This window comes from Myotis myotis, unplaced genomic scaffold (genome assembly GCF_014108235.1).
Source record: "Myotis myotis isolate mMyoMyo1 unplaced genomic scaffold, mMyoMyo1.p scaffold_m19_p_4, whole genome shotgun sequence".
NCBI lineage: Eukaryota > Metazoa > Chordata > Mammalia > Chiroptera > Vespertilionidae > Myotis > Myotis myotis.
Window position 1 is genome coordinate 32,772,626 of NW_023416346.1, and position 125,503 is coordinate 32,898,128.

The 125,503-nt window shown below is 43.9% G+C and overlaps 2 protein-coding genes across 9 annotated transcripts; one reads left to right on the plus strand and one right to left on the minus strand.

Moving 5' to 3' along the window:
- The first annotated feature begins 12,333 nt into the window (after nt 1–12,333).
- APLN (apelin) lies at nt 12,334–19,869 on the plus strand. Its single transcript, XM_036306189.1, has 3 exons — nt 12,334–12,697; nt 18,552–18,723; nt 19,360–19,869. The coding sequence occupies exons 1-2, from the start codon at nt 12,631–12,633 to the stop codon at nt 18,716–18,718; spliced, it is 234 nt and encodes a 77-aa protein (XP_036162082.1). The 5' UTR covers nt 12,334–12,630; the 3' UTR covers nt 18,719–18,723; nt 19,360–19,869.
- A 46,429-nt stretch (nt 19,870–66,298) lies between these two features.
- Nucleotides 66,299–121,593, minus strand: OCRL (OCRL inositol polyphosphate-5-phosphatase). Of its 8 annotated transcripts, none has more exons than XM_036305138.1 (24): nt 121,378–121,593; nt 121,031–121,110; nt 116,752–116,831; nt 114,049–114,087; nt 107,791–107,901; nt 107,302–107,367; nt 106,337–106,454; nt 106,089–106,250; nt 100,009–100,110; nt 99,132–99,246; nt 97,886–98,002; nt 97,596–97,783; nt 95,236–95,347; nt 92,695–92,804; nt 91,145–91,280; nt 87,772–87,882; nt 86,769–86,934; nt 86,267–86,502; nt 76,085–76,108; nt 72,349–72,465; nt 70,701–70,785; nt 69,666–69,793; nt 68,803–68,914; nt 66,299–68,621 (listed from the first exon to the last, which is right to left on the minus strand). In XM_036305138.1, exons 1-24 carry the CDS (start codon nt 121,414–121,416, stop codon nt 68,494–68,496), a joined length of 2,682 nt encoding a protein of 893 aa, XP_036161031.1. In that variant the 5' UTR covers nt 121,417–121,593; the 3' UTR covers nt 66,299–68,493. The 8 variants fall into 8 exon arrangements, 7 of the variants coding, with proteins under 7 accessions (XP_036161031.1, XP_036161029.1, XP_036161030.1 ...); XM_036305136.1 differs by having other exon boundaries at nt 107,302–107,391; XM_036305137.1 differs by lacking the exon at nt 76,085–76,108 and having other exon boundaries at nt 107,302–107,391.
- Nucleotides 121,594–125,503: the final 3,910 nt, after the last annotated feature.

Sequence of the window (125,503 nt, forward strand, 5' to 3'; positions counted from 1 at the left end):
ACAGATTTATGGAAATTTTTCAAATATCTCAAAACTAAATCACATACTTTTAAATAATCCATGGAGTAAAAATGAAATTTAAGAGAACTTTAGAAAATATTTGAAACGAATATAAATAAAAACACAACATGTCAGAATTTTTGGAATGCACTATATGCCTATATATTGGAAATGAAAAAAAAAGCCTCAATGATTTTCTGCTTTCATCATAAAACTAGAGAAAGATAAACAAATTAAACCAAAGTAAGTAGAAGAAAGGAAATAATAAAGGTCAGAACACATGAGAAGTCATTAGTCATTAGGGAAATGCAAACCAAAATCATAATGAGATACTACTTCACACCCACTAGGATGGTTATAAAAAAACAAAAAGTGGAAAATAAATGTTTTGGGGAAATGTACAGAAATTGAAAATCTCATACATTGCTGGTGGGAATGTAAAATGGTGTAGCTGCTCTGGAAAACTCTTGGTCAACTCCTTGAAAAGTTAATTTACCCTATGATCCAACAGTTCCACTCTTAGATATATAAGAGAACTGAAAACATAGTCACAGAAAAACTTATACACAAGCAATCATAGCATCATTATTCATAGTAGTCCAAAAGTGGTAACAACTAAAATGTCCATCAGCTGGTGAATAAAGAACTGGGGTATATCCATACACTGGAATGTTATTCAGCCATAAAAAGAAACAAAGTACTGAAACAGGCTAAGTTTCACGGATGAACCTTGAAAACATTATGCTAAGTGAAAGAAGCTATTCACAGAAGGTCACATATTATATGATTCTATTTATATGAAATGTATTAGGAGGCAAATTCATGTAGATAAAAAGTAGATTAATGGTTGCTAGGAGGTGAATTGGAACTGACTGCTTATAGATATGGAGTTTGTTTTGGGGTGATGGAAATGTTTGGGAATTAGATAGTGGTAATGATGGTTGCACAATTTAGTGAATATACTAACAACCACTAAGTTGTATACTTTTAAAAAATATATTTTTTATTGATTTCAGAAAGGAAGGGAGAGAGATAGAAACATCAATGATGAGAGAGAATCATTGATCAGCTGCCTTCTGCACACCCCTACTGGGGATCGAGCCAGTAACCCAGCATGTGCCCTTGGCCAGAATCGAACCCGGGACTCTTCAGTCCGCAGGCTGACACTCTACTGGGCCAAACTGGCTAGGATCTGAGTTGTATACTTTAAAATGGTGTATTTCATGTTATGTGAATTATATCTCAATTGTAAAAGTAGGCAAAGAAGTTGAATAGATATTTCTCCAAAGAAGATGTACAAAACCATTAAAAGATGCTCAATATCTGTGATCATTAGGGAAATACAAATAAAATCCACAGTGAGATACCATTTCACATCACTAGGATGGCTAAAATTAAAAAAAGATGAATAATAAAATGGTGAGATGAAGAAAAATAGAACCTCACACTTAGCTGGTGGGGCTGAACAGCTGCTTTGGAGAATAGCTTGGTGGTTCCTCAAAAGGTTAAATATAATAAGGTATATAAATGTCAAGTCACCTATGATATACACCCTAAACTAATATAATATTCTATGCCAACTATACTTTAATTTTAAAAAGGTTAAACATAGAGTTATCATATGACCCAGGTAAATACTCAGGCATATATCCAAGATAATTGAAGACATACATATATAAAATATTTGTAGATGAGTGTTCATAGCAGCCTTTTTCACAATAGCCAAAATTAGACATATGACATTATTAGTACATACAACAACATGAATGGTTCTCAAAATAATTATTCTGAGTGAAAAAAGCCAGCAAATAATGCATATTGTGTTATTCCATTTATATAAAATTGTAGAAAATGAAAACTATATAGTAACTGAAAGCAAATCAGTGGTTGCCTATGGAGAATGGGGAGCGGGTGAAGCAAAGAATTACGAAGGGCCAGAAGAAAATTTTAGGGAGTGATAGAAACTAGATGGCAGTGATGGTTACATGGAGGTATGCATATGTCATAACATAGAAAATTGTAACAGTATTTTTACATGGCATATAAATTGTCAATTATAACCCAATAGTGATATAAACCAAAAAAGGAGTAGGTCTTCGAACAGATGAGCTGCAAGGTCCTTTCCAGCTCCAGTTCATGGCATCTATTAAAGGTAACTATCCTGAAACTTTGTACCAAAATAGTGTTTTGTACTAGGGTGCCCAAATCATTGAGACAATACTGGGGATTTTGCTTGGATTACTCAGATTCATGCCTTTTGCTTCACCTTCCTGGGACTGTGTAGACATAGCTCAAAGCCCAGTGAGACGATGGAGCAGGGAAGGACATCATCAAGCCAATGGGAAGATATCCAGGTCAGTGGAGGAAACTGGGGAAATGACAGCCTAATGAGCTCTGCTCTTTCCAATTTCTTTAAGTCTATGATTCAGAGGATTGGCTTGCCATGGACATTCCAGACCAGTGAGGCATCTCAGGGCCATGAATGCAGAGACATCCCAGGGGAGAAAACAATGGAAGACAAGATGGAAATGAGAAATGGCCTTTTTAGGTCTCTTGACCCAAGACAAGGAGTTAAGAGGATATGGAGGAAGAGGTGGAAGTGTCTTTTCCCTGCAGGAAAGGAGATTATGACTTGATGGGGTTTGAGGAAATCAATGTAAGAAACTAAAGACCTGGAATGTCAAGCCCCCAGGGATGCCTTTTAGATGGACGTGCTAGAGGGGCAGGAAGAAGGAGGTGATACCCTCCCCACCTGTTAGCAGTGAAAGCCAAGAAGGTAAAGAAAGGAAGAAAAAAAAGCCAAGAGGAATTCTTCAAAGTCATTTGTCAGCTGGGCAAAGTGCCTCAAGCAAGTGCCATGGCTGATAGATCACCTCATGGGAAGCACCAGTGGAGATGGGCCCAGTCCAGGAGTCTGTCACCCTACCCTCAGCTAGCACCTGGAGCATATGCTTTAAAGGAAGACAATTAAAATCTTAAATGCCAAGGGTGACTTCAGGCAGTATTTATACCTGGCATTTTCTTTTGATCCCAGAGGGTGATAAGTTATGAGCTTCAAGTTTAAAGCAGGGGAATTGAGTGTTCTTGTAATTTTATCCTACACAACAGAGCCACAGAAACTCTTCTTATTCAGAGGAATGTAGACCTCAAATATCCTTTCTCACTTCCACCCTCATTTCTCCTGCTGCCCCTATGCCCTATGTAGTGCACCTCCCTGTCCCTCTAAAGGCTGGTTACATTGACCAATATTATAATAATTCCTTAAATTAGTAAGGAATCTCATGATTTAAAAAGCCCCTTCCTCTCCATTATCTCATTTTTATTCTTATTCAACCCTGTGAAATAGGCATTGTTTCTCTCATTTTTTAGGAGAGGAACTTGAGGGATCAAAATATAGATGTATAGATTAATTAATTAATTATATAAGATATTTATTCAAATAATGATTGAACACCTAATATGTGTCAGACACTGGTTAGATGCTGAAGACATAGTAATGAAACCAGATAGTCACAGCCCTTGCCTTTGTGGAGCTCTGTCTAGTTGGGGGCTAGGTGGATGAATGGAGACATTAATTCAACACAAACCTAATTGCAAACACTGAAAGATGTTATTACAGGAGAATGGGGGCCAGGGAAAGCATCTGTTGGTGAACAGTTATTAGAACTTATAGCTGAGCTGATGGTTGATAGACATTAGTCAGGAGAAGATGGGGTAGGGAGGATAGTTCTCCAAAAGGAGGGAAAAGTATTAGGAAGGCATTGTGACAATAAGAGACATGGCTTTGCAAGATAAAAAGAGGGACAAGGCAAAATAGGAGTTCGGCAAGGTGGGTGGGAGCTAGATCATGCAGGGCCTTGCAGCCCATGGGCAGTAGTTGAGTCTTGATCCTCAGAGCCATGGGGAACCACAGAAGGCTTTCAAACATAGTGAAACTGGCATGACCAAACCAGTTTTTATGGAGAATGATGGGGTTTGAATGAGGATGAGACAGCAGAAGCATAGAGACTGTATAGATTTGAGAGATATTTGGAAGTAAAATCGACAGAAAATTCATGCTCTTTCTATTTCAGCGTGGCAGGGATGTGAATGGAGGTAGTGGGGTAAGTGGGTTAAATGGTGGCCCACCAAAAGATATGTCCATGTCTTAACCCCTGGAATCTGTGAATGTAAACTTGTTTGGAAAAAGGTTTTGCAGATGTAACTAAGTTAAGAATCACAAGATTAGATCATCCTGAATTATTTGAGTGGGCCTAAGTCAAGTGACATGTGTCCTTAGAAGAGAGAGAGGCAGAGGGAGATCACACAGACAGAAGAGGAGAAGGCAATGTGAAGATGATGTGGTCCCAAGCCAACGAATGCATGGGCTATCAGAAGCTGAAAGGGGCAAGGAAGAATTGCACCTTCTTGATTTCAGACTTCTGCCCTCCAAAACTGAGAGAGTAAATTTCTGTTGTTTTAAGCCACTAAGTTTGTGATAATTTGTTACAGCAGCCACAAGAAACTAATACATGGGGTTTTGCTGTATAAAGGCTACTTTTCTTTTTCATTCTTTTTTCAAAAGTATTACCTTTTTTCAAGTTAGTATATCATTGAACTCACTCTTTATGTGTTCAGGAAATGTATGAATGATGAAGTGAGAGGCCAAGAAGATCTCAGTCTGTGGCCAGGGTTAGGACTCATGTGGTGATTGATGCCAATCTCTGATCTCTTTAGGGGTACAAACTGGATTTGGGATGGAGCAAAGCTGCCCCAGATTATCCCTTTGATTTTAACTTCATTATCTTAGAGTTCTAAACCCATAACCAAACTGGTCATAGACTCAATACCTAGTTTCCAACAAGTCTGCTGTGGCTCAGCACATAAAGGTGCCAGATTTGAGATTGTATAATATCCCACCTGATGTAAGCCCAGATAAGTTTAAACAGCAAAGCTCGAGGAAGAATGGTGCAATAGCCCACTGGCCCTTGGTGATAAACCTGTTCGTTTGGGTGTGGCTATCCTAGCTCACAGGGCCTTGCTGCTTGAGGAAGGAATTTGCATGCCTTCCCTGGGGAACCAGAGTATTTATAGACTCTAGAGGAGAGGAAGGATGGAGGCTCCTGGGAGACGTCATAGAGGATGTGCAGAGGAAATGGAACTGCTCTCAAAGACCAACAAGAGAAACAGGGACCTGCATGGCTCTGGGAGAGACCAAAGGATCAGAAGCAATCTGGCAGGATGTTGGGAAAAGGGGGCAACTCTGTGGGGTTGGGATGGTGGTGGGGCAGAGAAGCAGTTCTTCATCTTCTTGGAGGATTCCTCTTAGGACTTATCTCACTAGTGAACAGTGAACTCTTTAAAGACATTTGAAATATTGCTGATTATCTGAATTCCATTGTCATATTTTTCATGGACATTATTAGCGTGTCAAATGAGGTGTATCTATGAGGGAACGTCTGATAAGAGAATCTGAGAATGCATGTAGTTTGAAAAAAGTTGGAAGAAACATATGGCTGGAATAAGCATTTATGGGACATTTGGAGCTCATTTGAGAGTGGCTGAAAGGTGCCCTGTGGAAGGATTTAGTGTGCAATGGGACTGATGCAGTATTAAATGCCAAGGATGCAAATAAAGGTAGTTTGGTTATGCTACAAAATTGCTACTTCTCTAATTTTTGCAAAAGCAGTACCTTATAATGGTTAGTATCTGTGTGCTTGGGCAAAGGGCAAGTGTGTAAAACAAGAACTCCATCTGTGGACAGGGTTAGATCCAGTTTGTAGTTTGTGACCAGGATTAGGAAACATTGGACAAGGAGAGAAGTATACAGCTAAATGAAGAAACCCTAGCAAAGTCTAATAAATCCCAACAGCCAGTTTTTGTCATCCAAATGGCTATGAGCATCTCTTGATTTATAGACTAAGTTCCAGTCTAGGTTTTGCATAATTAACATCATGTTCTCTAATTAAAATGGTGCACACCCCAAATGGGAAAGTTGATTGCTGAATATATCGTAAGCATGTATTCAACGGCAAGCATTGTGCTGGCAGCTCTGGCCTGAGGCTAGTATTACCCGGATACCAAAACCAGACAAGGATGCCGCATGAAAAGAAACTTATAGAAAAATATCCCTGATGAACATAGATTTTAAAATATTCAAGAAAATATTAGTAAACCAAATTCAACAATACATTAAGAGGATCATACACTATGATCAAGTGGGATTTACTCCAGGAATGCAAGGGTGGTTCAATATCTGCAAGTCAATCAACGTGATATACCACATTAATAAAATGAAGAATAAAAATCATATGAACATGGGGGACAGGGGCAGACTAGATGGGGTCAATGGAGAAAAAGGAGGACATATGTAATACTTTCAACATTAAAACAAAATTCAAATTAAAAAACACACATATGATCATCTAAATATATGCAGAAAATTCATTTGACAAAATTCAATTTTGATTTATGATTAAAAATGCTCAACAATGATTTCAGATCAGGGACATGCCCAGATTGTGGGATCCATCCCCAGTGTGGGGCGTGCAGGAGGCAGCCGATCAATGATTCTCTCTCATCATTGGTGTTTCTATCTCTCTCCCTCTCCCTTCCTCTCTGAAATCAATACAAATATATTTTTTAAAAAAGACAAGAAATAACAAGTGTTGGCAAGGATGTGGAGAACAGGGAACCCTTGTGCACTGTTGGTGGGAATGTAAATGGGTGCAGTGACTATGCAAAAACAGTATGGAGGTTCCTCAAATAAATTAAGAATAGTACTAGGATATGATCCAGCAATTCCACTTCTGAGTATTTATCCAAAGAAAACAAAAATATTAACTTAAAGAATTATAGGCACCCCTATGCTCACTGTAGAATTTATAGTATCTAAGATACGGAAACAACCTAAGTATCCATTGATAGTTGAATGGATAAAGAAATTGTGATATAGTAGTATGTATTATCCTATATAATAGAGGTAATATACAAATTGACCATCACTCCAACACACAAGATGGCTGCTCCCATGTGGTCAAAGATGGTCACCCCCATGTGGTCACAAGCTGGCTGCCACAAGATGGCCTGCAGGGGAGGGCACTTGGGGGGACCAGGCCTGCAGGGGAGGGCAGTTGGGGGGACCAGGCCTGCAGGGTAGGACAGTTGGGGGGAACAAGGCCTGCAGGGGAGGGCAGTTGGGGACAACCAGGCTAGAGGAGAGGGTAGTTGGGAGGGCCAGGCCTGCAGGGGAGGGCAGTTGGGGGGACCAGGCCTGCAGGGGAGGGCAGTTAGGGGTGATCAGGCTGGCAAGGGAGGGCAGTTAGAGGTGATCAGGCTGGCAGGGGAGGGCAGTTAGGGGTGTCTAGCCCAGCATTGGAGGGCAATTAGAGGCAATCAGGCCAGCAGGGGAGCAGTTAGGTGTCAATCTGGCTGGCAGGGGAGTGGTTCGGGGGTGATCAGGCTGGCAGGCAGAAGCATTTAGGGGCAATCAGGCAGTCAGGCAAGCGGTTGGGAGCCAGCAGTCCTGGATTGTGAGAGGGATGTCCAACTGCCCGTTAAAGCCCGATCCCACCGGGATAAGGCCTAAATGGGCAGTCGGACATCCCTCAAGGGGTCCCAGAATGGAGAGGGTAAAGGATGGGCTGAGGGACACACACCCCAAAGTGCATGAATTTCATGTACCAAGCCTCTCGTCCTATATAATAAAAGGCTAATATGCAAATCAACCAAAAGGCAGAACGAACAGTCGCTATGACACACACTGATCACCAGGGGGCAGATGCTCAATTCAGGAGCTGCCCCCTGGTGGTCAGTGAGCTCCCACAAGGGGAGCGCCACTCAGCCAGAAGCTGGGCTCACGGCTGGTGAACACAGCAGTGGTGGCGGGAGCCTCTCCCACCTCCGGGCAGCACTTAAGGATGTCTGACTGATGGCTTAGGTCCACTCCCTGCAGGCCTAAGCCAGCAGTCGGACATCCCCGAAGGGCTCCCAGACTGTGAGAGGGTGCAGGTCAGGCTCAGGGAAACTTCCCCCCCACCCCAAGTGCATGAATTTCATGCACTGGGCCTCTAGTTCAGTCATAAAAAAGGGTGAAATCTTGCCATTTGTGACAACGTGGATGGACCTTGAGGGCACTATGCTAAGTGAAATAAGTCAGATAGAGAAAGACAAATACTGTATGATCTTTCGCATATGTGGAATCGAAACATAAAACATTAAAACAAGCTCATAGATACAGAGAACAGAGAGTTAGTTGCTAGGGGTGGGGGATGGAGGTGGGAGAAATGGGTAAAGAGGGTTAAAAGGTAAAAAGAAAAAAGAAATACTGTGCATTACTGAGCAACAACAACAATAACAACCACAACAAAACAAATCTAGCCCAAATTTTAAAAAAACCCTATTAAGATGATAAAATTTTAATTAAAAGAAATCTCAACTCTAGTCAGTAGAATTAGAAATACAAATAGTTAGTAGTGAGGCGGTGAAAATTCATGTTCTCTACTGGTACTTAACCAAGCAAAACTCATTTGTCATGGAGCTAGTTACTGAGGCATCAACTAAGCAGCTGGCCTCTTTTTCAAGTTCCTGCTAAGTAGCTCCAGAGAGTAGGGGCTTTGAGGCTCTTCTTCAATACTTTTTGCTGTTACTGAACTTCTTTGCTCATTAATTTAGCTTATGTCATAGGGAACAAATTGGATGAACGATATTGGGGAAACTCTATTTATGAAGTGCTCCAGAAGGGCTGTATTGTGGAATAAAGGGCCTATGCCCAACTAAAGCCATTTAGACTGCCTTCCCAGCCTCCTGGGGCACTGCTCAGCTGATAAGATCTCTATGCTGGGAAGGCACAGAGGGAAAAACAGGAGATCAGAGTTACTTAGACCTAGATCCCAGCCCTGACTTTGCCACCAGCTTTCTGTACAACCTTGGGCAAGTCATTTTTTTTTCTGGGCCTCAGTTTCTCCATATGCATAATGAGGTTTGGGGCTCTTTCTATTATGAGATTTCTCTGATTACTGGCTATGCTCATCGTTCTCCAGATATCCTTTTTCCATTCCACTTTTTACATTACTCCAATAAAAAAAAGCACTACAATTGGGGGTTGAGGGAGTTCACAATTTTGTTATTTCTAACTTCTAGTATTGACTTATATCTAAGAACATGTTGGCCAAGTTGTAATGATTTTGCCTAAATAAAAGTATCCAATTATTTGACATTTGATATGCAGCATAAACCCACAGTATGACTATATGGTTCCTTCCTGCATTCAATGAACAGTAATTGGACATTTTCTTTGGGCACCAATACTGCTGGTGAGAACACATAGTCTTACTATTTCATAGTATTAATAAGACATATACACAAATACTTATGAGAATATGTGACATTTATATAATGCTTATGTAATAGGAAAACCAAGCACTGTGCTAAGTACTTTATAGGTATTGATTTATTTAATCCTTCCAATAACCCAAGGAGCTAGGTAGTAACCCCTTTTTTAGGTGAGAAACCCACCCTCAGAAAGGCCACACAATTTGCCTGAAGTTACCTATTTAGTGACAGAGCTGCCTTATTCCAGAACCAATGTGCTTAACCTCCATGCCTCACTGTTCCCTAATTTGATTCAAGACAGTATAAGTTAGGTGTTAGAAGTGCAAATCAAATGATATATGGACCCAGGTAAGTGAGAATTTGCTTCTGGAAGCCCAGTGAGGAAAAAGTGTGGGCCTTGAAATTAGGCAGGCCTGGAAAAATTACTTAACCTTTGTTAGCCTCAGTTGCCTCATCTGTAAAATGGGGCTGATAAGAATAGAACTACTTCATAGGTGTGGGGATTAAATGAGTTAATATATGTAAAGTATTCATAACAGTACTTGACACATGGCATATGCTCAATAAATTTTAGCTATATGATCATCATCATCATGTGTGGGGACATGCAGAGAGAAATGGGCTGCAACAGGATTGCACTCTGAGGCTTCAGTGGCTGGACCTGCATGTTAAAAGTTGTGTTATAAGTTGCCAGAGGGAATCCCTTTTGAGTTGACTTTGAAGCATGGTGGACTCCATGTAAAGCAGTGATATGAAAGTCACTAAAGTGTCTCCTTGCTCAAAAGAGTGGAACTTGATATTACCTTTGGGTAGGACATTGTGTCCCAAAGGCTCTGCTAAAATGAAAACTGTACCTGGGAGTCAAAACCTCAAATCACTATTATTAACTCCCTGGTTCAAGTGTATTCATCAGATTAGCTCCAGCAGAGATTGGCACTTTTGGGAAATAAGACAGGGAAAGTGTAGCTCTAACCACTTAGCAAATAGTTCATACACCCTCGTGAAGGTATCATTGCATATTAATGTTTCTATTAACTTAGTTATGGGGGATACTCCTTTGGGGGTGCAGGGATTGGAGCATCATGGTTCCTAAAAATAACCTTACAAGGGTTTATTCCCATTAGCGCAGTGATTTCAGGTACATTATCTCATTTAATCCCAGAGCAACACTGAAGGGGGGAAGGCGGAGATGATCATTTCCATGAGACCTGGTAAGTTTAGGTGATGACAGTATGGCCCTATAGCACACAAGAGTGGAGACTAGAGGCCAGGTGGTTTCCCTCCTGGTTGGAAGATTCTTTCCAGGGAAATAACATGGGGAAGATGATCTCAGCCTCCGATGCCCGCTGTCCATAGGAAGATGCTCTGCTTCACATCTCTGCCTTTTTCCTACTGGAATGTAGCTAATGAGCCACAGGCTATTAACACGAACCCTGTTTTACTCCCTTCCCGCTACCTTGCTTTAGGCAAAAGGGATGTTTTTGAAATTTTTATTCATATATTCAAAAGTATGTATTGAGCACCACGTCCCAGGGGATATGGTGATATAGCTCTGAACAATGTGGAGAGCCCTCTCTTGTGGAGCTGACAATTATAGTGGAGACTGATTGTAAATAAATTGTGCATTTTCTGGATTGTTTTAACATTTCAAACATATTTTAAATGTGCCATGGTCTCTCGTATATTTTTAAAATATATATTTTATTGTTGACAGTATTACAGACGTCCCCCATTTTCCCCACTCTTTGCCCCCCTCCACCCAGCCTCTACTCCACCCCCAGGCCTTCACCACTCTATTGTCTGTGTCTATGGGCTATGCATATATGCATACAAATTCTTTGTTTAATCTCTGATGGCACACATACACATTGTCCAATGTATTTTTTGTGTAAATCTGGACTTAACACTTCAAGCAAACTGCCTGGCCAGCTGAAATGTAAAAACACCTTTCAATTTAGTCTTTTAACATGTGTTGAGTGCCACCTATGTGCTGAGTCCAATATTGGGGACTTTGGAGAGATGCAGAAGAATGAGAAGACAGGGTCCCATCTTAGAGGGTTCCCAGTCCAGTGAATGAGGCAGCCTCTTCCCTTGGGAGTTCCCAGGCTGTAGGAGCTGACAGTCTAGTCTGGGAAGGCAAACAACCGTCAGGACCCACTTACAAAGGGGAATCCCAAGGACAGGCAAAGTGAATCCAGTCTAGACTGTTTGGAGTTGGGTAGACTGCCCTGGTCTCGCAATGATAGGGAACAGGAAAGGGGACGCCATAGCAGCTTCTGTGTGTCCCTGCAGTGAGGAGAAACCTAAGGGCAGCCCCTCCTGGAGTGTTTGTTATCCTGGCAAGTCTTCTGGGTAAGATGAGATTTGAGGTGCTGCTACAAGAATGAAGAACACAGGGGCTGGGTGGGCTGAGTGGTGGCATTCCAGGTAGAGGGTGCCTCCTGGGGCCATTGGGCAATTAAGCAGTCTTGGGCACAAGCCTGGGCAGTCATACTCAATCAAAGTTGGTTGAAGTTTCAGAGGAGATAGGAGGGCCAAGCCTTTGATGATGGAAAACGGTAGGGAAAGGGAGAGGGTCAGAGATGTTCCCGGTAAGTTTGGGCAGCCTGGGCCCGGTCCTTCTGGGAGCGTCCAGGATCCTTGACAGCTGTTGAGGAAGCGGGGTGAGAAAGGGTTAAGTGTGCCCCTCTACCGCCTCAAATTCTTCCTGTGTTTGAAATCCTTCAGGTCTCTCAAACCCTCTGGCCCCAGCCAGGCAGGCATTGTCTGGGAAGCGTTTGTGGGTTGTCAGAGCGCAGTGCAGCCTTTGTTGTGGGGCCACCTCTAGGTTCCCTCTGGCGCCCAGGCTGGGGCTGCAGAGTGCGTGCCTGGAGGGGGGCGGTGCGGGAGGCTCGCCCCCTCTCCCTCTTCCTGGCCCCCCCCCTCCAGCCCTCCGGATGACCACATGACCAAGTGGGCTCTCTGCCAAGCTCCAGGCTACAAAATGCAGCCCCTAGAGTGAGCAGGGAGCATTCTCACTGGCAGCCTGGACCACGGGCAGCTGGAGCCTCGGCCGAGCAGCCAGCCACTTTGGAAAGAGCTCGCTGCCTTCCCGGAGCCTCTGAAGCCAGCTTGGCGGTGCTGCCCGTTCCAGGGAGGGAGAGGCTGCAGGAGAGGGCAGGCGGCAAGCGCGCACGGCCGGCCAGCCTGCGGAGCGGCCCGGGAACCCCGCGAGCTCCGCGCCCACCAGCCCGCACGAGCCGGGGCGAGTGCCTTTCTTGGCCTGCGGACGCCCGACTTCTCCGCCTCCCCGCCTCCTGGCCAGGCCGGAGGAGCAGCATGAATCTGCGACTGTGCGTGCAGGCGCTCCTGCTGCTCTGGCTCTCCCTGACCGCGGTGTGTGGAGGTGAGTGCGTGCCTCCCGTAGCCCGCGCTTCCCTCCTGCTCTCCCGCTGCCTATGCCGCGCTCTCCGCCTCCCGGAGCCCGGCGCCCGCCAGGCAGCCTCGCGCCGGCGGCCGCAGACTGACAGGGCGCCCAGGGCAGGGACCCATCGCCTTGCCCCTCCAGGCTGCCCCTCACAGTCCGAGAAGCTCAGGGCCTCTGGCGTGCTCCCCGGGTCCCGCGCTCCACATCCCACGTGGTGGAGGGTGGCGGGGGGCACGTCCCTCTCCCCTCGTGGGTCAATGAAGTGAACTGACCTGAGCCCGGTGGGCTGGGCTCCCTCGTTCAAAGTTTTCTAGACCCTGGAGGTTTGGAACCGCCGCCTGGTCTGGTCCTAGGGGGCAAGATACTGGAGATGATGTGCCAAGATGCAGACGTGACACTTGTTGCATAGGCAGGAGCGGAGCTGCGGGGGAGTGGAGCCCAGCTGTTGCTCCTTCAGCTGCATGTGGGCAGAGGCAGCCTCCCCTTGGCCAAGCTGGTCCTCTCCACACTTACTCCAATGTCCTGTCTGGTCTCTTCTGCTCCTGCGCAGGAGGTCCACAGACTCTGTTCTTCGATATCCTGGCTCAGCCTCCCCTTTGCCCCAGGTACAGGCATGCTTCACCTTAGTGCCCTGTCTCCGGGCGCCAAACCGGGAAACAGTGCCTAACGTGATGCCTCCACGCAGCTCAGGGAGGAGGAATCCTTTTGCCCCCACCTGCACCACATGCCCAGCCTGGCACACTTGGCACTGGCGCTCCCTTGCCCTCCCTGAGCCCTAGCGGTCCCACCCCAGGCTGCCTGTCCTCTGTGTGTCAGTGTGTCCTGAGGCTGCCAGCTCCCACCTCCAGCTGCCACAGTCCTGTGATCTGGCTGTCACTGCTGCTGCCTGCCCGGCACCACAGAAAGAAAGGCCAAGACCGGGTGGATTAAAGCCTGTGCTAGGACTGGAGGGAGTCACAGGAGGTGGGAGCAGAGGGGGACAGAAGACAGGGCAGCAAGTTTCCTCCAGGAAGAGCACTTGGTCCCAGACCCTCCGGAGCAGGACAATGGCCTGCAGCCCAGGAACCTCTGAGGGGCCCGATGGGGCTCTAGCTCTCTCTCTTTGTAGGTCCCCTCCTTTCTCTGCTCTTGTCTTATGACACTGCCCTGGCCCTGGAGCACTGCCTGGCTCCTCAGAAAGGCACGTTGGTTGGGTCTGGCATCGCCTGCCTTCAGCTAGCTGTCCAGTGGTCTTCCTCTCAGGGCTCTGGGTCAGCCACCTCCTTGATACGAAGGGAGCAGGCTTTTTCCTTAGAAACTCCTGTCAGGCAGTCAATGGCAGGAAGAGAGCAAAATATATGAATGAAAGACACCACCTGGGCCTCCTCTATGAGCCTACCATCCAGTGTAGTTGGCAAGACAAGACACCCACCTGACACCACTACTGCTAAATAGTCCAAGATGATGCTTTCGGGGAAGAAAGAATGGCTGCAGAGAGGGTGTTCCAGAGGAAGCTGGGTTTGCCTGATCTGCGTAGCTGGTGCTTCCCCAGAAGCTATGGGGAGACCCTTCGCCAACTGACTACCACTAGTGCCCTTTTGGGATCCAGCTGTTAGGGCAGTACTGGTAAAGGGGAGAGCTGGTTTCAGAGGGAGGGGACACTACATCTGGCCCAGACCCTGTCACTTCTTGCTTGAATTCACTCTTCTTCATTAGGCTATCTATCTTTTATCTATCCTGATTTGGGTCAATTCATTGCTTTCACCTTTTGCTTAAGCCTAGCACAGCAAACTCCCAGGGGGTTCATTGCCTTCTCCACCCCATAACCTCTCCTGGAGCCAAGGATGGGCACCTCCGTACAGGTGGCAACCAGCCAAGGATCTAGGTACCCATGTCTTGTTCCTCCTGCTTTCTGTCCTGGGTCAGAAACAGGAACCCCAGAACCTCCTTTCCCGTGGCCAAGACTTGTCTGCTTTCCCCATCCAGAGTCCCCAGGCAAAGTCCCAGGCCTGAAAACCTTACTTTCTCCACAATACACTCTGTCCTGAGTTGGAATGCCCCCCACCCCTCCACCCAGTACACACATACTCCTCCACTGCCTCCTGACCTGGGATACACTTTGCTCTTCTGAGTCTGAGAGCTGCTGGGCCAGGGCCAAGTGTTCCTTGTTCTCTGTCTGAGTACCTTTCTTTCTCTCCTTCTCCTTCTCCTCCCCCTTTCCAGGCCTAGCTCAACGCCTGCAGTCACAGTGATAGTATGAGAACAGCCTGCTGTACCCCTCCCACTTAGGGCGGGGCAATCACGGCTCCATCCCCAGTTCCTATGTGCTAAGCATCCATGTAACCTGAGTCAGGCCTCTTAGTGGCACAGGACTAACGCAAGTGGAAGGCCAGGCTGCCAGAGCGTAAGATGTCCAAGGGTGGCAAAGCTGGCATGAGAAGATCACTCAGGGCACTGGGATGGGGGTTGGGAAAACGAAGTAGGCTTCATCCTGGGGACACATGCAGGACCCTGAGTAGTGGAGGGGACATAGCTAGCAGGGTCCCCACAAGAGCACCCATGTGGGCTTTTAAAGCCATCACAAGATAGGCTAGATGACAAGAGGAAAAACAGGTGCATCATTCCTGGTGAGGCTGGTGTTCCTGAAAGCCACACATACCTCATTGTGCATTGGCAGGCCTGGATTTCAGGCTGCTGGAAAATCAAACCCTGTTCATTGCTGACTGTGGTTCTCAGCACAGAGATGCTGGGGCTTCATTGCTGGTGGCACTTTGGAGAGCGATGGCTCGAGTGCCTCTAGCCTGGAGATTATTTGGAGGATTGCTCCAGCCTCCTGGTAAGTAGCAAATGAGTTGGAAGAGACCAAGTGCACTGAGAAAGGCCCCCATTTTTAAAGGGGAATTCTTTTGTATAACCAGGACCTCTGCAATGATGAGAATTAACAGCCTTTAAAAATCCCTTTGGACAGGATAAAGCCTGGGTTTCAGGTGTCCGCTTATCTTAGGGTGAGCCAGACTCAGAATCAAAAGTAGGAAACAGGTGGGTGATGAGATCAGGGTGCGGGAGGAGCTGCAGACTTCTGGTTACAAGGACAGTGAGCCACCCCACCCGATGGGATGCAAAATGCCAGGGGCTTCTGAGTGGCTGATCTCCAGGGCCTGGCTGAGTGCTCAGTCAGCTCAGGGAGTTCCTGCAGGCTTAGAGTCTAGACTTCTCCCTGGCCAGAGTCTGAGGCACCATCCTTGTTTCCCATCCTGTTTCTCTGCCACCCTCTCCCCTTAGGACCCATCACCCCTACCCTCCCACCAACACTCACAGTCCTGGGTGCTGAGCATTTGGAGATGACGCACTCCCCAGTCCACACACCATGCCTCTCTTCTCCATGCCTACTGTACCCCTGGGCCATAGCCTGTGCCATTGCCCCATGCCCACTCCACCCCCAGTAGTTGGCAGGGATGCAAGAACCAAGGTCTCGCTTACATTGTCAAAGCTCCTAGGGTCCTTCCCTGTGCCTGGCCACACTCTCAGCACAGTCCTTCCTGCCCTGAGTATTTCTCTGGCACTGCATCCTCATCAACATTATTCTCATCAGCCTCAGTGCACAAGGAGAGCCTGGAGGGGACCCCAAAGCACAGGGAAGAAGCTGAAGCAGCTCCAGTAAGGGACTTAGTGAAGGCCCTTCTGTCCTCCCTGCCCCCCTGGCCCAGACCCTTTGCCAGTGTAGCTAAGAGGGTAGATAACTCTATGACAGTTGGAAGCGACCTCCTGGCCCCTGTCCATGCCTACTGCCCTAAAGAGGAAGTCTAATTTGTATTTTAATTCTCATTAGGTGATGGGTTTAGGGGAGGAGTTGACATATTAACCCACCCCAACCAGAAGCATAGAAGTGTGGCTGGTAAACAGCAGGGTTGTAATGGGCCTGTGACTTTTCTCCCGGTGTGTGTGTGGAGGGGAGTGTTGTGGAGGACTAGATTTTGTGTGTGTGTGTGTGTGTGTGTGTGTGTGTGTGTGTGTGTAGAATGAGGAGAGACAGAGAGCGAGCGAGCAGCGGGCCCCAAGAGCCTGGGCAGGGAGGGCCCTAAGAACAAACTCACCTACTTTCAACCCAAGAGGAGGATCAACAATTGGAAATTGTGTGCAAGTGGAGGAGGAATCACAAGAGCCAAGGAACCAAGGAAGGATCAAGGAACCAAGGAAGGATCCTGGAGGCAGGGAGGAGGGAAAGGAGGAATGGCCAGGGGCATCCAATGAGGTGGATGGTTATATGGAAACTGTAAACTAGTGGTAGGGATTCTTAGATGGGTGGAACTGGGCTCCAGGGAGAGAGATATAGCTGAAGGTAAATCCAATGATGTTGGGGAAGAGAGGCTGGGATTTCTGATCACTGCTTTGGAAGCCATATTTCTGCAGGCTAGCCCCCCACTAGGCATCTCATGAGCACCCTGCCAGACTGCCTCTTGCCCAGCACCATCTCATCTCCCTGCTCTGCCATTTCCAGTCTTCCTTGGTTAGACTGCAGTCTCTGTGAGAGCGGGCCCATGTGCCTTCTGCCTCATGGAAACCAGGAACACCCAGCACCACTTGAAGTCTACTGCCAGGGCTTGGTCTGGCATCAGAAGGCTTCTACTCTAAGCCAAATGTGGACAGATGCAGAGCAGGGTCCAAGAGAGCAGAAGAGAAGCCAACTGGGATTGAAATGGCAGGAATTTGCATCAGGTAGAGGATTGGCATGTGATATGAAAGGAGATAGGGCATCTGGAGGGGAGGTGCCGACTGCAGCAGCTCAGTCCCCTCCTCATGCACAGACTTGCTGCTTCAGGTGGCCATTCACTCATTTGTTCATTCATTCATTCATTCATTTATTCATGTAATATTTATTGGTCTCTAAATCTGGTCACAGGCTGAGTAGAACCAGCATAAGGCACACATAAGAGTCAGAGGACTTCCCCTCCCCCAGCCATTCCCACAGGGTGGCCACAGGAGATGTGAGCCCAGGAGATGCCTAAACACTGGTGAGATGCCAGGGGTGAGGTATGAGATCTCCAGTACTCAAAAGTGGGCCATCTCAGCCCTAGGTGGTTTGGCTCAGCAGAAAGAGTGTCAGCCTGGGGACTAAAGGGTCCCGGGTTCAATTCTGGTCAAGGGCATGCACCTAGGTTTCAGGCTTGATCCCCAGCCCTGGTTGGGATGTGTCTCTCTCACATCAATGTTTCCCTCTTTGTCTCTCTCTCCCTTCCATTCTCTCTAAAAGCCAATGGAAAAATATCCTCAGGTGAGGATTAAAAAAAAAAAGTGGGGCATCGCATAGCAAAGGACCTAGGAGTACAATGACATGATGTTCCAGATTTGGCTTTAAAGTACTTCAGCAAAGAAAAAAAAAGAAAAGGGATAACAAAGGCATACGTGACTCCCTCTTGCATCTGGGTGATGGGTACGTGGTGGCGGCGGCGTTCATTTCACTGATGTGTCGTGTGCTTGAAATGTCTCTAGTGTATCAGTTGCCAGGGGGTTTTATTGCCTGCTGTGCCCCAGCCAAGTACAGGCACAGTGTCCCCAACTGCACCCCCAATTATGTTCTCAACAAAGAACAAGTTTGTGCCTGCCAAAAACATGACAGGACTGTCAAAAGGACATAAACTCAGTTCCATAACTGTCAAGATGTGAGGTAGGTTCCATTTGCCCCAGGACAGTGTAAAAATTGCAAATTGTTCATCAAGATAGAAGACAAAAACAAAGAAAAGCTTTGAGGAATGCCGCCTCATGGAAAGATTGTCCCCTGCCACAGGCCTGTGGTCTGCGGTCCTCTGCTTATTTGAACCAGCCTTCCTGCTAACAGGCTTTCTCCTTCTTGCAGGGCCCCTGCCACAGCCTTCTGCCGGGAAGGGGCTGGAGGAAGGCAATATTCACCACCTGGTGCAGCCCAGAGGGTCCAGGAATGGACCAGGGCCCTGGCAGGGAGGTCGGAGAAAATTCCGCCGCCAGCGGCCACGCCTCTCTCATAAGGGCCCCATGCCTTTCTGAAGCAGGTACTTGAGCCTCTGGTCAGTGGGTGGTGTGGGAGGGCTGGGGGAGGATCAGCCTGGAAGCTGGGTGACCCTGTGCTCATCACTGGTCAGACACCCGCCCCAAGAAATCCTGGCATCACACACAACGGGACTTACAGGGCACCCATCTCACCCCCTCATTTTGCAGGAGAGGAGACCGAGGCCCAGAGAGGGGCCTGTCACTTGGGAGCCAATCTCCTGGCTTCCCAGGAGTTGGGTGTTGGCTCCCCTCCACCTTGGGGTTGGGTAGGCTGACCTAGTTGGAGAGTTCTAGAAGTCCTAAGGGATCTTGATGAGCTGTGGATCCTCACCAGAGAGCTGGAGGAGGGAGGGGGCAGAGAGCCTTGGGGGCAGCAGGCAGAGAATTAGAAGAGTTGCCCAGGGAAGGAGAGAAAGGTGACAGCAGAGAGAGCAGTGCCTAAGTCTGTTTCTGAGGCCTGGCCTGTTGTCTCTTTCCCTGTAGCAGGATAAGGTGGCACCAACTCAGAGGCTTTGGGCTTTAAGTTTAGGGTTGTGAGGAGGGGGCAGAACGAAGGCTGTCTCTTCTCCTTTCCCCAGGTGATCCCTTTGACAGAAACATGTCAATGATTTCTCTCTGGTCATTTTTTGTCTCTTTAGGACTGAAGGGGCCCTCAAGTACTTCCCCCCTGCACTTCTCTCTACTCCATAGATTGGTCTGCTTCTCTGGAGCCCTTATATCCATTCGCCTCTCATCTTGCACACGTCCTAGCTGCTGATGGTCCCAGCTCTTCTCACCCACCAGCCTCCCTGAATGACGTGGCCCTTCTCTGGACTGACTTTGGAGACCCAGCACTGGAAGGCCGTCCTTTTTCTGGATCTCGTCCTGCTTTAGTATCCACCTCTCCCACCTAATACCCCAACCTCCAAGCAGCCCTCCCTTCCTCAGGTTTGCCCTGGGGGCTGCATGGAAACACTCCCTTCTTCAATGGGCTCCAGCAGATCCCAGGTTTTCACGCCAGTTGGACCTTTAGCAGGCCTCCAGAGGGAAGTAAAGAGATGAGCAATGAGAGACTCTAGTTAGAGGCCAGGAGCTTTGGCATGCAGACAGGGTGCCTTGGGGGCATTGGAGTATGTGTGTGTGTGTGTGGGGGGGGGGTTGGTGCTCTGGTGAAGGGGAGGGGTGTAGCATTGGAGAAGAGGAGGAATAGCTTTATGGCTGCTTTCTCAAGAGGCAAAGGAGAGGGACACACAGCACTCTGTCACTTCTCTCATCTGTGTCTTCTAACACTCCCCCAACTCACTGCTCCCTAACTTCCTCTACCCACCCCTCACCAGCAAGTTCAAGCTCTAGCTCAGGAGGGGAGGGCGATGGGCCTGAGGTGGCTCCATACTCTCCCAGGAGCAAAAGCCAAGCAGACATGTTTTTGCCAAGAATCACAGAATATCAGAGTCAAAAGGAATCTTGCAGATCACTAAGCTCTGCCTCCTTATGCAAACTCCTGCAAAGACAGAGGCCTAGAGAGGGACAGTGACCCACGGAGGGTCACTGCATAGCCAGAATGAGGACCTAGGTCTCCCAAGTCCCACTTGATGATGTCCTCTTCCTTGTTGATGTCTTTTCAAAATGTATTAAGTGCCTTTTCTTGGGGTTGGGGCTGGGGCCGGCTGGGAGGGGAGAGGATAGTGGACTGTGAACTGCCCCACCGTGGCAGTGGTATGGTGGCGGTGGTGTGGGGACAGAGCTGCTCCAGCCTTCCTGGCCTGCCTCTGCTGCTTCATTCCCCAACCTGGGCTGAAAAATTCCTTAACTGGCCAGCTGACCCCATTCCGTCAGCACTCTCAGACCCCCGATGTTTTCATAGGGGCAGCTCAGGCACTGAGATTAACAGTCCAACCCCAGCACTGGTTTTCAGAAGCTTGGAGTTGGCCTTGAGTAATTGGACTCAATAGCCTTCCCTTCATGTTGACTGGACTTTCTTTCCCAGTGGCCTTCCCTTTGTGGGAGGGGGAGGGAGAGAAGGAAGAAGGGAAGGAAGAGGTGAAGGAGAGAAGGAAGGATGGGAGGAAGTATAGGTCTGAGCAGGCTTCCTTCTCAGAGGCCTCCCAGGAGTGAAGAAAAGGGGAGACAAGAGCCTGACAGCCACATATGTATGTTTGGGGAGAGGGGGAGTCAGGGCCCCCGAGTCCCACAATAACCCTTATGTTGCCTACCCGCCTCTCACCCTTACCTCTGCTGCTGCTAATGCTACTGCTGCTGCTGCTTTAAGGCCCACCCTGGGAGCCCACCTGGGCACTTGCCTCCCCCCACACCCCTCAGACTCAGAGTAGGGGCTGGCCAGTGTCCAAAAAGCCTCTTCTGCCACTGATGCCCCCACCAGGGGCTGGGCCTTCTTCGCCCTCTTCCTCTCTGTATCTCCTGACTCATCAGCTGCCAGCCCCATGGGGAAGGGAGGAAGGCGGGACATGGCAGTGGAGGGCAGTGAGGGGCTGGGGGCCTGTCTTATTTAAAGTGGTTGTGTATGATTCTTATACTAATTTATACAAAGATATTAAGGCCCTTTTCATTAAGAAATTGTCCCCTTCCCATAGTTGTGTTCACTGTGTTTGTAAAGATTGTTCTATGTAAATATGTCTTTATAATAAAGAGTTAAAGATGATAATTTGCCCTTACTCGTGGAGGTCATGTTCAGGAGAGCCCTTACTGTCCCCTGAGGTCCATGGTTGTCCCCAGGCCCACATGTTGCACATGCAAGGCAGTACGCTTGCATCCCAAATCGGTTCCAGGTCAAATGGCCACAAACCAATTTGCCACAAACTCACAAAAGGAATCTCTAGGTTTAACGGCCGGTTCACATAAAATTCAGTCCACTTTGAAGTGTTTTGGCATCAGTTTGGGTGTCCCAATTTTTTTTTTGCAGTGTCATCAAAAAGGATTTTTAGAAAGCAATTGTATTTAAGAACATTCTGGTTAAAGGTGGGATTTCTACTAAAAGTTGTTTTGTATCCTTGGTGGGTGTCTTCTACTTTTTGAACACTTTTGGGACCTTTTAGCCAGTTTGCCTCTCTTGAAAAATGTTATGTTTCCTGCAATAAATACATTTGGTAATGACTTTGTATGTATCATTTTATGTTTCACAAAGTAGAGGTGCTTGATGAATGAGATAGCATGAAAAAGAAGATGCAAGCAGTCCGATACAATTCTGCCCCATCTGTCTCACTCCTTCATGCTTGTTACCAAAATGCCAATACCTCGAAGAACACAAAGGAACATTGGGTACATGCTAATTCAGTTAATCAACTCCTTAGGTGCAAACAGACATGTAGGATGCAGTCAAACCCAGCAAGGAAGAGCCGGGAGTGATAAAAAAAAAAAAATGCACTCAATACATCTTGTGGGAAATGCTGTAGATTTGACAAGTATTTAGTAGTAGAAATATACAATTTTAAGAGAAGGTTTTCAGCAAACTTGCTAAAAAGTCATAACAGTGCTCAATAGGAGATAAAATAGAAAAAGCCATCCACCAGCATACAAAACGATCTCATCATCGACAAAATGCTGCGGATTGTGACAGAGAGATTTAAAAATATGACATTATGGTGGAAGTGCCTCTTAAGAAAATTGGTACAAAGTGACTTCTTTCAAAATTACTACTTTGACTTTTAGGCAAACTGGTTGTCAGAGTCATTGGTTTTAGGCAAGGAGGTTTTGGGTGGGCTGGCTTTATGCTGATTCATCTGTTATCTCCCAATCACCCCCAAAGCTCTAGTTTCACATGAAACCAAGAGGAAGGGGGAGGTGACAGGGCAGGACAACTTACTACTGACCCATATGTGTGTAGCCCTTTAACAGTTTAGTGCTTAAAAAAACAAACATCAACTCGGGTGTGACCATGGAAACAGAGATTGAAGTGATGCACTCTAAAGATGGTGAAGGGTTTGCAAGTCAAGGCCACTAGAAGCTGAAAAGGGCAAGGAAATTATTTTCCCCTCAGAGCCTCCAGAGGGAACCAGCCCTGTTGACACCCTGACTTTAACCCAATGGAACTGAAAACAACAACAACACACACAAAAAAATCAATTCATTTTATCATCCTAACAATTGGGCAACAAAGACCGTGATACCCATTTTACAAATGAGAAAACAGGCTCAGAAAGGTGAAGTGACTTGCCCAAAGGCTCCCAGCCAGTAAGTGGATCTAAAATCTGGACCTCGAATTCTAGAATGCACTCTTCCTATGGTACTATAGGAGGTCCCCTAATTAGAGAGCAGAGTTAAGTACAAAGCATGTTTGGTATTTTCAGTAGGTGCAAGAGAAATGGATGGCTGGTGGGATCAGAGAAAGGTTAATGGAGGCTGACCAACTAACACTGGCTCCCGAAGGCCCAATTGAATCTGTTTAAGCTGGCAGGAGGATGCTGGGCAGTGGAGATGGGGACATGATGGGGAGAAGCCACCAGTGTCCTCGGGCACATGTAATCAACTGGGTGCTAGTGGGTGACTGGAAGTCTGAGCTCCTTGGGGCAGAGGGTGAGGGGAAAGAAAACTGGTGTCACACCAAAAGAAGGCAGAACATAGGCATCGCCACCCTTTGGCAATATCTTGACTTGTCCAAATAAATACAATAGAACGAATAGGGGTTTGCAGAGGAGCCCGGCTGCTGTGGCTCAGTAGTTGAGCGTGGATCTATGTACCAGGAGGGTCACCATTCGATTCCAGGGCAGGGCACATGCCCGGGTTGCGGGCTCAATCCCCAGTGTGAGGCGTGCAGGAGGCAGCGATCAATGATTCTCTCTCATCACTGATATTTCTGTCTCTCTCTTCCTTTCCCTTCCTCTCTGAAATCAATAAAAATATATTTTTTAAAAAGTAAATGCAGAGAAAATAAAAGGAGCTCACATAACTGTTTCTGGACCATACGTCCTGGACCTAGAGGTTGAGGGGGCAGAGAACCTAAAAGCAATGATGCTTCAAATCCATTAGGAAATTAGGCAGCCTCAGAAATTACAGAGATTAGGGAGGCAAACAGACTGAGACCACACACAGCTTTTCAGGCCCCAGGTGTGGTGGAAAACGAGTCCTAGCCACTTTGAAGCCTAGCACTTCAGATTCTCCCACAGGCCCTGGCTGATTTGGTATCCCCAAATGGAGCTGGGCTTCTCTGTCACAGAGGGAACTGTGGGACCTGGCCTGAGTGGCTTTTCTGAGATGCTTATATAATTCTATTTTTCAGGCCTAAAGGTTATTTAACAGAAATTTCTTAATCCAGAGTTTCTTTCTGATAGAGTGAACCTCTGCCAGCTAAATGGCAACAAGAATGGAAACATGAATGGCAACGTGCATGGCAGCAAAGGACTTACTGCTTTCTGCTCCCGGCCCTAGAAGGGGCTGCTGACTCAGCCAGCATTTCTCTGGAACCCCCCAAATGGAAGGCCTCTCCAGGGTCCCTTTGAAAAAGTCCATTTTCTTTTCCTACTGGCCAGTGCTCAGAGAGGGAGCCTGGCAAGGGACTTCCCTTGCTGCTACCTTGAACTTCAGCCAAAGGCTGGAGCTGCATCCAGAACATTTCCTTGAATGTTGAAAATCAGGGGTCAGCAAACTTTTCCTGTAAGAGGCCAGATAGTATGGTTTTTGTTTTTTTTTTTTTGTTTTTTTACTTTGTGGATCATTTGGTCTCTGTGCCAACTACTCGAGTCAGCCGTTGTCGTGCAAAAGCAGCCATCGACAAAGAGTAAGTGAATGGGTGTGGCTGTGTTCCAACAAAACTTTATTTAGGAAAACAGGTGTTGGAACACAGTTTGCTGAAACCTGTCTCAGATGAAGCCCTTCAACTCAGCCCTTGAACTCTTGCCTAGGGCCCAAAGGGAGACTTCCATTCTGCAGTGAGGTCTAAAATTAAGGAAATTTAATAAACTGGTTATGAGTTGGCCTCCAGGCCATGCTAACCGATAATAATTATACAAACAAAGGAAATGACTTTCGGTGAAAGGGGGAAGTCTGGAGTTGCTGTGGGTGGAAATTAGGCTCTTCCATGGCATCGTGAGGGAAAAAGTCCAACAGAGTCAGATCAGAGTTCCAATCCTAGTGATATCAGGTGAAGTGAGGGGCTCCTCTTCCCCACTGGGTGCTGCTGGGGGTGGACTTCTTATATATTGAGAAAAGAAATGTTCTGAGATTCACATGGGAGAATGAATGATTTTTATTTGCGTGGAATTAAATCCTCGTGTTTCCAAAGTCCCATTTCCCTTAGCCCAGTCATAGAAGTGTAGATGGGGTTTCAGTAAAGCTAGAAGTAAAGCCAGTGACCAGAGTTTCCTTTCCATGTTGGAGATAGGTCTAGTGCAGCATCAGGCTAGTTGTAGTCCATTAGTCCATTGTGTGTGTGGACCACATGGGACAGTGCCAGGAAGCCAAGTGTGAGCCATGAGCCAAGTGTGCTAAGAGGAACTAAGAGTGCCCAAGAGCGCAAGAGAGCAAGCTTCTTTGTTCAGGGAATTAAGTATCCCAAATCTCTGAGGGCTTACAGTGGCCTTGCCCATTCTGGTCAACCATCTCTGTCCCCAGGTGTGCTTGACAGTCAAGTACCTTCCCTAGTCATCCCAATTTTACTGGGCATGTATCTGTCTTCCCTTTGTCCAGTCCCTTCCCCAAATATTTTGCAGGGAACATGCCTATAATGTATAGCCTTCCGTTTGCTCCTTTCCTGTTGTTAATATAACTACTTAATTACAATGGTATCATTAGCACCACTAATTACTTATCTGTGAGACTTGAAAGCCAGCGTCTTGGTCTCAGTGAGCCCTGTTTCCACACTGGATGGGATACTCTGCCTACATTTCAGTACTGTTAGTCAGGACTGAATGTGATGATGCAGGTAAAGTGGGTTGGGCACTGTGCCCAACCCACAATAGGAGCTCACCAGTGGGAGCTAATATCTTCACGGAGCCTCACGCTAAAACCCTAAGTGGACAGGAGCCATCATCATCTCCAATTTATAGATGGGGAAACAGGCTCAGGGAGGTCAAGGCTCTTGTTCAAATTCACAGAGCCACTAGTTGGCGAGTCAAGCCTCAAACCTGGCTCCACTCTTAGCTTAGGTCAGTTGCCATCTCCCAGTAGGGGTTTGCACACCTCCCCGCCTCGCACCCCTTTCCCCCCACCTTTCCCCCTCCCCTTCCCCACCCTCCAGTGAGCCTCGGCCACTGGAAACTTCCAGTGTCCTAAACAACCCATAGGGCCTCCACAGGAACAGATCAGGCCCTCAGCCTTCTCTCCTCTCTGTGGCAGCATTAGCTTGGGCAGAACCTGGCATAGGATTGCGAAGTCAGGCTCCTTTCTACACCAGCCAGGGGCTCAGAAGCCTGAGTTCCACTCCCGAGTCTGCTTCTGTCCAGGGCTTACTGGGTCTCCTTGGGCTTTTCTGGGCCTCAACCCCCTCACCTACCCAGGTCACCTTGAAGGTGTGTGTGTGTGTGTGTGCGTGCGTGCAGCATCTGCTCATGAATAGAGCTTCCTTGAGGTCCCAGTAAGCAGTGACCTCAAGTAAGAGGGATCAGTGCTCTGGGAGAAGAAATAGGCATAGGGCAGGAAGCAGGGACCTTGCCCAGTGAGGAAGGCCACGCTGGATTATGTGGGTCTACATAAGCTTCCTTTAGCCCTAGAGGCTGCAGGAACCTCCGTTTCTTTCACTATTGCGCAAAACAAATGCTTTCTAATCTTCCTTGGGTGTTAAAGTACTGGCAGACTGCAGCCAGGCCAGCCCAATGGCCTGAAACTAGATGTTTGGTGCCCTGGATCCTAACCCCAGCTTGCCCGGTAACTGGCTGTGTGATCCTCGGCAGGTCACTTTATCTTCTGGGGGTTCTCAGTCCCCCCTCATGCATTTTTATAGAATAATAATCTCTGTTCTCCCTACCTCAGACATATAGCATCCTAGAGGGTCAGAGCTGGCAGGCACCTGGAAAGTCCTTCAGTGCCATGAGCCCCTTCATTTTTACAGATGAAGAAAGTGGGACTCAGAAAAAAGAGAAAGTGGCTTGCTTAAAGGGACATAGCTAGAGGATACTAGCAAACTGGTAGGGAGTGCTTCCCATGTGCCAAGCACTGTTCTAAGCACATCACCTGTCCTGACTTCCTTAGTCCCCATTACAACCTCATTTTGGGGTTTTTAAAGTATATTTCCGTTGGTTTCAGAGAGAAAGGGAGAGGAGAGAGAGATAGAAATATCAATGATGAGAGAGAATCATTGATCGGCTGCCTCCTGCATACCCCGAAATGGGAATTGAGCCCACAACCTGGGTCTGTGCCCTGACCGGGAATTGAACCTTGACCTTCTGGTTCATGGGTCGATGCTCAACCACTGAGCAACACCAGCCAGGCCACAACCCCGTATTATACTAAGGAAACTGAGGCACAGAGAGGCTAAGTTCATCTGAGGATATTCTGTGGAATGCAAAAACTGAGAGGACTAAGGTGGCATTGCTTTAAAGAAAGACGAAGGCACTGTTGAAATGCCAAGCATTCACTTAAGGGCTGCAGTCACCTCTCTGCTGTGGGGAGGGATTAATTCTGGTGCCCTCAGTCACAGGGCAGCAGAAGTGCTTGTGTCTCTGGCTCCCACCCCAGTAAGTTGTGGGGGTAGGGGCCGGTGACCCTGGCATAGTTATGAGACTTCATGCCCCTGTCTCTAGGCTCCCAAACTGTCTCATAGCCTAGAGTTCCTCTCACTTCCTTAGGAACTCCTCAGGTGTAAGTGATGTGGAAAGAAAAGGGACAGTAAAGAAGGGAGGGGAGAGATCCCACAGGAATGCAGGGGAAGGGGTCCTAGGAGGGAGGGCTCACCACAGCCCTCTACAGAGATCTCAAGTGCTTCCACTTTAATAGTTTATTTCGTTCATTAGATTCCACATATGAGTGAAATCTTATGGTTCTTGTCTTTCTCTGACTGGCTTAGTTCCCTTAGCATAATACTCTCCAGGTCCATTAATGCTGTCGCAAAAGGTAAGATTTTCTTCTGTTTTACAGACGAGTAGTATTCCATTGTGTAAATGTACCACAGCTTTTTTATCCACTCATCTAAAGCAGTATGGCGATTAGCAAAGGGAAGGGGAATGGGGGGAGGTAGAAGAGGGTAAATTGGAGATAAATGGTGATGGAAGGAGATGACTTGGGATGATGAACACATTATACAATATACAGATGATGTAGAATTGTACACCTGAAACCTATATAATTTTATTAACCAATGTCACCCCAATAAACTCAATGAAAAATAAATACATAATAAATAAATAGAGAGAAACATTAGAAAATAAGGATGAGAGTAATTGGGAATTTAACCTTTATTTCACATAATATATTAAAATATGCACATGTATGTATTTTTTTAAAAAGAAATCTCAAGTGATGCTTTCCCAAGAAGTTTCAACCTGATATCCCTCCTTCCTCACTCTAAGGGGACCCTGGGCTGTCCCCAGCTCAGCTCCACAGCCCTCTACAACCTATTTCTGCTCCCATATTGCCTGTCAAGTTGCAGGTCTCATGCCAGGTGCTAGTTTCAAAAGTAGCTCTACCTCCCCTCAACCTATGCTAACATTTTCAGAACCCAAACATAAGAAAAGCCCATTTACAAGCCCCTAACCAAGAACCGAATAAAATAATCTTTTAAAACATTGACCTAAAAAAAATGCCTACCCCTGGGTAGGACACCATGTGAGCAGTAGAGAAGACTTGTTCCTTACCTTGCCTGTGGGAGTCTCGAGGGGAAGGGTATGTGCCAGTGGCTGCACAGTGTCCCCTGTACAGCCCTGGCTGCTCCCTTCACCCCAGCAGGGGTGTGAGGAAGTGAATAGTTTTCAGGAAGCAGAAGCTAAAAAGGCCTCTGCCTGAGTTACCCAAACTCCATTGCCCAGCACTCCTCTTGCTTTTCTGGTCTCCCCTTCCCTGGCTCTCTGCCTCCCCAAATTCCCCCAACCCCTCAAGTGCCAGCCAAGGCTCCCCCTCCCAATAAAGCCTTATCAGATGTTCCTTGGACAGGTGATGGCCAGATGGGAGCCCAAGTTTGCCTCCCCACAAAGCTTGTGTGTTTGCTAACCATACACTTTATTGGCCATCATCCCGATGGAGGTGACCACGCCCACAGTGGTGACAGGGAATCTAAGGATCATACCTTCCAGCACAGGATCTGGAGACTTAAGAATCCTGACTCCTCCAAGTACCCAGCCTGGGTTGCTCACTTCACCTTTCTGAGCCTCAGTTTTGTTTCTAATTTGGAAATAATTCCTAGCTTCCTCAGAGGCTTGTATTGTAGTGAGGCTCAGGTGGTTTCTGAAGTTCAAATGTTTGGATGTATATGTGAAACAGGGAGAAAAATGCCTACCTCAGAGGATGTCTGGGTTGCATATGAAAGTGCTTTGTCATCTGTAAAAGGCTAGACATTCATTCCTCAACATTCGACAAATGCTTAATAAGTGCCTACTATGTACCACATTCCTTACCACCAGATATTATTTAAAAAAAAAATCACAAGGGAATGTCTGACCAGGACTGTGGTAAGGGCTCTAGGAAGTTTATTACAGAAGAAGCTCACCATCTAGTTGGTGAGGGGTAGGGATGATCAGAGAGGTTTCCTTGAGAAGTGGGAGCCCAGGCCTCAGTGTGGGTAGAGATTAAGCAGGAAAAGGGAAATCCTGGCAGAGGGAGCACAGAGCTTGAGGACAAGCACCCAGGAGGCAGAGAGCAGACGTGATTTGTTCTTAAACCCATTTCACAGACTGGAAGCAGGCCCGCTAACCTGGCCAGACACTTTGAAAGCTTCTTAGTTCAACTTTCCTTGTGCTCCGCCTCCCTTTCTCTAGGTCTTTGGGTGGAAGTCAGTGTGGAGTGAGATGCTACCACCTGCTGGCAGATTATGGGAACTGCAGGAGGGACTTCTTACTGCCTGCGCCAAGCCTGGGACAGGGCCACTTCATCTGTCCTATTCCACGGAAGGTGTTAGAAAGAGCAAAAACCAAGATGTGTGTGGAGGGGTGTCAAATGGAGTTTGTCAAAGGAGACTCTTTTAATTGCTTCTGGTGCAGGATTCTGAGTGTGTGAGTGATTTCGTGGGTGTGAGTTTATGCCCATAATTTGAGAGGAGGTGAGAGTACATCTATAGGTAATGGGTGGAGGTGGATTCTGTATTTGTGAACACTGACTGGAAAGGTATGTGCATTTTCACTGTATTAAGTCTGTGTGCATACTAACTGCTTGTGCATGTTAGTGGGTGGAGGAGGAACAGAAGTTGCCATCCAAGGATCCCAAGGGTGATGGTCTCTAGCTTGTGGCTGCAAAGGTCAGGCCCTGTCCACATCCATACAGGATGTCCCCTGGCTGCCTGGCTCCCCAGGAGCATTTCCTTATTCCACCAGCCTTCCCCCTAGCAGGTACATCACGTAGACTCACAGCTGTTACGGGAGATCGCAGAGCCGCTGGAGGCAATGAGCAAAACTGATTTTTGCATGCGCTTACAGGAGAGGCCTAAAGGAACACTGGGATCCTGGCCAAGGCTCAATCTGGGACTGCTCTCTTCCTCTGTATGTGCTAGGAGTTAGTTGGTGCCCATGTTATACATGTTATGCTGGTTACTAAAGATTTTCAATGTCACCTCTGTGTACTTCCCACACTTCCAGGTAATATATGTTGTTTTTAACCTGGAGCTTCAGGAGACCATGAGTTAAGGTGTTCCTCTTGTCTTCAAGCCTATGAGACGGCTGTGTGTGTGTGTGTGTGTGTGTGTGTGTGTGTGTGTGTGTGTGTTTAAAAAACAACAACACAGCCCTTCTTATTTACCCCTCTAAATAGCATAAAAATACTAGTCCACCTTACCAGTCCCAGCAAGCAAAATCCCGTGGTGAGACTATTAGCCATCCGATAAATACTTGAACCATTAGGTAGGGAACAGAAAAGTCAGATCAGAGTCTAATGACTCCCTTAGACTTTGCCCAAAGGCCCAGCTTTCTGCGTGAGCTCAGAGGGGTGGGAGCTCTGGAGGATTCAAGTTCAAGTTCAGGGAAGCACTCAGGAGCAGGCCTAGCCTTGTCCTTTGCCCATGGGTGGGGCATACCAGTCACACTGAAGCATTTCTAGGAGAGACCCTCTTCTGCTCCCTGGCCTTTGAGCTCAGCTCCTCCTTGTAGAAATACAAACAGTAACCTGTGCTTTCCACAGGCTACTGCCGGCAGGGCTCCTCTTTTGCCCACTGCATGACTTCCCATTCCAACTGCTGTCCTCCCTACAAGCTGGCCTGGAGGACTGTGAGATGGTGTGATAGAAGGTAAGCTCCCATCTCAGTTCTGCCACTTGGTAACCGTGTCACTGTCCCCTCTGAGCGTCACCTGCCTTATCAATAACATGGTGATGATAACTGTACCTCTTGTGTTGCCTTGAAGCTCAATTAAGACACTAAATCCAAAACCACTTTAAAAAGGAAATTATTGCTGGAAGCATGCAAGGGGTGAGTGCAGAGCTCTTAGGTGCTCCCCTCAGCCAGCTCCCCAGCAGGACAGTCTCACCCTTACCAGAATCCCTTTTTTATCCCCAAGGTGTTCAGGAAGAATATAGAATCCTAGGCCAAGCTATCATTAGATAATGCAAGCTAATATTTATTGAGCACTTATATGCTAGGTACTGCTCTAAGTGCTCTACATATTATACTCATTTAATCCCCACAACAACCCTACGAGGTAGAAACTCTTATTCCTTTTTTACACACCAAAGCTCAATAAACTTAAGTGAATTGCCCAAAGTCACATAGTGAGTCAATTGAGCCACGATTTAAAGCCTGGCAGTCTGGCTTTAGAACCTGTACTCTTAGCCATTGTGCTCTATGGTCTCTACACAATACTCACTAAGCAGTTGTTTTGCCTCTGCTTGCATACCTTCTGTGATGGGGACTCACTGGTTCCCAGGATAGCCTGTCTTCTTCCATGTCTGGCCAAGCCTTTGGTGACCCAGACCACACAAAGATTCTAATTCCCTGAATACTTATGCAGGGGGTAGGCTAAAAACAGAAGACTATAGAAAGCAAGCACTTGCCTGGCCAGAGTGACTCAGTGGTTGAGCATTAACCTATGAATCAGGAGGTCACAGTTTGATTCCAGGTCGGTTTGATTCCAGGTCAGGGCACATACCTGGGTTGCTGGCTCGATCCCCAGTGTGGGGCATGCAGGAGGCAACCGATCAATGATTCTCTTTCATCATTGATGTTTCTACCTCTCTCCCTCTCCCTTCCTCTCTGAAATCAATAAAAAATATTTTTTTAAAAAGGAAGCAAACACTCTCCCAAAGTACCCCTGTCCATACACAGACCCTCTGATCTCATTCCCTTTGGTGTGTCAACACCTTCTCCTCAAATGGGGATTGAATCAGGAAGTAAGATGCCTCCCCCACCTTACTACTCCTCTTTCTACCGAGGAGGGTGAGTGAGCAGGGGTTCCTATAGTTAGAGCCCAGGCCATACACAGCCTTCATTGTACTAATAAGTGTTCAATAAATGCTGAATGACTGAATGGACAAGTGAATGAAGAGCAGGCTCACGGCCTCCTTTCCGGCCAGCCTCAATCTCCTGGAGGAGTTAGTTTTGCACTGTGCTTTGAGATATTTAAAAGCAGTATTTCCATGGCAACAAGGCATAGCTCTGCCACTACAGGGCCAAATTCTTTCCCTTCACACTGAGTCTGATCTCGCTCCAGAAAAGATCCTGAACTACCTGGAGTGTCCGAGGAGTGGGTCACTGTCCATTGGGAGGCCTGCAGAGTGGGCACTGCCATGGGCAGACCCCCCCAGAGCACATCTCCTCAGGGAAGTTCCCAGGCTGATCGACCTTGCTGCAGTTTCCATGGTAACAACACTAGGCTAATGGGTTGCCAGGGTGATGGTGTGCTACTGCTAAGATTGCACGGGACTGGACCACACAAGGCCACTGAGTTGAAAAGATACTAATAACATCTTTCTGTGTCTCCATGGCAACAACACTCAAGCACCAGGTAGGCTTTGTCCCAAAGGCAGATTAGACCTCCACCCTCCACACTCAGCAAGAACGCTCTGGGAGGTGGGCCACGGGGCCAGTGTCCTGGGGGCTTGGCCCCTGTCATTCTCTTCCAAGGAGGGAGAGCCAGCAAGGGCTTGTTCCCCATCCAAGGCCCCCTCTCTGCCCCAGCCTCCCTCACCATACTTCTCCTTGGGGTGTTTGGCCAAAGCAGCCTTGGTTTGGGAAGTTGTGACTGTCAGAGAGGACTGGGGCAGGAAGAGGGCTCAGGCAGGTTGGCATGGGAGAAAATGGAGTTGGGGCACCATTTAGGTCGGGAGCATCTCTTGGTGTTGCTCCCAGGCTGCGGGGCTTGTGCACTCAGGCTGAGGAAGCAGCCAAGGCAACATCTTCCCATAGCAAAGCCAGGAGCATGGGCCAGAGTTTTCACACAACTTTCAAAGTTTTGGCGCTTACAAAGTCCATCAAAACAAGATTAGGGGGGGTGTCCAGAGCCTCACCCATTCAGTCTTATCTCTCTTCCCACCACAAGTGTACCCCAAAGCACCTAGGCTTCTGTGAAACATAATTTGAAAAACCTCTGGCCTAGGCCAGCCCCTCATAGTCCATATGGAGAGGCTAACTGGGAACCAGAGAGGGCAGGTAACTTGATCAAGGCCAGCCATTAATATAGCCAGGACTAAAACCCAGGACTCTCATGCTTGTAGGGTCACTCCCAATAAACCAGGAACTTCTGGGTGACCTCTAACTTGGGCTCTTTGAACTCCCAAGGACCCACTGGGGCTTCTGTTAAAATAAGGATGTGGAGAAGAGAGGAGTTTCCATTGTGGGGGAGGGCAAAAATATTTAGAATGAAGCTCCCAAGATTGACATTTTGAGCATCTATTATGTGCTAGACATTTTGCTAGAATATGTTTTCTGTGCTAGATGTCATCTTATTTCTTTATAACAATCTATTTAGACAAGCTATTTAGAATGATCTTTCTTTAGCATGTGAGAAACTGGAAGCTTCAGGGGCTGACTGAAACCTAGGGCTATTAAACGTTGAGCATCTCTTCAACTGGGATGCCTCTGGATTAGCTCCAGAGGGGATTCTGGGATGAATGCTGAACCATGGCCTATCTCTGGTGATGTTGAGCTCAGGCAGATGGATGCATTCAAAGCATTGCAGACGTCTTTCACCTGCACCCCCACAACTAATAACCACTTCTAACTCTGCCCCACCTGAGATGAGTGGAGGCTACATTCAGTCTTAAAGGCTGGGTGCACGCTATTTCTTCACAGCTCCACAGAGCTACTGACCACAATAGGCAGAAGAACATCTTGTGAGTTGTGATTTGGCGGGGGGGTGGGGGGCGGGGGTGGTAGTGATAGTGATTCCTAGTTGCCATGGACTCTCAGGGGCAGGTGTCATGAACACCAAGTCTGTCAAGTGGAAGGTCTGGGGCAACAGCAAGCAGTTTTGCCTTCCTAGTTGGTAAGCCTGGTGGGTATGGCCCTCCTTTGGCTGCCCCAGGAACTGCCAAGTGTAGGGGCTCTGCTAGAGGCTTTCCTGGGACTTCACTAGGGCCCAAAGGGCACTGAACTCTCAGGTTGTACCGCTCCCACTGGACACCCGTCCCCTCCTTTGGATTTCATGTCCTGTAGGATCACTTTTCCTCAAACCCTATCTGCCTCACACCTCTCCTCCATTGCAAAACTCCCTCCATCATTAGAACTTGTTTGCATTTGCTCTTGCTGAAGCGGGGAACACATTGGACCAGGAGTCTGAGCACTGACTCTGGGTGCCTGCTCTGTGACTCACTGACTGAGTTCCTGAGCAAATCATTTGACTTTTTGGGCTTCAGTTTCCCTCTCTGGAAACTGGGCTGTGGTGAAAATCAAGCAAGATCTCAGTTGAAAGTGAAAAGTTCTTGGGGGGAGTCTCTCCTTGGCACAGTAGACCAGGGTTGGACTAGACCTCGGTTTGGTCCCTCTTCGGTGCCCCCACAACCCTCTCACTGACCCCCTACTGACCCCGTCACACTTTAGTGTGACTGCTAATTGCTCTCCCTCTCTAGATTGTGAGCTCTGGGACTGCAGGGACATGCTTCTCTGGCTCATTGCTGTAGCCCCAGGCCCCTGCACAGGTACATAGTAGGTGCTTAATAAGTATTAAGTGAATAGAGAGAAAGACAGGCTGCCCTGTACATTCTTCCTCCTTTATTTTTCAAACATTCCCACCATGGTGCAGTCTCCTTAGGGCCCTGCTGTCCTTACAGAGCTCTGAGACTCATGTCAAAACCTTCATTGTGGCTAATGGCTTACTAGGCTGTTTATTGGAGCACCTCAGGCCCCATGACATGTAGAGGTTGTGTGCAAGTGTGCAGGACTTTGGCAACCCCAAATCATGTCCTGTTATGTCACCATCAGTGGCAGCAGCTCCATTACAAGCTGCCCTTCTCAGCCAAAAGGCAGTGTAGTCTACTGGTTAGGTGCATGGGCATTAAAACCAGATGGCCACTTACTAGCTGTTTCCTGAACTATAAATGGAGGTGTTGATAGTTCCTGCCTCATAGGGGATCGTGTGTGTGTGTGTGTGTGTGTGTGTGTGTGTTTCTAATACTGCTTGGTACCAAGTCCACACTCAAGAAAATTGAAAGGGAAAACAAGGGGGTAGGGTTCTTTATCCCAAGTAAGAGTGGGACTTCCCTTCCTCCAACTCCCCCCCCCTTACCACCACCCCACTTTCCGATCACAGTTGGGTCACATGGGAAGAAAGCTCCAACTGGCTATTCAAATCTCACTGATTTGGACCAGGCAGGACCCAGAGAGGGCAGAGTTTTCTAGCTCTGTGGCCTGGTTCCTCCCCCTACTTCTGCAGCAACAATTGTTTTTATTATTTATGATACATTTGTCAAATACCTACTGTGCCACTTCCAAGCCTTCTCACATTGCTTTGATCAACTTCTTTACACTTTGCTCAGAACTCCTGCCTTAGCTGCACAGCAGTCTTTTCTTCCTTAGCATCAAGTCTCCTTCAAACTATGCTCCCCCCCCCCCTTCTCAGCCATTCAGTAGCTTTGAGATCTTGGACCAACACCCTCCATCTTCTGTACCTCAATTTTCTTATCTAAAAAAAATGAGGCTCTAGAAGGTCTTCAGAATCCTGTAGCTCAGGTTGTTCCAGGTGACCCGTAGGTTGTCATTGACTCCTTGTCTCAATGTCAGGGTAAGTTGTGCATGTCCTGCGGCTCACAAAGGGCTTGGATCCCCTGCCTGTTAGGAGAGACACCGCCCCCAGTCTCAAGGTGCTCTAGGTTTCATGGGAAAGGGCTAAGGCCATGGTGGGGGGCAGGCTGGGGCCCGAGGCAGGGAGTTTCAGAAGGGACACCAGCGAGTTTCCGAATGTTGCCCAAAGGGGGTCAGGCTCCCTCTGAAAGGGGAAGACAGGCCATGGCGAGGTTGGATAAAAGCAGCTGCCCAGATCTCACTGGTGCTTTCTAGACCTGGATGGAAACTCCTTCACTGGACTTGTCAGCTGCCTACAGAGCCAGTGATGCTGAGTGGCTGGGAGAGGAATTCACTGGGACAGCTCCTCTGTAGTGAAAGTCAGCCCCCCGGGCTGTGTGCCTCCCCTTCGAGGCCTTGCTTGGTGCATGTGGACTTGGCAGCAATCCTGCACACATACCCTCATTGGGTCCAAACAGAGTTCCATGGACTCAGAGGCATATATCTCACCAGACCACTCTGTAGGGTCTTCCCTACACCTCCTCACACCCCAAAGCCACCCTATTTGAGTGACTGCCCCTTGACCTTCAAGGGATTCTTACTGCTTTCCAGCTGTGGTTCGCCCCGCCTTAAATTGAAACTATAGTCCTTCATTCAGTCCCCTTGAGGTGAGGAGAGGTCCCTAATTTCATAGGCACAAGGGAGCCAGGTTGGTTCTTGAGCAGCGGAATAGCATGCTGAAAGTGTTGGGGCCTAGTGAGGAACCAGCACTGAACTTGAAACACCAGGAGACGGAATACCTGAATTCTAGTCTTGGTTCAGACATTGGCTATCTGATCGTGGGAAAGCCACTTCCCTACTCTGCACCTGTTTCCTCGTCTGTAAATGGGGATGATGTTATAACCTCCGTTAACAGCTCACCGGGTTGACATGAGGATCAAATAGGAATGTATATGTAAAAGTAATTGTAACCTAGAGTGCACTCAGCGGTAGATGACAGGATGCCCTTCCTCCTGTCCTAGGGGTCTGGCTCCACACTGGCTCCTTCCCCTTGGCCTTAAAATGTGCTCTGAGATTCCCTGTCCTTCCACTGACATGTCGCTCCACTGACATACACTTTACTTTCACCGCCAAAGTTCTGAGACAAATGCTCTCTGTTAGATGCCTTCATTTTCTCAGCCTATAGTCCATCCATCCTCTTATTCCTGCTCTCTGGCTTTTACTTCCTCACCCTCCACCCTCCTTGATGTCTCTGTGGACATTTGACTCCATTGATCTTGTCCCCAGCTAAGCCCTCTGATTTCTGTGGTATGCAGCCTCTGTGAGGATCTCCATGACCCCAGCTTCCTGGTATTCCCTTGTCTAATCCCTCTCCCAGTGCGTGGACTGAACCTAGTGACTGGCTTCACACGAATAGAATATGGCAAAGGTGATAGGCTGTCTTTTCCAAGATTAGACTGTAAGACTGTGACTCTTGTCTTTCTTACACTCTCACCATCTCTCACTTGTGCTGTGGAAGCCGGCTGCCTTATTGCGAGCTGCTCTATGGAGAGTTCCACATGGCAAGGAACTGAGGGTGGCTGACAGCTGGCAAGAGATGAAGCTTTCAGTTCAACAGCCAGTTAGCACCTGAAGGTTCCCGCCAACAGTCTTGTGAGTGAGCTGGAAGAGATCCTCCAGCACTTGAGTCTTGAGGTGCTTGCAGCCCTCGGCAACACCTTGACTACAGCCTGTGAGAGACCCCAAGACAGACGGTCCACACCCCATTTCTGATCCACACAAACCATGAGATAAATGCTCATGGTTTTAAGCCATTAAGTTTTGGGGTAACTTGAAAAAGTGCAAATCATGGCTGTTACTTTCCAGCAGTCTGAGCTATGTGGCTAACCAAATAAATACCATTAGGGAGAAAAGTGGTTGGGCCCAGCTTAATAAATAGGGCACAAGGAAATAAACAGATATGGTTTGTTCCTTATTGTGTGGGAATTGGTAATCCCAGACACACAGGTAGAGGTGAACAGAAATACTCAATCATTTAGTATCTGTGGGCCTAGCACCAGAAAGCATTGCATCACACTCCATGGAAGAATAAAAACATCCAGAAATCCATACAACCTAAATCTATTGTTAATAGGGGGAATGGCAACATAAATTAGGACATAATTATACAGTGAAATACTTATAGAGTTGAATAGAAAGAACTATATGTTTCAACATGATAAATCTCAAAAACATAATGTTGAGCAAAAAGAGCAAGTTGCAAAAAGATATGTACATGGTATTACCATTATTTATATAAAATTTAAACACTCATAAAGCAATCCTAGAAATTGTTTATAGACACAATGCACCATAAAAGCATAAAAACATGCATGGGAAAGGTATAGGTCTCTCACCTCACTTCCAGACTCATGTACCCAGCTGCCCACTCACGGCTCCATTTGGATGTCAGATAATTTTCTCAAACCTAATACGGCCATAACTGAGTGCCGGGTTCTCTACCCTAGTCCAGTAAAAACCCGATTCTGTACCTCCCTGCAGTAAATGGCAACTCCAAAGTGGCTCAGTTGTGAACCTTTTAAGTCCTCCTCAATTCTTTTATTTCTTTCACTCCCTCCCATCTAATCTATCGACAAATCCTGTCAACTCTACCTTTAAAATATATCGAGATTCTTCTCACATCTCATCACCTCCACTATTACCACTGTGGCTTAAGACACCATCATCTTTCACCTGGATTTATTTCAAGAAGCGCCTAACTGGTGTCCCTGGGTCTGCCCTTATTTTCCCTACAGTCTGTTGTCAAAACAGCAGCTGGAATAATCCTTTACCGTCTAAGATCATATCAGGCCTCTTCTCAGAACCCTCCAGCAGCTCCCATCTCCCTCATTACAATAGCAAATAAGGTCCTGCAGGATCTGGCCTGCATTACATCTTTAGTCTCACCTACTACTGCTTCTCCTTTGAGTCCTCCACTCCAAATACGCTGGCCCCCTTGTTACTCTTTGCTCATTCCAGGCACATTCCTACCACAGGGCCTTTGCACTTGTTCTGAAATGTTCTCCTGGATATCAGCATGGCCTACTTCCTCAGATTCTTTAGTATGTGCTTAAATGTCAATTTTCCAATAAAGCTTTCCCTACCCACTATATTTAAAATTGCAAACTCTCAGCCCTGGCCTGTGTGGCTCAGTTGGTTGAGCATCGTCCCATGCACCTAGAGGCCCCTGGTTTGATTCCTAGTCAGGACACATGCCTGGGTTGTGGGCTCGATTCCCCAGTAGTGAGGAAGCAGATGGATATTTCTCTCTGTCCCTCTTCTTTCCTCTTTCTCTAAATAAATAAATAAATATCAATAAAAACCTATTTTAAAAAAATAAAGTAAAATTGCAAACCCTCTCTCTACTCAGTCTTCCCATTTTGTCCTTTATTTTTTCTCCAGAGCACTTATGACAATGCGTCATAATATACATTTTACTTGTTCATTTACTTGTTGTCTTCTCTGCACACTGGAATAAAAACTCCAAGAGGGCAGGGCTTTTGAGCCTGGCACATAGCGATTGGGGAGTCGGGGTAGGGACAGCTTCCACTCAGTAAGGTTTGCCACTCCAAGTGTGCTGCCACTGACATACTCGGGTTGTGACAACTCCCATCCCACATGTGTAGTTATCACAGCCACACCTATTAGTGATCCTTAATGGCGGTTCAAGGGTTCCACATAGGGTTGCCAGGGAAGGCTTTCTGGAAGAGTCTCAGTTCATGCCCACAGCAAAAGTAGCTTCTGCCCCTGCCACACCTGACAGCTTCCCTAGAAGAATGGGGGTGTGCATATGAGGGCATGTGTGGAACAGTGTGGAAATGAGTAGGATGGTGATAGGGAGTGTGGCTGTGTGTATAACTGTGGGGTAACAGCATATGCTCAGGAGGGAGAAGGGAAAGCTGCCCTTCTGGAGCCTTTAGGGTGAATCCATGAAACAGAGGCCTAATTAACCTCTCAGATTTGGTCTTTGGCCTCCAGCAGGTGTACCAGCCTAGCCAGACCCACTCAGGCAGTGTCCCTTGAGGGGGCAAGCATCTCTGAGAAGGTGGGGGGAAGCTTCAGGCATTTCCTTTCATGAGCCAAAGGAATGCCGGAGAAACCCTGAGAACAATGGGGAGCTGACAGCCCCTCAGTGGACCTGTGACGTGGGCCCTGGGCTGGCGCACAGCTGCCTGCCAGAACTCGGGGCAGGAGAGAGGTTGGCGTGGATACAGAGGAGCTGCGGGATCCTTGAAGAAGGAAGCCGGAAGCAGCTGGGGATGACACTGATAGGCATTTCCTGCCTCAGGATGCCCTCCCGCTTTCTTCACTGCCGCTGCAGCTGCAAAAGCAAAAGATGCAGCTTCCCTCTGGTCCCACATGGCTGTCCTAGAGGTTGGGAGCTGTAGGGCCCCAGTCAGCCCCCACTCCCAGCCTCTCTCCCTGTCCCTGAAGAAGTCAGGCAGCTCCCTCAACCCATGGCAGGGCGCCTCTTGGGCCTGAAGGAAGGCTGGGCTAGTCTAAGGTGATTGTCTATAGCTCTTTTGCTGCCTGACCCTAGGCTTATGCTTCCTTTGCCCTAAGAGGGACCGGTTCTGAGAGTGTTAGCGTCTGGAAGATATTCTTGCTCTCTTGCCCTTTCACTGGGGCCCACCCAGCACAGTCCTGCTGGCCATCGCTCAGTTTCCATGTCTTGCATCTGTGCCTCAGTGTATGGCACCAGGCCTCTGCGGCCCCTCACTCTGGACAGCCTATCCCACCCTAGTGCCCTGTTCTAGGACTTCTCAATCTTTTTTGCATGCAGCATACTCCAGGTGTGCTGCCACTGACATACTCGGGTTGTGACAATTCCCATCCCACATTTGTAGTTACCACGGCCATACCTATTAATGATCCTTAATGGCTGCTCAAGGGTTCCACGTAGGAAAGACAGGTGAGGAGTCATGTGCGACTCCCAGCATAGAAGCTATTACCTGCCCTTCTTCTCCCATCTAAGAAGGCCTCCTGGAATGAAAGTGACCTTGTTTAGGGGGAAGTCTGGCTCCATTCTTATTGATCATAGGGATAATCCTTAATCCAACATTGTTTGTAATAAAAAGTTACTTGCCTGGCCAGTGTTGCTCAGTGGTTGAGCGTCTACCTATGAACCAGGAGGCCATGGTTTGATTCCCAGTCAGGGCTCATACCTGGGTTGCTGGCTCGATCCCTAGTGTGGGGCGTGCGGGAGGCAGCTGATCAATGATTCTCTCATCATTGATGTCTCTATCTCTCTCCCTCTCCCTTCCTCTCTGAAATCAATAAAAACATATTTTTTTAAAGTCACTCATTTATGAACTTCTGTACTTGATTAGTAATACCTCACAACCAATCTGCCTAACTCTGTTGTTGACAGAATGGCCCCATACAGAGCATGCTCTGGAATTCAATCGCCTAAGAGGGGTCCCAATGAGTGGCCCTCCCCTGGATGTCTCAGCTGGGGTGGGGTGATTGTGGGTCCAGATGGCAAGTTGCACAGGAGCGAGCACCAGGGCTGTGCACACAGCAGCATCAGCTTGGTTCAAGCCACCTTGAATGCAGGAAGGCAGCCTGCTTACTACCCCTTAGGTACATAACGCAAACCTGGAGACCATTCAGATAGGAGCGCTGTGGAATCTGAAGATGAAAGATGATGACACACTTCAGATGTGTGAAAGAGGTATAGACATGGGAGCCCTTCAGTGAGAGAGTGTGAAGGGTGCTCGGAGATCGGGCAGATATATGTGGTCCAAAACAGTCACTAGCAGCCACATGTCACTATGAAACACTTGAAATGTGGCTAGTGTGAAACAAGACCCACCATCAGTGTAAAACACACCAGAATTTGAAAACTTAGTATAAAAATGCTGAATAACTGCCCAGCTGCCGTGGCTCAGTGGTTGAGCGTCAACCTATGAACCAGGAGGTCACAGTTCAATTCCTGGTCAGGGTACATGGCTGGGTTGCAGGCTCAATCCCCAGTAGGGAGAGTACAGGAGGCAGCCAATCAATGATTCCCTCCCATCATTGATGTTACTATCGCTCTCTCCCTCCCCCTTTCCCTGTGAAATCAATAAAAATATTTTTAAAAGATGTTAAATAACTCATTAATAATTTTCAAATTGAATACATGTAGAAATGACAATAGTATTTTTATATATTGAGTTAAATAAAATATAATATTAAACATAATTTCAAAGGGACACAGGACACTTTGGAGGGTGACAGATATCTTCACTATCTCAATTGTGAGAATGGTTTCACAGGTGTATACATGTCAAAATTTAAACTGTACACCTTAAATATGCGCAGTTCATTATGTCAATCATACCTCAATAATGTTAAAAAATTCTTTAGTAGCTCCCCCATTGCTACCTGAGAGGGTAAATATGAACTAATTATACCTGTTTATTTTTTCCATGTGGCTATTAGAAAATTTAAAATTACATATATGGCTTGCATTATATTTATTTTTTTTTTATTTTAGAGGACGTTTATTAAAGTTGGGGACAGTGAAACAATGAAGGGCTGGGGAAATGAGCCCAGGCTGCTCTGCTTTGGTTCACTAAGAAGTCAGAGAAAAGAGGGCCTTGGGGACAGGGTCAGGGAGTTTGTAACTGCTCCTGCCCATTGCTCCCTGGTTGCAAGCCTCGTGGGGTCCCTTAGAGTTTAGGAGATGCATGCCTATAATGGAAGAAGGGGGTGGCGGAGGCGGGAGCATGCTCCTGGGAAGGAGAGCACACCGGCTTGCACTATATTTCTATTGGACAGGGCTGATCTAGTGATTCTAGTCCAATATACAGATCATAAAACTGAGACCCAGAGAGGGGAAGGAACTTACTTATGTAATGAGGTGGAGAAAATGTATTGCTAATGACAAGAATCCACAGGGCAAGAACTAACTATGTTGGTAAAAATATTTAGCTGAGTTCTTGAGAGTAGATTTCAGCTAGGGGTGAACATTTGCAGCAACCTCAGAAACCCTGGAGGGAAATGGTAAGGAGCAGAGGAAAAGAGGCACAGAGGAGCTGAAGAGATGTAGGAAGTCTGTGAGCTGTATGTGATGTGACCCCCTACCCAGGACTCTACCCACCACAGACCTTCAGTAGACTCTATTCTCAGGGAACCAAGGAAGGCTCTAGGTGACATGCTGTGGTCAATGTGATGAAAGCAAAGATCATGCCTAAAGCTGCAGGAACCTGGGATCACAGGAGGTCACAAGAATATAAATCTTCCCAATTCCTCCACCCCATGAAATTCACAAATACCTTGGACAGGGCTCTTGACTTACATGGGTTAGGGCACAGAGGTGGAGAGGAGCTCAAAGCAACGTCATTTAGATCTCAAGGGGCATGTAGGACCCTGGTAACTCTGGCATACACTAATATGATCAGAATTTTAAAAGTTAAGAAGAATATTATCAGAGTGACTATAGCTTTATTTCCCTCCTCCCACCCCTTAATTCAGCAATTGAACAAAAAAGAATTAAAGAAGTCTTTACTATGTGCAAAGTCAACCTCCACTCCCACCATACTACATGCTGTGAAGTATACAAAAAATCCCACAGAGAAATCATTTCAGCAAGAGATGGCACAGGCAAAGAACAAAAATAGAAATATAGCAGTTAAAGGTATTTGGAAGAGCTTGGGGCCACCTAGAATATAGCTCAGCACCCTGGTAAGGCTCAAATCCAGCCTCAATAGACAATGGGGCTAACTCAAAAAGGTGCTGGATGTGTCCACAATCCCTGGCCAAGAGGGAAATGAGGGAAGGAAAGTGGGCAGCATCTAGAGGCCCAAGGTCAGCAGGAACTGGGCCAATTGTATGGGAAGGGGAGCAGTAGGTTGCATTTTGAGGAAAAGAAATGTGTAGGGTTTGGCTCGGAGTTCCTGATTGATCTGGCCATACTGTAGACTGAGAATCCTAGGGTTAGAGTGGGCATAGAGCAGCCCTTATGTGGTCCAGGGTGTCAACATGGTGGAGGCTGCTTGCTGCATCCCTCCACACTATCCCCTGTGGACTTGTGCCATAGGCTTGCCCATGCTCACAAGGAAGGCCTGATCATAATTTGCTGGTGGTGGGTCCCTCACCTTCTCATGGGGAGGCCAGCCATGACTAAAGAACAGCTGTGCTCTCCCCCTGTTATCCCCCCTTCTCAACTCCATTCAATCATTCACCAAGGATCTATTTAGCACCTACTGGGTGTAAGGTCCTGTGGAAGTTACAGAAGTGGTCCCAGCCCTCAGGTAGCTGATGCCTGTGCATACATTGTTATGACACCAAGTAGTTTCCCAGGACAAATCCAGCCAAAAGACCATGGGAAGTTAGGGAGAAAGCATTTCCACTTGGATGGATCAGGAAGACTGCATTTGAGCAGAAGTTTGAAAAGGGGTAAGATTTAGATATTAATTCTTAATACTTTATATAGTGTTTACTATGTACCAGATACTCTCCTAGGTGCACTACAAATAGTAACTCATTTAAGGCTAACCACGATCCAGGGAAGTAAGAGCCTTTATCTCCCCCAAGTTAACAGATATAGAAATGGAGGCACAGAGAGGTTAACTGACTTATCCAAGGCCATACAGATGGCAAGCGATGGAATCTAGAATCAAACCTAGACAGTTTATGCTCATAACCACTATACTATACTGCCTCTTGGATGGGCAAAAATGGTGGGGGCTGAGGGGGTCAGAGTGGTCCAAGGAATAGAGTGAGCAGAGAGGATGCAAGAAAGCATGGCCCCCTCATGAAAAGCAGAGACTAGTCTGTTATGGCTGGAGTGTTTGGTGCGTGAAGAGGGTAGTCCAAGATGGAGTACAGAAGGAAGGTGGTTTCAAACTAAGTTTTCAGGCACCTGGGGGCAATGCGTCTCATGACACTTTGAGGGGTACAGTAGCAGCACTCACCCCAGGCATGACTCAAGAAGGGAGGTGTGCCCCTCAGACCTGGCTGAGACAGTGCTGCCCATTTCCAGGGAAGCTTGCCCAGCCCTACTGTCATCTACTAAGCCCTAAAGCCAGTGTTCACTCAGGGACAAGAATGGAAAATCCATCACGTTCAAGGCAGGAAATTCCACAGTGAAGGCCCCTTGAGCTGCATCATTGCAATGAGAGCCATCACCCATGTAAGGCAGGTCCTATTCCTGTTTTGTTTGTTTGGGGACTGACTGTTGTTATTCCCTGCTATGCCTGTGTTTATATTAGGGAATGTTTGTCATAAAAAAAAACAAGTCCAGCCAGCACTCCTGCCAACAAGCTACCACGGATGGAGCTATTCACTCTGGTATTTCCAACCTCGATCCCACCTGATGGATTTCTCAATTGAACAACATCAAAGATATCTTTTGGCTTCCATCTCATCTTAAACAATCTGGTGCTGAGAGGAAGCCATTTGATTCTGGAAGAAAAGCAACTTCTAGTCTTGGCATTCTCGCCCATCTCCAGCCTGGGTGAGAAGTGAAACAACGCACAACAAATAAGAACAGGACACCCAAGGCTTGGCCCCTCATGCTTCCACTCTGGAACAAACATCTGCAGTGCCAACAGGGCCAAGGCCATGGAGAGCAGCCCTTAGGTACCGGTTCTTACTGAATCTGATTTCAGAAGTGAAATGGAAAGCAGGAGAGGTGACACCATTGGCCTCCAGTAGGAGAACCCTTAGTTTACATATGAAATAACTGAGACTTGAAAGAAAGGGAGGAGGACCACAGAGAGACTCAAAGAAGGAAAAGGGTAGGGGGAGTGATACCAAAAATGTAGACTAAAAGAGGACAGAATAAGGCTTGGAGAAAAGGGCCTGCCCACATGGCTTCTGCAACTGTCTAGCCAAAGGCCCTTCTGTACCTTTCTTCTGCTGCCACCTCTGACCCCCACCTGTATGGTTTACCTCTTGTCCTCCTTCACTCCTCACTGCTTACTGGTCCCTGCTACCAGCTCTCAGACAGCTGATTGCATCCCACCTGGTGGGAATTGAATCTGCCCACCACATCCCAATCCTTCCTCTCATTCAAAGTCCAGCCCCAGTCCCACTTCCTCCACCCTGGTTCTCACTGTTTTTAATCCTCTTCTTCCACAACATAACATGTAGGCTGCATAGTTTCACACTGGGTTTCCTTATCTCCTGCAGGAGATGACATTCTCCATCAGCCAGAGCAGAAGCAAAATCCTCTTTTTTCTTACTCTCTTTCCCCTCCCTCCTCTTCCCAACAATACCCAACAATGGGCCGATCATGCCCTGTAAGCTGGTAAGACATGCAATGAGCCTCCCCATTAACATGAGGGATCCACTGACCACTGAGGCTAGTAGTGACTGAGACCAGAATCAGAGAGTGTAAAATCAGGGAGTGGGCAGGTGGCAAAAAAGAAAAGGGCACAAAGATGATAGGAAGTCTCTGATGAAGAGAGCAAGCCACTTCCCAATAAAAGGTAGATAGTGATGACAAATTGCCAGTGGCTGAGAAGCTGAGGAGGGGAAACTAAAGCAGAGATCCAGTTAAAATCTACACAGCATTGGCGCCCCACCCCCTGTCCCATATACACCTAGAAATGCACGCCCCGCTCTGCCTGTGGCCTTGCACTCACACTCAGTTGTGGCTCTAGCAGTGGTGCGAGTGGGAAGGATGGGGGCATGGGTGGTACACCGAGCCAATGATACTTTCCTCCTGGACTCTGTGGGACCCACACCAGGTGCTTGCACACCCAACTGTAAGGTCTCATGGATGAGATGGCTGGACTGGGGGCTGGGTGGGGAATGGAGCCAAGTTGGCCTTTGACTCATCTCTGAATTCTTCCCTCTAACTCTCCCACACCTAGCACAGTGTACAGCACACAGTGCTTGCTCAGTAAGTCCTTGCTAATTAATAGGAATGACAGCTGCCATTTGTGGAACCCCTGCTATGTGTCAGGCTCTGTGTTAGGCACCTTGTAAGGACTATCTCATTTAATTTTGACAGCCCTATGAGCAAAGCGTTGCCTTTTAGTCTCATTTTATAGAAAATGCCTACTCAGAGAGGTTAATCATGACCTGTCTCAGATCATAGAACAAGTATATGGATGGACTAGTAGAATAGTCCCCCCTGTCTGCGGTTTTGCTTTCCACAGTTTCAGTTACCCATGGTCAACCACAGTCTGAAAATATTAAAGGGAAAATTCCAGAAATAAAAAATTCATAAGTTCTAAATTTCATGCTGTTGTACCATGATGAAATCTTGCACTGTCCTGCTCCATCCCACCTGGGACATGAATCATCTCTTTGCCCAGCAGATCCTGTTTCATATGATACCCACCCATTAGTCACTTAGTATCTGGCTCAGTTATTAGATGGGTTACCACACAGAGAGACCATATTCACTTAATTTTATTATAGTATATTTTTACAATTGTTCTATTTTATTATTAATTATTGTTGTTAATATCTTACCGTCCCAATCAATAAATTAAACTTTATTGTAGGTATGTATGTACAAGAAAAAACAGTACACATAGGACTCGGTACTATCTGTGGTTTCAGGCATTCACTGAGGTCTTGGAACATGTCCCCTGCAGATGAGGGGGGACGACTGTACTCAAGTTCAAGTCAACCTGATGCTAGAGTAAGACTCATAGCCCTATCTTATAGTGTTGAGTGAATAAAAGAAACTGGAACCCATAACTATGACATCATTAGTCCCGTGCTCAAAGCAAAAGACATGAATTGATGAAATGTGAAGGTCTGAGATACAGCTCCCTTTCCAGTGCACAAACGTATGCACATGTGCATGCACACGTACATCCACGATTTTGGAAACCACTTTAGTGTAAATGTTGTAACCCCCAGCAGGAAGGTGACTCTACAGAGCACAGGTTTCTGGGGGTTGGAGGAAGGAGGGTCTATGTCAGGACTGCCTTCACACTAAAAATGCAGAGCTAGAAGGACAGACATCAGCTGAGGGTCTCACAGGGAACTGATAAAGTTCTGGAGAGGGGGGTTGCCTATTTGAGACTCTTGCAGTTGCCCACCTGCTCCTTCGGTTGCAGGAGGGGCATGGGGGTGGAATCATTTCAGCACAGCAGTTTTCCGAGCCCTGGCAGAGTGAGTGGGTACCTGGAGAGTGGGTGTCCTTGATCAGAACTGCTTGTGCCAAGCCCCAGCCAACAGTTGCCGAACATAAAGTCAAAGAGAGGAGATCCACCTACTGGGCACTGGCAAGCCAGGCCAATGCCCAAGGACTTGTGTATATAAGGGCCTTCAGCCAGGCTGTAGGAACACCCTCACCTCCTTCAGATCTTTGCTCATGAGTCCTTTTCTCAATGAGGCCTACTCCGTCCACCCTACTTAAAGTTGCACCCATCCCCAGTTTTCCCTATTCTCCTTCAATGTTTTCTTTCTTTCCAGGAGCATTTTATCATTAAATGTCATATTTTACCTATTAATTTTCTTTATTGTCTGTCTCTATCACATTGTATGGACCGTGAAAGCAAACTCTTTTGCTCACTGCAGTAGTCCCAATTCCAAAAATAGTACCTTAAACATAGTTGGCACTCAAGAAGAATTTGTTGAGTGAATGAATTCACTGATTTCAATTCTTTTGAGCACTATACAGAATGTGATATTTACATTGTTATGCCCTCAGTCATTCCTGAGGGAGAGGCATGGCATTTGGGAACATAGCCATTAAGCTGGCCAGTGTGAGAGCCTAACTTAGAACAAAGAAAAATTCTTATAACCATGACTTCCCTGCCAAGATCAGTTACTGCAAGCCCCACTCTTCAGGAAGGACCTCACTGACTCAGGTTCAAAGCTATTCAATCACATAAAAAATCAATGAGAAAATTCAGCAGTGCTCTGGGCAAACACAGGTCTCCTACAGCATTGTTTGTTTATCAGCACTATCAGCAAACAGATCTAAACTGCAGTAGGAGTTGATATAACACTTCCTAAGCAACGGAGGTCAACAACAGCCACAACAAAAACAGGGGAATTCCCTGGTTAGTGGCTAATAATAGCTTCTTTCACACTGGCTGTGTTACCTTAAGCAGCTTACTTGGCCATTCTGAGCCCCAGTATCCTTGTTTGTAAAAATGGGAACAAAAATGGTGCCTACCTCATAGGGTCGCTGTGAGGCTTAAATGATTTAGTAGATGTAAGGTGCTCAGAACAATGTGTGGTACAGAACAAGCACTATATAAATGTCACTTATTATTTGTACTGTTATTTATAGATGGTAAGTGTCTCCATAGGAAAGGATTCATATCCCCTACACTATGCACAGAACAAAATATGTAAGCACAACATGAGTTAACTATTATTACTGCTATCAGTATAATGATGATGATGAGTAGGAGTATGTAGTGTAATTATTTGAGTTATGAGTCTTCCACAGGAACTGCAAGCTCCCTGAAGGCAAAGCAAGGACCAAGGTTGCCTAGAGCCCTAGAGCATTGTGAGTGTTACATGTATACACAGCAGGCGCTCAATTATATATCATGTGTGACTTCCACCCAAGGCTTTAGTAACTCTCCTGTTACTTTAGGACTCAAATATTGCTAAATACGAGTTGTCAATGTCCCTCCCTTCTGTAGGGCAGATCAAGGATATAGAAACCTTAGTCCCTATTTCCTCTGGGGAAAATCACAGTCTAGTAAGTCCAGCCCTGAGAAATCACTTCCAAGCCATTCAGAAGTAAATAAGTCATCGAAACAGGTAGGTGCAGACTGTGATCATTGTTACCAAAGAAATAAATTGGGTGATGATAATGAGTAAATGTGTAGGTGGATGGCTGGGAGACTTTATGACTTTATATGGGTAATCAGGCCTGTATGAGATGGCGACATTTGGGCTGAGATCAGAAAGATGAAGAGGAAGCAGGCTGCAAGGTTTGGGAGAAGAACATTCTAGACAGAGGAACAGCAAGTGCAGGGCATCAAAGGGCTTGGTTGGGGGGTCTCTTGGAACACAGTGGAAGCCATTGTGCCCGAGTTATTAGGCAGAGAGGTGAGGTCAGAGCAGTAGGCAGGCCCTATAAGCCACAGGATGGTAGGTCATTAAAGAGCAACCTCAGATGACCAAAATCTTTCCCTAAAACAACCTGTCTAAACATATTGCTCAATTACCTACATGCTATGGAAATGGAGGAAAGATGTGGCATCCAGTCATGCCTGCTCCCATCATGGTTATGGACAGTTCAGAACAGCAAACCCTCTCTATTTTTTACCTCACCAATTCAAACTTTGAATTTGTCCACATGGAGGCTGGGCTGAGTTGGTGATATTTGCCTCCCAAATGAACAGAAATCATTTGTTTAAAAGAACAGACTCTTCAGCAAGTTAGAAATCAACCATGGCTGTGCAGCCCACTGGGCAGGATTATCTTGCCAATAGAGCAGGTTCCTGAAGAATCCAATTTGATAGCACTTGGTTAGCCTTGCTCATGTTGATATGTAGTGGAAAAAGATTTAAAAAAAAGAATGAGAGCTTTTTTGGGGGGCGGGGGGAGAACAATCAATATGTCAATTTTAAAAAATTGAATCAAAAGCCTGGTCTCTGCCCAATTCATTTGAATTTCTTGAGCATCTATTGATACATCTGTGATGAAATATTTGTGTTCACATCCTGAGACAAGTTTCCTACCTTCCCACCCCCACTGCCGCCCCCTAGAATCCTATTCAGAATCAGGTTCCAGGTCTTGGCTCCTTGAACCGCCTGACAAACAGTCCCAGTCGTGTGTGTTTCCTACCTATTTCTCAGAGCTGTTGTACTGACCTTGAAGGCTTTCCTTCTTTAGCAAGACTCAGCCCAGAAGAGAGTGTGTGGCAAAGATTGGCTATACAGAAATCCATTTGTTCCCATACATTTCCTAGTCTCTCTTGCAGTTAAGTTTGGGCCATGTGATAAATTCTGAACAAAGGTGAGTTGTCAGAAGTAATGTGCACCATTTCTGAGCTGAGGCAGTTAAGAGCTGGTGAATTGTATGCACCCCCCCCCCCCCGGTTCAACCCTCCAAATTCATCTGTTGAGACCCTAACTTTCAGTGTGGCTGCATTTGGATTAAGGAAGTACTTAAGGTTAAAGGAGGTCATGAAAGTAGGACCCTGGTCTGATAGGATTGGTGACCTTATAAAAGGAGACATTAGAGAGCTCACTCTGCCACGTGAGGACTCAGTGAGAAGATGACTATCTGAAAGCGAGGAAGAGAGCTCTCACCAGGAACTGAATTGGCTGGCACCTTGATCTTGGCCTTCCCTACCTCCAGAACTGTAAGATAAAAAATGCATTTCTATTGTTTAAGCCACCATGGCTGTGATATTTTGTCATGGCAGCCCCAGCTGATTAAGACAAAGTTTCCCCATTTCTCTCTTCCCTGCTGTGGAGATCTATCTTGGCGACCACATATTCCCATAGCCCAGCTATCTGTCGCCCACCTTGCATTAGACTTTGTGTGAAAGGCAATAAGACTTTCTGGTGTTCAACAACTGAGATTTCTGACTTTCTGTGTTATTGCAGCATAACCTAGTCAATCCTGACCAATGCACAGTAGCAGAGAAAGGACATGTATACCATGTTTGTCCAAACAAGAGCCAAAGTAGATGGGCACCACCAGCTGTTCTCCCTCTGGTCCTGCTTGCCTGCGAGATTGAGTGTGGACCCAGGGAGCTTTGTGTACTCAGACAGAAGTAAACTGTGCTTCCTGGGTCCTGGGATTCAGCCAACAATGAAGATATAAACTGCTCAAGGAATCCATTCAAGTTTCAAATAAGAAAGCAAGAGCTCGTGCTGCTCAAAAGTTGGGAAGCTTTGGGAGGGAAGGCATTGTCTCCGCAAAGCTCCCATTGAAATGCAGACTAATTCCCTGGAAGGGGTGACACTCATTTATCCAGGGACAACCAGGAAGCACATTCTTAAGGACCAATTCTCAGGGGAGGTTGGGGAGTTAGACCCAGGGCCTCTGGGGGCCACCCCAAGTCACAAATTGGAGGCAGACCACACAGCTTGGTCCAGGATTAGCCCTCCCCTGTTGTGAGGAAGTTTGAATTTCATGGAGGACAGGAGGGTCATCTCACCACTTCAGTTTCCCTGTGACTTCTCACTGGTATGCCCTTCTGGGGCCAGGCAACCCACATGACCTTTGTTTGGACCATCCATGAGGGAGGATGGAAGTGAACTTTGGGGCCTTCGTGCTTTTTGTTTGTTTGTTTTTAATGCTTGGCAAGACTTACCTACAAGCATCTTCTTCTATCTGACCTTCCAAATCCTTCCAAATTCTCCTCTTTCAAAGTCAAGATCAAGTTTAATCTCCACCCCTCTAAGAAACCTTCCCTGACTCCCCTTTCCCTTTGTAATGCCTGCTGATCTCCTAATAACAGTAGCCATAACCAATATTGATTGTATACCTCCACCTAGGAAGCCCTCTGCTAGCTCACATTTTTTATATTCTATCTCATCTGATCCACTCAGATCCCGAAGGAGGTGTTATCATCTCTACTTAATATCTGAAGAAACTGAGGTTCAGAGATGGGAAGTGGCTTATCCAAGGCCACACAGCCTATATATAATTCAGTCGCTGAGTAACTCGGAGCAAATCTCCTCACTTTTCTATGATCGATCTGTAACAAACCAAAGAATGTTTTTTACTACCTGAAAGCAGGTATTAAATGGAAATGGAAAGAATTTTTTAACCTCCTGAAAGCAGAGGGCTGGTTTGTATGGTCTCTTAAGGTCCCTTCCTGTTTTGTGTTTCCATGATTTAAAAACAAAACAAAACAAAACACCAACAAAAACTCTCCTTGGAACTGAAGAGAGGAAACAAGTGCCAGACAGGCATGTTTCTGTACCACTCCCCCAGCAAGCCACACAAAACTAAGGTTATTCTGCCCCCTGGTGTCCTCCTTTATCACTGCAGTCACTGTTAGTGGCCTTTCTAGGTTTTAGGAAATTTAGAATCACTTATGTTTACTCATTCATTCACTGATTCATTCACGCCTCACACATTTATTGAGTGCCTTATTGTGGGCCAGGTGCTGTGCTGTACACTGTGGGTACAAATATGTATAATAGTAGGGCCCTTCCTTGAAGGGGGCTGAAGTTTAGTGGGGCAGACACACACACAGATCATTTTGGTATAGTTAAATGTGCTCTTTTAAAGATCATTATGTGATGCAAGGAGGGCGAGCTTGGCTTGAGGGAAAAGGAGACATGTTAGGAAGAGCTTGGAAAGAAGAGCTGGTGGTTGTTTGACGACTGATTTCTTTACGGAAAAAAGCCTTCATGGTAGAGGTGGGTGTGTGAAGGCATGGGTATACATGTAAGGGACCCATCTCCCACTGTCCTACCACAGTCACAGTGGCTTAAACAACCCACACTATGCTGGGGCCATAGGGTGGGTTTGGTAGGACAGTGGGAAATGAAGTTGAGAGATGGCTGGTGGTCAGGGCATGGAAGGACTTGTGTGCCATGTGGAGGGCTTGGACCTGATCCCTGGGTGGTAGGCAATCCTTGGAGGGCTTTGAGGAGGGTAGTGACATGGTTAAACATGAATTTCTGTGACTTCATTCTGGTTGCTTTGTAGAGAATAGGTTGTAGAAGTGTATGACTGGGGAGACTCTTGGGAGGGTTGCCAGATTTAGAAACAAAACAAAACAGGATGCCTATGAAATAGGCATTTCATATAGAGAAAAACTTTTAGAATAAGTGTAGCCCAAATATTGTATAGGATGTACTAAAAAATATTTTTTGTGTATCTAAAATTGAAATTTAGCCTGGCCAGAGTGGCGCAGTGGTTGAGCATTGATCTATGAACCAGATGGTCACGGTTTGATTCCTGGTCAGAACATATGCCTGGGTTGTGGGTTGCATCCCCAGTGGGGTATGTGCATGAGGCAGCCAATCAATGATTCTCTTAACATTGATGTTTCTATATCTCCTTTCCTCTCTGAAATCAATAAAAATATATTTCAAAAAAGTTTAAATTGAAATTTAATTAGGCATCCAGCATCTGGCAACCCTGTCTTAGAGTCATCAAGGAAAGAGATGATAGAGGCTTGGACTAGGGTGGAGGTAGAAGTGGGTTTGATAGAAGTGGAAAAACTCAAAAGTTATGCAGGAGATAGAAATTGAAGAACTTGGGGGTGATGTGGATGAGGGAAGGTGAGAGAGAGGTGTCAAACATAATGCCCAATCTCTAGTTTGGGCTGCTTGCTCTGTGTTGAGTCCTCCAATTGCACCCAAGCCTAACCACCCCACACACTGAGGTAAAGAGCCTCTCCTAAAACAGAAAACCCCTGGACCCAAGAGCAAAGATATCATACAGATTTCCCTCTGCCTCCTGTCTGATTCCTCTGTCTCGCCTCTTGTTTGGTCCAGCTAATTGGCCAGGGTCTGGTGCCTGGAATTAAACTAGGGCCCCTTCAGTCCGCTGTTCTTGCCTCTCTGCACTACTCTTTGCAACAGCTAGCATGAGGCGCCCAGCCCATGTCTCCACGACTGACTAGGACAGTTCCTTCGTACCATGGAGGAAAATCCCAAACATGGAAGAAAGCCACAGGTTTTCCTTTGGGCTTTCTCACCCCCAGAAAGCTGGGACTGGAATGGTGGCCTGGCTTCTTGGAGCATCTTGTGACCCAACAGTGCCCCCCAATGGTCACAGATATACACTGTAGGCTGAGGTGAAATGGGAGATGGTTTGTAGACCATTGGGAAAGCTTTACTTTCCTGATCTCTCCCCTGGCAGGGCACAGGGATCCTCCCCATGCTGGTGACCATCCATCAGGGGTGCTAATGGCACTCCTCAGCTCTTAGGGATCTGAACAACACATCTATTCAGTGGGCCTGCTGGTAGAGAGGTGGCCCAAGATGCCATCAGAAGAATAGAACAACTAGGTCCTGAGGTCTCCGTTCTTGGCAGGACTCAGGAGAAAGCTCCAGGTGGAACAGGTTAGGGTCTCCAAAATCCCCAGCTTTCTGTATTTGGTAGATACTACCCTACATATAAAGGTAGCTGTGTTTGAGTAACCCCTCACTCACCTGATTGTGGACATCCCCACCCAGAAAATTGGAGGTGGGTCTCACAATTGGGTTCCCCACAGTGGGCATGTTGCCAGCCAGACAGTGAGCCTGGCCACCATAGAGGATGGCTGCCCATCTCTCCAGCAGGCCACCACCCTTTCTGGGATTACAGCCAGTTAGAAAGAACCTATCAAATGTCCACCCTCTCTCCCCTTAACATCAGAGCCTGTGAATGTGTGGCCAGAGCCAAGGTTCTATGCCCCAAGTAGGGGAGCTGGGAGACATCAGGGCCTCAGATGACCTTGTGGACTAGAGTGCAAGGCTGGTTTGGAGTAACTGAAAAAGTCTTCTAAGGATCATGTCTCAGGAAACGCAGCCCCTGACTGCAGGCACTTGCTGTGGGGGCTTGGGGACACCCCTGGCTGTGGTGGGAAAGCTGAATGATCACTGTGATCACTGACTCACTGCTGGCATCTCCAGCACCATCTGGGTGGAGATGATGAGCCATTCTCTAGATATGTCATGTGCTCTGCTTTCTAGCAAGATTTGGCCATCAGCCTTTGTCATGGCCGCTGGGTGTCCTGGCCCCCATTTTCCTGGGTCCAGGACTTTGAAGATATATACAACTTATCATGTGCATCATCTGTAAAATGGGAATAATAATACTCACCTCATAGGGTGGTCACTCAGGCTACCAAAGTTAATACATGTAAAGCGCTTTGTTGTTGTTGTTATAATAAACTAGGGGCCCAGTGCATGAATTCATGCACCTTGAAAAGAACTGTGGGCCGTAAGGCTGCAGTGGGCACAGGGGCGGGTCTCGGCCCATCCTTCGTGCCCCTGCACAGCCCCTCCCACTGCAGCCCCTGGTCCCCTCTCTGCCGGCAGCCCTACTCCCACCGCTGCTCCCATGCGCTGACAGTGCTGGCCCCGCTCGCACCCCCTGATGGCGCAGAGCAATGGGGGCCAGTGCCAGCAGCGGGTGCAAGCGGGGCCAGCGCCATCAGTGGGTGTGAGTGGCAGCTGCTGCCCCAATCACCCCTCAGGGGCAGGGGGAGGTAGAGAAGCCCTAAGGGGCAATCAGGGTCAGCGTCCACTGCTCTCACCACTGACAGCATTGAGCGATCAGGGCCAGTGCTGGGCACCAGCAGCAGGTGTGAGCACTGGGTGGGACTGTGGTGTGCGGGAGCAAAGAATTTTCAGTAACCACCAGAGACTCGCCCTGATGACAGCGACTGGCATCCTGCCTTGGTCTGGCACCCCCTGCTCACCTGCTCCACCATCCCACTGGGGCTGATGTCCGCCATGTTTGGCGCTCTGCCACCTGCTGCCCACACCCACCGTTCGGTCTATTTGCATATTAGGATTTTATATAGATAGATAGATAGATAGATAGATAGATAGATAGATAGATAGATAGATATAGATAGATACTTCTCAGGGTCTGAGATTGAACCTCTGCAAGAATTTAGACACCAGCTTGGGTCTGAAGTGCCTCAAATGCTCTCTTTCCCTTTCCCTCAGGGTCCCCAGTTGTCTACTTGTCATACAGTCCTGGGGACACGTGAAGGAATTCTGTCCATTTTCTTCCATCATCTCATTTGTCCCAGAGAGCTTTGGCTGTTGTAACTAAGTACCACAGACTGGGTAGCTTAAACAGCAGAAATGGATTCTCTCACAGTTCTTTTTCTAAAATGTTTTATTTATTGATTTGAGAGAGAGAAACATTGATTTGTTGTTCCACTTATTTATGTATTAACTGGTTGATTTTTATTTTATTGATTCCAGAGAGGGAAGAAGAGAGAGAGCGAGAGAGAGCGAGAGAGAGCGAGAGAGAGAGAGAGAGAGAGAGAGAGAGAGAGAGAGAGAGAGAGAGAGAGAAGACACATAAATTGGTTGCCTCCCCCACTCATCCTGATTGGGGATCGAACCTGAAACCTAGGTATGTGCCCTGACCTGGAATCAAACCCACAATCTTCTGGTGCAGGGGTCAACACTCCAGCCAACTGAGCCACACCAGTCAGGGCCATTGGTTGATTCTTGTTTGTGCTCTGAGAATTGAACCCTCAACCTTGGTGTATCAGGATGATGCTCTAACCAACTGAGCTACCCATCCAGGGTGATTCACTCACAGTTCTGAAGGCTAGAACTTCAAGATCAAGAGGCCCATGGTCAAATGGGACCTTGAGTGGCCAGGGAACCCAGAGGACCTTGACCTGCCTGAAGCTAGAGGAGAGAAGCCTGTAGATGCAAAGAACAGAGCATGCCTGAGATGCGAGGGAGCGAGGCGGAGTGGGCCCCGCTCTGTGCCCTTGAGGCCTTCTCAGCTGCCTACATGCCTGAGCAAGACACTGTGTCCATTCATTCCAACACACAGATGTTTCTTTCTTTTATGAAATAATATTTTCTTTAATCTTTTTCTGATATAAAAAGTAATGCATGCTCATCTATATAATAAAAGCCCAGCGACCATTATGGCAGAATGACCGGAATGACCAGTCACTATGACATGCCGGCTGCCACCAGTGCTGCTGCCGAGCCCAACGGCCCCCGGGCCAGTTGTGCCACACTGCCAAGGCACTGGTAAAGAAGAACACAAAGGTGGCCAGTGTGAGCATGCAGCTTGAGATGAAGGCTCTGTGGGACAAATTCAATCAGCTGGGCACCGAGATGATCGTCACCAAGGCTGGCAGGTCAGGGCACCACTCTCCCCGCAGTGACCCTCCCCATGTGGCGCCAGTCTTGGGCAGCGGGCTTTGGCCTGATCCACGTGAGTGAGACTGAGAAGTGGGGTGGGGGGCATGGCCTGGCCACCTCTGGGTCCCTGTAGCCATATGCTAGCTCTTTTGCTCTCCAAGTCCCAGCTCTAGCAACAGCCACCTGGCATGCCGGGCTGGAGGGTACTGCTCGGGAGGCCAGCAAGGCGGTGGAGAGAAACCCTGTGTACCTGCCACCCGACCAGCAGCCCAGGACCCGGCACTGCCAGAAATGGACCGGCTCAGAGCACCCGAGCTTGGGGAGAAGGCAGCCGCCTGTGAGGGTCCTTGCCACCAGCCAGCTCCCGGTGGATCCCACCTCAAAGGAAACTCGGTATTTGGTTCCTTAGTTCAGTCTATCCCGGCTAAAGAGGAGCAGCTGGGCACATTTTAGGGGAGAATTAAGACTCTAAAACAGTGTGCTCTGTTCTGTGAAGATTGCTACCCAGTTACCTCAGGCCTAAATTCCAGGTGATTGTGGGGCCTGGCTCTGTCACTGGGGCCCGTGTCTTCCAATTGGCCTGTGTTTGTTGCAAGGGCCCAAAGAGAAGAACGAGAACAAGTTTTTCGATGCAATGGATTTGACCAACAGACAAAGGCGAGTGCCGGGCTGTGTCTAATGTACACACAGATACCAGCTCTGACTCCGCCTGGCCAAAGGGATCTCGGAGCCTGTTCGCAGAGCCTTCTGGTGGTTTCTGTTTCCTTGCTGAAGCCGTCCTCCCTGGGAAGCCTGGGAAGCCTGGGGCCCATGTTCAGCTCCAGGTCAGTGGGTCATCTCCAAGCCCCTTCCCCCAACCGGCCCCGCCCCCGATCAGCCCACACCCCCCAACCCTGATTGGGAGGAGGGCTGGCCGGCCAACCTCCCATGCCCCTCCCCCTGGCCAGCCCAGACCCCACCTATGCACGAATTCATGCACCAGGCCTCTAGTTGTAAAATATTTTAAAAACCACACAAAAATAAAAGTTAAAAAAATCATTTAGGTTGGCAGCAGAGGGTGGCTTGGGGGCTTTACCATAATCTCCACCAGCACCCCCAAAGTCATTCCAAATGTACATGCAATTTAAGGATAAATTCTGCTTGCTATGTGAAGGCAACTTGCAGTTTCAAGACAGAGTCCCTAGCCTCCCTTTGAATGACATTCTGGAGCCACCACAATGCTACTAGCTAGAGGGGACTATTCTTTACAGAATGGAGCATCAACTTTCACCATTTTTGTGCCTATGTATTGTAACTTTAAAAATATTTTCAGCCGAAACCGGTTTGGCTCAGTGGATAGAGCATCGGCTTGCAGACTGAAAGGTCCCGGGTTCGATTCTGGTCAAGGGCATGTACCTGGGTTGTGGGCACTTCCCCAGTGGGGGATGTGCAGGAGGCAGCTGATCGATGTTTCTCTCTCATCAATGTTTCTAACTCTCTATCTCTCTCTCTTCCTCTCTGTAAAAAATCAATAAAATATATTTAAAAAAAATAAAAACATATTTTTAATTGAGATATAATTGACATATAATTCATTTATAATTGACAAATTAGTTTTAGGTGTACAATATACTGATCGATATTTGTATATAGTTTGAAATGATCACCAGAAAAAGTCTCGTTAACATCCACCACCACACATACACATGATCCATAAAAATCTACAATGTTTTCCCACCTTTCGTTTCTGAAGGCTATGCAGATTGTTTCCAGTTTTAAAAACATATATATATTTATATTGATTTCAGAGAGGAAGGGAGAAGGAGAGAGACAGATAGAAACATCAATGATGAGAGAGAATCATTGACCGGCTGCCTCCTGCATGCCCCCTACTGGGGATCGAGCCCGCAACCTGGGCATGTGCCCCCACCTATGGGATTCAAACCATGACCTCTTGGTTCATAGGTCGATGCTCAACCACTGAACCACGTTGGCCGGGCCTCCAGTTTTTTGCTCTAATGAACAATGCTGGGATTAACCTCTATGGATTTATGCCTTTGTGCTCCTCTAGGGTAATTTCTTAGAAGCAAATTACTACTATGAATGTTTCCAGGCTCTTGTTACATACTGCTATATTGCTTCTTGGAAGGTGACACTTGTTTACTGTTTGACAAGCAGCAGACACACATGTTTTTGCTTGCCTTCGCTGACACTAGAGTTGTAGATGACACAGATATTTTAGTCCCATGCATTAGGGTATGTGCTGGGGTACCATAATAAGGAATTGGGGGGAAAAAGAAAAAGGAAATAAAGTGGACTATGACTGTTGAATTCCTGACCTGATGGGAGAGAGTGACCTTGAGCAATTAATCCGATCTAATAAAGAAGGAATATGCTAATTGACCCTCACACCATCACAAAGATGGCAAAGCCCACAGCCCATAAGGAGGGAATATGCTAATTGACTGCCCCACCCTCAAAGATGGCGGTGCCCACAGCCACAAGATGGCTGGCAGGGGAGGGCAGTTGTGGGCAATCAGGCCAGCAGGGGAGGGCAGTTGAGGGCAACCAGGCCTGCAGGGGAGGGCAGTTAGGGGGGACCAGCCCAGCAGGGGAGGGCAGTTAGAGGCAACTGGGCCAGCAGGGGAGGGTAGTTGGGGGGGACCGGGCCAGCAGGGGAGGGCAGTTAGGGGCGACCAGGCCAGCAGGGGAGGGCAGTTAGGGGCAACCGGGGCAGGAGGGGAGGGCAGTTGGGGGTGATTGGCCTGGCAGGGGAGCAGTTAGGCATCGATCAGGCTGGCAGGGGAGTGGTTAGGGGGGTGATCAGGCTGGCAGGCAGAAGTGGTTAGGGGCAATCAGGCAGGCAGGCAGGTGAGCAGTTGGAAGCTAGCAGTCCCGGATTGTGAGAGGGATGTCTGACTGCCGGTTTAGGCCCAATCCCACAGGGGTCCCAGATTGGAGAGGATGTAGGCTGGGCTGAGGGACACGCCCCTCCCCCAATGCATGAATTTCGTGCACTGGGCCTCTAGTGAAGGTATAATTACAAACTCTGATGCATGCTCTGGAGGAGGTGTGAGGAGAATGTAGCACAAGAGAAGTTGGCTCCATAGCAAGAAGGAGCAGAGAGCGGTTAGGGACACACATCCCTCATGGTTTAAGCTAAGAGAATGGGGGAGGCAGAATGTGGGAGGAAGATGGAGTAGTGACACTCAGAACTGCTAGGACTTGTGGGTCCTATAAGAATTTCAGGAAGTCTAGCTGGTGTGGCTCAGTGATTGAGCATCAACCAATGAACTAGGAGGTCACTTATTCAATTCCCGATCAGGGCACATGCCCAGGTTGCAGACTCGATCCCCAGTAGGGGGCATCTGGAAGGCAGCCGATCAATGTCTCTCTCTCATCAATGTTTATTTTTTTAAAAAAAATATTTTTATTGATTTCAAAGAGGAAGAGAGAGGGAGAGATAGAAACATCAATGATGAGAGAATCATTGATTGGCTGCCTCCTGCACGCCCCACACTGGGGATCGAGCCTGCAACCCGGGCATATGCCCTTGACTGGAATCAAAGCCAGGACCCTTCAGTTCACAGGCTGACACTCTATCCGCTGAGTCAAACTGGCTAGGGCTCTCTCATCAATATTTCTCCCTCTTTCCTTTTTCCTTCCTCTCTGAAATCAATAAACATACATATTATAAAAAGAATTCCAGGAAGCTACTGAATGTTTTTATTTGCCTTTTGAGAATCATTTTTTAAAATTTAATCATGATAAAAATTTTTAATTGTGGTTTAAAAAAATTAATGTAACCATTTAAAAGTATATGGCTCAGTAGTGTGACATATATTCACATTATTGTGCAACCTTTCCCCAAAACGTTTCATCTTGCAAAACTGAAACTACCCATTAAATGACAACTTCCCATTTCCCACTCCTCCCAGCCCATGGCTACCACAATCTACTTTTTGCTACTATGAATTCTACTAGTTTCTGGGTACTTCATCTAAGTGGAATCATACAGTATTAGTCTTTTGGAGACTGGTTGATTTATTTCAATTAGCATGTCCTCACGGTTCATTCATATTGCAGCATGTGGCAGAATTTCCTTCATTTTTAAGGCTGAATAATATTCCATAGTATGCATATTGCCACATTTTGTTTCTCCATTCATCCATTGATGGACATCTGGGTTGCTTCCAGGTTTTGGCTATTGTAATGTTCTTATGAACATGGGTGTTCAAGTATCTGTTCGAGTCCCTGTTTTCAATTTTTTTGGGTATATTCCCAGAAGTTGGATTGCTGATCATATGGTAGTTCTATTTTTAATTTTTTGAGGAACCTTGAGAATCACTTTTAAAAAGCAAATTCAGCAGGGCTGATTTTGTTGCCTACAAGACAATAGAAAATAGTATTGGCTGCTAAAAGCTATTCTCTTCTTGGACTATATTAATATACCCTACTAAGTGCTATGCATGCAATACTCTAAAGTTAAAGGAGCTCTGTGTGAATAATTAAATGTATACACGTTTCAGGGACATCAATTGTATATGATTTGTGTCTTTAAGTGCTTTGAGGGACAATCTTTATTTTTAACCAAATATTGTTGAGCACTTGCTCTGTGCAAGGCTTCACGTGGAAAACCAAAATATACCCTACTTGGTTTCTACTTTCACAAAGCTTCTAGTCCCAGAGCAGGCAGCAATACCCTTTGGTGTCTGGTGTGTTAAAATAGTGGTACAAAGGGAAGGTTCTAGCTGTTCAGGGGAGGCAGGAGTCATGGGGAAAGACTTCCTGGAGAAGGTAACATTTGGGTGTGATAGAGATAGGGTTTACAGGGTTCCAGGTGGCTGGCACACACTGAGCCAAAGCAGAAAGTGTCCATGAGTTTAGAGAAGGTGAGGGCATGAGAAGTTGAGTGGGAGATTCAGAGAGCTAAGTGGAAGAGGTCAAGGAGAGCTTTAATACCAGGATGAAGAATTCAAACTTCTATGGTAAGTGGGGTTAAGGGGCTCGGAGGTTTAATTTTTTAAATATATTTTTATTGATTTCAGAGAGGAAGGGAGGAGAGAAAGAAACATCAATGATGAGAGAAAATCTCTGACTGGCTGCATACCCTCTACTGGGGATCGAGCCTGCAACCTGGATATGTGCCCTTGACTGGAATCGAACCTGGGACCCTTCAGTCTGCAGGCTGACACTCTATCCACTGAGCCAAACCAGCTAGGGCCTCAGAGGGGTTTTGATTAGGGAGTGATGTCAAAGCAGTGCATTGGGAAGGTTAGTCTGGCAGTGATGTGTGTGGGATAGACTAAAAGGGAGAGTTACTGGCAGCTGAGAAATTGGCGAGAAAGGGTTAAAAGGGATAACCCAGTTGCTGTGAAGGAAGTTAGAGCAGTGGTTCTCAACCTTGGCTGCACATTAGAATCACCTGGGAATCTTTTTAAAATCCTGATTTCTGGGCCTCATCCTCCGGAAATTCTGTTTCTTTGTTACTAATGTTGTGGCCCCACCTCATAACAAAGAAGCAGAATTTCCGGAGGATGAGGCCCAGAAATCAGGATTTTAAAAAGATTCCCAGGTGATTCTAATGTGCAGCCAAGGTTGAGAACCACTGAGTTAGAGAATGACAAATACCATATGATTTCACTTACATGTGGAATTTAAAGAGCCAAATGAATGAACAAAATAGAAACAGACTCATAGATACAGAAAACAGACTGATGGTTACCAGAGGGGAAGGGGGTTGCGGGGTTGGGTGAAACAGGTGAAGGGATTGAGAAGTACAGATTGGTAGTTACAAAATAGTCATGGGTATGTAAAGTACAGCATAGGGAACATAGTCAATAATATTGCGATAACTATGTACGGGGCCATAGTACTTGAAGTATTTGAAGTATTGGGGGACCACTTTGTAAAGTATGTCTGTCTAACCACTATGTAGTACAACTGAAACTAACACAGAATAACATTAAATGTCAACTGTAGTTGAAAAAATTTAAAAGGAGGGGGACTACACCAGGCCTGAGGTAATGAGGGTTTGAATTTGGTGGTGGGCTATGGGAAGTGAGTAGTGGAAAGGGACGATAAAGGACCTGACCTTGGCCCCTTTTCTGTGGATGCCCCATCATACCTTTTGCCCCTCCCTTCCTCTTCCTTCCTTTGTCCTTGTTTAAAAAATATTATGTACCTTATTTCATGACCAGTCTTATTCACTTAGGTTTCTTTCAGAACCTTGCATAGTGGCCTACACTTAGCAGGTGCTTGATAACTATTTGTTGAATTGCAATTGGTGACTGATTAGAAGTGGGACAGTGGCCAAAAATAACCAAGGGTTCAAGCCTGGGTGATAGGAGAAAAGAGGATGCCAGGAGAAGCTGATCAGGTTCAAAGTCAGGTTGAATTTGAGCTCCTGGCAGATTGTCTAGCTGACTTGAAATCTTGGCATATAGGTAGAAGAGAGGGGACTTTAAAAAAACACACCCAGTTTTTGAAATTGATTTCAGAGAGGAAGCGAGAGATATAAACATCAATGATGAGAGAGATTCATTGATTGGCTGCTCCCTGCACACCCCACACTGGGGATGGAGCCTGCAACCCCGGCACGTGCTCCGAGTGGGAATCGAAATGGGACTTTCTGGTTTATAGATTGACGTTCAACCACTGAACCACACTGACAGGCCAGGCAAGAGAGGGCTTTTAAGGTACATCCTCACCTTCACCTCCACTCAAGCTGGGAAGATAGTGGCTACGTTTAAGGGTCAAATTTTGGTCTGGGGTCATATTCTGGTCTGCCACTAGCCAAGTACCAAGTTAGTTTCTCTGAGACTCACCTATGAAAGTGAGATAAAGTAGTACTCTATAAGGTGGTTGTCAAGGCCAAAGGTGAGGTAAAATGTATTAATACACCACCTGGGATAAGTGATAGCTCTAGTTATTGGTTATTATTACTATTATTAAGGTTATGGGAAGGAGCATAAATCATGTCACTCCTGTGTAAGGCCATCCATGGCTTCCTATTACATGTTGAATGAAAGGCAGCCTCCTGCCCTGGGCCCCACAGGCCTGAGTTATCAAACCCCTGCCCACCTCTCATCCAGCACCTCCTCACCCACACCCTGTGTTCTGCCTGGTTGTCCCCTAAAAATGGCAAAATGCTTTGCTTGCTGCCTCAGGACGTTTGCATTCACTCTTTACTTTGCTTGAAAGGTTCTTTGTATGGCTGGCTTTTCGGGGGGCAGGGGGGATGGGTATGTATATATTGTGCAATCATTCAAATGAAACCTAAGTGATCTTAAGTCTCTCATTGTCCCCTCTAAGCCTGACTTTGCCCATAAGAACAATGAGACTGGATTAGATCATCACTAAGGTTTTCTCTGTAACACTTTGTGAACTTAAGGTGGTAGAGTGTGGCTTTAGATTATTAGACTATACCAAGAATCACGTCTTCAATTTGCCCTGCAGTCAGAAAGGCCCTGATGGTTCTCCTGGAACAGCAGCCGGGAATGCAGTTTCTAAGACCTGGAAAGGCAGTCACTGAGGCTGCTCCGCCACATTGCCTGCTGCTGTGTAAAAAACTGCTGGGTGTCAGTCTCCATCCACTGGGGGGAACCCCCCCCCCCCCGAAAAAAAAAAAAAACCCAAAAAACTCCACCTTCTGCCGAAACCAGTTTGGCTCAGTGGATACAGCGTCGGCCTGCGGACTGAAAGGTGCCAGGTTCGATTCCGGTCAAGGGCATGTACCTACCTGGGTTGCGGGCACATCCCCATTAGGAGATGTGCAGGAGGCAGCTGATCAATGTTTCTCTCTCATCGATGTTTCTAACTATCTCTCTCCCTTCCTCTCTGTAAAAAATCAATAAAATATTTTTTTAAAAAACAAAAAACTCCACCTTCTTCTGCCAAGGCTTTGGGTGGAGCTAGAAACACTGTTCGTGACAACACTGAGTCAGCACATTCATCAGGGTCAAGCTCACAGTGAAAAGGAACTGGAAGAGGGCGCTGGTTGAGAAGAAACCTCCAGCTGAGGCCTCTTCAGTCTCAAAGGAAATGGAATCAGAATGTGCAAGTTCATTATGCAGATAGCAGGGAAATAAGGTATAATGCTCAAGTTAGGGGTTTCCTCCTAAAATGCTAGAGCTCATATTAGAGTCTCCCCCAAGTATTGAATTGATGGACTTCATCACCCCAAGAGATAAAGCTCAAAACTGGTTTTCAAAAGTTGCAAAATGAATTATGTGAAAACAGGCTCTTTTGGAGTTATGTAGACACTATTGAGGCTATGTCGGCAAGGACAGCTGGGTTCTCACAAAATGGGATTTGTCAGATTTCTGGGCCAGGAGTTCTCATGGACCTGACCTGATGTGACACTTATGTGCATTAAGTATCAACATTCCTTCAACATTCCTTCTCTGAGCAGGATTACTTTGTTGCCTGAATCCCCAGGGTTAAAATAAGGATCCTTGGCTGGCCTCTGAAAGCACTGACTTCTTTATTAGCCTCCGAAAACATACAGCTGCTTCTCCTGCCCAAGGGCAAATATACTGAGAACTCTTGATATTTCCCTGTAAGACAGGAAATGACAGTACAGGCATAGCTGTGGGGACTTCAACAGTCAGCTGGGACCCAGGGACATAAGGCTCCCTCCTCAGTTCTTCCTCACCAAGATCACACTTAAGATTTTTCACACAACATATATTTATTCAGAAAAAAATTTGCAATAAATTATAATAAAAAAAGATGACACAAAATACAGAATCCCACTAGCAGCTTTGCTTAGTGACCAAAACATGTTTGAGAAATGTAACAAACAATTACAGAATAAGAATCAGAAAACAGTGAAAGGGAGACTAATGCAACATTACCACATGAGTTTGAACTGTTTCTTCCCTAAAACCAAAGATGCAGTCATTCCCTAACAGTTAGATCTGAACTCCGTACTTTCAGAGGTGTTAGTCACTAATACATTGGAGGTACTTAGGAATCAGAGGTTGGGGTGCTAGAGGCACTGTAGGGAGGCAGATATCTTATGTCTGCTCTATTTCTTGTCTCCTCTACCTAGAGATTGTCTAAAACTCTCAACCATGCGTACATCTCAGGACCAGAGCTGGAAAAAGGTTGAGGCAATGAACTAAGTGCATTTGCCTTATGAGGAAAGAGCTAGGATGCTGCACACAGTTCCCAGGACAGGCACTGCCCTATCTTTGTGTTATGACCTTGCCCAGCTTCTATAATATGCCTCACCTGTGATGGCTTTCTGGCCTAGTAGAGATGACAAAAGCGTTCTGTTCACCATTTTCCATTGACTACATCAACACTCAGCCTTTAATCTATCAGATCTGTAGATATTTGGCACCAATAATTTGATTCCTAGTACCATAAGTCCCAGACAGGAAAGGGTTTAACCAGTCTATCACAAGATATGTATGTTTTCTTTCCCCAAAAACCTCAAGTTATAAGAGATGGTGGAACTGGAGAACCATTCAGTTGTGCTGTTTCTCTTGGCTCTCTCCTTTGATATGCCAGAGTTAAGAGTCAATGCTTAACACTGGACACAATGCCTGTCCATTAGGCTCCTTGAATCTAATAGTAACAGGCAAGAGTAAGTTGACTCGGGGTGGTTTTAATGAAAGAAAACAAGAGAAAGCCAATTGTATCAGGTAATTTTGCAGTCAGTAGCTTGTTTGCCAACCGACATAGATTAATGTTTTTTTAAAGGCTGCCTGCCCTACAGAGCTTGAGTAAATGAAGAGTGCAGAGCGTTGTCTTGAGTGGCAGAGAAAAGTGCTTAGCTGGCCCTATTGCACAATCTCTCTTAAACAGCACTGGAAAAAGTGGCTGGGAGCCAAAGGGAGCTGGCTGTACAGTCCAGTCAGCCTTGATGAGGGAGGGGGCGACACTGGCCCCTTGTACGTCAGGAGACTAGTGAAGGGGTTCCCAGAATGATCCTCAATCCTCAGTACTCTTGCTGAGGGAAAGGAGAAATATCTCTAGAAAGGCCTGCTTGAGGTGCAGACTAGCTTTTTTAATGTGGTGTAAGTGTTTCTAAGTGGGAGATGGGTCCCATAGTTCTCATGTAAAATTTGAAAAAGAGAAGGGATGGTAGGAAGCAGGACCTGTCAAACATGAATGTTTTCACTTGTGAATACTCAAAGTGCTTCCACTCTGATTCTCTCACATCAATGGAATGTTATTTCTAATAGTCCTAAAGTTCTGCTACAAAATGAGGTCTGAGACAAGAGAATATGGTTCCACCCAGTGCAGATCCATTAAAAGGCCAATGTTACAGAGACATATGGATACCACTGTAGTAGAAATGCACAAATGCATGTAACAAAAACACGTAGAACGTTAACTCACTGTTGGGGACACCCAAGGAGTCACTAGCCTCACTCTGACTTCCTCCGATGTGATAGCACTAGTAGAGTGCAAAGAGGCAAAGTGGGGATGGTAGGGCAAAAGTGCTTTAGAGGAAGGACTACACACAAGTCTGAGCTACACCAAGTAGTGCTTGTAGGCCTAGAACAGGAACATCACAGAATCTAGGCCTAGGGTGCTAAGGACAATCATGACAGCTGGGCAGGGGGCAACAAACACATCCCCAGGTAAAGGTGTGTAAATACAGAACTCTTTGTCTTATAAAGAGAGAACACAAAAACACCAAAATATGGTAACTTTGGCTTGGCAATATAAGTCTAATAGTACTTTACTGTGTAGGATATGGCAAGGGAGGGATTAGGAAACTCTTCCTTTTTCATGCCTCAAAATTCTGCAATAGACCCTTCCTGTGACATGACTTTGCAAATCACTCTGAAATACTTGGTGTCCAAGATCTTCCACCTCTAGAATCTCGGAGTGTAGTTAAGAGAAAGGGCTTACTGGTCTTCATCGCCCCCCAGCAGGAAACCCAAAAGGAACTGGACAGCGCGCTGGCGTTCACTCGCAGTCTGTCTTGCCAACAAGTTAGGTGGGGGTCTTAGGAGAAGACTTGTGAAGAGAGTAGCTAGAGGGCATGAGAAAGAAAAGGGAAAAAACCCTGTCAGACACAACCTAAGCAAAGCCTCAGGGATGGGGGTGCGGGGCAGGGGATGGGGGCAGTGGGAAGGAAGTGACTGTCCTGTGCCTGGACACTAAGGACATTCTGACCAACACCCACTGTGGCCGTTCTTATTAGGTAGTCTTACCGATCATGTTGGCACTGACATTGTTGTATTCAGAGAATTTTAAGAGTTCTCGAAGGAATGCCATCAAGTAACGGAAAACATTTCTATGGCATCTTGGAAGCTGGGAAATCACCTGTTTTTTAAAAAGGGGGTAGGCAGTGAGGAGAACAATTCGAAGAAGGGAGTAAGAAGAGCCCATAGCTGCAATAATAGTAGTTTGTAATCCAACCTTTACAGGACCCCATTCATCTGTCACAACCCTCCTTGATTTACTCATGACCAACACAGTACCTGCCCAATAATAATTTCCAAGTCAGAATGGTCATACTATTTGGCCCCCGTCCACTCAATGACCAGGCCATGCCATCATCACACATTCACATGCACACCTCACATCACAAGCAGGTCGGTGTTAATCTGGTCTTTTCTCATTTCCTCGTGATGGGAAAATGTCAGGTACCCATGGCATCTGTCAAGCTGAATAGTTTTCTTGGCAATGTCATTTAGCATGGATGGGAACTCCTCCCAACACTCACTAATCTGATTCAGAGGTATTCTCAGCTATTGCTACACCAAGCAGACAAAAAGAAGGCTCAGAAGAAGTGTCAGCCAGAATCCCATGTGTGATCAGCTTCCACAAGTTTATGCCACAGTAGAGGTATCCACCCTACTCAATGGGCCAACTGGAAGGGGTGCAAAATATAATAGGAAATAACACAACCTAAAATTTAAGGGTTCCAACTCTCAATGCTGGTGTCAAGCCATGAAAAACAGATCCAGAGCCATCCTACCATGTACCTGGCAGCGCATATGGCTTTATAAACTCAATGGTTTCTTTATGGGGGAGCCTGCCCCAAACACATCCTCAGAGCAATAAAACTTACCTGTCTGCAAACCCGGGGATCCTGAGCAGAGTCAAGGCAACGCTGATACAGCTCATAACAGATGACGGGCTCTGGCAGGGCTTCCAGGAAAATTAGCAGAGCTTCAGCCACAGAGTGATTACTGCCAGCTGGATAGACAAGTAAAGGGAAAGGAACTCCAGGAAAAGGGACACACCTGATTTGCTCCCCTCCTCAAGCTCCCTCAACAACTGCTCTCTTCCTCTTATTCAGGGCATACTGATCCTAATTGGGGTTTGATTATTTTATTGGTCCATGTACATTGCAGCTGAGTTGTGACAAAATTGATCAGACTCTTGGGAGGTTTGGGCCAACTTGAGAGTCAGGGGAATATAGCCTATAGAAGGACAGTCCACACTGGATCAGTCCTGGAAACTAGTCCCATCCTCCTCCCTGTCATAGTGACAGGACATTTGGTGGCAGAAGTGATAAATTGCTTGAAGCAGAACAGTGCTTCTACTACAGAGAAGAGAAAGGGCTTCTCTGCTTGAAGCAGAACAGTGGGTCCTATTTTCTGTACTTATTAAAAGCCATTATTGCCCAGCTGGCGTGGCTCAGTGGTTGAATGTTAACCTATGAACCAGGGGGTCACAGGTCAATTCCTGGTGAGGATATATGCCCAGTGTGGGGCGTACAGGAGGCAGCTGATCTGTGATTCTCTCTCATCATTGATGTTTCTATATCTTCCTCTCTCTTGCTCTCTGAAATCAATAAAAATACATTTTTAAAAAGTCATTGTAACTTACCCTTGATTCTTTTCAGTAAGAGTCTGATACAAAGAAAGGTCAAAATTTCATAAAAGAAACTGAGAAACAACTGTATAGTCAATGATTACCTTATAATAAAAGACACTGGAGGTCAATGGGGGAAAAAGGAGACATATGTACTACTATTTGTAATACTTTAAACAATAAAAGAATAAAATAAAAGATGGAAGCACAAACATCAAATGTAGGTGGGAAGAAGAGCTTGGCCAAGTACTCATCCAGCTTCCTAGGCCTTTGTCAAAAAGGATACGGATTTTCTCGGGAAGGCTGGTATCCAGGCAGTCTATGATCTGCTGTAACTCTTCCTGCATTCCAGGGGTTTGGAACAGGTCCTCCTACCAAAGAAGTCACAAGGAATGGAACAAGGCAAAATAATCCTAAGGTTCTGAAGACTACCCAGGGATGAGGAGAGCAGCAGGAAGTAAAGGGAAGGATGGTGTGCATAATCATGATTAGGAATGGAGGTGTGACAACGGTGCCTGCTCTCTTTGTCATCTCTATAACTTGTGTAAAATCTTATTTCAAACCTGAAAATTATCTTCAAAAGTTTTAGCCTGTACCCGATATGGCAGAGGACTAGATGGCTAGATCAGGAAGCCAGGTGTTCCCAGTTCTACCATGTTGACAAGTAGAAGACAGAGTCTAAAGACCACATTCAAAGATACAGGTACCCTCATTTCTGAAAACTCACGTTATGCCACTTTGCTTTTACGAAAGACCTATGTTAGTACTTGTTTTCGCTAACTGAAAGCAATCCAAAAACAATTTTTTGCTTTTCTGAAAAAATGTAAGAAACAAAAATAGCATTCAGTGTTTGTTTTGCAGCAAGCTATTATACAGGCATCCCACACCCAAGCAATGAGAGTGGCCTGGACAAGCTCCTTCCCCACAAACCACACCCAGCATTAGCATCTCAGCATTAAGCCACCATAGCTTTGAACTGTCTGTGAGCATCTGTGCTTCATCTCCATTTACTTATGCATTCCTGATTTTACTGTATGTTAGTGTTATTTTAGGTTTTATGTGTTATTTGGTATGCTTTGGTAGGTCATTTTTTGGGTCTGGGAACATTCAAAAGTATTTTCATATAAATTAATGGTAATTACTTCTCTTTACACCATTTTGGCTTATGAAAGGTTTCATAGGAATGCTCCTGATAGCGGGGGAGACCCGTATTACAGAATGCTGGGATAGGAGTAAATGGCATGTCCATCGCAAACCTTGCTGCTCAATTTGGTCCCAAGAGATTTCTCTTTTTGGGGGAAATAGGTTGGGGGTGACTAGCATATTAGATAAGATTTACAAGAAAAATGAAGACCAAATTTTAAAAAATGGGCTTGAAGTTTGCTTTAAACTTTAAAATCTGCAATGCCTACACGACAGCAAAAGCAGGCATGATCTCAGGTACGTAGTGGTCCAGGGAAAAGCGTGTGCAGCCAGGAGATAGGCAGGCTCAGTTCGGGACCCAGCTCTGCCACTATGCTTATGCTCTGGTCTTAGATAAATCACTTAACCTGCAAGCTTTAGCTCTCACATCTGTAAATAGGGATACTTCCATGTGCCCAGACGATCTGACAGTGCTGCCATGTGGAGGTATCTTGGGACAGTTAAAAGCTCTAGACTAGCGGTTCTCAACCTGTGGGTCACGACCATCAGAAAACACATATAGCATATCAGATATTTACATTACGACTCATAACAGTAGCAAAATTACAGTTATGAAGTAGCAACGAAAATAACGTTATGGTTGGGGGTCACCACAACATGAGGAACTGTATTAAAGGGTTGCGGCATTAGGAAGGTTGAGAACTACTGCTCTAGAGTGATGTGAGGTATGATCATTTCCCACTGAACTCACACACCTTCCAAAGTTGTAGAGCAGGCCCACTCTCACTTACCTGGTGACAGGCATATCTGAATAAGTGATCTACCAGAAGCCAGATCTCCTTGGGGACCTGAAGGGGTCTCTCACTGGTGCCTTCATCCAAGGGAACCATCTGCAGGAGAGATTTCTCCTAAGAGATGAGAATCAAAAGGGTCTCAATAAAAACTTTTGTCTGTAACTTACTCTCCAAATCCTGCTTATATGGGTACAACTTGATCTTCATCTGTTAATATATTTGTGGGTTTTTTTCCTCCCTCACTGGGAATATCTCTGGTCAGAAGGTACTTGATACTGATTCCCACACTTAAAGGATCTCCTTTTCTAGATGCTTCACTTAACCATTAAGCATTCCATTTGGGTTTATTAGGTTTATCACTTGGATGCACTGTGTGCTATAAACCCTTTCAAGGGTGACACTGAGAACTAGCACTCCAGCGACTTGGTCACGGTAGAGTCCACACACCACCAGAGATGTGTGGACCATTAAATTACAGTTGTCAACACAGTACTCTGAGAGAGCAGCATCTACTTAGGTTTTTGTTGACTTTTAACTTATTCTTCTTTCAGGTTTTACCACAAATATTAGAGTTTTCACTGTTGATTTAAATGAGGTTCACTGGTCCTCAGGAATTCAATACAATTCTCCACATTAGACCTACGTGCATGAATTATTTCAGGCTTGACAGAAGGTCTAATCTTAAGGCACTAAAAGTCATAAGCCTTAAGATCCAAAAATAGTAAACTGAATACAGCATACCAAGAGCCAGAAATACAATGAAAAGTCTAGGGTCTGAGTCCAGAAGTTATTTTTTATATTAATAGCTCAGCAAAAATTTCTCAGGGCTTTGACACCTTTCACCTATCTTCCTATTATCTGTTAGGTTCTCCTGAAAGAATCTAAGAGGAAAAACACAGAAGTGACATAAATTGGATCAATAACTAAATCTGAACTTGAAAGCGGTGTGTGAATAAACTCAATTTTCTTATGCTTATATAGTCAAATATAAATTATATCAAAAGATGTCTGAAATGGGTTAAAAGGCATCTGAAGGCAGCCTTCATAAAAATCCTAGTGGAGAAAACAGTGAACAACTTTTTTGCATCTTTTCCCCATCCTCTTCCTCCAGCTTACGGTCACATATTATATATATTCAACTTTAGGAAATTCTGTAAATTCCATGTACAACTCCCAAGCCATGTAGCTTTAAGGGAAAGAAAGAAACATTTTACTACTTCCAGAGACTGTGTCCACCAGAGCAGAACTAAGGGCTCTTAACATTTTGTTCTTCTATAAGCACTGGTGACCTTTTAAAGCCCCCGTGTCTTTCTGGGGGAGATGAGAAAGAGAAGGGAGCATGGCAGCTGGTTACCATTTAAAATCTATTTTCTTCACATTTATTTTGCTTCATTTCTTTCTTTTCTCCCCGGGCTTCTATTACTTTATATTCACGTTCCCTAGAGTTGCCAGAACTTCTAACAGCGGCTCATCCTCTAACTTCTTTCTGGTTGTGAGTATTGAATCCAGGCATCCACATGGTACTTAAGCCAAAACACTGTCCATAATGCACTCTGTTCACTTTTTGGACCAAATGCAACACAAGTACAACTTCTGTAGAAGATGCCACCAAACTTACCATATATAAATTATTCAGCACTGATTCATATACTCATAAAAAAAATCTGAAATCCAATCGGCACTTTTTCCTGCACTAAGGCATTAAGGCAACACAGGCACTGTCCAAGATGAAAAGACAGAACATGGTCTGCTTTAACAGGAAAAGGTTGGGAGCAGAACCGTCACAATCCTTAGTGGTTTAAAAAGGTTAATAAAATGTCAGTAGGTTATATACAACATCCACTATCCATTTTCAAATTCATGTATGATGATATGAAATGTCACACTTGAGGTCTCTGAAGTCTAGAAAAAGTTCATGCACAAGAAATAATACTTTTTTAAAAGTCCACAAATGATCCTGAGCTCTTAACTTTCAAAGAGAAACCAGCACATTTGTCTTCTTTCAACAAGACACATCCAGTGTGTGATGAGCCCACACATTGTAACGCTAGTGCTAATAACTAACGTACAAAAACAGTACATCCCCACCACAAAAAGGTATTAACTGCACCAAATGTGGTGGTCACATTAATGACTGTGTGAAAGTGCTTTAAGAATGTTTTCCAAGCCCCTGTTTCTCTACTTGATAGCCCTGTACGGAGCCAGGCACTCTCAAGTTCAAAGAGGCGGAAAGCCGCAAAAGGAGCGCTTCACCAGCTTTCAGGAGAACTGGTTCTAGTCTCCTTTGCCCCACACTCCTGACACCCTTGATGTCAGGAACAGTATGACTCCGGTGAGTTTTTCAATTGTGCTGGCCCTTAGTTGCCTCATCAACAGAATGGAGAAAACACCTGACCCTGTCCAAAGGCAGAGAGTGGGACCAGATGACCCCTTATGAACTCATTCAGCTCTATTATTTTATTCTTATGCTCTATTTCTTGACCAGATCTGGGTATTCTTTCAGTAATTAATCACTATTATCACTAATCCCATATAACTTTTTTTTCCATAGAAAGCAGAAAAATAATTTATTCCAAAAGATGGCAGAAGTAAGAAATTCATCCTGAAAATATACTTTGGTGTAACTCTGTCGGGACAGATCTCCCCTTGAACATGTTCTGCTACCGGCTGCCGCACTGGAGTCTTACTGTCTCATGACAGCTTTTAAGCACGTCATTGCTTCTTCCCATGTCACGAGCAGGCAGGAGCCATCTTCAGATCCACAGGTCCCAAGGAAAGTGCCGTGTTTCCCAGAAGAGCACCTTCTGTTTCAGAGGAGTGCCTAAACATTTGATGGCGTCAGCACAGTTTAGATTAAGGAGGCATATAATTCATCAAAGTGTAAAAAAGCTAACAGGAAAATACTGCACTGGAGAATAAGATGGCCAACTGTGGTGTGCGTGTTTAAGGCAGCTGATGGCCAGAGCAGGCGAGCAAAGGAAGGTGGCCCAGGTGTGGAGGTGACTGTACATATAGAGGAATTCTCGATTGATGGCTTGATGGCTGAGCACTGGGCAGCAGGTCTTCTTCCTCAAGGCCAGTGATACTTGAGATACCAGATGGCTTCATTTTTCAACTGTGGTCCAAAGAGAGGGTTGAGTTGGGCCAGAATTGCAATCAGCCAAAAGAGAGAGCAGCAAATTGAACAGGTCACCACATGGTGATTAACTCCCCGGTTGGGACCCTTAGGGATGAACCAGGGCACCAGGAGACCGACGATGCTCCAGAATATGCTCATCACGATCAGAGGCACCGTGAAACCGCTGTACACCATGGTAGCCACCGGAGTTTCTAGCCCCTGCCCCACCACCGCACTTGGGTGCCACCTGGAAGACCCAAGTCACTCTTAGTGCAAGAGCAACACACTTTTGGTTTTATTATCATTGGAAATGGAGGACAGCTAAGTGGTACCTTCCACCATCTCATGAATTTTCAGATGCATAAACAGCTCTTTAGTTATTTCTCATTTCAAAAATACAAGTCTGGAACCTTGAGTCTATTGCTTTTATGTCCTGGGTCTCAATGACTTGACTGGTAGAGTTAGTATCTTTCCTGTACTTCAGACACACTAAAAGCCAGCTCTGGGGGATTTTCACAGAGTCAGAGGTCTCTGAAATGGGAAAGCCTAGGGACAAATTCCAAGGACCACAGTTAAATGTTAATCAAGCACAGGGAAAAGCATAGGTTGCATTACCTTTTCTAGGAAGCTGTCTTCTTCCTGAGAGCAGAGCAGGAAAAGAAAGTCATTGACAGATAGAAAATTATTAGAATTAATTTATAGAATTAGAAACAGATCAGTATTATTAGAACTCAACTAGCTTTAAACAGTTTTAAATTCTTCAAATAAATCATGACTGTCGAAAGTGAAACAATTCTCATATGCAAAGTTCTCTATTATGCATATTAAATTTTTGTGCAGTTTACTGAGACTATCACTCAAGAAACATTCATGTGCAGTCCTAGACTTCTGTGTCCTTTGGCAGCTGACAGCTGACCTGGTCGAATGGCCCTGATGTTTCCTTTTCCTGTGCTGCCTGAAGGCAGGCCCTGCTGCTACACTGTGCAGCTTCTTGCTTCACCCTAATGCAGGGGTGGGGAACATCCGGCCTGCGGGCTGTTTAAGCCCCTTGAAATCATTTGGTCTGTCCCTGCCAAGGCATGAGGGGTGAGTTAATTAAATGTTTGACCAAATATAGCAGCCTAATTTTTAAGCTGATAATTTTGTATGGCCTTCGAATAATGTTATAAATATCTAAATGGCCCTTGGCAGAAAAAAGGTTCCCCATCCCTGCCCTAAAGCCACTTCAATGGAAAAATCTAGTTGTGAGCCTGATTGTGGTCATTCAGAAGGAGGTGGTAAGTTTTTCTCCTCTCAACTGCTATTCCTCTTACTCTGGCTAGCCACACTCCTTTCCATCTCCTCATAGCCACTCCCTTCCTCAAAGGACCTTAGAGTCCCCAAATATGTAGGTCCCTCTAAAATGTAAATTAATTCTACTTCAGATCTTTTGCGGGCCAGAACATCCATCTTTATCCCTGTTGTGTTTATCCTATAGAACATAAGAGGAAAAAAGAAAAGCAGGGGAGAGGGAAGAAGCGCTGAATTAAAAAGCTTTCTAAGCATCTCTGTCTTTTGTGTTATTATTACAATCCAATAACAGCAACAATAACTACACATCCACCACTTAGGGAGCTTCTGCCATATAGTGGGAACTGTGCAAAGTGCTCATACACAATGTCATTTATTCTGCACATGTGTGCAAAGTCAGTATTATCCCCACTTTACAGATGAGGAAACTGAGGCTCTGAGAGGATTAGAACTCAGGTCTGACTCCACAATCATTACCACTATGCTCCCTTAGACAACTCAAAAAGGAGAATCTGACTGCTTCCTGGACAGAGAGGCAAGGAAAAGCGGTGAGAACGTATTCCACTCCATAGCAGGCTAAAGACAGTGAGAAACCCTAGTTACAAGGCAGCATAGTTAGCAGAAAGAGTACAGGCATTGGTGTTAGTCCTGAGCACAAATCTCTGTTCTCTTATTAATTTTCTATAGGCCTTAAGCAAGTTACTAAACTTTGTAAATCCTTAGTTTCTTCATCTCTAAAACAGGGATAACAAAATTTATCTCATAGGGACAGAGAAGCAGCCTAAACCCAGCGGTGGTAGGACAGTAGGCCAGCAGAAGGCCTGGGTCCCTCAAAGCTCCTTCTACCTTCCCAGCAACCCCCAACAGGAATCCTTCCAATCCCACCAAAGGCCACCAAGATCTCGAGTATAGCCCTAGCCAGTTTGGCTCAGTGGATAGAGTGTCAGCCTGTGGACTGAAGGGTCCTGGGTTTGATTCCAGTCAAGGGCACGTACCTCCGTTGCAGGCTCCAGGACGAGTGCAGGAGGCAACCAATCGATGTTTCTCTCACTCACATCAATATTTCTGTCTCTCCCTCTCTCTTCCATTCTCTCTAAAAATCAATGGAAAAACACCCTCAGTTGAGGATTAAAAAAAAAATGATGTTGAAAAATAAACAGATAAATAATAAAATAAATTTTAAAAAAAGAACTTGAGTATAAATCACATGTCTAAGGTCTAATAGTAAAAGGAGAAATCTTGTCTCATGTTGCTACCAGAGATGTACTGGGGCTGAGTGAGCGGTGGAGTATGTTCTCTGGCATTTCGAGTGGTAATGTTGAGTGCATTTCCCCCAAAGGGCTATGATTTATGGCGAGTAGGTTGTTAGTATTAATAGATATATTATGAATTAAACATTCTTTTGTGGGTTTATCTGGGCTTTTAAATACCACATATAAAACGAAATAAAAATAATCAGAGTAACAGTACTTGGTAAGTATAAAGTATTTATAGTATTACTAGAGCCCCGATGCACAAAATTTGTGCGGGGCTTAGCCCTCACAGCCGCTGGGGCTGCCTCGGCCAACACAGTCCTAGCTTCGTCCAGAAGGTCCTTTGGCCGTCTGGTCTAATTAGCATATTATGCTTTTATTATTATAGATAATTATAATATTTTTCAATGTCAAAGTTAATTCTGAGTGCCAAACATCTAATTTAACATAATTTTGGAGCACAGCCTTTTAAAAAATGTAGACGACTTACAAGCAAAATAGAGAAAGACTCACAGAAAACAGGCTGACAGCTATGTGTGTGGTGTGTGCGGGGGGGTGCAGAATGGAGGTATGGAGGAATTGAGCAAAAAAAAAAAACAAACCCAGAAAAAAATTCACAGACTTGGACAATAGTGTGATGATTACCAGGGGGAGGGGCGGTGGAAGGAGGTGGAGGAGAGTAAAGGGAGGGGGATAAATGATGACAGATGGAGACTTGACTTGTGGTGGTGAATACACAATACAGTGTACAGATGAAATTGTGTGCCTAAACCTATGTAATTTTGTTAACCAGTGTCACCTCAATAAATTCAATAAAAATGAAAACAAGCGTAGACTACTTAGTAATAGAGAATTAGCCTGTCTGACACACTCAATTTTCTCTCTCATGAATACATGCCACATGATATGATGAGTAAAACTAGGCAGAGTTTTTATATACTAACCTGTCAAACCAGGCCCTCAAAGCAGTTTTCTTTGAGCAGCAACCACTAGCAGTACCAGGCACTGTGCTAATGCCTCTGGAGGGTGGGGGGGGGGAGGAGAAGAAATGAGGCCATAGAGAAGAAACACACAATCCCTCTCTTGGTTTTGCAACTGAGTTGGGGTGAGAAGTCCCAAAATTGATGGCCTTATCCTATCTAATAATAGACAAACATGGTAATTAACTGTACCTCCAACACGCTTCCCATTGGCTAATCAGGGCAATATGCAAATTAACTGCCAGCCAAGATGGCAGCCGGCAGTCAGGCAGCTGAAGCGAACAGGAAGCTTGCTTGCTCCAGTGTTGGAGGAAGCCACGGTTCCCCTCCTGCCGCTGCCGGCCTCTGAGCTGCACTCTAAGCAACTATGTTGCAATTATAGAAGCTAAACAATCCCCAGAAACCTGCTTTCAGCCAGCCGGGCCTCAGAGCTGGAGTTGCAACAGTGTTTCAATTATAGAAGCTAAACAAAGCCCAGATACCTGCTTTCAGCAGACGAGGTCTCAGAGCTGGAGCCAAGCCTCAGAGCTAAAGCCGGCTCTCAGCTCCAGTGACAGCCAGAGAAGGTAAATAAATCCCAGAATAAAAAAAATAAATAAATAAAAGGAGAGGTTGGGAGCTTCAGTCACCCGCCAGCCTGAAAACGGCCCTCAGCCCCTCACCCAGACTGGCCAGGCACCCCAGTGGGGACCCCCACCCTGAAGGGGGTGTGACCAGCTGCAAACAGCCATCATCCTCTCATCCAGGCTGGCTAGGCACCCAAGCGGGACCCCCACCCTGATCTGGGACACCCTTCAGGGCAAACCAGCCGGCCCCCACCCATGCCCCAGGCCTCTATCCTATATAGTAACAGGGTAATATGCAAACTGACCCTAACAGCAGAAGGACTGGGAATGACTTGTCACTATGACACACACTGACCACCAGGGGGCAGACGCTCAATGCAGGAGCTGCCCTCTGGTGGTCAGGGCGCTCTCACATGGGAGGAGCTCTGCTCAGCCACAAGCCAGGCTGATGGCTGTCAGTACAGCAGTGGTGGTGGGAGCCTCTCCTGCCTCCTCAGCAGCGCTAAGGATGTCCAACTGCAGTTTAGGCCTGCTCCCTGCTGGCAAGTGGACATCCCCCAAGAGCTGCCGGGCTGCCAGAGGGATGTCTGACTGCCATCTTAGGCCCAATCCCCCCGGGGAGCGGGCCTAAGCCAGCAGGTGGTCATCCCCTGAGGGGTCCCAGACTGTGAGAGGGCACAGGCCAGGCTGAGGGACCCCGCCTCCCCCCCAAGTGCACAAATTTTTGTGCACCAGGCCTCTAGTATTATTATAATTTATAAATATGAGTTCTCAGTAAATGGTTAAAACCAACAAACAAATAAAACAGCATTCAAAGGAAGGAGAAACAGCTTTCACCTGGGACTGTTGGGGGACATTTCACAACAGAGATGGGACCTAACTAGCCCTTAAAAGATTCACAGAGATTTAAAAGGTAGCAATGGAGTGAGGACATTATAAGTGTAAGGGGCAGAAGTCAACAATAGTGTAGAGAAGGTAAATAATGAGGTGAGATTAGGGAAAATTTAGTCAGCAGGTTTGTGAAGAGCATGGGAAGATGTGGACAAAAATAGTGGGAAATAAATCTGAAAAGGTGTGTTGAAGTCAGACTTTGGGGGGACCTTGAGCGACAGGTAAAGCTATTTGGATTGCATTTAGCAGGCATGGGAGAGCCACTGACTACCTTTAAGCAAGGAGATGACAGGCCCAAAAGTTGTGTTACAGAAAGACCAAGCTGACAGCCCTGAAGAGGAAGAAATGAAAGGATAAGGATATAGAGGCAAAGTGTATGTCAAAAAGCTATCAAGGTGTGTCAAGAAGGAGAGAGTAAATACCTTACCTACAAATCGGATAATTTTATATACATATATTTAAATATATTTTATTGATTTTTTACAGAGAGGAAGGGACAGGGATAGAGAGTTAGAAACATCGATCAGCTGCCTCCTGCACACTCCCTACTGGGGATATGCTCGCAACCAAGGTACATGCCCTTGACGAATCGAACCTGGGACCCTTGAGTCTGCAGGCTGACGCTCTATCCACTGAGCCAAACCGGTTAGGGCAAAATATATATATATATATATATATACATATATATATATATATATATATATATATATATATGTATATATATATATATATGTCTTAAAAGAGAATGTATACACAAGAGCAATCTCTGAAAGAACAATCAAAAGGCAGTAGATTTACATTGTGAGTTTACTTCCCTGGCTACAGGCATAAAGTGGATGTAAATTACAGTTATTTCAACACTAGGCTCAAGTCTGAAAATAGAAGCACCACTTAGCCCCCACTAACAAACAGCATACTCGTAAGGTAGTCCTATGGTTACTGCTAATTACTTAGTTCAACTGACCTGCCCACTCTCTGCAAAAGGCTACACCACTGACCACATTAAAAAAGGGAACCTCATTCAGGATTTCCTCAGTGGGGCAACATTGGCACACTACAAATGTATAGCAAATCATTCTTTACCCCAGCATTCACTCTGAGAGGAATTTTCCCAGTAGTAAATGCAGCTAAAATAATTTAAAAGAGTCATTTAGAGGCAGATTCAAATTTAGAAATTAAAAGCAGGAAACTGAATGATACTGAAGTTCTAGAAAGGATTGCTTCATGTGAAATTAAAGAAACACAAACCATACACCTCACAGGATAAGAAATGGGTGGTTAGATTAGTAATACAAAGGAAACACCTAGTAGAGAAATCACTGAAGATGAATTAACCACCAAGTTGTTATTCTTGTTATTTTAAATTTTTGATATTATTTTCCTAATAGACATGACCCCAAGCAAGTACAGTTTGTCTACCCATCACTCAACTCGTCCCATCTCTGTATTTACAAGTCAAACCTTAAACCAGATCTGGTGCATTCAAATTTGGTCTCTTCTACATAAGGGACATAGTGAATTAAGGTTAAAGGTAAAAGTGAAAAATTACAAGATTTCTATTGTTAACACAAATTACAAACTTGTAGTCTAGTCTACAAGCAACACTGGAATGTTCCTCCTAATGTGTCCATTTGCAAGCTCACACCACTCATCAAAGCCTCCTACTGGCTCTAGATGCTCTCTGGCTCTCCTATAAACTCATCTGTTGACTTTGAGACTCTCTATCCCCTACCCTCACCCTCACCCTACCTAACCAGCTCCACACACTCTTATCTTTAATATCCACTCTTCCCAAGGAAATCTTACAACTTTTCACTTTCATCTTTCAACCTTAATGCACTATGTCCTTATGCCTGGAAGAGACTGCTTACCTAATATATTAGTACACGTTTCTTAAATACTTGGACTTGACTCAAAACTGTTCCATGAACATACCCCAAAACACTTTCCTAGTCCACTGTATTCTTAGGTGCTGAACTAATTTCTAGTTATGTTAATGCTACATGCACGAAATATTCATTAAAGCCAAAATAGGCTGATTTTGAGATTGATTTTTACAAAGATTAGCTGGTTAATCAATAAGCTTTTATAGCATATAAGGGCTTGAATAAACAGCACAGGAAAGGGATCTATTATTAACACAAATTACAAGCTCCATAACTCTCATTCTAAATGACATTCCAAAATATTGACTTCCCAAACACACTGGACATTAGCCAGTGAAGGTGGTTAATGTTTACATTATCTCTAACCGAACTCCCTATTAACCTTGATTTAGAATTTAGCCATATTCTACATACAAGAAAACTTTCATTACCACAAAATTACAGAACCCACATAAACTCCATAGTATTTTGTATCCATTGTGTAATAAGTAAATACTGATGATTATACGCTAATCTTAATAAACCATAAAAGTCTTATCTTAATTCTGAAAAAGAATAAAAATAAGTACAAACAGGTTCTCCTTGCCACTTGGGCTACTCCCAACTATTCTAGAGGGGCAAAGTCACTATCACTGAGATTGGAATGAAGAATGAAAGTACTCATGCCAAGAGGGTTTGGCACAAGAATCTTTCTGAAATGGTACATGAAGAGTCAACACAGGCACTGAACTCATGTCTGGTTTCACTCAAAATTTAGAGTAAATAATACAAAGATGACAACAGGTACCATTATTAATAGTGTCGCCTCATGGGATATGAAATATCATCTTGGGACTTGGAACAAAGCATTTCAGAAGGGCAAAATCAAGAGTGGGAAAGGTATTACGATTGGGGTACAGATAATGTTAGATTTCTTGTTTACTGCCCACACTAATATGGATAATTTTCCCATCAGTGAAATACAGGAATTTAATAATGCAAAAATGCAACAGGATGTGAAAAGAATCAAAACCCTAAGTTCTACAAAATAAAAGCTTTAAAAGAATAAATGATGACCACACACATACAATTTAATAAGAACTCAGCAATTTTGTAATGAAAAATTGATAAGGGTTCTACTTTTTTAAACCTTGAATCATTTGTGCACAAAAAGAAGGAAAGGATTTCCTACAGAGCCATTAACTCCACTACAGATTTTGGCCACTTCCTATTCATGGTCAAACATGGTTAAATTACCTGATATTTTAAATAAAAATTTTAAATTGTATGCTTGTTGAGCTCCTTCCAGTCACTTTAATATGGGACAATTACTGTGGGTATTGTAACGCTTTTGCCAACTCTGACCAAACGTAAAGCTAGATTCCAGTTTACAGGAAATAGGTGGGAGGAGGGAGTATAAAGGGATAAGTTTAGCCCAGCTGGTGTGGTTCAGTGATTGAGCATCAACCCATGAACTAAGAGGTCACTGGTTTGATTCCCAGTCAGGGAACATGCCCAGGTTGCAGGCTTAATCCCCAGTGTGGGGCATGCAGGAGGCAGCTGATCAATGATTCTCTCTCATCATTGATGTTTCTATCTCTCCCTCTCCCTTCCTCTCTCTGAAATCAATAAAAACATATTTTTTTTTTTAAAAAAAGGATAAGTTTAAAAAAATTATCAAGAGGAAATAATCAAATTTTGGAAATGGTGGATAGCTGTTCTGGACTCTTAAAAATTAAAAATTTAATTCCATTAAAGAAAAAAGGGAGAACTGATCTGCTCTAAAAGAGACTGAAGATCTCACCAAATGTACTGTATGAATCCAGATTGGATGTTGGCTTTAAGAAAGCTACAAAAAAACAAACAAAAAAAAACCTCCTGGAACAACTGGAGAAATCTAGATATGGACTGCCTAGTTTCCTTAGGCATAATAATGGTACTACTATGCTTATACACAAGTTGTCCTATTCCTTAAGAGACGCAGGCTGAAATATTCACTGGTGAAAGTGACATATCACCACTCAATTTCAAATGCAAAAGCCAAAAAAACCAAAACAAAACCAAAAAAACCCCTCTATACTGAGGTGGGCAAAAGTAGGTTTACAGTTGTGAGTACACAACATAGAGTTTATTCTTGTATTAGTATAACAATTATTGTATGATTTATTTGTATTACATCTGTAAATCTACTTTTGCCCACCCCACTCCTGTATGTATGTAAAGCATGTGAGTTTTCATTCTTTTTTTTTTTTTTAATCCTCAGCTGAGGATATGTTTTTATTGATTTCAGAGACAGAGGAAGGAGGCAGAGAGAAAGAAACATTGATGTGAAAGAGAAATGTCTATTGGTTGCCTCACATACATGCCCTGACCAGGGATCGAACCCACAAGCTAGGTATGTGCCCTGATGGGGAGTCAAACCCACAACCTTTGGTGTAGGGAATGAAGCTCCAACTTTCTGTTTCTGAGCCACCTGGCTGGGGATGTACCATTCTTTCAATTTTTCTGCACATTTGCCATTTTCATAATAAAAAGTTGAAACAAAGAAAGCTGGAAATAGTGTTTGGAATGGAGACAAGAGGGTATGAGAAAAAGAAAAACAACTTCATTTAGAATATATTCTAAAAGGTTAAATGTTAAATTTGAAAGACAGAACTATGTTGGTAGAAGAAAAAACAAGTCTGAAAAATAACAGAATGTCAGGATATGAATTTCTGAAGAAAATGGTTTTCTCTTGGATGGGGGTAATACCCTCAGTCATAAGGGCTCTAGGGAAACACGTACAATTCCAAGAAAGAATGCTGGGACTGGACTCAAGGGCTTTAATCTGCCATCTGAGTCATAGCTAAAACAATCCCATGGCAACAGAACAGATCACAGGCAGACAAGCCAGCAGCCTGCCTGCTGGCCCAGCCCTCTAGCTAGATGATACAATCATGTTCTGGCCAGGCAAAAGGATCAAGTGAATTCTAATGGTAGTGATAATGCAGGGCTGTCACGTCACCTACTTTTCTTTGGCAAAAGATCAAGGATATACTTTTATAGCCTAAAGAGGTCTGCACACAAATCTAACAATACATTCATTTAGAAGAAAACTTAATAGGATGAACTTGTTACTAAATCAATGTATGTTCCTAAAGATAATATAAGCATTTCCTCCATAAGGACACTAATATTACAACTTAGTGACAGGGAAGGGGAAAGCCTCCTCCTTTCTTTTCTTAAGAGAGTCACATTAAACATGTATCAAACGTCTGTGAACATTATAATCTTCTGGAATGCTGATATGTGCAGATTCCTGGGCCTCACACCCTGAGAATCTGGTTCTGTTGCCAGAGGTGGGGGGAGGTACCTGCACTTGCGTAACGACCCCAGGGCTTCTGAGGCAGGCATTCTGAGGTTCACATACAGGCCTAGGCTGCAATAAGCAGCCAAGTTTGACTTAGATTAGATAAGATACAGTGATGAGCAGTGGACTGGGAGTCAGAAAATCTGGGTGATAGGTTTGTCTTAACTTATTCCACTTGGAAAAGTTACTGTCTCTGTGCCTCAGTTTTCTCATATGTTTAACGAGCATAATACTGCTTCTCCCACCTACTGTACCTCATATACATGCCAATTTATACAAAAGTGACTTGGAAGTATGCAGAGGGTAACAAACAAGCATTATATCTTTGAGAAGGGAACCTTTAATCTAATTCAGTGCTTTTAATATTACCTATTATATTCCTGACAAGAGCCAATTACAGATTACCCTTTCCTCTTTCTTTTTAGGCTTAATCTAATGAAACTAGTGCTAGAGTGACAGTCTCATTCTTATTTATCACATGACAGCCCCCCACAGTCCCACCCCACCCCCCAACAAAAATAAAGCAAAGAGACAATGAGGACATCACTTAAGTATTGTGAAAAGTGTATCTAAAGGAGGTTCATGACTTAGGATGTTTCTTACCAAGTCTATGAGTTTGGTAACAGGAACTTCTCGAATTGGTCTTTTCATTCGGCACAAAGCCTCTAAGGATGTACCAAAACAACTAGGGAGGTAATTTCCACTGATGGTCAAAAAGTAATCTTTGCCTCCATTCAGGTGAAGGACAAGAATATCTTCAATTTTATCTTCCCCTGAGTTCAGGATGGTCACAGAGTCTTTGCTGACATACACATCAAGGGAAATGTCTACTGTCTCATCTGAAATGTAAGAGATGACACATGGTAAAAGAAACTTCCAATGGGAAAACAAAATGGGGATGAGAACTAACAGAAGGAATATCCTCTAAAAAATCATCAAGTGACAAAGCAGAGAGTGGACACAAAAAAGAGGTATCCCAATACACTGACGGTGAAGGTAAGAGACATGTGGTTAGAGAACAAGAAGTTAAACAAAGGGAGGGGATATGGGAGTCATGAGGAGATGGTACATCACAAGCAGAGACAATGGTAAAGGAAAAACTCACTTGGCTCCAAGTAGCCCTGATTAGGTTCAGCCCGAAGCCATGGCTTGCAGTATTGGCTGTCATTAAGCTTTCGGATGAAAGAAAAATGACAGGGAACCTGTCCATTGTTGGTGATACGGAACTTCTCCTTTTGTAGTTGCCGAAACTTCACATTGGTAAACACAAACTGAGGAAGGACAGACACAAACATGCATCACTAGTAGGGGAAGTAAGTCAGTTGGATTATTCCATAGAAAATATGAATAAAGAATGAGGTACTTATTAATCAGGTGTGCAACTGTCGTATACACTAACCAACTGAGCCAGATGTACATTATTCCCTCTCATATATTACTATGCTCACACCAGCAGAGGAGTTAGGCCAGTGGTTCTCAACCTTCTGGCCCTTTAAATACAGTTCCTCATGTTGTGACCCAACCATAAAATTATTTTCGTTGCTACTTCATAACTGTAATGTTGCTACTGTTAGGAATCGTAATGTAAATATCTGATATGCAGGGTGGTCTTAGGCGACCCCTGTGAAAGGGTTGTTCGACCGCCAAAGAGGTTGCGACCCACAGGTTGAGAACCGCTGAGTTAGGCAGTCCTTGCTACTTCTCTAGGCTACTCTGTTCCTGGGATCCTAGCAGGATAACCTAACCTTGGGTCAGGGTTCCTGAGATATGATTTAGTCAGCAACTCTAAAATACTAAATAAGAGTAGCTAAAATCTGAGGGCTTATTTTGTACCAGGCACTGTTTTAAGAGCTTCACATGTATTAACTTGTGTAATCCTCACAACTACCCCTTTATCCAGAAAAGGAAACTGTAGTTCTAAAAGGGTAAGATACTAGCCGTGGTCATAAATCTACTAAATGGCAGTGCTGGGATTGGAATGTAGGCAGTCTGACTTCAGCAGATACTGTCTTCAACATTTTTGCTCTGTTGCCTTCTCTAAGGCACATGGTTTTCCCTGTGCTAACCACCATGGGCAGCAGAAGAAGCTGCCATGTATTTTTGCTCACCTCCCTCCTGCTGATTTCTAAGGAAGGAAGGAAATCATTTTCCATTCTGTCCATAATGCGTACACTATCTTCAAATACTTTCCGATACCTCCGTTCATCAACAACCTTCACCTGAAAGAAAACAAACCTCTTTTCAGTCTTACATGCTCCTAGTTCATCTTTTGAGACTACCTAACAATTACAGCAATCATTACAGGTCATTACAGCAATCATTTAAAATAAACCGTGGTTCAAACAACATCCTCAACACTCTGTTATCCCACACCATACAAAACTTTTGCCTGACACCCTTATTTTAGTCTTATGAGCTCTCAAATATCTCTAAGAATCTAACAATTTTTAAAAGATCACTAAAGCAGCCCTGACCAGTGTGGCTCAGTTGGTCTGAGCGTCGTCCCACGCACCGAAAGGTCACTGGTTGGATTCCCGATCAGGGCACATACCCAGGTTGTGGGTGTGATCCCAGTCCGGGGTGCATGCAGGAGGCAACCAATCAATGTTTCTCTCTCCCTTCTACTCTCTCTAAAGTCAATGAAAACATTTTGTAAAGTCACTAAAGCAAACATAAATGAAACTAAACATTACAGAATCACACACTTTAAGATGAAAGTAACGTTACTCGATTAACTTCTTGGAAAAGTGAAACCTCTGTGCTAAGAAGCTTGGCAATAATAATAACATATTTAAAAAGAACAGTTTCTTTTTCCATGGTTATTTGGTGGTGGAGAAAATGTGATGATTTTGTAAGCGATTTCCTGAACTGTACAAAATGACAGTGTCAAAACATACCTATTATTGTTTCTAACTGATCATAAAGTGGTGAAATAGCAGAAAACATGATTAAAGCGTTTAACTCTATTAGCTGCAATGCACAATGCCAAGAATCATGATATCAACACTCAGATTATTCATAATGATAAAGGTATGCTAGTAAATGGAGCCTATGGGCATTTTAGAAAACAGCTGACCCAAAATGTCCTAGATTAGACTAAAAGCACGATAACAGACAAACGAGTCATCCTGACCAAAAGATCAAAAATCCTGTCTGACACAGCACTTTCAGCTTCCTGACATAGCTGTTCTTTTCACTATTAAGACTTCATACAAATCAGTGCCAAAAATGAACATAATTAACACAGCATTTTAACTTATTGAGATCCAAGTTTCTTTTTAGAATAGAAACTTGACAAATTCAGTATGAAGGCAGTTAGAGGTTGTAAAGCAAATGTGGAAAATAAACACATCAAAGCTGAGCAAACATCTGTGGATAAACAGAAAAGCATACATAAAGGTCTAGAACTGTATTGTCCAATATAATAGTCGCATAGGGACCTTTAAGTTATTTCAAAGTGAAGAGAATTAAAAATTCAGTTCCCAAAGTCACACTAGCGACTAGCCACACTTCAAGTGATCAACACCTGCCTGCAGCTTGTAGCTACTGTACTGGACAGGATAGATCTAGAACATTTCCATCATCACAGAAAAACCTATTGAACAGTGCTGGTCTAGAAAGATATAAATTCATAAGGGTAGTTGGCTTAGCTGGGGAGTGGGGGTTTGGTCAAAGGGGGGAAAAGGGATAGAAAGGAATTGAAGATCTTCAGCCTTATCTGTAAATTTTGCTTATTTTTAATTTTAAAGAGAAAGAACTTTTGAATTCCTGTGTAATTTAAAAAGTAGTAAAAACTAGAAAGATAGACCTTAAAGATACACAAAAATATACAGGAAGCATGAAAATTTTTAAATACCCTGCTGGGAGCTATGGAGTAAAATGTATGGAGTATTACAAATAGTCCAAGGTTCTAAAAAGAAATACAAACAAAAAAGCCAAGCATAACTCATTAGACCATAAAGACAGTGTTTCAGGAAAGACATCCTTTAAAAAATGGATTTAGAGAACTCAAATAATAAAACAGGGTAGCCACAAGTACAAACTAAAAATTAGGTGGGCTAAAAGTAGTATCTGAAGGCATATCTAGTCAGTAAGTTCTTTAGACCTATAGAAGCATTGTGGGGTAGTGGAAAGAACATCTATACTAGTAGGCTTGGGAGTTAAACAGAGTTAATAGATTTGAATTTCAGCAATCCTTCTAGCTGAATGCTCTTAAAGAAGTTATTTAAATGCATTGGTTCTCCATTTGCTCACCTGTTAAATGAGAAATATTTAACTCAAAGCATTATTGGAAGGCGTAAATGAGATGTGTGTAAATTGCCTTACACAGTCCCTGGCACACACTAGCTACTATTTGAGGAACATTTATTATTATTTTAAAATTTCAAAATGCACAAAAGTGAAGTCATGATTGCCTCAATAAAATTTAGAATCTGTTTTAAGATCAAAAAACTAATTTTGTACATAAAAGAAATGCCTCAAATTCATTCCCCTTTAATGCAGGAGTAGGATAAGACATGTTAGTGATAACCTATCTCAGAAACCCCCCAAATCAACATATACTCAGAGGAAAGTGATTATCCTCCTATGCTGTTTGGCATGTTTTACCTCATTAATCCTCATAAGCAGGTACTATTTTAACCCCATTTTGTAGAGGATAAAACTGAGGCATAGAGATGTTACACAAATTTTCCATGGTTACACAGAAAGTGGTTGGGCTGGGAATTGAATCTAAGCAGTTCTAGCTATAATATCCATTCTATCAAGCACTGCACTATACAGATTCTTACAGATTACATGACTGCAGGTCTGGAAAATCTACAAGAAATCATATAAATGTACTAGCTGTAATAAATCAACACGATCCCAAGATATAACCTGCATACTAATAACACACAGCTAGAATATGCAATATGAAAACAAAAGCTTTACTCACAACAAAAAGTTAAATAATTGGCCATTTACCTAGACCAGCGTACAATGGAGTTAAAGAGAAATGTGAAACCTGTGTTCCTGGATGGGAAGACTTCATTGTAGAATATGCTTCTTAAGGTACAGTATATTTATACAAATTTGGTTGTCTTCTGACCAGTCTGTGCTTTTGCTCCTGATATCAGCACCCCTCCACCTGGAACCTCTCTCTTGATGCTTCAACTTCTTACTATTTCTGAAGAAAAGCCACTCGTCCTTTAAAACCTAGCCTCTCTTTTTTATGTATAAGGACTTTAGGAGGCTAAGGTTACTCCCTCGCCATTATGCAGCATGAGAAACATTTGTGTCACTAAAAGGCCTGCAGTGTAAGAGCCATAGAGACCGCATTTAGGAGGGTCAAGGGTACTAACTTCTCAATGCTGCAAATGACTGTTTGGTTATGGAAACATTTATGGCTCACTGAAATACTGATCTGTTCTGAGTCTAAAAATGCTCTAAGAATACAGATACTTAACCCACAAACAAATGAATAAACAAACAAGCCTTTACCCCAATAAGGAAGAGGGCGCTAACAGGCTTGTGGTCACTGGTTTTTAGTTCCATGTGACTCCGGTAATGAAGCTGATTAACATTTGTTCCTCTCCAAAGAATTCGGTCACACCAGGCTGGAACCCGACATTTCCCACTGCAAATAAAGAAAGGAATTATAATGAGAACATACCACACAAGAATGTAATACCTACCACACTGGTTCAAACCTGGGTTAGGCGCTCTTGTTATATACTTCTCCTTCATTAACAACCCCTACTATTATCGTCTCTACCATATTGCAAGCTCTGTGAAGGGACTGTGTCCGCTTGTTGCCACTGAATTCCCAGTCCCTAGTACAGTATCTGTTGCAAAGTAGGTGTTCAATAAACACCTATCTAATGAATGAATAAACAGTGCTCCTAAAGATTAGGATTACATCTTCAACGACATTGTCCTGGGGGAAAGTATAATAGTACCTTCTTAAAATATCCTCAGGTCAGGATTATATACAGAAAATGTCCTCTTCCTTGGCTCTATAAACTATAATGATACGTCACAATAAATAGACAACTAATAAAAATCTAAAAATCCAATACTATATTCCTAGACTGGGCTTACTCCCTGGAGATGAGTAATTGGATTTCTCCTTTAAACCTGGATTTTTATGAACAAGTCTAGCTTCTAATAGAAATGAACTAACATCTAAGCATGCCAGTCTGAATACTTAAGAGCCCATAGAATACCAAAGATGGGGAAAAATTCCATTCATCATTCTATTAAAATAAGCAACACCTTGTACACCTGATCCAGAAGGTGACACAAATAAGTTCTTATCAGTAGCTCTTCAGTTGAATTTCAAGTCAGGTGAGTGGAAGAAATAAGGCCAAGAGTACAGATCTTCTGCCAGTGTCACCTTTCACTTTCTGACCAGCTTCTGTGGAGCACAGACTCCTCCCTCCCCACCCTAGTGCTCCCTGAGTCTAAAGAAGCTGAGTATGTCCAGGGGCTCAGCCAGCTAGGAAACAAAGAAATAGATAATAGGTAGAAGACCAATAGTTACCAGAAATGTACTGGCAATGGCACTTTACTAGAGGTAATTAGGAAACAAAGAGCCCCCAGACAGCGGGTCTCAGCTTTCTCTGGCAGCTGCAGATGTTGGGCCCAGACATCAGTATTTTTTAAAGTCCCCCAAGAGATTCTAAAGTGTACTCAGGATTGAGAACCACTGTGCTGGAAGAACTTCCATGGCTCTTTGTTTTCATTTTCTGGTGTCTTGAGTCAAATAGTTAAGAAATCCAAGCAAGTCTGCCAGAGTGAAAAAAATAAGGTACTGCAGATAGCCCATAAGACTGCAACAGCCCTGATATAGAAGTTATACTTTTTAAAAATATGCTCATCTTTGAGTTCACGTGAATTAAAAACTCTTCTATAATAGCACTGAACCAACAGGTGTTTTATATCTGCTTCTGTGGCATTACCTAAAAATTTCCTACCCCTTCACCACCATGGAGGGGCAGAAATAAGATCAGGCCTTAACCTATTCCTCGAGGAGGCTTTTGCTACTTTACCTGGAATCCCATCGGTCTGTTTTGGAGTCATACTTATAAGTGGGGATAAACCTGATTTCCCCTTCAGTGAAGTCAGCAAAAGCCTTTTTCTGTGTGCGCTGAATATTTAGCTACAAATAGAAAGAAGCATCACATAAGCAGGGTCACACCGTCCTATGTAATAAAAGCCTAATATACAAATTGTCCCCTCGATCAGGAGTTCGACCGCTCCCTATGACGTGCAGTGACGACCTGGGGGGAGGAGAGAGCACAAAACATGGCAGGCATCGGTGGTGACACGCTGTGACCTCTTGCTGGCTACCTGGGCGGGGATGACAGGGACAGAGGTGTGGTGAGAATGCGGGGTGTCCGCTGAGCTCACTCTCACTTCCCCTGCTACCCTCCCCTGGGATGCCAGGGCTTGTGTGTCGGGGAAGCCCCCACACTTAGGTGCCACGGCATCTTCCAGATGAGCTGGACTGCAGCTGCCAGGACCACAGGGGCCAGTCAGGCTCCCTGTGGGTTTGTGCAGGAGCCAGTCTGCGAGGCCAGCCAGGAGAGAGTGTGCTGCCTGCTGTGCTTCTGTGCTGCGCCGATAGATTGCCCAGAGGCCCACACTGCACCCCAGCCCACGGCATCAAGCCATGCTCACTGCATCTCTGTGGGGACTCGGGCGCCATGACTCAGGAGGAGGGGTCATGCGGGGGTCTGAGGGCCCAGGTCCTGCCCAGGGCCCCGAGGTCAGCTGGGACCTGCCCTTCCACGCCAGACACTCATGCTTCAATCGCTAGCCAGGCCTGGGGACCGCACCTGTGCACGACTTTTGTGCACCGGGCCTCTAGTCTTAATAAGTGATAATCTGGTAGATTGGCCATTTCTAAGTAGTTAGTTCCACAGCCTTTGCAACTGTCAAAGTATATAAATAAAATTTCTGTACCTTATGAATTGAATCATGTAATTCCCATAGCATGCAAACTCATCAACAGATAGATGCTCATTATGAGCACACTGCTGATTATTTATTGGTAATAATGGTTAGGTAAAATGGAAAAATTAAATCAGAATATTCCTAAATTCCCTGAAGTTGGACAAGAACCATCTAGCACAATTTTACTTTTAAAAAAAGCACACATGCCCAGCTGGTATGGCTCAGTGGTTGAACATCAACCTATGAACCAGGAAGCCATGGTTCGATTCCTGGTCAGAGCACTTGCCCAGGTTTCAGGCTTGATCCCCAGTGTGGGGTGTGCAGGAGGCAGCCGATCAATTATTCTCTCCCATCATTGTTGTTGCTATATCTCTCTCTCCCTCTCTCTCTCTAAAAAAAAAAAAAAAGAAAGAAAAGCACACAGCTCTAACCAGTTGCTCAGTGGTTAGAGCGTCGGCCCACAAACTGAAGAGTCACCAGGTTCTATTCTGGTCAAGGGCACATACCTTAGTTACAGGCTCGATCCTGGCCCTAATTGGGGCACATGAGGGAGGCAATCTATATGTCTCTCTCACAATGATGTTTTTCTCTCTGTCTCTTCCCCGTCCTCCCACTCTCTCTAAAAATCAATGAAAAAAATATCGTCAGGTGAGGATTTAAAAAAATACCACACAAATGTTGGATAATTCCAAAAGTCAAATTCAGTGAAGAGCTACAGATTGTTTTGAAAGTTATCCTCACTCAAATATTTTACCAGAAGTACATAAGACGAAGAATTTAATCCAACTATAACCCCTTTGGAGGCAGAACAGATAAAGCCATGCAAAGAAATTAGCCAACCAACTTCAATGTGAAGGAAGACAGACAAGAAAGGATCACTATAAAAACCATTCTACTGCAAAACACCTGAAATTTTAGTATGTCAGATCAAAAGGCTCATGGAAGGATTTAAAGACAGTCAAATAAGCATTCACTTTTAGCATCCAGTACTCATAAGCTGAAACAAAAATTCAAGTCATGTGCCAGGTTCCGAGGCAAATTTACAGAAAACTAGGTTCCAGAATATCAAGTTTTATATAAATGTTACCAAAACAATACTTTCCCCACAGATTTTAACATCTATAACTCAGCTAGCTCCAACCCCTCAATCAGTTCACATTAAACCACAGTCTGTGTTATTTGTCCCAAACTTCTCTTCTGTGCTTCCCGATTCCCTTACAGGACTTCCCTTTTACCTCTAAACTATTGCTGAGCCTGCCGAACAATCAGAGCAGCTTTCCCTATTCCATCTGCCAAACCACATCAACATGGCTGAAGGCCCACTTCCTCCAGGAAGTGTTCTCAAATTCATCCCACCCATCCTCCAACTCATTGACACAAATCTTTTCTTGATAAAAAGTTAATGAATAACCTTATATTTACTCTTTATCACTATCTCACCTCCTGCCATCTAAGTGCTTCATAAAAGCACCACAAACCTTGTGTGCATTCACTGCATCACTAATCACCCTGTTTCCCAAGACAATGAGATCCTTCCATCTATTCCTAGAGTAAGACACACCTCCCACACGTCTGTCTCATAACAATTTTATCTGCTATCTAAGAAAGTACCTATAAAATGAAAATTTACTTACCTGGTCAAATTTCAGGAGTCTCGGAAGATCATTCCTGCTAATAAGACTCTTCACTTCGTTGGCATCAGGCATGCAAAGTCTATAGTTCAAATCTCCCAACCAGATGACCACACTGAGGATCAAGAAATATATGAACATGCTAAGTGAAATTAGTCAGTCAGAAAAAACTAAGAACTATATGATTTCACTCATATGTGGGATATAAAATTCATGAACACAAACAGTGTGGTGATTGCCAGAGGGAAGGGGGGGAGGGTCCTAACAGAAGGTGACAGAAGATTTGACTTTGGGTGGTAGGCACATGGTGCAATATACAGATCGTGTAACACCGAAACTCACACCTGAAACCTATATGTTCATGCTGACCAATGTCACCCCAATAAGTTTAATAAACATTTAAAAAAGAGAAATATATACACAGAAATAGCCATAGTTAGCATAAAAATCAATCAGAGAAGAAAAATGGGCAGATTGTTGATAAGGATTTGTCACTATCTGACAAGGGCCTGAAGCTGAAATTGTCCTTTAGGGGCAAGCACTATCAATACCTGAGAGGGACTAGGGATTATAAAATAGGCAGGAGGGTAGGCACTCCAAACATGAAGAACAATGGCAAGGAAATAACACAGTATATGTATGGGATTCAGAAGCCAAGGAGTTAACTGCCTGAGAGAAGCATGTAGTTTACTTGCTGGACCAGTTTCAAAATTTTGCCTGGCTGCTTGCCAGGTCTCTAAGGGAAGAGAATCTGAATGTTTTCTGTCTCTATAAGCCCTGGATTCTGTAGGCTCTCCACTAAGGTCTGCGTGGTCTGAATGACACCTCTCCCAGGCAGGGATCACTGGGAAAAGTGGGTCCAGGGCTCTCTGCTGCAGCCAATCTTTCTGCCCCTGCCCCAAATCTGTGCTCCAAATCCCAAGCAGAAAGGAGACTGAAATATGTTGGGATCTATAGGCTCCCAATCACACCAACAGACCCCGACATGTGCTGAGAACCCCACAGGTGAGACCTTGAAATTACCATACCAAATGGATTCTCCTGTGAGCTACTCAAGCACTGAATGAGTCTCTTTGCCAATCTTAAGTGCAACACGGAATTTCTGGAATCCTGAGGAAATAAATTTATGGAACTTCAGGGTAACTTTATGACCTTTAATGCCAAGGCCTTGATTTTACCACTGTGAAACAGAATTCCACCTGATCCTAATTATTGAGACAATATGAAAACAGGCCAACATCACTATCCTTCTGCCCCTACCCCAGATATGTGCTCTTTCCTCAGTTACCCGACTCTCTACTGATTCTACTACCCCGAGATTATCTTTTGTTTTCCTACAATTCCCATCTCAAACCACTTATTCGAAACCACATCATCCTCTCAGAATTTCAATTACCAGTATTAATTTCTTTACAACTGATCATTTTCTACCACCCAACCCATTCCTCAATTGATTTCTGCTTCTATCCTTACTAAGTCCCATTCTTCACTAAACTGTCTCTCATACTGATCCATTGGGGTCTTTAAATCTCCACCACCCCTATTCTTAATGATTCACAGGTATTAAAAGAACAATGTAGATCTATATATACTGGCTTAAAAAGAGATCCACAATAAATAGGGCAATATAGTCCCATATAATAAGTATGTGCTTGTATGTGCATAGAAAAAAGTCTAGAACAGCACTATTCAAAAGAAATACAATGCACATCACAAATGTAATTGTAAATTTGTAATCATTTCATTTAAAAAGTAAAAGAAAGTGAAAATAACTTCAACAATAAATTTCATTTAACTCAATATATCCGTTATCATTTCATCATGTAATCAATACTAAAAATTTTAGATATTTTACATGTTTTCCCAAGTCTCTGAAATCCACTGTATAGTTTATGATTATAGCACATCTCAGCTCAGCCTAGCTGCTTTTCAGAACCCCTGGCTGTCATATTGGACAGCATGGACTTAGAAGGATACACACCAAACTGTTAGTAGTGGTTTCCTCTGGAGAGAGGGATTGGCTGGGGAGAGTAGAGGATAAGAAATCAGGGATTTTTACTTTTAATCTTATCCTTATTACATTTACAACAAATATTTCTATTTTATAATTAGAAAACAATAAAAGCTGACTCCAATGAACAGACCCTTCCTGCATTACTTGAGATGCCCTAACAGAATTAACCTTTCCTCTGATAGCATCTAATTTCTCTGTCTCCATGAATCTATTCCTCCAAACCCGCTCTTCTTTGTGACTCTATGCCTAAATGGTAATCCCTTACTCTTCACGGTTCTACAGTTTCTCACCATGCTTATTCTTTTCTCAGCTCTACTATTCCAAGGCTAAAGGAGACTTAACCACTCACTCATGTTTCATGATGTTCAGCTGCGGGAGGGCCTGATTTGGGACCACAAAACTCATTCGTGCACAGATGTCCTTATAATCTTGATTCCTTCTCTCGAAGTCCTCCACATGGGCAGCCAGGTGGGAATTGACAATGCAAAACGTAGTATTGTGAAATACAAACCTCACTGCTACCCCACCTTTGTTTCCCTGTTGGCAAGAGTAATTATTCAGTTAGTTCAAAGATACAAATAGCAACTGAACTTCACATGGACATAAGTAATAATCAAGCTCATTTCCAAAGGAACTCACCATTTTCCCCATGACTCCAGTTCCAACTGTTTCTGTAGCAACATCACAGATATATTGCCACTGATCCTTTCTGGCAAATATCATGAGCATCATTCCAACAAGGCGAACTAGTTGAACCTATGAGAGCCAAGGTGTTAGAAAGAGTTCATGTTAATACCACTCTTTTTAGATACCACATATCTAACTTCATACAACTAAATTTCCATCAAGAAGACATAACAAATACCCAACCTGTATCCAAATCATCTAATTTCTTGGTGGACCTCCATGAAGAGGAAACAAAATTTCTCTTGGGAAGCTCTTCTGACCAGTAAGTTAAAAGTCTTCGGGGGACAATGAGTGCACTCAGCTCTAGAGCCATTATTTTAATTACTTTTTAATCACAATGAGTGCACTCAGCTCTAGAGTCATTATTTTAATCACTTTTTTTAGCCTATCAGGAGTAGGGCGTATTAAAAATTCAAATAGTGAAGAGAAAACCTCTATCCCAGTTTGTTCCTTTTTCCCTCCTTCCTAGTTTCTAATTTCCAGTTTCCCTTTTATTTTAATTATCTTAAGTCTGTGAACTAGAACTAGACATATGTCTGAAATATGTATTAGGCAGGGGCTGATTTGAGAGGAATAACATCATCAGGATATTTATTACCTACATCAACTGTTAGAAGATACAGATAAAAATTACTCAGGCAGATAACTCCTTTTAAAGGTCTTAGTGTGGTAACCCTGCAATTAAAACAACTCTTATGGTAGCCTCTACCTTGTGCCTTCTAAAGACCAACAAATTGGCCCACCTTGCTAAAGTCTTGACTTATGACCAAGTTTAGAACTCATTTAAATACCACAACACTTTGTATTCTTGCTCTGATTCCAAAACATACCCTATGCATCTGCATGCTTCAAACTGCTTTTCTGTAAAGCATTCATTTCTGACAATGTCAGTGAACAATTTCAACCTTAAACTCTTACTCCACAAATCAGTGGCTTTATAGGTAATTGTTTTAATTATTGTTATAAGAACAATTTTTTTTTCTCCTAAAAGCTAACCGAGCAATGAAAATACAGAATCAGAAAGCTCAGGAAATTTTTTTCTAAGGTAGGTATAAAAAGGATTAGTCTGCCCTATTCCAGTATTATACATGAGAAAAAAATCAATTAAATCATTCTTTTGGAACCAGTTATAGATAACAATAAATTCTAGACAGTTTTATTTAGTCACATACTAAAAAGATAATTAAATGTGACTTACTTTCTTGTACTTGGCTTTGGAATGCAAAGCCCTTTCCACAGCCATGGACCATTCTTGTTCTTTGATGGATTCAAAGTAGAAAAATGCTTCTGTGCTCAAGTCCAGCTCTTGGAATCTGAGAAGCAAGAGGATGTAAAATCTATACATATCCCATAATTATAGCTACCTACTGTCCCATTTTGAGACATTAGGTGAAAAAAGAAATGGGACAGAGAGAAATTTTATAGAACTGCTCTGCTGACCCAGGTGATCTGTAAGGATAAGTAGCTTTCTTTTCAAAAGACTCCCCACAGCCCTAACCGGTTTGGCTCAGTGGATAGCGCGTTGGCCTACGGACTGAAAGATCCCAGGTTCGATTCCGGTCAAGGGCATGTACCTTGGTTGCGGGCACATCCCCAGTAGGAGGTGTGCAGGAAGCAGCTGATCGATGTTTCTCTCTCATCGGTGTTTCCAACTCTCTATCCCTCTCCCTTCCTCTCTGTAAAAAATCAATAAAATATATTTTAAAAAAAGACTCCCCACAAGTATATGCACAGGCTATGCAAGATGTATACACACAGCTCTCCACAAGGGATACAGAAGAGTTTTGCTTATACATCCTAGAAATAGTAACTGTTAGAACTGACTCCATGTCTCAGTTTCTGTGAAGAATATAGTTTTCTGTATTTCAAGAGGACTAGATGCTTCTTTATACCATTTTAGACATCTGTTCATTTTTGATCTCACAAAATTGACCCACAAATAACTCTCACTTAGAGTCTACAGCAGAATTTTACCACAAAGTTTTTTGTTTTTGTTTTTAAAAAAGGAAGGCAAAATTTCACATAAACTAACACCAAACATACAGCCAAAAGGAAAGTCCAAATGTGTTCTTTACCCAATGCAGTAGATATCAGGAGGATCCGGATCACAGTTCAGCCAAGGTTCTAACCCACTATCAGGAGACTGGCCATTCACATTCCAAGTTCCAACAAAAAATCTAATACATAATACAAAAAAAAAGTAAAAACAAATGTCAACAATGAACCAATGGAAGTTCTCTCATCACTTCTATACAACGGTATGTTCAAAATAAGCCAACATAATTTCTCAAATGTTTTGCCAAACATAAGAAAAACCGCCTGCATGTAGAACACAAAGGCAGTGAGCTTATTCTCTCTAAGCTTTACATTAGGTGAACCTATAGAAAGGAGCCGTCTCTATTTAAAAAACACAAAGTTAATTGATCTGCCATATTTCTTTTCAATTCAACTCCATCCAAACTCATACTTGGAGGGAGAGCTTACTGATGGGGAAGAGATATCGTCATGCTGTAAGTGTGTTTAATATGGATAACTAAGAGCTGGTTCTTTGAAAGGATAAACAAGATTGATGAACCTCTCACCAGGCTCACCAAGAAACAAAGAGAGACGACCCAAATAAACAAAATCAGAAATGAAAGCGGTGAAGTAACAACTGACCCTACTGATATACAAAGGATTGTAAAAAAATACTACAAACAACTCTACTCCAAAAAACTGGGCAATCTCAACGAAATGGACACATTCCTAGAAAAATACAAACTTCCAAAACTCAATCAGGAAGAATCAAAAAACCTGAATAGGCCGATAACTACTGATGAAATTGAAACAATAATCAAAAAGCTTCCAGCAAACAAAAGCCCTGGAACAGATGGCTTCACAGGGGAGTTTTACCAAACATTCAAAGAAGAACTAAAACCAATCCTTCTCAGACTATCCCGAAAAATTCAAGCTCTTTCTATGAAACCAGCATTACCCTAATCCCCAAACCAGATAAAGACACCACAAAGAAAGAGAATTACAGGCCAATATCCCTCATGAACATAGATGCTAAAATCCTCAACAAAATTCTAGCAAACCGGACCCAGCATTACACTAGAAAGATCATACACCACGACTAAGTGGGATTTATTCCAGGTATGCAAGGATGGTACAATATCCACAAATCAATAAATGTGATACATCACATAAGCAAATTGAGAGAAAAAAATCACATAATCATATCGATTGATGCAGAAAAGGCATTTGGCAAAGTCCAGCACCCTTTTCTGATAAAAACACTCAGCAAAGTGGGAATAGAAGGATCATACCTCAACATAATAAAAGCCTTATATGACAAACCTACAGCCAACATCATCCTCAATGGGCAAAAACTAAAACCATTTCCCTTAAGAACAGGAACAAGACAGGGATGCCAGCTTTCACCACTCCTGTTCAACATAGTACTAGAAGTACTAGCCATAGCGATCAGACAAGAAGAAGAAATAAAAGGCATCCAAATTGGAAAAGAAGAAGTAAAATTGCCATTATTCGCAGGTGACATGATACTGTACATAGAAAACCCTAAAGACTCCATCAAAAAATTATTAGACTTAATAAACGAATTTGGCAATGTAGCAGGATACAAAATTAATGCCAAGAAATCCATGGCATTTTTATACACCAATAGTGAACTTACAGAAAGAGAAATTACTAAACATCTACCATTGCATACAAAAAATTAAGATACCTAGGAATAAACTTAACTAAGGAGGTAAAAGACCTGTACTCAGAAACCTACAAGATGTTGAAAAAAGAGATAGAGGAAGAAATAAACAGATGGAAGAACATACCATGTTCATGGATTGGTAGAATCAACATCATTAAAATGTCCATACTACCCAAAGCAATCTATAAATTCAATGAACTCCCCATTAAAATACCGACGGCATATTTCACAGATCTAGAAAGAACTCTCCAAATATTCTTCTGGAATAAAAAACAAAACAAAACAAAACAAAACCCAAATAACTGTAGCGATCTTAAGAAAGAAGAACAAAGTCGGTGGGATCTCAATACCAGATATCAAGCTATATATCAAGACCAATGGAATAGAATAGAGAACCCAGAATCAACCCAAACCACTATGCTCAATTAATATTTGACAAAGGAGGCAAGAACATACAATGGAGTCAAGACAGTCTCTTTAATAAATGGTCCTAAAACACTTGGTCATACACATGCAAAAAAATGAAACTAGACCACCAACTTACACCATACACAAAAATAAACTCAAAATGGATAAAGGACTTAAACGTAAGACGGGAAACCATAAAAATATTAGAGGAATCCACAGGAAGCAAGATCTCAGATATATGCCATAGCAATATCTTCACCGACACAGCTCCTAGGGCAATGGAAACTGAAGGGAAAATAAACAAATGGAACTACATCAAAATAAAAAGCTTCTGCACAGCAAAAGAAACCATCAACAAAACAACAAGAAAACCCACTGCATGGGAGAACATATTTGCCAATGATATCTCTGATAAGGGTTTAATCTCCAACATTTACAGGGAACTCATGCAACTTAACAAAAGGAAGACAAACTGTGGGGAGCCGATATAGGGTTAAGCCTCAGACTGACCTGTGGGCAAAGTCACAAACAATTCCCAGCTTAGAGGGCACCGTCCTCTTAGCATAATTAGGCTTGACCTTGTAACACTCCCTAGATCTTATCTGGGAAGCTAATGGGCTGAGGAAGTGCAGGAAGTATAACCATGGTGTAAACAAGTGAAACTCACAAGAACAAAAACAAGTGAAACTCCCAAGAACAGTGTAACTTTGGTAACCACTACCTTGTTTATCTCTCACTATAAAATAAAGGCTCAGCTTGCCTTGGGATCTCTCTCTGTGGCCTCAGCCAGGCACAGGAAGATCCACAGAGACTAAGGAAAGCTAGAGAGTTCTGAACGCTGTCTCTGTGTAAAACATTCTTCGCCGACTCCGTCCACACCTTTGGGAACCCCTGGACCGCTGGGGCTGGACCCCGGCAACAAACAACCTAATCAAAAAACGGGCAACGGATCTAAACAGATACTTTTTGAAAGAAGACATAAGGAAGGCCAAGAGACATATGAAAACATGTTCAAAGTCACTAATCATCTGAGAGATGTAAATCAAAACAATAATGAGGTACCATCTCACACCTGTCAGACTGGCTATCATCAACAAATCAACAAAGGACAAATGCTGGCGAGGATGCAGAGAAAAAGAAACACTCGTGCACTGCTGGTGGGAATGCAGACTGGTGCAGCCACTGTGGAAAACAGTATGGAGTTTCCTCAAAAAACTAAAAATGGAACTCCCATTTGACCCAGTGATCCCACTTCTAGAAATATATCCCAAGAAACCAGAAACACCAATCAGAAAGGATATATGCACCCTTATGTTCATAGCAGCACAATTTACAATAGTTAAGATTTGGAATCAGCCTAAGTGCCCATCAGCAGATGAGTGGATTAAAAAACTTTGGCACATCTATGGAATGGAATATTATGCCGCAGAAAAAAGGAAGGAACTACTACCGTTTGCAACAGCATGGATGGAGCTGGAGAGCATTATGCTAAGTGAAATAAGCCAGGCAGTGAAAGAAATATACCACATGATCTCACTCATTTGTAGACTATAATGAACAACATAAACCGATGAACAAAAACAGATCTAGAGACAGGGAAGCATCAATCAGATGCTCAAACCTCAGAGGGAAGGTAGGGGAGGATGGGGGTTAGGGGGAGAGATCAACCAAAGGACTTGTATGCATGCATATAAGCATAAGCGATGGATGCAGGCAACAGGGGGTGAGGGTAAGACTGGGGGGATGAGGGGACAATGGGGGGATAAAGACACATTTGTAATACCTTAATCAAAAAAAATTTAAAAAATATATATGGCTAACTATTTTGTAACAGCTATCTATCTATCTATCTATCTATCTATCTATCTATCTATCTATCATCTATCATCTATAAAGAGCCAGGGTCCATAATGTCCAAATCGACCTAAGGGACGACCAAATGCCAGGTGGCACATGCAGGAGGCTCAGGTGGGCGGGGACTGGCTAGTGGGCCGAACTGCTGACCTCTCGGTCCCTCCCCCAACCCGCTCCCATGGGTGCCGCGGTGACCCAGCACTGACTGCCGAGGGGGCTGTGGTCCCCAGGATGCCATGGCAGGAGGGGGCTGTGGGCCACGGTCGGCTGGGGGATGGTGGAACTCTGGTCTCATGCAATTGGGGGCGTGACTGGCCTTCAAACCAGACCCTGACAGGAGGGAGGAGGGAGCCCCATTCCTTGCAGAATCGGCCGTTGGATAGCTTGCTGTCAGCAGCCTGCCAGCCAGGAATCCCATTCACCTGCACCCCGGACTCCGGCAATCAGGGAGGCAGAGAGGTTAGGGGTGATCAGGCAGGCAGACAGAGGGGTTAGGGGCAGGCGGGCAGGCAGGCAGGCAGGAGAGCGGTTAGGAGCCAGTGGTCCCAGATTGCGAGAGGGATGTCTGACTGCTGGTTTAGGCCCGATCCCACAGGACATCCCCCAAGGAGTCCCCAATTGGAGAGGGTGCAGGCTGGGCTGAGGGACCCCCTACCCTGGGTCACTAGTGCTTGAATTAAAAAGCTTATTTCCAGGATTACAGGTATCTGGTGCCGTGTCACATATATTACAGGTATCTGTAATCCTGGAAGATATAGTTTTGTGGGGGAAAACTTCTGATTGTCTTAACTGTTTACATACAAATATAAGCATCATGAGGACTATAAGGAACTGAAGGTTTTAGCATAGGGATATAGCTATGATTGAATTAGAATAAATGAGGCATAATGGGATAGCAGATGGGACTGGAATCTTGGAACAGAAGGGTACATGCTGTTCACAAATAAAGAAAAGTGTTATTGCTTTGTACATTGGAATACACACCAGGCCATGCCACACCACATACCACACATTGCATCCAGAAAAGAAGATATCAACATGTAAGGGTGACATGAAAAATATAATATAGAGGAAAGAATCTAAGACAGCCGTGGGCAAACTACAAATGTGAACTAATATACTACCTGATAGCACAGCTCTATATGCAATCACATTATCGCTCTGGTTTCAAATACTATCTATGTACCATCCATGCTTTTGTTCTGGCCCTCCGGTCCAGTTTAAGAACCCATTGTGGCCATCGAGTCAAAAAGTTTGCCCACCCCTGATCTAAGACATACCTCCCCACCAAGAGGATTAGGTGAAATGTTCTTTAGTTAACTACCAAAGTAAGTAAGTTAAGATCTAGTGGTTATGGTGGACTTTAATTTTCCAATATTGGTGGGAAAAAAATTCAGCAGGCCAGATAGATAAACACACTTGCTTATGGACTGTGCTACGGGACAATTCTCTAGTACAGTGACTTTCAACCTTTTTCATCTCGTGGCACATAAACTAATTACTAAAATTCTGCAGCACAACAAAAAATATACTTTTGTCTCTGATGAAAAATAGGTATAATTTTGATTCATTCACACTAGACCGCTTTGTTGTGTTGGCTGTTGTCATGTTTTTATTTGATGATCTAATGGAAAAGAGGTCAGTGTTCCTGACTAAATAATTGGGTATTGCATGTTTTAAAAATTCTTGAAGTATACCAGTTAAAAATTACTGCTCTAGTACATGTAAGCTTGATCTGGTTCTCTAAGAGTAGACAGAAACATTAGTAGACATAGTATCATTAGTAGTTAGAAAATCCAAGGGAAATTGTGGCATTTGTATTATTTCGGATAGACATAGGGCAGTGATGGCGAACCTTTTGAGCTCAGCATGTCAGGATTTTGAAAAACCCTAACTTAACTCTGGTGCCGTGTCACATATAGAAATTTTTTGATATTTGCAACCATAGTAAAACAAAGATTTATATTTTTGATATTTATTTTATACATTTAAATGCCATTTAACAAAGAAAAATCAACCAAAAAAATGAGTTCGCGTGTCACCTCTGACACACGTGACATAGGGGCTTGAATCAGTTAACCATTCCTTTTCATTATGCCTTGATTCTTAATTAAGCTAATTAAACTAATACCTTAAATATCAAAAGGCCATTTTCTGCTATACTTCAGTAGTGCAAGACAGACCTACCTGAAAGTCTGAATGTTGACATACTCTTTCTCTCGCTTTGCCAGGATATGTTTGATGAGACCTTCCCGCTGCCCAGACTGGTTATTTGGTACAAAGAGCTTCCGCATGGTATCGGTCACTTTGGGCTGTTCCTTGTTAGTAGCTTCTTTGTCACGTGGAAGCCTAGCAAATAAATGAGAAATCCAAAAGTTAAACTGCCTAAAATAGAAGTCTTCTACATGGGAAATATGTTTTGACATAGGACTTACATTCTGCTCACTGAAGGGGGTGGGGGTGGAGGTTCCCGGTGAACCCCAAAAGGCTGACTTTGTGAATTTTTCTTCTCCAAATTCATAATTGAAAAATTATCCTCAAATCCAAGAAGCCCTGAAGGACACAGAATCCATCATCAAACCAGGGGGTGGGGGGTGGATAACATGCAACTTATCCAGGACAAATAGGGCTTTGCTTTGATCAGTGGGTTTGATTTGAGCATTGACACATTAACTAGAACAGTTAATTTGAACCTTAAATAATGAGCGCTAACATTTATTGAAGATTTAGCACAATGCCTGGTTGATAGTAAGGAATTATATCTTATCTTGCTTAATTATCAGAAAGACCTCGTGAGGTCAGTGCTATTAAAAATCTTCCCATGTTACAGAAAAAAAAAAAGGAAGCTCTGAGTTGTTGAGCAACTTGACCAAGGTCATATAACTAGTAAGTTGTAGAATTTGGGATTCAAACCAAGGCAGTGTGGCCTTGGAGCTTGCATTTTTTTTTAAACCACACTGCTAAGCTGGCTCCTGAAGAGCTAACATGCCACGGAAAGGATCAGGAGTGCACCTTGATCAGTGGGCATGGACTCCATAAAACCACTCCATAGGACAGTGATGGTGAACCTTTTGAGCTCGGCGTGTCAGCATTTTGAAAAACCTAACTTAACTCTGGTGCCATGTCACATATAGAAATTTTTTGATATTTGCAACCATAGTAAAACAAAGATTTATATTTTTGATATTTATTTTATATATTTAAATGCCATTTAACAAAGAAAAATCAACCAAAAAAATGAGTTCGCGTGTCACCTCTGACACGCGTGTCATAGGTTCGCCATCACTGCCATAGGAGATGCCTGACACTGATATTAATCCACATTATATTATCTATCTAGATAAAATCTATTGACTCTGCAATGATCAAAGCAACCAGAAAAAAAGAATCTTTTCAGTACCTGAAAAACCAGAAGGTTGATGCTTAGTGTCTAATTTCTGGTACCAGCTGGATGAGTCCTTTTGTTCTGGAACAAGAAGTTGTGAATGTGCTGGAGAGATAAGGGTCATGGTCAGAAACTGGGGAGCCCCGTCATTGGGTGCACTCCTCAAATGCAGGGCCAGCAGCATTCTTGAATGTAAAGGAAGACACTAAGAAAATGAGGGCAGCTTGGGAATCATTTGGGGACAGAAGGCAGATTACACTCTGTAGTAAACTGTCATGTAGTAAGCTGTAATGGAGATTCTAGAAACTGGCTCAGTGTCCTTAAAGCTGAATAGACTTGTTCCCTAACCCATCCCTGGGTTTATTCTTGAATTTTTTAAAAAAATCAGCTATCAAGACTCAGGAGGTGAGGTACTTTGTTCATGGCCACTTGCTTCTGTATCAGCATGTCAGAACTTCACTCCTATTCAAATAGTAGAAAGAAAACTGAGGAGTCTTGAGTTACCTTCTTGGGCAGCAAGGACCTCTGACAGGAACTTCAAAAGGCGTTCCTCATTAGGGATTTCAAAGCGGCGATCTCTGGTCCAGTCCCCCTGAACCCGAATTCTGCAGCCACCTAAAAGGAATTGAAATCCATACACATATAGCTATGGAATACACTTCTTTCTTGGAATCATATTCTCAACTTAAAAGATTATTAGGAGAAAGTCCAGATCACAAATATTTCAGACCTCTAATGTAGGAAGCATGTCCACCAGATCAAAAGATTCAGTGTGATAGTGGTGGTGGAGGGTAATGCAGGGTTGGAGGGTGGTGCAGAGAGGGAAATCTAAGGGGGTGGTGAACTGTGTCAATGAGCAGCCCAATATAGTGATATAATATATACTAAAATAATAGTTTCCTATGTTCTGATATATTTCTCAGATGTCAATGCAGAGACTTCTAAATTCTAGCAAAAGATTAATTCTGCAACCACCCTCCTCCCATCTCCTAGCTGGAAATTCCTACCATTTCAAATCCAGATCGCATAGTAAGAGTATCTGAAGTGTGAAGAAAGTAAAAGAAATAGGATGATTATTCCTAGGTACAGATGTACCTAGGCAATCAAATTTACAATCTAATTAAAATGAAAAGAATATGGGATTGGTTTAAATTATTCTGAAAAGAAGCATCTATACTTCATTACTAGTAGGAAACGTATGTCTTGGATAAACTTATAAAAGCAATATAATGACCTATGTTCAGGAGTGGTCTGGTTCAAGTACAACCAATTGGAAAACAGTATAATTATAAGCAAAGTTATCTAGGACTTTACAACATTCAATCTCCCTTTTTTCTGATGCCCTATAGTTATCGTCTATATCAATCATCTGGATATGGTGATCTAGGAAAACTATATAGTTGTTTATATTTTTATTTTAACTGATTTATTTACATCTATTGCTTTCTCATGCCCCTGGAAACTATAAGTTCCTTGACAGCAAGAGGCAGCCTGCAAGCACATACTTTTGATGGTCTCCCAGGGTTGTCTACAATGGAGGGGATTCTCAGGACTCAGAACTTGCAAAGCTAAAACCAGGAATGTCCCAGGAAAACAGAGATAGTTGGTCACTTTACCGGTGACAATGACATGACTTCGCAGATAGAAGGCATTTAATAAATGACTTTAACTGGACTCTTTCATACTTGTAAATAACAAAGAGATGAGAAAATGAAATGAAAATCCTAGTTTCTCATGGTAGAAATCCACTGCTGAACCTTTGACTCTTTTTTTCCCTTTGTATTTCCTTAAATTTCTATTGCCATAGATTTAGTGATCAGAAAAGAGATAAAATAGAGAAATAAATAAAAAAGAAGGCACACAAGGGATCAGAAATAAGAAAATCAATGACGGTGCCACTGTAAGAAGGAGATAAAAAGAGGGGGCATGAATAGACTGCCAATGAAGAGCAGCTGTGAGATACAGGAAAATGCTCCTTCAGGGCACAAGTAGTCCTTTCTTTCTCAGATAATTTATATTAAAAACAGCAAAAAATAAAAAAATAATAAAAAAGAGAAGTTTCAATCTGATAGAAACTTAGAACAAGAACACACAGTCTTCTCTCTCACAATCCTTGAAAGATATTTTAGCACATCTAAAAATAAATTAACCCATTTAATGGAAAGAAGATTCCAGAAACTGCTTACAAAATAACACTAGATGCTCTCTCCCCATGCTGCATGGGAAAGAGAACAAATTACCCCATGACCCTACCTTCTATTTGGCTCCCTTCTGAAAGACTCTGGATTCTTTGTGATCAATAAACACACCTAGATCCTCAACTTTTCTGAACATTCCCTGCAACTTTCAGCGGTTTCCAACTATAGCTGCATTAGAATTACCAGAGGCACTTTTAGAAAATACTGACTCTTAGGCCCCACCTCAGGCCAATAAAACAGAATCCATGGGGGTGAAGCCCAAGCACTGGTAGTTTTTAAATTACTCCCTGAGTGATTCTATGTGCATCCAGATTAAAAATCAGAGTCACCTGCAAACTGGCTGGTCCCCCTGTACTCCTCTGAAATGGAGGCTGTTTGTAGTCTCCCACACCATATGTAATTTAAGATTCGTGTCCTTATTTGTCCTAACACTATTTCCAGGCCATTCCCTCTTCTCCCTAAATCCTGTCTCCTTTGAGACTCACCCATTGTGTATACCAGCTTCTTACCCCCCTTCCTCCATGAGATCATTTACTATCTTCCCAGAAACTTCTGAATCCAGGGTTCAATATATGACTCATAATACTTCCTCTCCACTCAAACTCCTGCCTTAAATTTTGGTTCCTTCAAAACTAGCACAGAAAACCGAGTCAATACCTTCAGCTTCCTTATCCAATGACCTTGCCCCTCCACCTCAGTCATCTACTCCCTTAGTCCTTACTGGGACTCCCTCAGTTATATGCTGGACCTTTTCATCATGGAAACACCACCACTTCATAAATCTCTAATTCAAATATCCCACTCTGACCTGTTATTCCTTTTACCTTACTTGCTCACATGACAACCTCTCCAGCCCATTGATCCCTCCTCTTTCTCAGCATCCACTCACTCACTCCCTTCTGCTTTCACTTCCCTTTATACCAAACAGATGCCATCATTACGCTCTGTTCCAAAAGCTCAGAACTTCCTTTCCATTCTGTTCTTCCACAGCACTTAGCTGGCAAACATCCAATCCTCAGAAATCCAACTAATTGCTTTCTCTTTACTTACACCTGAGCAACTAGAGAGTGTAACACACACACACATTATAAATTGATTGCTAACCTCAACTGGGCACTCTATGACAGGGAGCAATCTAAGTTTTCATAGTCAACTAGTGTCCTACTACTATTAGAACAACTATTTCACATCTTTTCATTTATCCTCAATCTTTGCATCCCCCTCTTCTCAAGCACTCTTATTCCAAGCTGAATGCTTTACTTCACACTTCAGAGAAAATGAAAGCCATCACATGGAAACTTCCCTGTATCTGTCCTCATTTTTTCCTTTCCCTCCAGATATAAAGAAAAGGCCACATTTTCTTTTAATTACAGCCCCTATCAAAGGCCATCTTTTCTTTGAATTACAACCCCTCTGATTCTCACAGGAATCTTACACTCATTCCTAGACACCTCCCCCGAATATTTTTAACCGGTCCCTTTCATAGGCTACTTCCCATCATCATTAAATTAAACCACATTTTAAATCCCTCGTTTTAAAAGCAAAAAAAACCTTCCTGGACCCCCTATTTGCTTCAACTCTAGTCCGTATCTATATTCCCCTCCACAGTCAAGCTCCTTCAAAAAACCAAATTCGCAACTTGCTCATCTCCCATTTTTCTCTTAAATTCACTCCAATATGACTTTGGCTCCAACCACCTCTATGAAGTTGACTTGTTAAAGTCACCAATAACCTCCATATTGCTAAATCCAATGGGTACACTTCAGTTATCTCATTTGACCTATTAACAGATATCAACAGTTGACCATTCCTTGAAATGATCTCTTCCAAAGGCATGACACCATATTTATCTAGTTTCTCTCCCTCCTTCCCCCCAACTTCCCTCCCTCCCTCTTGTCACTAATTTTCAGAGCCTTTTGAGGCATCTCCTTTTCTGTCTAACCTTTAAAAAGTAGAGTTCCTTAGAGTTCAATCCTAAACCTTTTTCTCACTCTATAACAGCACTGTCATTGGACTTAACTGTGATGATGGGCATGTTCTATAACTGCACTGTTCAATATGGTAACCAATGATCACATGTGGCTAATGAGCACTTGAAATGTGACTAGTGCAACCGAGGTACTGAATTTCTAATTTTATTTTTAATTAAATAGGCACATGTATCTAGTGGCTACTATACAGTATCTGATAGCACAGCTCTATATGCAATCACATTATTTCTCTGGTTTCAAATACTATCTATGTACTAGAAACCCAGGCCTGAGCTTTGGAGACATATATGTATATTTATACTAACAAATCCAGGATCCACCTCCTGCAACATGCTGTGTGCCTTAAAGTTTATGTATGCCCTGGCCGGTTTGGCTCAGTGGATAGAGCGTCAGCCTGGGGACTGGAAGGTCCTGCGTTCGATTCCGGTCAAGGGCATGTGCCTTGGTTGCGGGCACATCCCCAGTGGGGGGTGTGCAGGAGGCAGCTGATCGGTGCTTCGCTCTCATCAATGTTTCTAACTCTCTATCCCTCTCCCTTTCTTTCTGTAAAAAATCAATAAAATATTTAAAAAAAAGTTTAGGTATGAAGTCCAAGGATCAAGATAAAATTTGGTTTCAGTGCATATTACTAAATGGGCAAAAATAACAAGAATTTTATTCAAATGGTTACCTGAACTCTGGAGAGAGTAACACGTGGCTAATTTCTATGTAGGAGAGGCCAACAAAACTAATGCCACAAACTAGGTGTTTATAAGAGAAAAGGCACACTTCAGTTTAATTTTTCAGCTTTGGATGAAATACCTATTTCCACACTAAGAACAGAATATTTCAGTCTCTTCTTTCAGCAGCAATGTCAGCCACTGCTGAACTACCTTTACTCAAACTTTTTTAGAGTTCTTTTTGCCTTCTTTCTAAGCAAAAGAAAATATAGATTGTAAGTTATTCGCTCTCTTGGATACCTGCAGTAGAAGTCAGGAGCTGAGTTTATTTAACCTTTAGAAATTAGCCTTTAAGACTTCCAAAGAAAATAATAATAAAACCTAAACCAGAAAAGCTCACCCAAACTGTTAAATGCAAATTAATGGTGCCAAGGACAGGGACTATGTGTCTAAACAAAAGTGACAAAAGTGTATACAATCCACAACTCCAAGATAAGAGTTCAGTCCCACTCATCCAAGGACTCAACCAAGAGATAAGGCAACAGGTTTGATTCAGATTCCTGTGGTCACATACTCTTTTCAACAACAATCAAACAGTGCCCATTTTCTCCTCCCCATAAAACAGTACAATTAGATAAGCAAAGAACAGCTTGCACAGAAAGTCAATGATTTGCTTCAAACAGATACAAATGAAAGAATGAAAACAGTGAGAAGATGATGTTCTCTTTAATAAAGGGATGCCTTGAGGGGATGGGGCTAAAATAAAAGCCCAAAATTATTTTAAGAAAAAAAAAGGTATGCCTGGTAAGAGAGACTCTATAGCAGCCGTGGGCAAACTACGGCCCGTGGGCTGGTTTGAAATGAATAAAACTAAAAAAAAGAAAGACCGTACCCTTTTATGTGATGATGTTTACTTTGAATTTATATTAGTTCACACAAACACTCCATCCATGCTTTTGTTCCGGCCCTCCGGTCCAGTTTAAGAACCCATTGTGGCCCTCGAGTCAAAAAGTTTGCCCACCCCTGTTTATAGCCTCCCAAAAGAATATAACAAGTAAAGGTGAACATTATGATTTAACATATAAAAATAATAAATGGATAAAAAAAAGTTTAAAGCATAACAGCAGTTAAAAAACAATCAATGCCCTGGCCAGTTTGGAGCACTGTCCTATACACCAAAAGGTGGTGGGTTTGCCTGACTGGTATGGCTCAGTGGTTGAGTGTCAGCCCATGAACCAGGAGGTCACCATTTGATTCCTGGTCAGGGCACGTGCCCGGGGTTGCCTGCTCGATCCCCAGTAGGGGGTGTGCAGGAGGCAGCCGATTGATGTTTCGCCCTTCCATGTTTCTATCTCTCTATCTCTTTCCCTTTCAAAAAATCAATAAAAATATGTTTTTAAAAAAGGTGGTGGGTTCAGTTCCCAGCCACAGCACATACTTAGGTTGTGGGTTCAATCCTCAGTAGGGGAATGTATGAGAGGCAATCGATCGATATTTTTCTCTCACATAGATGTTTCTCCCTCCCTCTCTCTCTAAAAATCAATAAACATATCCTTTGGTGAGGATAAAAAACAAACTCATAAACCTTCTGTGCTTTAAACATTTTCTGGCCCTTACTACAATTATCAATTCCATAGCAAAGATTTAACTGATAGCAACAATACTGGTAGCTCAAAGAAGTTGAGCATTAGAAACATGATCATATTTTCAACTTTTTAAGAGATTCTTGCCAGCCACCTGCTTTATATTATGCTTACCTAAGAAATTCTAATTTGTATGACTGCCTGAAGTAAATGGAGAATATAGGATAAGATGGTAAGATAAAAAATGTGGCAAAAAGGTGTCTTAAATATAGTGGGTATTCAAGTAGTTGTTTGTTGAATGAAAATTAGTTCCATTCAGAAAGATACTCACTGTTTGAAGCTATATCAATCAAAAGATTTTCTTCTGCTTCTGAGGGGAAAAAAGAATAGGATCAGGGAAGAGAAACCAGTCATTACAACCAAAAGAAGTATATGCCTAACTAAAAAACTGCTTCTCTCAATCACCACTTCTAGGTCCTAGAACACATATTTCTTAAAAACCCTTTGCTTTTTTGTTTAGCATTAAAAAAAAGGATTTTAATAGTACTGATGCTAAAGATTATGAGCAAGTCAATTAAAAGAAAAATGAACAACTAACCAAATGGAACGCCTCAAAGCAAATCAAGGGAACATGTTAATTCAAGTGAAGATGAGTTTAAATCCCCCCAACTATAACATACAAATTTCATATAATCAGCAAAATTTAGATATTTTTTATAAAAAGCCAAGGAAGTGACCCCAAAAGCCCAGAGGTTAATTACTTTTTACACTCAGATCTAGTCTCTGAAAATTTCCCAGTGATCCCGTTACCTCCGCCCCTGCCCCACTGAGGAACAAAGAATACCCAAAGTTCTTTATCTCAGGCTACAACTAGTACCCATCAGTCCAAGGCCTCCCACGCTCAAAACGGAAGTATAAATTGAGGCAAAGTATAGTCTCCATGTTCAGAGTTCTCTTTTCTCTCCATGGCTCTCCTGGAATTCCTTATTTACCTTTATTGTCTCGACCCAACCCATCTCTTCCTCTCTGACTTCCCTGGATTTGGCCTACGGCACCTGCCAGATCTTCCTGGTTACTGCACTCTGGGTACTGACTCCGTGGGATTAGCCTGGATTGACTGTGGCCAAATGGAGTAGTCTCGGCCTTTTCTAGTTCCTTCACAAGCCAGGATTGTATATTTGGCTCCATTATTCAGGCACAACAGAAGCAACTGGTAAGGAACTAAACTGTCTAATATTAGGAAATACTTAATACTCTTACTAGCATGATGAAGCAAGGGTCACAGGACATAGCTGTTTATATGTTTGTCCTTGTTCTTCAGTAACTAATTCTTTAAAACCCAGTATTTATAGACTTTTCAAAACAGGGCACAGGTCAGGAAACAGAAAATATGAAAACTCGGAGTAACTTCCTTTTGTTATGGGGAACTACTGTGTGTGTGCACACATATTTTCCTAGATTTCAATCTAACACTGCTGTATTTCTTATTAAAAACAATACTAAGAGGGTAAAAGAGACTCTAGAAGTAGTACAAAAAGGTATAGAGTTAATAGTATACTAATCTAAAGCCATCTTTGGCTTTTCTCCTTAAAGGTCTGGGTATGCAACAAAGGGTGCTACACCATGAAAAGTGAAGTGACTATAGCAACTTGTGTGGTATGCAGGTGCCTTGTTCAATGTCTCTCTTACACAGGGCAAGCTGAATGGTTATGACTTCAATCTTCTCTACAATGTGGATACCATTCATTGCAGGTATTTTTCATTCTTAATACATGCTTCCTTAAAAAGTCCTATCCACTTAGTATTTCTACTTGCAAGAACAAATCCTAAGGAAATAAAAGATGTGCAGAAAGATTTATGTACAGGGATACTTATCCTATTACTATTTATACTAGCAGAAAATAACCCAAATGTCAAACACAGGGAAATAATTACATATGGGCCATTCATAAAATGGAATAGTATACAGCTATCAATGGCACCGGAAAGCACTCATAACATGATGGCATACAGAACGAACAAAAAACTACATATAGTTTGAGTTCCACCAACTCTAAAAGTCACATGTGTAGAAAAAGGTGAAAATGTTAGGTGTTTATCTCTGAAGGATGAGAATTTGCTTTGCTTTATACATTTCTATTCTTTCAAAAATTTTATTAAATATTTTGGGGGCAAAAAAAAAAGTTCAAGAAAGTTTAAGAAAGAATCCATGCAAGGTAGAATTCAAGTTTTCCAAGGAGCTACAGCTTAAACAGAACGCTTCTGTCAGATGAAGCCAAGGGACCCAGTGGAAACATAACGAGTTTGTTCTCTAGTAATCAGTTTCCTTTCCAGAGCAATGTGAGATGACACAAGCAACACCTCCTACACAAACCTCCCAATTTTTTGCTGCTCATTGTGGCAGATGAAACAACACATGTTCTGTTCTCTGTCCCTAAATTTGAGGGCAGGAAGCCAAATATATCCTCCCCAGAGCTGATTTTCTTATGATTCACCAATGTCAAGGTAAATTGCCAAATGTTTTAATTTCAAATGGTGAGGGGATAAAGTGCTGAATGTGTGTGAATCCCAGCAACCTTGATACTTTACAATGAGCAGTTTGTCAGTTAAACCCAAGAATGTCACTTAAATCTACATGAGTCTGTCAGCATAAAAGACTACCTACATAGGTAACAGACTACATTTTTTTAATTTTTTTATTTTTTTAAATTTCTTTATTAAGTTATTACATGTGTCCTTATCCCCACATTATCCCCCATCTCCCCCCCACTCATGCCCTCCCCCCCGCCCGTTGAACAGACTACATTTTTAACCCCCAGCCTGGGAAGCGTGTGAATATGTATATGTATATATATTCAATATAACCCTTCAGCTCTCAGACAAAGCATTTATCATCTTCTCAATGGTAGATTCATGCAGAGTAGTATGTTTCATTTTACATACAGTGATAAATTTAAATATGTATGGTATTAAACAAGGCAATAATGACCATGGAAAAACATTATAAAACTAGCTAAGCAATTAAAGCTAGTACCTTGAACACATCTAAAGTGGCTATTTATAGGAATGATATCTTGAACATGCTGTTCCTTCCCGTGCAACTGGATTATTAACCTAGGAAACAGAAGAATGTATCAACGAATAGCTACTGAAAAATCCAAACATTTAACAACAAAATACAGTGCTGTGTTGTTACACAAATCTAGACTGTATTGATTAGGCTAGCTGTATCTTGTTCCCTAGATCTGAGCATCATGACAGCTAGATATTGCTCCAGGACTAAAAGGATTTAGTGGTGATCAATATCTCAATATCCACACTGTCCTACGCCATAAATAACATAGAATAGCCTATGTCCTAAGAACAGGTTACAATCTTAAGAGCATGAATTACAGCACGTATACCTTCAGCGTATGCATACCAGAGGGAAGAACTAATAGCAGCTAGGTGTGAACTCCCTAAGGGCAGGGACTGTAGCTTTCTACCATAGTATTTCTAGCACCTAGCACAGTGTCTGGCACATAGCAATTGCTCAAGTTTGTTGAATGAATGTCTTAGAAATTTCACAAAATACCTCTATAATTATATCCCCATGGCTTTTACCAAAAAATGGTTCTATCTCTTCAAAGTATACAGGTTCATGGAGGACTAAGAGGAAGTGCCCAGCCAGCTAGATCACTCAAAATAACTCCAGTGGACAACAAGGTAGCAGATATCACCAGACTGCCTTTATATCCCTTATGTTTTTTTTCCTCTGGTTTCCAACTTCATGCTGGTAGTTCTACGTAAACATGACTAAAAAACTTGCCCCTCCCCCCCGTATAAAATGTGTGATTTCTAAATTCCTATGCACACCTGAAATATTAATTTTCATTCACTACTTATCCGTTGTGGCCCATAATCAAGGTATAACCTACTGTTAAATGGCCATGCTGAACACATTCCTGCTTCCCCCAATCCTATCAGTCTTCAGGTGGTTCTCTTTACCAGGAACACTCTTCTTCCCAAGAGCCACCTCAAAATCTAACCTTCTGTGTGACACTCCCCCCCCCCAATACCCCAAGCAGAGCCTGAGACTTCATCCCCTTTGTGTGGTCCTGTAATACAGCACTTTTATACTCCATTATAGTTATATTTACTTCCCAAACATGTGAACTCCTTGAAAGCAAAGACCCTATCATATTCACTGTCTCCTGCCTAATACATAAATATTCGTTGAATAAACAAACTAGATTAAACTATAAACAGAGATGAATGTCTAAATATAACTGTTCAACATCTGACATTAAAAATGTCATTGTTTTGAAGGATTTGATTTCTATTTTGTTATCATTTGGGGAGATAAACTGGAGAAAGAAGTTGCTTAGACAGAACTAAGGGAAATAAACTAAGGGAAAGAATACTGCTTGCCTGCTCTGACCTTAATTTGCAGTGGTTTGTATTTTAAGGTGACTAAGGGAATGTGGGACCCTTTCAACGTGCAAAGTTCATGAGTTGAGCAGAGAGTCCTATAAACCCAGATGGAGACCAGAAACTAAATAAAGGCTGAGAAAGCAAGGGTCAAGGAGGAAGAACTTACTTTGAGGAAAATGAACACATACCAATATAATCTCAAAGTAACTAAACTAGAAACCGTGTTAAACATTAGCAGTAAAGCTTCAACTGGAATGTATAGCTAAAAACGATCATAAAACAGGCAACACGGATGGGTCTTGAATGCATTATGCTAAGTTAAATAAATCAGACAGAGCAAGCAAATATTGTATGATCTCAACAAAACACAACAAGAAACAAACTCAGAGATACAGAGAACAGATTGGTGGTCTTCAGAAGTAGGGGGTAGGAGGTGGGCAAAATGTGTGAAGGTGGTAAAAAGGAACACAGATTCAGTTATGGGGCTGTATGCTACATTCCCATAATTTACTTTACAAAACTGTAGCTACATGTGGTGATCATCTCTCAACATATACAAATATTGAATCTTTACACTGTACACCTGAAATGCAACCCCCACAAAAGCCCATCAGAAAACAAAGATAATCTGAGAATTTAATTCAATTCCACAAGCATTTAATGAATATCTACATGTTAGTCACTAAATGAATTGTGGCAAGAAAGTAGGGCTAAGAATAATCACAAAAATGCTACTTAACCATTCCTTTTAGAACAGAAAGGAACATGACAAAACAATGGAAATCAGAATTTGGTAGTTATCAAGCAGTAAAGAATGACAAATTGTAAATGTGGATTCAGCATTATCCCTAGGAAATACTATGATTTGTTCAAGGAAGGTTCAAGATGAAACAACAGCTTGTATCATAATCTATTTTCCTTGAAAAAAATAAATGTTAGTGCTTGATTTCATTTCCAAAAATCTTATTTTTAACTGTAATGTTAGTCTCGCATGTAAATTTCTCCACAGTCAATAGCAGCAACTACAGAACTAAATATTAAGGTAGGCTTCAAGTTCTAGGACAAAAAGGCCTAAAGTAAAAAAGTTCTGGACACCCAATTCAGAGAAGGACCCCAAGAGATAAGAATTTGAGGATTATAGATGGTATGATAGTAATGGGTGTCTCTAATAAATGATCTCTAAATAAACTTCAGACAATGTAATTCTGAGATATGTTATATGGGTGTAAATCTCGGCTATGTTACATCCTAACTGTGAACAAGTGACTTAATTTCTCGGCGCCTCAATTTCTCTCTGTATAAAAGGTGGGTGATGAAAAGTGCTTAAAAGAGGGCCTGGCACAAATCAAGCCATTAAATGTTAGCTGTTGCTGTACCCCCATAACCTATGCAGATATGGAACACAAGAATTTGATTTTATGTGGGAAAGACACAGTCAGGACAGCTATCATTGCAAGTTTAAAAGTTCTAGTACAAGTTCAGATAGTGAGACATTTATCTCAAGGCCAGCTGCTCACTCCCTTTTAGCTGAGTCCTGGGCTGTGATGATCTCAACAATGCAGCTATTTTATGTAATCCTCATAATTTTTTTTTTGTCCGTGAGAAAACCAAGGCACAAAAAAATTACTGATTTGTCCAAGGGTCACATTTCTCCACCCTTTTCTAGCGTCACACAATGTAATTCTGAGAAGTGGCAGTGGTGGTCTACTTTTCAATTCACATTTATGTTAAACTAATTTTTATTAAATTGGTCTTGCAGGGTTTGATGAAACCGGGGAAAAGAATACAAGCTTCCTACATCAACAGATCTGACCAAGAAGGCCCTCGGGAAGAGCTACTTCATAGAACCAGTTGATGTCCAGATAGGGTGGCACTAAGAGTCTCAGAAAAAGGGCAGGATAAGCCAGCGGGAATGTCTTCTGTATAATTAGATACAGACTGAGTCTGGACAACCTAAAAGCAGGGACTGAGAAAAATTGTTTTGTAGGCAGAATCCAATGTTGGGCAATGGCAGGGTTTAAGTGATCAGCAATTTTTAAACTCTAATGTCAAGAAACCTGTGAATAACCAAGAGAAGTGGCTTGAGCTCACAGGGATAGATAGGGACCTATGAAATGTAATGGTCACCATAGATACTTGTAAGATGAGGCATTAGTGGCGATGGAGTGAAACCAACAGCTATAGTGATAGCTTATCAAAATAATCATTTGATCCATCAGTCAACAGTATTTACCGAGCTCCTACATGCATGGCAGAGTAGAAGGCAACAGATAAAATGCCAAATGTCATTTCTATTTCTGCACATTTCATTACTTTTTCTAACAGTCAAGTCAATAAATGGGGCACTTACTGGGCTACATTAAACCATTACTGAATTAATGAATATGCGTTCTAGCCAGTGGACTAAGCGGGTGGGGAGACTGGAGGAACCAGTTGAATGGGGTTAAGAAAAAGCACTTCTGTCAAGATTAACAATGAAGTGATTCTACAGCACTTTTACCTTTTGTAAACCACTCTCACATTTATTATTCTTTCAGTTCCAACTCCAAAGGCTATAAGGTAAGCAATTAATGTTTTTATTTAACTTATGACAGCATTAAGGCCTCGACACCTTTATTGACTTGCCCGAGGTTACACAACTCAGGTCAGTTGCAGGGGCGGGAACTAAGAACCCAGGCTTCCTGCTTCCCTGCCCATTGAGTCCTTCCACTGAGCCGCACTTCCAGGAGCCATCCTGCGGCTTAAGAGTTGGCGACAAGGCCCCGCGGTTAGAACACTCGCAGTTCACACCTGGCCCTGAACCTGTTGCCCACGCGGCATCAGGGGGAAGGTGGTTGGCTCCTCGGTTTGGGGCTGGGAGGGAATGGCAGGCTACCCTGTGGGAATCAGCTGTTACTTACTCATACTGCCCGTTCCTCTGGGCTAGGGTCAGGGTGCAGGGCTCCTGGACAGGACCCTTAATCTCCACACCCTCCACAGTATGTGGGCTTTAGTCAAGGGTTTGCACTAAAACGCGGCCAGCGAGGGGTAGCCCGTTGCGGGACGGAGGGAGGCTGCCGCCCCTCGGCCCGCCCACCCCCAAACCGGAGGCTCGGCCTCCTGCGCCGGCCCCCTCCCCCCTCCCCCCGGCGAGGCTCTGCCTCGGGGCCTAACGGCTCCCGCTCCCGCCCCAGCCGCGTTCCTCAGTCCCTCCGACCCCCACCCTCGCCCGGCGCGGCCTCCCCTCCTCCTTCCCTCAGGCGGATACTGCAAGGGGCTGGGCTCCGACTGGAAGCGGCGCCTCCATCCGGGCGGCCTCCGGACTCGGCCGGGCTGCGGACTGCGGACGACACTGCCGCTCGCGTTCTCCTACACGCGCGCCTCCGTTGCGTGTAGACTAGGGGAAGCTCCACGCCGCGAGCCGAGACGGAGCCGGGAGCCGAGAGCCGGACCGAGAGAGAGCGTCGCCTCGCGTCCCCGCCAGTTTCCCAGGCCGCCACGGAGTCCGCCCCCTGCGGCCAACCTGCGGAACTGCAGCGAGAGACCCGACGGACTGGGCGTCTCCGACACGTCCAGTATGGAATACGTTTTAAATGCTGCCCTTGACACCAGAATTGTTCTGGCGACTTTGAAGATTGCCACAGAAATAAAACATAGTCATATTTGTGAGGGAACTCATAGGAGTTGGGCCAACAGGACCCACATCATCCATTCAAAATGTCCTTATTACCATTACAATGCACGGTCCTGGGTATCCTATCTCTCAGATGTTCCTTCCTCCTCATCCTCTTATTCCTTCCACCCACTATATCAGAAAAATCCCCAAAGCTCAGATCTTTGAACCCTTTCCAGGTCACCTCTATGCAGGCAACAACCAAGTGTATATCCCTGGCCCTGACCCCTTACCTAATATACCCCATTGTTACCACAACACTGAATAACAAAACCAACTCATCATAATTTCACACAGCCACCCAGGCTTGAAACATCAAAGCCATATGCTCTCTTCACCTCTCCTCATTTCTCTGTATCCAATCAGTCAACAAACCTTGTTAATATTTCCTTTGGAATTATGTTTTCTCTCTCTTTGCACCACCATCACTTTATTGTAAGCCATTGTGATAGATCTCTCCTTTGGCCATTTTACTCTGTTGAGTCATAAGAATATTACTCCCAGTGGAATGCTTCAGCTGTTATTCATTTGCTCAAGAATCTACAATGGACTATATGTCTTATTTTAAACTGATTTTTATAGTGGTTATAGAAGTAAATAGACCAGTGGAACAGAATACAGAGCCCCGATACAGATCACACATATATGGAAGTTGATATGCAGCATGTGACATTTGAAATGAGTGGGGGGAAATGGATTATCTACTAAATGGTGCTAGGACTATAGATCATCCACATGGAAAATTATAAAATTATATCCCTACCTCACACCACAGAGGGGAAAAAGCAATTCTAGGTAGATTAAAGATGTAAATGTGAAAAGGAGATCTTTAAAACTTTAAGAAGAAAATAGGAGACCATCTTTCTGACCTTAGAATAGGGAATGAGAATAATTACTTAATATACTAAAAGGATAAACAATAAGGGAATTGATTAGAACACTTAACTATATTACACTTCAAAATGTATGCACGCCAAGACAACATAAACAGTTAAAAGACAAGGCATGGACTAGGAGAACAATATATATATATATATATATATATAGCAAAGGATAACCTGTGAGGTTCTACATTTCCAGCTGATACCACCTTTCTGACTTCCTCTTCCACCATTCTCCCCAATTCACTCAGCTTAGACACACTGCTCCTTGCTATTCCTAGGACTTGACAGGCACACTCTTGCCTTAGGGCCTTTGCATTTGCTGTTTACCTTGCCTGCACTTGCACTTCCTCCAGGTCTTTTCTAAAATGGCATTTTCTCAATGAGGCCTTTCTAGACAACTTTATTTAAAATTGCACTTCAACAATCTCATTTTCCAATCCTATACCCTCTTCCTTGTTTATTTTTCTCCAGAGGCTTTATCACTATCCATTAGTCTATTTTACTTATTAATTTTGTTTACTGTGTCCCTTCCCCTACTAGAATGTTAGTTCCGTGAGGGCAGGCATTTTTTTAAAATATGTATTTTTATTGATGTTTAGAGAGAGAGGAAAGGAGAGGGATAGAGAGAAATGTCGATAAGAGCAACATCAGCCCTAACTGGTTTGGCTTAGTGGATAGAGATTGGCTTGCAGAATGAAGGGTCCCAGGTTTGATTCCGGTCAAGGGCATGTACCTTGGTTGCGGACACATTCCCAGTAGGGGGTGTGCAGGAGGCATCTGATTGATGTTTCTCTTTCATCGATGTTTCTAACTCTCTATTACTCGCTGTAAAAAATAAAATATATTTTTTTTAAAAGAAGAGAGAGAAACATCACTGGTCAGCTGCTTCCTGCATGCGCAATACTGGGGATCGAAGCCACAACCCAGGCATGTGCCCTGAAGGGGAATCTAACCAGTGACTTCTTGGTTCCCGGGTCAATGTTCAACCATTGAGCAAAACCAGCCAGGCAGGAGGGCAGGCATTTTTGTCAGTTTTATTCATTGCTTCATTCCCAGTGCCTAGAACTATTCTTATAACAAAGTAGATGCTAGAAAAATATTGATTAAATGAATGAATGAACTAATAGCTAGAATATAAAAGATCCTCTATAAATCACTGAGCAAAAAAGAAAATTAGTAGAAAAATTGACAAAATATATGAATAAGAACCTCATAGTCAAGGAAACCCAAATGGCCAATAAAGACACGAAAGGATGTTTCACTTAATTACTCTTTAGGAAAATTGAAAATTAGAACCATGAGATAGCATTTCATGACCATTAGTTTGGCAAAAATTAAAATTCAGATGACGCCAAGTGTTGTTGAGGATGTAGAACAGATAGAACTCTGATCACTGTGAGAAGGAGTGTAAGTTGGTAGAACTGCTATGAAAAGGAATTTGACTTAATGCAATAAAATTGTATATATAATATACTTTTACCTAGAAATTCCATTTCCAGCTACAGAACTGGGCAAAATTCTGCACTTTGTGCACAAGGAGGGCACAAAGAATGTTCATTGCAGAATTCTTTGCAATCTCAGAAAAAAAAAATGGAAGCAAATTAAATGTCCACCAGCAGGTGAATGGATAAATAAAGCATAGTATTCATGAAGTTGGTTACTATTTTTAAATTAAAATGAATAACTCAAACTATATGTATTAACAGAGTTAGATATCATAAAATACAATGTTGAACATAAAGAGAATATTGTAAAACATGTACAGCATACCATTTATATAAAGTCTTCAAATATTGTATGTTGTTTATGGCCACATAGATATAATAGTAAAAGTCTATAAAACATGAAAGGGCAGGCGAGGGCCGGATTGCTCAGTTAGTTAGAGCAGAAAGTTGTCCTGATACTTTCAGGTTTGATCTCCGGTCAGGGCACATACAAGAATCAACCAATGAATGAGTAAAATAAGGAGAACAACAAATATCTCTCTCTCTCTCTCTCTCTCTCTCTCTCTCTCTCTTCAATAAACAAACAAACAAACAAACAAACACAAAAGGGCATAATCACCACCAAAAGAGGGAGTGTACTGAGACTGGAGAGGAACTACAGAGAATATCACCTATATCTGTAATATTTATTTTTTTAAACACAATCTGAAAGTTGATGTTGCAAGATTTGATATAATTGGGTGGTTGCTACATATACTGGTTATGTTATTTCATGTTACTTCCTGCATTTTAAATTGTTTGCTATCAATGAAAAGGAAATAATATGTAGGGGAGGGTCAGCAGTGTCAAATGCTGAAAACAGGACAAGGAAAATGAGGATTGAGAGACTGTGTTCAGATGTGTCAAGGAGTTCACTGGAGACCACAAAATAAATGGTTTCAATAAGTGGTACAAACAAACAAACAAACAAAATAAGTGGTACAAACAAGGTGACAATTGAGAAGGAGTGTATCATGAGGAAATGGAGATGAGAGACCATGTATTGCAGAGGTTTGAGTATAAAAAGGAGTGGAATAAAATTTTAATTAAATTAGCTAGAAGGGTCAAAGAGAAATACTTGGCAAAACCTGAAGCCACTTTAAAACAAAGGGGAAGGAACCAGTGAAGGGGTGGGGAAGCATTTAAGATACTAGTGAGGAAAACAGAAACTTTGCAAGAAAAATTCCTCAGTAATTAGGAAGGGCAAGGATCCAAGTTGGAGATGGACACATCAATCTTAGAGAAGCTCATACTTCCTCCCCCAAGTCTACAGTATCACCAGCATGTAAAATAGTGCCCTGCATATAGTGGGCACTCAAGTATTTGTTGTAAAGACAAAGAGGTGGTGCCCTG

What these genes read in the sequence shown, in the direction of transcription:
- APLN (XM_036306189.1), top strand. Translation starts at nt 12,631, where the DNA reads ATGAATCTGCGACTGTGCGTGCAGGCGCTCCTGCTGCTCTGGCTCTCC. An exon ending in CCTGACCGCGGTGTGTGGAG is followed by an intron (nt 12,698 to 18,551) that starts GTGAGTGCGTGC and finishes TCCTTCTTGCAG; the next exon opens with GGCCCCTGCCACAGCCTTCT.
- OCRL (XM_036305136.1), bottom strand. Translation starts at nt 121,416, where the DNA reads ATGGAGGCGCCGCTTCCAGTCGGAGCCCAGCCCCTTGCA. An exon ending in TCGGAGCCCAGCCCCTTGCA is followed by an intron (nt 121,111 to 121,377) that starts GTATCCGCCTGA and finishes TAAAGCCCACAT; the next exon opens with ACTGTGGAGGGTGTGGAGAT. An exon ending in ATCCCCGGGTTTGCAGACAG is followed by an intron (nt 68,915 to 69,665) that starts GTAAGTTTTATT and finishes TTTAAAAAACAG; the next exon opens with GTGATTTCCCAGCTTCCAAG.